The sequence below is a fragment of the Podarcis raffonei genome, chromosome 3 (assembly GCF_027172205.1).
Source record: "Podarcis raffonei isolate rPodRaf1 chromosome 3, rPodRaf1.pri, whole genome shotgun sequence".
NCBI classification, from domain to species: domain Eukaryota; kingdom Metazoa; phylum Chordata; class Lepidosauria; order Squamata; family Lacertidae; genus Podarcis; species Podarcis raffonei.
The window spans coordinates 69,605,964-69,727,859 of NC_070604.1; the positions used below are offsets into that span (position 1 = coordinate 69,605,964).

General features: G+C 41.4%; 1 protein-coding gene across 4 annotated transcripts; it reads left to right on the forward strand.

Moving 5' to 3' along the window:
- Positions 1-52,033: 52,033 nt before the first annotated feature.
- SCAF8 (SR-related CTD associated factor 8) lies at positions 52,034-121,673 on the forward strand. Of its 4 annotated transcripts, XR_008329572.1 has the most exons (22): positions 52,034-52,400; positions 62,215-62,298; positions 63,052-63,096; positions 64,739-64,900; positions 66,598-66,754; positions 68,181-68,311; positions 69,781-69,957; positions 71,370-71,452; positions 73,724-73,835; positions 75,402-75,533; positions 75,968-76,080; positions 76,203-76,396; positions 76,787-76,887; positions 77,859-77,972; positions 78,579-78,735; positions 80,473-80,603; positions 83,490-83,634; positions 84,352-84,405; positions 84,990-85,202; positions 86,064-87,717; positions 90,015-90,124; positions 121,398-121,673. XR_008329572.1 is itself a non-coding variant. In XM_053382227.1 (21 exons), exons 1-20 carry the CDS (start codon positions 52,371-52,373, stop codon positions 87,701-87,703), a joined length of 3,975 nt encoding a protein of 1,324 aa, XP_053238202.1. In that variant the 5' UTR covers positions 52,034-52,370; the 3' UTR covers positions 87,704-87,717; positions 121,398-121,673. The 4 variants fall into 4 exon arrangements, 3 of the variants coding, with proteins under 3 accessions (XP_053238202.1, XP_053238200.1, XP_053238203.1); XM_053382227.1 differs by lacking the exon at positions 90,015-90,124; XM_053382225.1 differs by lacking the exons at positions 90,015-90,124; positions 121,398-121,673 and having other exon boundaries at positions 86,064-88,971.
- Positions 121,674-121,896: the final 223 nt, after the last annotated feature.

Genomic DNA, 121,896 nt, shown 5'->3' on the forward strand with positions numbered 1-121,896 from the left:
CCCATCCCGGACACGAGCCCCCAAAATGAAGCCTTAGATTAGCAGTACCCGGAGGTCCAGCGGTCCGCCAACCCCGTGGCCAGAGGGGAAAAACAATTCCAGAGACTTCTTGGTCAGAGAAAAGAGATTTATTGAGATCTGCGCAGAGGCAGCCAGTGGAGTCCTCTCCAAAGACTGGCTACAACGATACAAGTAAACAAGCATTTTTATACCTGAGAGCATGTCCATCTCCCCAATTCCCTCCAATCAGCTGGCAAGGTTAAGCTTATTTCCTTATATGGCATATGGCTATCTGACTAGCTAAGCCCACCTCCTTCCCTTGTTCGTGTGCTCCTCTCTTGCGTTACTGCAGCAGAGAGCATGTGCAGAAAGCAACTGCAGTTTCTGCTTAGCTGAGAGAAAAAAGGAAATGGGCCTCCCTGCTAGCCGGCAGAAAGAGGAAGTTGGCCTCTTAGCAAAGCCGCTGCTCTCTCTCCCTGCTAGCCGGCAGAAAGAGGAAGTTGGCCTCTTCCAAACTCAGCAAAGCAATTTATCAGAGCAATTTATCAGAGCAATTTACTTAAATATAAAATACAGGGAATACCTTCCCTCTCCCTTCAAACCCATTGCTTGCTTTTATTGCCTTCTAAGCGTTTTTAGGATCGGGCTGTAACAAACCACTTTACACACTGAAAGTCATATTGAAATGGAATTGACTAGCAGACACTGAATGCAAGTTGTTATTGTTCATAGTCTGTGCAAATGAAGTTCAACCTAACAGGGGGGAATTAAGTTTCCTTTCTGTCTGACCTCAGGACAACTGTCATCCTCGTGATCAGCACTATCAGAGCAATGATGATGCAATTATTTAAAAATACCCACTGAGTCCCTATGCTTATTCAGGATTCTTTCCAAGTTTTTTTGTTTTTTGTTTTATTTGTATGTTTGGGTGGTCTCTTTAAAAAAAATCTTATTGTGGATGTGTGGAAGACCCTTAAGCAATGGGAACATTTGCTCCAACAGCTGTCACATCCACCCTCAGCCAGAAAACTGTTTGCTTTTGATGACTAGGGCTCTCGCTACCATCCACAAAATGCACAGCCATTGTTTTCAAAAGGCCTCTATTTACCTTGTTCGCATGGACTTGGCAAGGGTGTGTGCTGTACATTAGAAAACATCTGCCTTCTGTTTTACTGCCGAAAGCTCTTTACTATGAGGCATAATGATTCTGGGTGGGAGGAGATAGCTTGCTTCAAAGCAATTTTCCATGGGAGGGGGCCAGCTGTGGTTGGTTGGTTAGAATAAAAGAGCATAGAGTATGCACGAGAATTAGGAGCATTGTAAAACGTATACCCTGAGAGACCAGGAAATAAGAACTTAAATTACAGTATCCATTTCCCCAGTTATAGCCTATTGACACATTGCTTAAAAGCTGAGGGGTGCCAGCTCCTGTTCTAAAGAGGATCCCTTTTAACAGCTACACAGTAAATATTAATCATAGAATCACAAAATTGTAGAGTTGGAAGGGACTCTGAGGATCATCGAGTGGTAGCCCCCTGCAAGGAATCTCAGCTAAAGCATCCATGACAGATATCCATCCAACCTCTGCTTATAAGCCTCCAAGGAAGGAAAGTCCCCCACCTCCCTCGGGAGTCTGTTCCACTGTTCCGTAGCTCTTAGCACCAGAAGGTTCCTTCTGATGTTTAGTTGGAACCTCTTTTCTTGTAACTGGAATCCATTGGTTTGGGTCCTAGCCTCTGGAGCAGGAGAAAACAAGCCCATGTGAGAGCCCTTTAGATATTTTAAGATAGCTATCATATCTCCTCTGTCTCCACTTTAGCAGGCTAAACATACCAAATTCCCTCAACTGTTCCTCATAAGGCTTGGTTTCCAGACCCTTGATCATCTTGGTTGCCCTCCTCTGCACATGTTCCAGCGGGACTATTACTTCCCTTGATCTATACTTCTGTTGATGCAGCCTAGAATAGCATTAGCTTTCTTTGCTGCTGCATCACACTGTTGACTCATGTTAAGCTTGTGGTCTACCAGCCCCCTAGATGTACTACTGTCAAGCTAGGTTTCTCTCTCTCTCCCCCCCCCCCATCTTATATTTGTGCAGCTGGTTCTTCCTGCCTAAGTGTAAAACCTTGCATTAGTCCCTATTTGTCCCTATTGGCATTCTTTTTGTTAGTTTTGGCCCTTTTCTCTAATCTGCCTCTTGATCCTCTCCATCTCTCCAACCCACTCCAAAGCAGGACTCACATTTCCTGTGGAAATGATTGCACACTGTGCTTTGCATTGTGTCAGTCCAGCTACTGGGATGTATGAAACACGATGCTTGACATACAGCGGTGTGCCCAGCACAGTAACATCATGCTTTGCTGTGGGCTAGTATATGTATGGGGAAGAACTTGTACGTGGATCCCCCACTTGTTCACACATATGACTCTGCATGTGCAAGAATGTTATGTTTTGCAAAGTGAAATACAGTGTTTGTTTTAAAGCTGACCACTTGCTTCTGTAGAGAGCCTGAACCCTCTTTCATATGTTTAATAGCCATAGGGTATACAAATTTAAACAACAACTGTTGTACAGAAGGAAAAGGAAGAAAGAGAATAGATATATCCAGTAAGATGGGTTTCTCAGTGATATAATTGCATCAGGATGTGAATTAATATCAGTTTTGCTGAGACAGCAGAGGAAATTTGATTACTGTAAGAATAGCCTAACAAGATGTACCATGACTAAATAGTCCAGAACTAAATATGCAATAGTAAATTGTCTTGCCAAGAAGTTAGAGTAATGTTTTCCACCCACTTTTATTTCTTTTTATGCATTACTTAAGCAAAAACCTTTGACAAAATGATTAATTTAAACTTTCTAATTAGTTCACCTTTATTCATGATTTTCTGCCCTGGCTTAGGGGTGCACATATATACATAACATAAAAATAATTACATCTAACCATGGCTAGATTCACACACCCCCACCTCCGGTATCACATCCACAATGAATACGAAGTGCCTCTGCTAATAGGCTGCCACTGTAATGCAAGCCCAAAGCAAATTGCTTCATGATTATTGTTCAACATCTAGTGATTCATTGAAAGCTCTCATCAAAGCCATTTAAAATTTCCCATTCAGTTTGAGGGGCCTGTGCTGGAGCTTGCATGAGTGTCATTATTCATGGTGGGCAAACTATGGTGTAGCTCATTAGTCTTCAGCTGGTGGATTGTGCTTCTCACATTAGGGTTCACTGCTGTTGAACCCTAATGTGAGAAGCACAGCTAGTACAGTGCTTCTCACATTAGGGTTCACTGCTGTTGTTGGACTACGACTTCCCATCACCCCTAGCTAACAGGACCAGTGTTCAAGTGTGATGGGAGTTGTAGTCCAACAACAGCAGGGGACCCAACTTTGAGAAACATCACACTAGTGGGTTGTGGCATGATCCAAGGGGGGCTGCAACAGGAACACTACTACCATGCAAACATATGGTAAAAGATTAAGAAATGGGTCCCCAAATGCATGTTTGGGTTAAAAGTGGGTCTGGGTCTGAAAAGGTTGGAGATATGTGGTGTAGTTAAAGCTATACCTCAAGGCCAGAGCCTTATAACTAGAGTTGCCAAACTTGAAGTCTCCAGATTTGCCTCCCACCTGCAAGGTGGCAGGAGAACAGCTTGAGTCTCCAGGTAGGAGAGAGCACCGACCGTGTTTTTTGCTCTATAAGACTCACTTTTTCTCTCCTAAAAAGTAAGGGGAAATGTGTGTGCGTCTTTTGGAGTGAATGCAGGCTGCGCAGCTATCCCAGAAGCCAGAACAGGAAGAGGGATTGCTGCTTTCGCTGCGCAGCGATCCCTCTTGCTGTTCTGGCTTCTGAGATTCAGAATATTTTTTTTCTTGTTTTCCTCCTCCAAAAACTAGGTGCATCTTATGGTCTGGTGCGTCTTATCGAGCGAAAAATACGTACCTTACCCAGTTATCCTGAGAAGATGAAAAGGAATTACCCCTCACTTCAGCTGGACCTGGGAACACCCCCCTTTTAGCTAAGGATTCTGTCTTAATTTCCAACCATTGGCATATTTGCTTGCTTCTTAAACTTTGTGTTTCTTATTTGAATGACATGCTCTGAGTGACTGTGGTCTATGCTTAATGCGTCATGTTTCATGACATCAGTGGAGCCCATCCTCAGTGACATTGCTAGGTCCCACACCCATGGCATCTCCCATGGTTTGAGCCCTGAAATATCAGGGTCCAGGATGCTCCTGACCAATCTAATAACAGCTTCAGTCTCCACCAATCTAATAACAACTTGATCCAGGAAATGAATCAAGCTGGGGATCAACAAGCAGTACTTTAATTTCAGACATACGGGGCATTAATTGTATCTGCTGTTAATTACCTGTACAACATCTGTGTAGGTGGAAGAAATGGCAAAATTAGAGCAAACATTTGCCTCAATCCTGTTGCTTCCTCTTCTACTCCCACTTAATAATATTAACCAATGAACTTCTCCCATCACACAGGAATAACTGGGTTAGCAGGGCCTGGGCAGCAAGCAGAAGTAACAATTTAAAATTACTACCCTTTTTTGTTTTACTTCTACAGATAGTTTCAGTTAAACTGATTGCCAAGCTGTTTTCTTTTCTTTATTTCAAGGCCAACTGTTTTGCGTTTAACATTGTTGGAATCTGATTTTAAAAATGTTGCATAATCCTATCTCCCATGCATCCTTTCTTGTGGTGGAGGATCAGTATGCTCAATGAAAAAATGGAGTAACCAGTCCTGTGCAACAAACCCAGAACAGCCTGTGAATCTACTCCCAGCATCTTAAATCATCATCATCACATCATCTCAGAGCATTACTGGAATGGAGGTGATATGCTTACAGCAGAGGCTTGAACTACTGATTATATTGATTCATTAATTCAGAAGCATTTCTAAGCTGCTTACTATTTAAAAATCCATAAGCAGCGTGCAAAATTCTACCTGGAACATCTTTCTCTATCTTGCAGGAGGTGAGAGTTTCTTCTTTAGAAACCATTGAAGCTTTTTTGTAGGCACTGCGTGCCAGCCCTGTGTTAGGTAAAGGTAAAGATACCCCTGCCCGTACGGGCCAGTCTTGTCAGACTCTAGGGTTGTGCGCTCATCTCACTCTATAGGCCAGGAGCCGGCGCCATCTGCAGACACTTCCGGGTCACGTGGCCAGCGTGACATCGCTGCTCTGGCGAGCCAGCACAGCACACGGAACGCCGTTTACCTTCCAGCTATGAAGCGGTACCTATTTATCTACTTGCACTTTAAGGGTGCTTTCGAACTGCTAGGTGGGCAGGAGCTGGGACCAAAGGACGGGAGCTCACCCCGCCGAGGGGATTCGAACCGCCGACCATACGATCGGCAAGTCCTAGGCACTGTGGTTTTACCCACAGCGCCACCCGCGTCCCTAGCCCTGTGTTACCCAGTAATAAAAATGTGTTGACAATAATAATTCTAATCAGAGCTCTTTTTTTCATCTGGAACTCACTGGAACTCAGTTCTGGCAGCGGTCAGGTGGGTGCCATTGCCATTATAAGAGGATAAGGGAGGAGTTCATTGTGAGTTCTGGCACCTCTTTTTCTAGAAAAACAGCATTGATTCTAATCATGCAATAATTAAAATGGAACCAGAGGAAATGGAACAGTCAGATGGCAAACACTCTATCTCCTAATATAGATTTATTTATTGCCTCTGCATTGGATGGCTTCTTAGAGCAGTGCTTGAGATTTAACTTGGGAGCTCCAGCTGGACCCAGTAAAGCTTATCAATTATGGAAAAATACTGACTATGGGTAGCACATCATAGCAGCACCATGCGTAGTCTTCTGGTTTCTATCCAAGTGTGATTCAAACATTGACTTTTATCTAAGCATGGAATAGTTTATAAGCATGTTATTTTGTGACCCGCCCCCCCTTTAAAAATAAAGATCAACTGAGGCAACCTTACCATCAGTCTGAGTCTGTGTCTTTGAGTGTAGCTTGATTATGACCTGATCTGATATCTCAAAATAGCATCTGCAAGCATTTTCAGTGGGGGATCTCTTGTGATGTTATCTCATAAGCTTGCTCAACTGTTTATTACCTTCATCAGCCATTTTTGTGTTCAAGACCTACCAATCTCATGCTGCCAGGGCAAAAGCCGAGGCGCAGAAGTTTTCTTCTTGCTGGTTTTTCTTTTAAAAAAAGAAAGAAAGAAAGAAAACCCTTCCTCGTTGGATTCAAATGGGCAGGAAAATACATATGCCAGCTGGCATGGTCCCCCCCTTTCCATTCCAGGAGCATGTCTGGGGAACAAAGTAGATTTGAATCTGGTTGATCCAAAGTCTCCCCTAGCTTGCCCTAAAACACCTTTGGAACACCCCATTTTATCCACACCTCACCCTTGGAATACTAAAGATGGGTCAGCAATGACACAGTGGAGACTCTGACTGTGGACCACCACCATCACCACCACTGACTTCTTTCTCCAAGTCTTGAGAAGTGGACCCACAGCACTCTCACCCTCTACGTTCCTTTGAAAGGGAGCATAACAGGGTTTGGGGGGGCAAGCATTAACAATATGTATTTTAAATGGCTGAGGGGCCCTAACTCTTAAAAGAATTATGCTGCTATTAAGTTTATATTAGTTTGATTTTATGGCATGTGCTTGTAAAGATAAAGGTACCCCTGCCCGTACGGGCCAGTCGTGTCCGACTCTAGGGTTGTGCGCTCATCTCACTCTAGAGGCCGGGGGCCAGCGCTGTCTGGAGACACTTCCGGGTCACGTGGCCAGCGTGACGAAGCTGCTCTGGCGAGCCAGCACCAGCGCAGCACACGGAAACGCCATTTACCTTCCTGCTATAAAGCGGTCCCTATTTATCTACTTGCACTTAAGGGTGCTCTTGAACTGCTAGGTGGGCAGGAGCTGGGACTGAAAGATGGGAGCTCACCCCGCCATGGGGATTCGAACCGCCGACCATGCGATCGGCAAGCCCTAGGCACTGAGGTTTTACCCGCGACGTGTGCTTACTAGACATGTGCTTACTGGCATGTGCTTACTAGACTGCTAAATCAACTCCAGTGAGGACAGCCTAGAATGCAAGGAATTCTCATGCAGACACTTGCACAAATAAATTTAAACTAGAGATTCAATGTTTGTGTTCCAAGCAAGAAAAAAAATATCCCAAAATATGTGTGCTGGAGATGGACAATATGCAAAACTTCAAAATTTTGAGTGTTAGCATTTGTGATAGAAACTGTATTGTCTTTTAGATTGCTTCCTTATGTGCTGTGGCCAAGAGAGATGAAGAAGAATAGTTGTGGAGGGTCATTTAATACTCAAATGTGACACCTAGGACTGTGCATTGAAAAGTAGATGAAAAATGGGGGTGGGGAGTACTTGCGAATTGTAACAACATTTTAATTTTAAAATCTGACCCACAGAGAGAAAGCAAAATAATTCACTAGCCTCTGAGCTGGTGTGTAGTACAAATCTGAAACAGCTCTATAAATCGGAACAACACTTCATGCTATGGAATGCAGAGCACAAATACAAATCTGATATCTGGTATGGAATTCCTGAAAGCGTATAGGCAGTATCTGCACAAGTATTTAGAAGTGGAAGGGCTATGGACGTAAATCTAACTTCTGCAATACACACATGGGTGGGGGTGGCAACATCATGCCTTGCTAGCAACATGATGTCCATCTACAGGATCCTGCTCTGTAGCCTCCCTGAGTGCTTTTGCCTGGCTGAAAGTGTCCTTGAACTTTGATAATAATGCTTCTTGCTTGTCTGGATAGGGGACATGTATGTAGAAACCTGTGGCATTCATGTGGTGGAATGTACCCTATTGTGTAAAAGTAAGAGTTGCACCTGCTGCTCCAACCACTTTGCCTCTAGCCTTGCCTAGCACTGGCATGTGGCCCCCAGAATGTTCCCATGAGCTAATGTGGCCCTCTGGCTGAAAAAGGTTCCCTGTCCCTGATCTGACAAATGGCAAGTCTACCTTTTTACTGTGTCTTTTAACCTGCTGTGGATTCTTTCTAATACTAATTTCCCCGATTGTTTCTTTGACCACGTGTTTGGCCCAATTTGGCCAGATGCCACTATGCTAATAACCCTATCACAAAGCCGACCTTCCCTTGCCACATTCGTGAAGCAAATGAAAATCTTGCACACTCTCAGAATGTTGCAAGAACATCATCCAGGCCCTCTATTGTACCATACATATTCAAAAATGAAATGGTTCAAATAGCTGAGATAAGATCAAATTCATTGCATGAATCAGTAGTTTAGCTGTGGGAATTTAGATCAGGTGGGGAATGGGATTTGGAAAGAGAGAGGATGAAGAAAGAAAGAAACAGTCTGGACAATGCATGATGCCACCAATTTACTGTGACACAAACTTCCCACAGATTGGAACGGAACTTCTCAGACATTGTATTGCCAAATGCAGCAAAGAAAATCCAGCTGATACTTATGTCAGCAGAAGAAAGGCTGTAGCTCAGTGCTGGAGCATCTGCCTTGCATGAAAAAGGTCTCATGTTCAATCCCTGGAATCTCCAAGGTCTTGCTTGGAGAGACACTGGCTGCAATCCTGGGAAGCTGGCACCAGTAATTGCAGACAGAGAAGCCCACACTGAGCTAGTTAGGCTTGGCCAAACTTGGCCCTCCAGATGTTTTGGGACTACAATTCCCATCATCCCTGACCACTGGTCCTGTTAGCTAGGGATGATGGGAGTTGTAGGCCAACAACATCTGGAGGGCCAAGTTTGGCCATGCCTGAAGATGAACCAATGGCCTGACTCAATAAAAGGCAGCTTACATTTTTCTATGAAAAAGAGAGCCAACATGATGTCTTCCAGATGTTGTTGCACTACAACTCCCCAGCCAGCATGGCCCAACGGTCAAGGATGATGGGAGTTGTACCACAACAGTAGTTTAATACTTCAATTATTACCAACCTAAATGTCACAAAGCTGTGGGCAAATGTTCATGTTTTTCAGGCTGATATTCAGCAAAACAGAGGGGCAGGCAGGTGAGAACAGTGTGTGATGCAGTTCTCCCAAAATCTGCAGTTTGCAATAGTATTAAAATGGAATCCAAGAGAAGTTATGCAGATATTTTTGCATTAGTCTCCCTGGATGCAGGGCAGGTTGCATATTGTGTGTGTGTGTGTGTGTGTGTGTGTGTGTGTGTGCGGGCGCACGCACACACACACACACACACTCATTTACAGATCCCATCTTTCTCCTGCTTATGAAAAAATAAAATCTAATTTTTACTCATTTTCTGGTTGTAAACAGGAAAGACATCTTATCTTTTCAAAATATAATCTTTCATTTAACTGGGGCATGTGCATTACATAATATACTTAAGCAGGTTATAAATGGGACATCTTTGGTATCTTCTATTAGTGTTCTTCTAATTCCTCTCTTCTATTATATTCTAATAGGATTAAGACATGTGGCCTTCAGGGACAGAAACCCATCCCTTTCATCCACCCTTGCACATGAAAGGTATCAATCAGAATAAATATGTTTGGTTTTATATAAAAGAGAAATTCTATTATTACATTATCCATGCCCTTTCACCGGAACAAAAAAAAGGGCACACACAGGAGCTTCTTCTCAACTTGCTGAAATGATAAAACTTAATTGATATGTAGTTCCCACTGCCTACATGGTACATGGCAAATGCTGCCTGATTTGGAAGAAGGTCTCAACTCAAGGAGGGGAAGGGGAGTGGACTAGGAGAAAGTTTGGCGGAGGACTTAAGCCAAGTCTGGGGTGACCCCAGTTCAAATATTTGCTCAGCCATAAAGTTAACTGGGAATAAGCCAACCATCTTTAGTCAGCCTAGCTTACCGCACACGATTGTGATGAGGATAAAAGGGAAAAGGCAGAGAAAAGGCAGAGTATGATTGTTTATTACCTTTCTATTATGTTTATAGCTTTATGGTGCAATTCTTTGAGAATAAGCCCCCACTCCTGTGTAATCCAGAAGGAATTCCTTCTGTGTAACCATACATAGGACTGGAATTCTTAACTAAACATCTTACTTATCTGAATTCACAAAACATCCCCAAGATCTGCTAACATAATTCTTTTTAACACGACAGCTTTAATTCAGGCTTGTAATCTCCCAGCTGTTTGGGATGCACCTTTTTCTTCTTTCCTGATCATTCCATAAAAGAAGTAGGATTGCATTTGGGGAAAAAATAATCCAAAGTAATTACTGTAGCAACTGTAGCATACTGTATTCCCCACCACCAACCCCAAAGCTTTGCCCACATAGTGAAGTTTAAAAGGACAACCTTCAAAGGAAAGTTATTTAGTGGTACCTCGGGTTACATATGCTTTAGGTTACATACGCTTCAGGTTACACACTCCGCTAACCCAGAAATAGTGCTTCAGTTTAAGAACTTTGCTTCAGGCTAAGAACAGAAATCGGGCTCCAGTGGCGCGGCAGCAGCAGGAGGCCCCATTAGCTAAAGTGGTGCTTCAGCTTAAGAACAGTTTCAGGTTAAGAACGGACCTCCGGAACGAATTAAGTTCTTAACCCCCAGGTACCACTGTACCTCCATTTGTCCTTTGGGACTCTTCCCAACCACACAACTCACTGGGCCTGCCCCACACCCTCCTCCAGGGTTCTTGCCTGGTGGGAATGTGTCCTTGAGCTGCAACCAGAATTCCGGTTTGCCTGGATCGTGTGTGTGTACTTAACCCGAGGTACCACTGTATAAGATATAATCGACAGTTCCCCTTCCCATTTTATATTTTATCAGTGTGTGGACACATACTTTCAGGACTGGCCCAAGATATTTTGGCACCTGAGGCACACCACCAAATGGTGTCCCCTACTGCTAGGGAAGAAGGGGTGAAAGAAGATCTACATTAGGAGCAAGAGAAGAATAAAGATCTACATTGGGATCTGCTGCCCATGGATCTGATGGTCGACTCACCGGGCCTCATGGGTGGGCCAGCCCTGCATTCGTTTTTGGTAGTATAAAAATCCAGGTTCACAGATGTATTGGCTAATTACCTGTGGCAATTTTTTCAGAAGAGATTCTGACATCTGTGAGTAACTGACCACACCTGATGCTCCGCCCCTTGTGCTCCTTCTTTTCACACAAGGGCTGCCCAGTACACACCTACTTACCACAGGGCTCTGCCCAATTAGTCAAGTGCTTCATAGCATTTTGGAAATACTTGAAAGAGGAAGCTCCTCCCTTAATTTATTCAGCTCCAGTTCAGCCCCTCCCTTAATTTATTCCTCTGTCAGAACCTGCCAACCCAATCCCAACAGCAATGCGGGGCTTATGACATCATCCTCTCCCTCCCCACCCTTGCTTAATGTATACAAATGTATACACATTTGGATCCCAGTGCCTAAATTGAAAATGTTGTCTAATTTGGAGAAAGAGACATAACTTTGTGGTAGAGCACAGGCATTGCATGCAAAACGTCCCAGGTTCTTATCTTCAAATCTAGACAGCTATTGTCAACTTAGCGTGGATCAGAAATGGGAGCCTCCAGGTAGAAGTGGCCTCCAACTCCCCCCAGCCCCAGTTAGCATGGCCAATGGCCAGTTCTCCAACCAATATTTACACACACACACACACACACACACACATATATATATATAGAGAGAGAGAGAGAGAGAGAGAGAGAGAGAGAGAGAGATATGCGGATAAAATGAACACAGCGATGGAAATATCATACAAAAATATATTGTTAGGAGAAATTGCTTGCAGTAATGTGTGCATTAGTCAAAATTGCACACCAAAAGTTTTTGTTAGGAGAAACTCACACAAAAATGCTGAACAATTTCCATGATAATTTAAAAAAAATCACAAATTGCTGCAAAAATTTGGAGAAATAAATTTAAGACAGGAAGAAATGAGAAACGGAGAGAATTGAAGTTGGCAGATCCTGCCACCCCCACTGACTACTGATGTAGACTGAGTACTTAGCTAGAAGGGTAGAAGGCACCACTCTGTCATTCTGCCTTCATTGTTTGCATCTGCCAATGACATTAGCCCTGCATAGGGCTGGCCTGCTCATGAAGTGAGCCGAGAGCACCTCAGGTGGCAGATTCAGCCTCTGGGGGACACACTGCTTGCTGCTGTCACCCACCACAGACTTCTGCTGCCACCACCTGTCACCTGCTCCTCTCTGGCCTCCTTTTACTCCCTGTGGAGAAGGTGACAGTGGCAGCAAGGGGGCTACAGAGGAGCAGGGAGCGGGAGGGGGGTTCTACGGAAGAAGATGTGGCAGCTGGGCAGCGGAGAAAGAGGAAGCACTTTCTCTTTTGCCTCAAGCAGCAAAATGTTCTGGTCCTACAGTCACTTTGCTAAGGAACACAACACCTTATTAAACACTGTTGAAACAAGGTTTGCTTTAAGAGAAACAGTACAAGCACTACACCTATTCAAAACAGGATCCATTTACATACCTACCACTTTGGGAATGTTTCCATTCATCACTCCTATTATTCATGTACATGTCGCCACATTAGATCAAGTACATTTTCCTTGCCCATCCCACCACTTTCTATTATGCATGAATCTGAAGTCAGCATATCTCATCACAAGATCACTGAAAGGCTTGGGGACATCCTGGGTACTTCATCTGCCCAGCCTACTTCCGAAATGCTTCCTGATACCATCTTAGCTGTAGCAATCAGCGCACAGATATCCTAGATAAGGCTTGTAGTGACACATCCAATTCTGCTCTACAGCTTGCCGTGCCCTCGCCAGTTATGTCCTTACTTCATATACAGATGAAAACTTGTGGGAACTGAAAGCTGAAGCTGAGTGTGGGATTCCATACCGGGTCAGGGCCAAATTACATGGGGTTTGATGAATCAGGGGAGGAGGGGTTTGCCTATGTTCCCTTCTGGGGTCCCAATCTGGTTAAGGACATCCTGCACCTGCTCTTTGCTTGGGCAAAAGCTCCCATTAGAGCAAAGATCCATATTTACCTAAGAATGCAACCCAGTCATCTGTGGGATGTTGTTGTTGTTTAGTCGTTTAGTTGTGTCCGACTCTTTGTGACCCCATGGACCAGAGCACACCAGGCACGCCTGTCTTCCACTGCCTCCCGCAGTTTGGTCAGACTCATGCTGGTAGCTTCGTGAACACTATCCAACCATCTCGTCCTCTGTTGTCCCCTTCTCCTTGTGCCCCCCATCTTTCCCAACATCAGGGTCTTTTCCAGGGAGTCTTCTCTTCTCATGAGGTGGCCAAAGTACTGGAGTCTCAGCTTCAGGATCTGTCCTTCCAGTGAGCACTGAGGGCTGATTTCCTTCAGAATGGATAGGTTTGATCTTCTTGCAGTCCATGGGACTCTCAAGAGTCTCCTCCAGCACCATAATTCAAAAGCATCAGTTATTCGGCGATCAGCCTTCTTTATGGTCCAGCTCTCACTTCCATACATCACTACTGGGAAAACCATGGCTTTAACTATACGGACCTTTGTTGGCAAGGTGATGTCTCTGCTTTTTAAGATGCTGTCTAGGTTTGTCATTGCTTTTCTCCCAAGAAGCAGGCGTCTTTTAATTTCGTGCCTGCTGTCACCATCTGCAGTGATCATGGAGCCCAAAAAAGCAAAATCTTTCACTGCCTCCATTTCTTCCCTTTCTATTTGCCAGGAGGTGATGGGACCAGTGGCCATGATCTTCGTTTTTTTGATGTTGAGCATTAAACCATATTTTGCACTCTCCTCTTTCACTCTCATTAAAAGGTTCTTTAATTCCTCCTCACTTTCTGCCATCAATGTTGTGTCATCCATCTGTGGAATATATATATTTATTTCTAATGAAATTGTTTTGTTTTTAAAAATTATACGGTTGGTTTTATTTTTTTTAGAACATATGTTTGTGTGTTTTATTCTGCTTTTTTAATTGTGCATACCACTTCAATGGCTTCATGTTGTGAAGCGGTCTATAAAATTATCATCATCATCATCATCATCATCATTAACATCATTATCATCGTCATCATCATCATTATATTGTTCTTACTGACATAACAACACAACATATTGCAACTCCCTCTAACCTCTGTTTGGTACATTCTTATTGTTCAATGGCATGGATGTGTTTTTCTTTAATTTTCCACTTATCAGAGGAGCCTTGTCTAGCAGTGGGATGAAATTTATATTAATAAATAAAAATGCTCCCATAATTGAACTGGCAAAAAGCAGGTAGGTATATGAGTGAGCAGCATTGGACAAGTCCCAAAATAGTATCAGTTAGTTCTTCTTTTTTTAAAAAAAAAAAAGCATCCTGGAATGTATTTATAATAAATCTTTCCGGCCCATCTTTCCCAGTGACTATCTTCAAAGAATTTCATAAAACAGTGGCTTCATTTTAAAACTGTAATAAAAAACCCAAATCAGAAATGGAAATAGAACATCTTTTTAAAATGTTAAATTCTGACCAGCACATTTTCAAATGTAGCACTTCAGATTCTGATGGTGAAAACTGAGCACAAATTTTGACATTTGCATTTCAAAATCAAACTTTGACATCAGTATGACTAATCTACGTAATACTTTTTCATTAGTTCCAAGGGACATTCCCTGATTTAAGTAACGATGAGAAGCTAACACAGCACTTACGAAGTACTGTTGCAACTCAGTTGTCAGAATCTATTAAATATTTCCTGATATTATCATATATTATAAAGATTATCAAAAAGAAAAAAGAACAAATGAAATGAAATGGAAGCAGGACTTGTCAGCTTGGTCACTGGTGATGTCATAAACAAGAAGAAAAAGGTCTTCATTAGATTCAATCCAAGCTCTGATAGAACCTATGCTCACAAAGGAAGTGCTAAAATAGATATGTATTTGCATTTTACCAGGAACAAAATATGACAGTTCCCTGATCCAGCAACTGTGTGCTCTCCTTCACAAAGGATGACTGGGCCTCAACCATTCTGAGTTAACAGCTGCACAGTGTTTGCATTAAAAAACACAATTGCTTGAAAAGGCCCCCATTCTTCATCCAGGAGGGGAAAGTATTTAAAGTCTTCAAAGCATCCTGGAAAATAGACAGATTTCCTCCAAATAAATGAGATTTTCACATCTTGTTTGCTCTATGTCAGAGCAGATCGCAGATACAAATGGGTCTGTTGCTGAGGTCATTGGTCATACTTTATGAGAAGAGTAAGCAGAGGTATTTCCTGTCTGAGAGAAGAAATGAGACTTATAAAATACAGTTACTGCCTGTTGTGTAAATAGTAATTGAGAGATTATGACATTAAGATATAAAATACTTCAGCCCTTTTCCCATGAAGCATCAGGAACTGGCACAATTAAGGCAGATGTTCCGAGTTTGAATGGTCATCATATTTGGAGCCAAGAGGTATGGACAGACATAGCCTCTGAGTAACCAATGGGCATATTGCTAACAATTATTTTTGTGTGTTCATTATTACAAAGTATTTGGCTACTTGTTTCTTTTAGGGCAGAATGAACACCACCCATAACAAATGCTGTCCACTGAATCTTCATAATGAAGATTTTATTTATGTTATTAATTTATCTAACAGAATTTATATACTGCTTGATCGTAAGAAAACCTCAGAATGGTTTACAAGAAGAAATAAATAAAAGAAATTTAAAAGCAGGTATTTTAAAACTATCAACAACTAATTAAAATTAGCAATACGGTAGATTAAAGCACATGTAAATTCTGCACGCCTGGATAGGGTTGCTGAAACAAAAATGTTTTAAAGACGTACTGGAAAGAGTATAAGTGTAGGTGCTGCCACACTAAGAGATTAGTGTGAATTCTCTGAAATGCTCCAGAAAAGAGCCACGCCAAATTCACACAACTGGTCAGAATAGGCAAACCTCATCTCCTTCCATTTGCATCTCATTTCTCATCTTCAAAGCATAGCTTTCCCCATTACATAATGGAGGTTAAGTCACTTTCTAGTACTTTTTAGCACCTCTATGCATGAGCTCCAGGGCCCTCCCACAGAAAACCTACTGGATCCAGAAGGCAACTGTTTGTATCCCAAACTGGTAACATAGGCCACTACTGGTTGAGATAATAGTGATAACAGTAACACCACACATCACTTTACTAGGGCTGTTGTGGTGATCACTAAAGTAATATTTGTGAAGGAGCTGTTGCCCTTAAGCCCATTTCCAAGTAAATAATTATCTGCATGGCAACCTTACATCAAAATTTGGAAAAGGCTCTCCATAATTCATTCAATGGGATGCCCTCTAGATCTTTGTTGGACTACAATTCCCATCAGCCCCAGCCAGCATGGCCAATGGTCAGGAAGATGGAAGATGTCGTCCAACATCAACTGGAGGGTGCCATATTGGCTACCCAGTTCTGTTTTCAGTTTTGTAGAATAGTTCAGAGAAGATCAGATTATGCTGGGAAAATCGATGCCTACAAGATGCTGGGAAAATAGATGCCTACAAGAAGATGCTGAAGTGTTCCATTACTGCCATCACTACAAGGATTGTGGTACTGTGGATCAGGGAGGGAGTGAGTTATCTCTTTCTTGTTTCTCCTCATCTTTGAGCAGTGACTTAGATAGTATCTTAGAATATCACTGGCTATTAGGCAGCGCAGTTTGTGAAATCAAGATCTGAGTCACCCCATTTTAGCCATTAGCCATTTAGTCGTTAGTTCTGCCACTCAGCCTGCTGTGTCATCAAGACAAGGATTGGTGGATGCTTCATATTAAAGGATCAGGCATTTCATAGAATCATAGAATCATAGAGTTGGAAGAGACCACAAGGGCCATCGAGTCCAACCCCCTGCCAAGCAGGAAACACCATCAGAGCACTCCTGGCATATGGTTGTCAAGCCTCTGCTTAAAGACCTCCAAAGAAGGAGACTCCACCACACTCCTTGGCAGCAAATTCCACTGTCGAACAGCTCTTACTGTCAGGAAGTTCTTTCTAATGTTTAGGTGGAATCTTCTTTCTTGTAGTTTGGATCCATTGCTCCGTGTCCGCTTCTCTGGAGCAGCAGAAAACAACCTTTCTCCCTCCTCTATGTGACATCCTTTTATATATTTGAACATGGCTATCATATCACCCCTTAACCTCCTTTTCTCCAGGCTAAACATGCCCAGCTCCCTTAGCCGTTCCGGGACAGAGGGTGGCGCTTGGGGGGGAATTGTCATCGCGCCACTCCTTGGTGTGTGGAGTGCCTCAGGGTGCGATTCTCTCCCCGATGCTTTTTAACATCTTTATGCGCCCCCTCGCCCAGCTTGTTCGGAGTTTTGGGCTGGGTTGCCATCAGTATGCTGATGACACCCAACTCTATCTGTTGATGGATGGCCATCCTGACTCGGCCCCAGACACACTGACCAGATGTCTGGAAGCTGTGGCTGGATGGTTACGTGGGAGCCGGTTGAAGTTAAATCCTTCGAAGACAGAGGTCCTCTGGCTGGGACGGGACGATATGGGATTGAGGGGGCAACTCCCATCTCTTGCGGGGGTGCAGTTAGTGCCAGCACCGTCCGTTAAGAGTTTGGGTGTAATCTTCGATACCTCCCTCTCTATGGAGGCGCAGATTACAGCTATAACAAAGGCGGCATTTTTTCATCTCCGCCAAGCTAAGCAGTTGGCCCCTTATCTCTCTCGCCGTGACCTAGCCACTGTGATCCATGCGACGGTCACCTCCAGACTGGATTATTGTAACTCGCTCTACGTGGGGCTGCCCTTGAGACTGACCCAGAAACTCCAGCGGGTGCAGAATGCCGCGGCGAGACTCCTTATGGGGTCTTCGCTGCGAGACCACATTCATCCGGTGCTATATCAGCTGCACTGGCTCCCGGTGGAGTACAGGATCAGGTTTAAGGTGCTGGTTTTAACCTTTAAAGCCCTATACGGCCTAGGACCCTCGTACCTACGGGACCGCCTCTCCTGGTATGCCCCACAAAGAAACCTACGGTCTGCAAATAAAAACATCCTGAAGGTCCCAGGCCTCAGAGAGGTTAGGCTGGCCTCAACTAGAGCCAGGGCCTTCTCGGCTGCGGCTCCAATCTGGTGGAACGCTCTGTCAGAAGAGACTAGGGCCCTGCGGGACTTGACATCTTTCCGCAGGGCCTGCAAGACAGAGTTGTTCCACCAGGCCTTTGGTCAGGGCGCAGCCTGACTCCCTCCTCTGGCAACCTGCACAGAGTTTTGCTTAATGGTTGCCATTAACTTGATTTTAATTAATTTTTATAATGAAATATTTTTAGAATGTTGGTTTATTTGATTGTTTGATTATTTGATTGTTGTTAGCCGCCCTGAGCCCGGCTTCGGCTGGGGAGGGCGGGATATAAATAAAATTTATTATTATTATTATTATTATTATTATTATTATTATTATTATTATTATAAGGCATCGTTTCCAGGCCTTTGACCATTTTGGTTGCCCTCCTCTTCCCCATGTGCTCTACACCAGGGATGTCCAACTTCCAAGAGACTGCAATCTACTCCCACTAAAAAGACCCCGGCAGTGATCTACCCATTGTATTGATGAAAGTTGTTGAGCTTTTTGGGGGGAGGAAGACCCAAAGTTGTTGATCGAACTGTTGGACATTCCTGCTCTACACAATCACCCTCCACAACCTTTACAGGTTTGAAGGTTTCACAAAACTGACCTCTCCTTCCTTCAGAGCGAATGTTTACTTTAATCACAAACTTTGACCCACCAACCCCTTACTGGGTAGCTCAGAGCTTTCCGAACTTTTCATGCTGGTGACATACTTCTTAGACATGCATCATTTCGTGACACAGTAATTCAGTTTTACTAGGAAACCAGAGGTTAAACAAACCTCTTTCCAGGCCCAGGAGGAGTGTGAGGAGAGTTCGTGCAAAACACCTACGCACTGCAGCCGACACACTAAAGTGTCGCAACACACAATTTGGAAAGCCCTGGTGTAGCTGTTGGATGTATTCAGAGCAGGGATTAGTGGTACCTTCGTCCTCTTTCGGACTTCATTTCTTCATGTGGAGGAGAAAACCATGCAGGCTGTGGAATGTTTTCTTTGAACGACTGCAATGCTGTGTACTGTAATTAATTTTCTTTCTATTATCGTTATAGAAAGCACTGCATTTTTACATGCTTATCTATGCTTGTTTAAAATGTTTTACTGATTGTATCTATGTTTTACTGATAATTACCTTACGTATTCTAGTTGGGTTTTTTTTAACAGTTTGATGTGTTTTAACAATAATTTTATTTAGGGAGTCTTGTGATTTAGTGGTTGATAAATATTTCTAAATAAAATCATAAATTCTTTCTACTTCATGTGTATTGTATGGGCCCAGGCCAAACCCTTTGGGATCTGAGGGCTTTTTAGGTTTTGGCCCATTTTTTATTTTACCATCTTTCTGAAGGTGCTCTGTACCTGGAAGGTGCTCTGTATGGTTCTCTTACAGCCCCGTACAATAGGTGCAGCATCCACCTGTTGCTCATAGGTTGGATGTGCTTGTGAAGTGAACTCTGTTCCTGCCATTCAGAGACATAAAGAACTGCATGGTGTGTGTGTTGACCACAGAGCCCTATTTGCTCAAAAGGACTGCATGTGTGGTGCCAAAGTGGGCTCTGGGGTCTATAGTCCATATGCACAGAGTTTCCACAGCTTTGCCTCAGGAGGAAAGAGACTTGCTTTTGCCAAGGACAGTTCCTGCTTGGATGGCCAACCTGCCCTTAGTAATGATGCACTCAGGGCAAGAGTTCAGGGCGCCATTTAGTAGCATAAGCTGGAGGAAACTACCTCTCCCACACCAAATACAGGAAGGTTGCCTTACCACTGAAATAAGTGAATCAATATACATTGCCCACCAACCCACCCCAAGCAAGGGTAAAATGTTCGTCCGAGGCTCATATATCCAAAGAACATTCCCAACACCAACCACTTCCTTCAATACGGCCACATTATTTGTTTGGGCAGATTAGAACTTCTCCCTCCAGATTCTGTAAACAGACAATAGTCAAGTTTCAAACAAATCAGCTCATTAAATGAAGGTTGCAAATGAGACAGAAATTGCCTGCAAACATATGTAACCCGGGCACAAACAGACAAAATGAAAAGCTAACAAGGCTACAATTAGTTGCTAGGTGTAGGCAAGCATATGGTGAAGTGGGTGCATGTAAGACATGAATAGGAATAGGTCACAGACCCCACAGCAGAGAAATAAGGTCTGCGATTGTTTATAATTTGAGTGATGCCAAATGGCTCTTTCTATATTTTTGCAACAGGGTTGAAGGTGGAAATGTTAAATTACGTGTCTTTTAATAAAAATATGCAAGCATATGATGAACATCAGCTCCCTTATCAGAGGACTGCAAACCAGTGAATCCAATTTTTAACAAGGAGGACAGCTGGGACATTACAGACAGAGCCTAACTTCTGTCCAAGGAAATTTAGTAGAAGCATGATTAAAGCTAGAATTGTCAAACATTTAGAAGAACAAGACTTGCTGAGGATGAATTGGAATGGCTTCAGCCAAGTGAGGTGTTGTTAAACTTTTATAATATTTGGGAGCCTCAACACACACAGAAATGGGTGCACTGCAGCTTTCAAAAAAACTGTTGACAAAAGTCCTATTTGGGCATTCCTCCTGTGAGGATAAACATGCATGGAAGATGTGCTGGCAGGATCACCCACTCTGATGTGTCACCTTCCCCATTTTTACAGCTGTTTGTAAGTTGAACAGCAGACTTCTGAAATGGGGACCCTCCTGCACTTGTGGTGGCACCACCAGGGGAAGAGGGCATTGCCTCTAATAAGCTTTTGCATGTCTGGGGGAGAGAAACCAGCCATGTCAAAGGCCAAAGAGAGCAAGCTCTGGGACTCCAACCTAACTTTTAATAGCACAGAGCATTCAAGCACTTAGCTTTCAGTATGACTTGAAATATTTGGCCTTGATTCGGGTATGTTGGAACTCCAAGGTTTTGTTATCCAAAACTTTGAATCACTTTCATATTTATCTGATTATTAGTCTTGGCTGGCCATCAGTCAGGTTCCCCACATGTGATTTAAGACCCTGACTATGCAGGATTTAGCACTTTGAATGGGGGAAAGCTATAAAGACAGGGAAAGTGACATGTCAGAGGCTGCATGGTTTGCCAGTGCTTCCCTGCTCTTCTTTACATGATTGTCAGGGCTTACAGTCCCTCATCAAAGCATTCTGAATAAGCTTAATGGCTCTGTGAAAAGAGGACAGATCCTGCTTTGGATTCATGACCGTTTAAAGGGCAGAAAGCAAGCAGTGGAAATGAACCGCACACCCAAGTATCTGTATTTGGGACCAATATTCTTTAACATTCATGAATGAACTAGTGTAGGTAAGGTAGCTAAGTTTACAGATGCCAGTTAATTGTTCTAGATGCTGAAAACTCAGGTTGCTGAAAACTCATTGTTGAACAAAGAACTCCAAAAGCACCTCTCCAAATTGGGTGAATTGGGCAACAAACTGGCAAATGAGATTTGGTGAGTGTGCAAAGGGATGCATGTATTTGGGGCAAAAGAATCCCAGCTTCATATATGTGCTGATGGGGCATGATTTGGAGATGGCTACCTACCTACCTCTATAGCTCCATTAAACTTGATGGGTCTCATTTTTGAGTACACATAGATAGGATTGTGCTGTAAGAGTTTTCTGGTCAAAGCAACAGTACAGCCTCTGCTCTGCCTAAAGTTCACCTTGCATTTTCTAAGTCTCTGTGATCCACCTTTTGCATTCTTTTCACTGGCCAAAATTTTTATTCCCTGACTGATTAGGGCAGCCAAGACTAATCAGATAAATATGAATGTGATTCAAATATGATTCAAATATGAATGTGTTTCAAGGCTTTGGATAACCAAACCTTGGCATTCCTACATACCTGAACCTAGGTCAAATAATTCAAGACATGATGAAAACTGAGTGGCTGGATGCTCTGTGGTATTTGCAGTGTGGATCTGAACCTTTGGACTGACATGACTGATTCTGCCTCCTGCCTCAAGATATGCAAAAGATTATTGGAAGCATTCCCCCACTTTACTGCTAGTGTAAACTCCTGAATCCAAACCACATGCCTTACCCAGGGAGCCTCTGGAGGCCATTGCTGTCAGCGGTCTGGCTTGCACATTACTTAAACCAAAGTTTAAAGTAAACTATGGTTTAAAGTAAATGACCGATATGCTGCTGCATGCGGCTCAAAGGCCACCACAGTACTCCTCCCAGCTTCCTTTATTCAATACACCAGGAAGGAAGCATACCAAAGGCTGACTTTTCATTAGTTCATTCTACATATTCCTCTGGTGGGGGAAAAGCAAAGCAAGGTTTTTGAAGCAGTATGGACTAGCACCCTGCTGCTTCACATTACCATAAACTATGGTTTAATGAAGGGACGCAGGTGACGCTGTGGGTTAAACCACAGAGCCTAGGGCTTGCCGATCAGAAGGTCGCGGTTCGAATCCCTGCAGTGGGGTGAGCTCCCGTTGCTCGGTCCTTGCTCCTGCCAACCTAGCAGTTCAAAAGCACGTCAAGTAGTGCAAGTAGATAAATAGATACCGCTCTGGTGGGAAGGTAAATGGCATTTCCGTGCACTGCTCTGGTTTGCTGCATGACCCAGAAGCTGTACGCCGGCTCCCTCGGCCAATAAAGCGAGATGAGCGCCGCAACCCCAGAGTCGGTCACAACTGGACCTAATGGTCAGGGGTCCCTTTACTTTTACCTTTATGGTTTAATGGGATGCATGCAGCACTGTGTGTATGTGGCCGCTGTTGCTGTGCCCGGGGCGCTATGTGGTTGCTGTGTTGATTAGCTTCCTTTCCTTGCCTTTGTGTGCTGTGCTCATAAAACAGTTGTTGTGAGAAGCATATGGGGATTTGACCCCCGACTACAGAAATACCTGGGGACTAGTGGTATTGGGGTCACTACAGGCTGTGCCACTAGAGCTGGCAGATGAGGGGCATTGTGTGTATGAATGTATCATGCTTGCAATGATATTGGAATTACTTCTGTTTAGAACAAAGCAGTTTGGAATGCAGCTGCCAGATTGCTGAGGGGGGTATCTGGCCAACAATATGTGACATCTGCACTGGCAGCCAATCTACTACTAAGCCAAGTTCAAGGTCCTTCTGCTACAAAATCCTGAACAACTTAGGCCCAGGGTATGTCAGGGGTGGCCTGGCCCCTTATCCCAGCTCAACCACGGAGATCATCTGCAGGACCAACCTTGTTCATTCCTTGAACTGGTGAGGCTCATCTGACAACAAGAAGAAACGGATCCCTTAGTGTCATCGGCCCAGTATTGTGGAATACTCTGCCAATAGCAATTCTGCAGGCACTTTCTGAAAACTTTTCTATTCCGTCATGCCTATGCCGCCAATTAAGAATACATATTTCCATAAGACTTAGCTGATTTCTGATTTTAACATTTTTATATGGTTTTTATCATATGGCTTTATGTATAATTGTTGTAAACCACTCTGTTTTTTTATTTTATTTTTTTTAAAAAGAATACTGGTATATGAATGTTTAAATAAATAAATAACTGTGTGAAATACTAGTGGCAATAACTACACAGTCTACATTCTTTAAAAGGTCAACCTTGATAGTTAAAGCCCTGTTGGGAAGCAAGAGTGTTAAACATGTGTTTCCAATGTGTCTGTAACAGGAGAGGTTAAAAGAAAAGAAAAAAGTTTTAAAAGCCTAAGGCATTCCCCCCCTCAAAAAAAAAGTGTTTCTAAAGCATACAGTCTGTCACAAACTACACCAAGCCCCTTTGTGGGAGAGGGATTATTAGAGGTGGTTAGCAGAACAAGAAAGCACGTAGATTCAAGGTAATTAACCCTTACTGTTGCTGTGTCAGTGTTGCCAGCAAAGCAGAAAAATGTTTAAAGAAGCAATATAGATTGACACGAGAGTATTTTCATTGCTTTTAGCCAAAGGCTATAGCAACAGAAACATGCAACAAAACAGATGGGAGTAGCAACCGAAGATGAAACATTTGACACCAGCAATTCCACATTTGACGCCTCATTTTAAAAGCTGCAATGACATGTAATTTTCATATTTTTAAATCTTCTGTTCCTATTCAATGCTTAAAACAAAGTGATGCATCAATACGGGAAAGTGCCATGCCCTCTGACCATCACCTGACCTTTTGGGATCATCTTAGCTCCCACAAAGGCACATCAACTGGCTACCAATGCTATTTCATCACGGCTGAACTGCTGGCCAGACCTGCGTCCAGGGCACCCCACAATGAAAACCCCACCCAGGAATCTGATCGGGAACCCATAAGAAAAGGAAGCAATGGAGGCTTGGCCATTAGGGTGAATGGGGCACTGCCCTACTAACCTCATCCTGCCCTTGGCCAGACCCCACCTGCCTGACTTCTTACTTGCAACCAATACAGGCGGAGCACTGCCTATCGGTTTCTTCTTTCTTAGCCTCAGTGTTGCTCTTGTGGAAGAAGGATGCGGACAAAACTAGATCGGCTCTGCCTGTCATTGCCTCTACTGTTGGTCTTCCTGGTTTCCGTTCTAACAGCCCCAATGGGCAGTGGAAGTAGAGAAAAGGTATGACAAGAAGGAGAAACCAACTAGTATAGATGTGGGGCATTATTTACTTATTGACAGTGATTGCCATTCTGGATGGTGCCCCTCGCTGCAATGAGTCCTCAGCATGGAAATCGTCAGTGACCTCCGAGCTTGCAAGCATCAGCTGTGCTGAACTGCTAAATGTCTCATACTAAGATCGCTTGATATTTGGGTTTGCAAGGTTGTAACCCAGAGACAAATCCTTTAAATTCTCTACTGACACAGGGAGTCCCCTGTCCATTTCTTGCTGTCAGGTTCTCTCATGCCAAACAGCAGTCAAGGGGTCTGGGGAGAAATGAGAAGCAGAGGCTACAGCCAGGGCCGGTCCACTCGTTAACCTGAATGAGCCAGTTGCTTTAGGTCAGGCACCCCCAAACTCGGCCCTCCAGATGTTTTGGGACTACAATTCCCATCATCCCTGACCACTGGTCCTGTTAGCTAGGGATGGTGGGAGTTGTAGTCCCAAAACATCTGGATGGCCGAGTTTGGGGGTGCCTGCTTTAGGGGGACAGCTGGAGGGGCAGTAGATCCGGACCCCAGAGGAGCACGCTGCTTGCCACCTCCTGTGACTTCCACTTCCTTGGAGAGTTTCAAGGTGTTGCAGGATTGCAAGCAGGCAACTTGATTTGTTATGAATACTGTGCCTCCACATGCATCCCTCTCTGAGACAACTGGGACCTGTAATTACAGTGAGAACTTGTGTCTTATTAGAGCAATAAGATTGCTTTGGAGTATATGAGGGCTGTGCTCTGAAGAAAGCAGTTAAGGCTGCAATCCTAGGCACACTTACATTAGCATCACTGTAGACGGTGTACATGCAGAGAGCAGCCATTGGGCTACATGTGCTTTGCAAGCTGGCCTCAATTTTGTTAACTATCTATTTCTTCTGCTTAGTGTTCCGTGAGAACTGATGGGAAAATGTGGCCCAATGTGCAGAAGATCTGGGAAGAGGTTAAATCAATTTGCTGCTTTCCTTTGAAATGATTAAACCTTAAAAAAATATTCTTTGATATTTAATAAAGCAGCTTGAACTGAGATAGAGGGGAAGCTGAGATCCCACAGAAGATCTTTGGAAAAAGGACAGTTAGATGCTTTTTATCTCTCAAATAGCTTTATTGATCTCCAGCCAGGAAATCTTTCATCTTCTTTTGCCTTTTCAACAAATGTTAACTGTATCGCTGAAAAATATGCATGTTACAGCTTAGTAAGATTTCTCATTATAAAACTTGGTGAGCCTTCATCATCGTCACTGAAAACATTCATGACACCCTTTTAAACAAGAAAAAAAATGCAGACAATCCATAAGGAATTAAGCCATGGTCCCATCACCCAGTTAAATTCAGTCTGCATTAGGATCTAGATCAGCGGTAGTTAACGTGTAAACCGCCCCCCCCCCGATGTTTCTGGACTCCAACTCCCATCAGCCCCTGCCAGCATGGCCAATCATTAAGGATGGTAGTTTTAGCAACATCCAGAGAGCCATGGGTTCCCTCACTTCAGATCAAGATGTTAGCTGAAATATGAGTCAGATGGAGCACCAGAGCTGCCCATGGCCCATGGATCCAGGCCGGCAAACCAGGTAAGTCTAAGGCAACTCATCAAAGGGCTAGTCCCCAATAATAAGACAGAGTCTGTAGCCATAGTGTTAATGTGAAGACAGGCAGAGGCAGGCAAAATGAAGTCAAGATCAGACATCTGGTCTGAGCCAGATGAAAGAGCACAACAGAAGATAAGGTGTCCATGCTTCTTCCTGTCCATTCTTCCCAGGACCATTTGTCCACCCAACCTCTCCTTCCTGGCAAGTAGTAGGACAAACACTCGCCACTTCAGGTGGATAAAAGCACAAACTGTGGTCCAGCCCAAGTTACAGTGGTACCTCGGGTTACAGACGCTTCAGGTTACAGATGCTTCAGGTTACAGACTCCGCTAACCCAGAAATAGTACCTCGGGTTAAGAACTTTGCTTCAGTATGAGAACAGAAATTGTGCTCTGGCGGCACGGCAGCAGCGGGAGGCCCCATTAACTAAAGTGGTGCTTCAGGTTAAGAACAGTTTCAGGTTAAGAACGAAGCTCCAGAATGAATTAAGTTCTTAACCCGAGGTACCACTGTATTTTGCTGTGTGAGACAAAGGATGAGGTGGCGCCTCTCCCCATTCCATGTACAAAAGCCACCCATACAGGCATTTCAACATGAACGATAGGATAACATTTCCCACTGAACCTGAGAGCAACTGCCTGAACCTTAGGGAGTTCAATGCAAGTTGCACAGCACACACAGATCGGTCTGGTCTCCACCCCTCAGCATCTGCTGCCTGAGGCAGCCACCTCACTCTGCCTAATGGTAGGGCTGGCCTTGGCACCAAGAGCGGGATGAAATCTCAGCTGCTTTGTCTCCCATTTGATCAGTGTGTTTATCTGCTGATTCTGAAAGCAATGGGCTATGGCATGCTTAATTCAGTGAAAGGGCATACACTGTGCTCTGGAGACCCATGTGCCTTCCTGGAAAATTGATAGTATTGGGTGGAATTAAACATTGCTCTCCCTCCACCACGCACTGTTCTGAGCTCCTTTGGGAGGAAGGGTGGGATATAAATTTAATTAATAAACAATCCCTGACTTTTGCAAGGCTGGAATGTTACATAATGTTCAAAAGTAAGAATAACATTCATTTACTCTGCCTCCTTTTGCATCTGGCCCTGCACACCACTGGGAAACAGCCTCCAGAAGTTGCCAACAAATTGAATGCGGCCGTCAGACTCCAAAAGGTCATCTGCTCCTGCTATAGTACATAGGGCAGGGCATTGGCCAAAGGAACAATGGAAGAGATGGGCAAAAGAAACTGTGGGTCTATCATGTCTTCTGGTTTGGTGACTTTTAATGAGAAAAGCATTGCTGGGTGACTGCACAGAGGAAGGGCTGGGTGCTGTAAAATGAGCCAAGCGGTTAAAAAAAATGCATTAGAAAGGGTGGTGTACTTGAAAAATATGACTCCAATTGCATGCATGCAAATTGGGATTTGACAAGCATAGGTTAACAAGTTGGAAAAGTTTTTAAAAATGCAATGGCCTTAATATCCTCCTTAAATATCATTGTTTACTGAAACTAAATAAGGAAAGGAGACAGAGACTTGGGGATGTTTCCCTTTCTTTGCAAGGATGCCTTTGCTCCTATGTGCATGCGTACATGTTGTACTTGGGCTCTCTCACGTACAGGGGAGAATGTTTCTGGGACCCTTTCATAAAAATTGGCAGCCGAACAGCACTGATACAACCATGGCTTCCTGAATCCACTGCCAGCTTCCCTGTACAGTGAATCATCCTTTGAGGGAGGTGGGAAAGGACTAGGGATTCCCTCTGCTAGCATTCTAAGAACAGTTTGAATGCTTTTGTAGACTAGATTATAACCCTAATGTGATTTTATCTTTTTAATTGACCAGCCTTAAAATGAGCGCTCACTTCCCAGGAAAGTGAAAAGAAAAGAATCAATCTGTCCATAGCCCTATTTTCTATTGTAGCATAACAAAACAATGCTTGAAAAACTGCTTTCAAAGCTAAGCTGACTGCCACTCAGCACATTCTTTTCAGGTGTTCTTGCAGGGGATTACACCTATATGTGCACACAGTCTTTTGCTGATCTCTGTTGCAACTGGGGCTGCTGTAAGGTCATGAAGAAACAGCAGTCTCGCCCTTGGAAGGGGTGTGAGTTGCCTGTAGGTAGTGATGTATGGAAGTGAGAGCTAGACTATAAAGAAGGCTGATTGCCAAAGAATTGATGCTTTTGAATTATGGTGCTGGAGGAGACTCTTGAGAGTCCCATGGACTGCAAGAAGATCAAACCTATCTATTCTTAAGGAAATCAGCCCTGAGTGCTCACTGGAAGGACAGATCCTGAAGCTGAGGCTCCAATACTTTGGCCACCTCATGAGAAGAGAAGACTCCCTGGAAAAGACCCTGATGTTGGGAAAGATGGAGGGCACAAGGAGAAGGGGACGACAGAGGACGAGATGGTTGGACAGTGTTGTCGAAGCTACCAGCATGAGTTTGACCAAACTGCGGGAGGCAGTGGAAGACAGGAGTGCCTGGCGTGCTCTGGTCCATGGGGTCATGAAGAGTCAGACATGACTAAACGACTAAACAACAACAACAATATCAAGCTGCAATGTGGGCAAAGAAGGCACAACATTAGGGGTTTTTCCAATGCAAATTATAGCTGTGGTGTGGGGTACTATATGGGGACAGAGAATGAGAGTTTAATCCCCATCCCACTGTAGTACTGACAAGAAGTCCCCACTACACCCAAAGCTTTGCATCAGAAGACAAGCCTTCATGGGCACTAAGGGGGTGCTTGGCTCCAGGGGCAAATAGCTGCTTAAGGGAGGTGAGTCTCATTGGGATCATGGTGGGTGGGAAAGGGTTAAACTTTTCCTCCTGACACCCCCCCCCCCCCGCTGTTGCTGCACATGCTGTTTGCACTTAAAGCGGCAGCAATTACTTTTACCTATGCAATTAACATAATGTCTAGTTTGGTCCTTAGGGACATTAAGATCTGCAGATGTGCTCCACCATACAATGGATTCTTCCTATTGTATATACTTTTCCTTTCCCCATACAAATCATTGGCGTTGTATTTACTACACTGACATGACCAGAGAAAGAGGAAGGGTCTGCACTCTTGGAAAACAATTACATGACAGTTGCCCTTTTGTTGTCTTCAATCCCACCAGCCAGAGTCAACTGGGGCACCATCTAATCCGTCTGCTTTTGGAACAAAACAAAACCCTCTAGTGCTAATCCATCACCCCATCAGCTGACATCCTGCATCTTTTTCCAACTGTTTGCAACTGCACTCCCAGAAGCCTTGTTCTCAGAATGCATTTAATTAAGGCTGGAGATTTTTGCAGGTAGATAGTATTTCAGCTCAAGCATTGAAAAGGTCTGGAAATTTAACCTAATTCTGTGCATTCTGTGGCAATTTCAGACTGTTCAATTTAAACAGAACTAGGTTCACTTTGAGAAGAAGTGTATATTGAGCAATTCCCCTGATTTGTTCATACAAAATTTGCACAGAGGTTATACAATGTTGACACCAAGTGGTTGTTATTCTGCAAGCTCCACTGCATCACTTTTCTTACTATATGAATTTTTTAAGGCATTTATAAAAAAGCAGAAAAGTACTAGTTAAAAATTGCTGTTTATTGCAATGTACCCACTTGTTTACAGGCTTATGAAGATGCACCCTTTTTGCACTAAGCACATCTGCCCAAATGTGTGAAAGATCTGTGCATAGACTGGAAATACCCATAGATATCCTAAGAGGACAACCGAGTGTTGGAAAAAACACTCTGCATGCCTCTAGCAGAAGTGCCTGCTGTGTCCTGTGATCGGTCCTGTTGACGGCAGTTGATGGACCACTGTGGATCACTCTGCATTTTAGCACATATGGAATGCATCTGCTTCACACCCTCTAAATTGCTGGTGTTGAGGTATCGTAGATTCTGTCAACATCCACAGGAGTTTCTCTTGAAGGTTGACTTTATCTGGATCAACAGAGACCGAAAATCATTTGAACGGTTTGTAAGCCTGCTGGCCCAGCTGGAAATCAATCAGACTGAAGAAGACCCTAGCAACCGCTTCTTGGAAATGCACTTGGCAAGAATGACATGAAGGCTATTGGCCTGCAGATGGCGTTAGATCTTCTAGCCAAAAAGGAGAAGAAAGACTCCATGACAGGCTTCCAGACAAGAACCCAGCTGGGGTTCCTAGATTGGAACAAGATTTCAGAGACTAGCAAAAGAAAATAAAGGGAAGATCCATGTCGTCTTCTGTGGTTCTTCAGCTCTTGCCAAAGTCACCAAAGCTCATTGTGAGAAGTGCAACTTCCAATTCTTCAAGCAGCACTCGTAAGTAGCATCCCCAGGCCATCCTGGACTGGGACGTAAGGCTGCAAGTTATATATGAGCTATGTATGCATTTTGATTTGTGGAACAAAACATGTGTTGAATAGTTCATCAAGACCCCCAGCAATTTTCAAGTGGTCCTTAGAAATGTTTTTGATAACTGCCGTTCTAGTGATACTTTGTGAATCAACCCTTTATCTGTGTTTGTATGGGCCACATTATGGAATCCTACCCACAGCCATCCCTGGGTGGGCTCAAACTAACAACCTTCTGGTTAACAGCCCGATGCACTTACTCTTTGCACCACTGCATTTTTATGTGCTTTCCCCCCAACCAGCTTTGATGCACATTGATAATAAAAAAAGAGAGTGACATAGCTGCTTTTAAAGCCACTCGATAGAAATTGTATGCTGGGTCCACACCTTGTGGGTTATTCTGCAGGAACTGGGTTGCCCTCAGCCAAAATCATTTTCTCTGGTTCCTGCCTCTTTTTAGGTTAATTGAGAAGATGTCGCTCTCTGTACTTTATCCCTTTATGTGCCTCTCGCACATGGTCTCTCCATTCTCCTTTTTGTGTTGATCCTTGTGGAGGAAATTGGCTGGATTTTGAAAGTCTGTCAGCTTAATCAAACAAGAGCCAGTTTTCTACAGTCACAAAGCCTTCTCCTTTTCCCAGTCTCACAACAGTTTCTTTGATTGTCTTATTTATTTTCCTATGAGAAGATTCCACATCTGATCTCACGTAGGTGTCAGATGTAGATTGCACGTCATATAACCAGATGAAGTTGCAGCTTTGACCTTTCGTACACTGTACAAGATTCGGAAAACTCCTTTGCATACTTTGCCATGATGAATAAGTTGCAATCTTCTCCTGCATTCAGTCCTTGTATTGGCTTAAAACACACACATGACAATGTTCTGCAGGCCAATGGTTGGAGGTGTTTTCAATCCCGCTGAAATATTCAAATAAAGGAGGTTGTTCTTTCATCTATGGAACATAGGAAGTTGCCTTGTTTGCAGTCTGACCAGTAGTTCATATGGCTCAGTACTGTCCACAATAAGTGGCCGGAGACTCTTCAGGGTTTCTGGTAGGGGACATCCTCAGTCCCACGTGAAGATGCCAGTGATTGAAACAGATGTTCTACAGCCCTTCTAGATGATGTAGCAAGATCAAATTGCTGTTTGGTCCATGTGGATAGAAATGACTTGCAAACAAAGCACTTATCTCTTGAAACAGAGTAATTTTGGGACCTTCCTGATCAGGCAACTTAGAGAGCTTGTATGCACTGATGCCTTTTGTATTATTTTTTTTAGATTCCCATCCATTTTACCTTTTAAATGCCACATAAATTCTGATTTGCTTTTTTATTATAGTCCTAGTCTTGAATCGTTCACTGCCCACGCACGATTGCCCCAGCTCTGTGCTACTAGAATTGCTCCCCAGGCAATTGATGCATATTTATTTTATCAGTTTTTATCCTTCCTTTGTACTTTTTTAAAAGCATGCAAGGGAGCTATCAATCCAGATCAAGTAAACAATTAAAAACAATCAAAACCACATTTTTTAAATTAAAAAAGTAAAAGAGAATTAAACACAGACGGATAGCAGATCAGGAACTAAAACAAGCTTTAAGCAGACAAGTTCTTGCTGAAATAAAAATGTCTTAAGGAGGTGATAGATGGACATTGAGAAGGGAGGAGGGAGGAGGGAGCTCAGCAACCTGGCATAGCCATGGAGAAGGACATCTTACCAGCCCCCACCAAACCAAATGCACCTTGAACACAGGCAGGGTGCACAAATAAGCTGATCTGACTGATCTGAGAGCATGGACAGGAACAATATCAGGGTCCCTTCACTATTTTTTTAAGAAGATTATAATCCGGTGTGGAGGGTCACAGCATAAGGCTCCCAGGCCCATTTCCTGGTGTGAGAGAGACAGCTGTCTGAAAGCCTGGAGAGCTGCCACCAGACAGTGTACACAACACTAAGCTAGAGGGACAAAAGGTCTTATGGTTTATCCACACTTACCTTTTGCCCCACTCTCTCCAGGCACAGGTTCGTACTTAAAAGCTCTGTGGGGTTTTTGGTTTTGGTTTTTTTGCTCCAGAGCTTTCCCCGCATAAACACACTCTTTAGCACTCAAGTGGAGCAAATCTCAATTTGGTTTTTTCACAGATTGAAGTTTGCTCTGATTGAGCTTTAAAGAACAGGTGGTCACCTGCAAGAGCAGATGAAAAGTGTGGATAAATTTTATTCAATATAAAGCAGCTTCCTACGTTCTTAAGAATTCAAATGGATTGAATGATGCTATACTGAGATATTTTTTAAAAAATGAGTTTTAGGCTCCGTGGAAGCCCAGAAAGGAACTAGGTAGTAGACCAGAAGGTTAAGGAGCAATGCAGTTGCCGCCCTATTCTCCACAGATTTCCAAATGCAGATTTCCAAATCCATGAAGTTCTTTCATTAGATTTACTGGCAGCAGCAGCTAGTGTGGGGAAGTGGAATTGACAGGAACAAGTTACATGTTTGTGTGTTCCACCATTCTCTCATGGTAAACCATACCTGTACACCTGGGACAAACTGTTTCACATGATTGAATTGCCTGTTACTGCCACCCACAGGATAGCAAAGAGCCCGGGTGCTTATGAGAACATTTTGGACACCTAAAAATAGAAGCACAATATATTGAAGTTTAAATGAAGTAGCTGGCACACTTAGGACCTTGGTTTTCTGTGAGGAAGAGTGTAAACACCATTAAGAATATATGTTCTTATTGGATACTGGACACAATGGCTATGCTCTACCTCCACAGTTGGAGGCAATATGCCTCTGAATACCAGTTGCTGGGAATGACAAGTGATTAGAGGGCCATTGAGCTCATGTCATGCTTGCAGGCTTCCGAGAGACCATCTGGATGGCCATTGTGAGAACAGGATACTGGACTAGATGGGCCACGGGCCTGATCCTGCAGAGCTTTTCTTATGTGTACGCTATTTTGCTCTTCAGCCCAGTTTCTATCAGTAGGAAACACTTTGTATGTAAGCTGTACCTTTTGTTCACTGAGAATGACTTAAGTGCAATACATATCAACTCAAAAGTAAGTATGTATAGGATTGGGGCCTAAAGTTAATTATTCATACGTGCAGGCAGATCTTTGCATCAAGATCCCCTGCAGTCCTACTTAAGAAGCACAACAAGTGTAACAAGGAGGCCATACTGATCATGGTCTGGAGAGAAGAAACTGTTGACATCTTTGTAAGAAACAGCTCCAGCAATTCATTTGTAAAATAATGAATTGCACAATCTGGAAAACCCTACAATGGAACACTCAGTTCTAAACATATCTTATTCTCTTCCAGTTACTTAAAACAAGAAAACCTAACAAGTATTTATTTCTTGAGGCAAAAATACCTTCACCACAGATGAAGTTGGAATTGAATCTGAGTATGTTTGATCATGTTATCTAAAGATTTCTAACAATAATTAGATGATGATGGAACTACATGAATTATTCATCCCCCGCTCTTTGGATCTTGGTGTGGTTCTTCCGCACCCCACACTTGATCTTTCATGGAGCACTCTAAATGAAGGAAATCAGTGTAGGAACTCAAGAGCCAAACTCCATGTGGACATTTGGTTCCAGTGCTTAACAAAGTCCACCTATGCAACACAAAAGTTGCAGGCAGGGCAGGAGGGCAGGATAGATGTGGGTAGAAAGGGACTTTAACCCTTTGCTTTCTGTGTGACCCCAAACGGAATATCTCTCTCTCTCTCTCTCTCTCTCTCTCTCTCTCTCTCTCACACACACACACACACACACACACACACACACACGGCACCAGCTAATCACAATGAGAGGAAAGTTCCAATTGGGAGCTTTCTTCTTACTGTGAATAGCAGGTGTGAGGGATGTGTGTAAGCGCTTATTCCAGTCAGGACCACAGCAGTAGCAAGGGAATAATCCCCACCCCTGCTATGGTCCCAATCCAACTCAGGCCTCCTACACCAGATGGGGAAAAAACACACAAAAAACCCAGACACCTATGTTATGATTCCATTCCCTCCCTGACCCCAAAATTGGTTATTGGCAACACAGGATGGGAGGAAAATGTTAACCCACACACCCACTTTGTTAATGTGCCATGGCCCTGCTCCTCATCCCTCTCTTTATGACTGCTACTAAAATTTTAAAAGACTAAGCATGTTAATTTCATTCATCCAATGAACATCATGCATAATCTGGCCCCAGGAGAAGCAGGTTTGGAAGGGAAATTGCAAGTGTTCACCAGTGGTTTCTTTTAACCAGATAAGTATCGTCCATAGACTCAAAACCTACTTTTGTAATTTGCAGCCCCAACAAAGTAAGGAGCAATAGAAAACAAAACCTCTAATTTTGAAATGTTCTTTCTCCTCCTCCTTTGGATGATCAAACATTTGGAGTTTTCTTATTGTCCTAACTAACAGACAATGATGACTCACCAGTTGCGTGCATGTGTTGGATAATTTGTGGTCTGTAGAGGTTGAAATGCAGGAGCTAAAGTGACCACTGTGCATACTTGACCTTTGATGGGCTGAGAAAAAAATCCCCAAAGCAATTGTTCGGAAGACATACACAGCTCTTTATGCTTCTATTTTGAAAAGAGAAATTGGCAGGTAACAGTGATTGCTTTGCTATGGTTTTAAAACTGCACCCATGATGGAGTGACGCCATCATATGACATTGCATAAAGGCATACTGGAATTTTATAAACAAGAGCAAACAAGACAAAGCATATAATAGTGGATGATGCTGAAGCATCCTTTGATGTGTGTCTTTTTAATGTGCATCTTTCAATCTGAATCAAAAGTTGGCAGCAATTCCTTAGCATCTCGACATAGCCAAAGATATTCCCTGAGCCCCATGAATGGGTCATTGAAAACTAGGATTGCCGGGTTACAATCTAGTGCCTCCCTTACTCAAATGGCTCTCTTTGCAGTCACAGAAATAGGATCTGCACATGTCCAAGGCAATTCACTGAAGCTTCTAAAGCAGAGGTGGAGAACCTCTGGACCATGGGTCAAATGTGGTTTGCATGGCCTCACAATCTGGCCCACTGGCTTTCCCTAGTCCTCTCACTGAAGCATCTGCTTCCCACAATCTCCCTGCTATACATTGACCATCTGATCTCATTCAAATAAACTGCCTTGAGCGCTTTTTGTTGAAAAAACAAGAGAATGTCTTTTGGCCCTTAAAGGCTAACAGATTTGATTATGGCATAAATTGTCATAGATTAGAGTCTACTTCATCAGATACATGGTGTGTGTGTGTGTGTGTGTATGGATCATCACCTTGTTGTGGTGAGTGGGCTCGCATGTTCCTATGACCCTTGTGAGTGAAGCCATCGGGAGTCTCGTACTCCCAGCAGGGTCACCCAAGGAAGTAAGGTCAAAGGGGAGGAGCAGAACAGGTGGAAGATAACAAGTGGCATGTTACAACAGCTGTGAAGGTGGATGAAGGCTGAAGTAGATAAGAATCTACTCATGCCATTGGAATAGAGCCTTACTGCAAAGACTGTGCGTTGGTCAGTGTGCACTGATCAACACACATAAAACAAATTCACGCACAGGCGTCTTCCAAAAACCCATCCCAAACCACAAAGAGTCCCATGGCAATTGGCAAATGGTAATGGAGGCAGGAGAGGAAGGCATGTTTGACAAACCCTCACTGTGATCAACTCCTGCCCAGAAACCTATGTCTCCACTGTGGAAGGACTTGTGAATCCAGAATTGGCCTCCACAGTCACTTATGGACTCACTGTTACAAAGACCATGTTCATTGGCTACAAGTGATCGCCAAAGAAGAATACACACATGTAGACACACACATAGTTGTAAGCCAGAAACACATACAGTGAAAACTCAGTTACAGATGCCTTCCACAACCTGCTGCCCTCCAGATGTTTTGAACTAGTTGAAAACATTTGGAGAGCACCAAGTTGGGGAACAGCTGAATTAGAGGCAGAGTATATGCAAAATATTTTCTTATTTATGTATTATTTGTACTCATAGTCCATCCTTCGCCGGAAAGTCCCAGGGCAGGTTACAACAATATTGCAGTTAAAACAACTGCATATTACTATATTAAAACCATAAAATAAATCAACAAAACTAACCAACAACAAAATAAACAAAGCAGAGCACAGAACAGCAGTGAAGGAAGAGGGGAGAAACTCAGCCAGGCAACCAGGGACATGGGTTGAAAGGTGTGCATTGACCAAATGTTGAAAAGCATACAATGATGGTGGCAAGATGCATCTCAGAAAAGAGGTCACTTCACAACCTGAGGTCCACCACAGAGAAGACCCTCACATTTGGTACAAGCCCTCAAACCACAGAAGGTGGCAGCACTATTCACAGAGCCTCCCCTGCTGATCTTTTTGTGATTTTTATATTTTATTGCCTCTTTTATGTTTTTATATTGTTGCAAACCTCTGTGATATATTTTTTATGATACAGTGGTATACAATCAATCAATCAATCAATCAATCAATCAATGGTTTATGCAGTGCTTTTTTCTGGGGGATGCAGGGGGATGCATACCCCTAAATATTTTGTGAACCTTTGTACTTTTGTCCATTTACTGTATTTATTTTTTCCCATTTGAACTATAAAATGGTGATTTTCTTGAGTCAAAATGAGAGTACCTCTGAACATTTATTTATTTTTAGAAAAAAGGCACTGGGTTTATGAATACTATCATTTCTGCTGTCAGATTTCTGTCCATTGATTATTATTATTTTTTGCATATGTACTGAGCAGTTAGTCCTATGTAGAATGCAGAAGAGCCCTGCTGGCAGAGAAGCAAGTGAACAATCATCTGATGCCTTGGCTGACATTATTAGGCCTTATGGTGGTTTTGCTTAGGTAGATATGAAGGTAAAGCTGGCATCTGGCTGCAAGATCTTGTTCCTATGTTTGCATCCCTCTGATGTGGCCTATGGTTGGGGAAACGACTGCATAGTGTCATAGTTAATAATACACATAGCTGTCAACATTTTCCTTTTTTTAAGGGAAATTCCCTTATTCTGAATAGGATTCCTTGCAAGAAAAGGGGAAAGTTGACAGCTATGATAATACACCTTATTTCAAAAGTGGGTAGAAGCTGTACACAGTTCAGCAGGAGCAAAAGGTGCTATCAGGAGTACTCTATTTTTCAACAGTTGCTTCCAAAGGACATCTTGGGCAAATTAAGAAACGTTATAATCACACCACCATGTTGAAATCACTGGTGTCACTGATTTAAAACTGACTATCCCAAATAACATCAGAAAGTAAACCATCTTAGCACTGGTCCTCATTTGAGACATTAAATATTTTCCCCTTTACTATAGCAGGTAATTTAGGACTGCTTGGTTGATTTTTCCCCAGTACTAGTGCTGCCACCTAGTGCATGAAAGTAGTGTATGAAATCAGTTGAAGGAACTAGGTACAGTATACTTAAGCCTGGAGAAGACAAGGGGACAAGATAGCACTCTTCAAATAAATAAAGGGATTGTCACACAGAAGAGAGCAAAGTCTTGTTCTCTGCTGGTCTAGACCTAATGTGCTTAATTTGTATGAGTGTTGAGCAGCAGAAGAAATCTACTGATGACATAGAGCAGTTTGACAATTACTGGCATATAGAGGGGTTGTGGGCGTCTCATCGCTGAAGGTCTTCAAGCAGGGACTGGAGAACCATTTGCCATGGAAGCTCCAGCTCTGGATTTCCAGAATTCACCATGGGGTAGGATTCAGAGCCAGATTCAGAGCTGGCTCCAGGTTTTTGTGGGCCCTTGCGTTGCCAAGTATCAATGGGCTGTGGCCATTTGTGCCTGCCATGAGCACTGCCCAACCTGGCTGCCCACTCCCACCAGGCCTAGACTAGATGATGTACAAGGCCACTTTCAACTTTCTATGTAGTATGGGGTAGAGCAGATTCCAAACCAAATGCTTTGCTTACTTGACTTGAGATTTGACAAAAACACAATCCTGTAACTTCTCACTTTGCTGGGTGAGAAGCACTAACATTCTTCCAAGGTGGGAGCCACAGCTGAAGGCTCCTCACATGTGTGGACAACTGCAATCAGTTTAATGCTACCTCCTTGCTTATCTTGTATATTTTATTGTCACACAGTTTTATTATATAGCAGAAAGGATTATCAGTGTCGTTTTATATTTCTCTCATATAAATTATACAAAAGAAACTACCCAGTCTGTGTTACGTCTTTCAGAAGCACTCCTAAACTATCAAAGATTGTCAAATGGGATGAGTTTAAAACAGGTGGCATTGGTAACATCTGCTTATTTCCTGCCAATAGCTCACAGAACCACCTATGGTTTTCCCTACTTTATTCTCTTCTCCTGTCTCTTCTTCATCTTCAAGCCTCCACCACTCATCACTTCCTGTTTTAGGCCACTGCCTTCTCTGTCCTTTCCCTTTTTACAATTTTCCAACCTTTCTGCCTGTCCAGAATTCACTATTCCCTCAGCAATCTGACCCACCATCAATATAAAGCTTATCCTGTTCTTATTAGACCCCAAATGTCCTTATAATAACCCCCTTTCATGAGCTCCTCCGCATGCAGCTGCTGGGTGACTTTGGGCTAGTCACACTTCTCTGAAGTCTCTCAGCCTCACTCACCTCACAGAGTGTTTATTGTGGAGGAGGAAGGGAAAGGAGAATGTTAGCTGCTTTGAGACTCCTTCAGGTAGTGATAAAGCAGGATATCGAATCCAAACTCTTCTTCTTCTTCTTCTTTTTCTGTGCTCCATCTTGTGCATATGTTCCCCCCAGATTCTAATTTCTTGTTCCTTCACACCTCCACCAGCCTCCATCCCTTAGCTTCCTTACCTCCCAGAATCCATTTCCAGTCAGCTTTTAAGTAATAAACCTCTCTACAAGCTGCCTCACCCAGGCGGATGTTCTCATTCCATGGGCTGTCCAGAACTTGCTTCCCTCATGTAAATTATAATAGTTGCAAACATTTTATTACTGAAAGCTTCCTTTCCTCACCATTCCATAACATCCCAGCACACACAAAAATGTAACCACAAATTAAAAAACAACAGTTAATTAAAAAAACAACAACTAATACAATGTTTCTTAGCACCTAATGCTACACACTGTTTGGCCACCTCTCTAAGTGGAAAGAGTTGCCAAGTTTGCAGGGCAGTCTCCAAATAATGTTCTTGTCACAATTTTCTGTGCAAAGCAGTTCTGTGCAGCATGTACCAACTGTGAACAGCAAGAATCTATAACACTGAAGTGCTGTAGTGCTATATAACAGCTGAGGGGCCGCAGCATTGAAATTTCCTTTCCTAGGCAACTGTAGAAGGCAGTTTTACAGAAAAAGTTAAAGCTTCTCTCTCCTCAGTCCTCACTACTTGCCCTGACTCCAGGCCACCACCAACAGAAAGGCCCATTGCTAATACATTCCCTTATGGGGAGCTGGCTTTTAACATTACAGCACTCTTTTAAAGCTGCAAAGGAATGTAAAATTTAGCAGTCATTCTCTTGGCCTTGCGTTTAAAGATAGGCACTTGCTGATCTTTCCCCACACCCTTAAATACTGACTGTATGGAATCACTGACATTAAAAGAAATGTCAACAAACCTTTGCCAGACTCTCCCATAAATGTGAAGGCAGGTCAAGCTGTCTGGTAATGGAAGGAGCAGCGGAGAGGAAATAAAAGGAGGCCTTCCTGTGCCTGCCAAACCATTCATTCCTGAGTTATCTTAACGGTGTTTCCTGCCAACAAGGCAATGGCACATTCAGGGAGGGTTAAAAGGCCAGATTCTGTTCAATAGGGACTGAGCTGATTAGAGCTATGATGTCAGAAGCCCTTTTCAGATCACCGACAGAGCACAATGATACTGTGCAAGACTTATTTGGGACACACCAGCTGTTTAAAGCAGGGGTGGGGAAGCTTGCTCAGTCCAAGGGTTGTATTCCCTTCTGCGCAGCTTCCAAAGGCTATGTGCCAGTGGGGTGTCAGGCCAGAAACAAAAGTGGTTAGAGCAAGGAATGTGAATATGTGACCCTACCTGCCTGCAGACTGTCTCACCAGAGTGGTGCATGCTGTAGTTATCTCCCGCTTGGACTACTGCAATGCTTTCTATGTGGGACTGCCTTTGAAGGTGACCTGGAAACTAATCCAGAATGCGGCAGTGAGACTGGTGACTGGGAGCGGCCACCAAGACCATATAACACTGGTTCTGAAAGACCTACATTGGCTCCCAGTACGTTTCCCAGCACAATTCAAAGTGTTGGTGCTGACCTTTAAAGCCCTAAACGGCCTCGGCCCAGTGTACCTGAAGGAACATCTCCACCCCCATCGTTCAGCCCAGACACTGAGGTCCAGCTCTGAGGGCCTTCTGGCCATTCCCTCACTGAGAGAAATGGAGTTACAGGCAACCAGGCAGAGGGCCTTCTTGCTAGTGGTGCCCGCCCTGTGGAACACCCTCCTATCAAATGTCATGGAAATAAACAACTATCTGACTTTTAGAAGACATCTGAAGGCAGCCTGTTTAGGGAAGTTTTTTATATTTGATGTCTTATCATGGTTTTAATATTCTGTTGGGAGCAGCCCAGAGTGGGTGGAAAAACCCAGCCAGATGGGCGGGGTATAAATAAAAGAAGAAGAAGAAGAAGAAGAAGAAGAAGAAGAAGAAGAAGGCTAGTTTCTGCACACATTGACACACACCTTTCTATCTTCCATTTTTCTGGGCATTATTAGAGTTCAAGGACAACATTCCAGTCAGGTAAAACCACCTGGAGTTCTGAGAGACAGGTATAGAGGCCTCACATCTGCTCCCTGAGCCTGAGGTTCTCCACCTCTTGTCTAAAGCATAATTCCAAAATGGGCTTGGTATCCTACCCAGAACATTCCCATTCAAGTTCAGAAGACAGAGTCTGAATCAACTCTTATGCTTTGTTTTCATACCCCAAGGAGCAGGACTGAACTCCAGGTGTATTACACATAGTTTTATTATGAGCCAAGCAGGACATTTATAATGCTTTCCTGGGTCTGTGACTCCTATCCCAGTGTGAAAAAGCACCTCGTTCCAGTTCCTTTGGGCAGCTGGCAGTCTTATTTGTTTGGACAATGTTAAGTTAAAGGTGTTGCAGAGTTGATCATGATATAAGTTTCCAAACCTGGGCAGAATTGCCTGAATGTTTGTAACTCACTCGGTTTTATGGCAGCAAGATGTAACCATGCCATTTCATCCAATCCAAGAGTGGATGGGGCTGCAGAGGCAGCTGTTTTATGCATCTAGCTCAGTATTGTCGGTTCTTCCCTGACTGGCAATGCCTCTCTATAGTTTCAGATAAGAGTCTTTCTCAGGCCTCCTTACACCCTCACAGAAAGGGTTCAGTTTCTTCTGAGAGATAAACATTGCTTCATAACACACAGAGTGGCCGTGTATGCATAGGCTGGGGGGGGGGGGAGTCAGGAAAAAATATACAAAATCACTATAAATTTTGGTGATTCAGAGATTTAAACTGAAATCAAGTTGGATTTGAGTTTGTTAGTGTCTCTGGTAACTTCTCTCTCTTACATCATGGATCTTGACAAATTGGATTTTAAAAAGGTAAAATAATATTAGAATTGGAGTTGTCAGAGATGCACAAGGAAAATGGTGTTTTTATGCTCAGGCACTTGGCAAAGTTTTTGCAGATTTTTATATGATGGATGGGTGTTCTGTATTATTTTATTAATACTATTGCTTAATACAAGTTTGTCATGGTCTTTGGCTAGAACAGTAAACCTATGAACTGAATAGACCTACTTGGATAGGAGAAGCTGGGACCTTGGATGTGCAAAGCATGGGCAGATGTAGCTCTGCCTCCTCTGGCAGAATATTCACCAACCTGGGCAATGCTGCTGCTGGAACCCACCTCTAACCTCCCCAGAACAGTGCCCCAGGCCTCTTTTCAAGCACGGATGGCTGGATCTATCCATTTCAGTTCTCTGTGCTGCTCATTTCTTCACATTTCACTTCTCCACATTTCAGCCACAATTTGCAATTAAAAACAAAATCCACATGGAAATTCATCAACATTTTAGTACATATTCCTCCTAATACGCATGCTTTTGTATGCAGTTCTGACTAATGTACATATTTTTTTACAAGCAACGTGACCTAATGGATTGTTGTATAACATAATGCATCGTCCCTGGCTATTGACCATGCTGTTTAGGGTTAATATTTTCAGATAACTTCACTGAGGACATTTCACCTTCAAGGGTGTACACAGGTGTAGATGTGCTTAGGCTTGCTCCAAAGGGCAAACACTGTTCACGCTGTCATGGGAACTGAGAAGGCTCTCCCCCTCCCACATTTCACTATACATCCAGATGCCAAAGCACCAGCGGCTAAATTCAAAGATACATATTTACACTAGGATGGGTGCAAAGCTGGCTGCTTCCCTACATCAGAATGCAGCCTTTCCCAGTGTTGGCCGGGAATGATGGGAGTCGTGCTCCAAAACGTCTGGAGGGTATCTTCAATTGAAAAGACAACACTGGACATTCTTTAAAAATAACTTTTGACCCTCAAATCCATTGGGTAGTTCTCTGGTCCTTGCAGAACTAAGACACATTAATGTGACATGAGGTCCACCCATCCACCCCACCCCTGCATTGTATCCTCACAACAACCGTATTAGTCTGAGAGATATGCTGTGTAAGCACTATACAGTCATACCTTGGAAGTCAAACAGCTTAGTTCCCGAATGTTTTGGCTCCAGAACGTCGCAAACCTGGAAGTGACTGTTCCAGTTTGTGAACTATTTTTGGAAGCCAAACATCTGACAGGGCTTCCGCAGTTTCTGCATTTTGGTTTTCGAATGTTTTGGAAGTCGAACAGACTTCCGGAACGGATTCTGATCGACTTCCAAGGTACAACTGTACTTTGAAAGCACAGTCTTTTCCTCAAATAATTCTGGGCACTGTAGTTTACCCCTCACAGACTTACATTTCCAAGCAGCCCCTAAGCAAAACAACAGGGCCCAGAATTCTTTGCATAAAAGAGTATGCTTCAAATGCACTCCCTGCCCTCCTTCTCTCATGCTCTGGGTACCATGTACCTAAACGGCCTCGGTCCAGCATACCTGAAGGAGCGTCTCCACCCCCATCATTCAGCCCAAACACTGAGGTCCAGCACCGAGGGCCTTCTGGCAGTTCCCTGACTGCAAGAAGCCAAGTTACAGGGAACCAGGCAGAGGGCCTTCTTGGTAGTGGCACCTGCCCTGTGGAACACCTGCCCACTAGATGTCAAGAGAATAACTACCAGACTTTTAGAAGACATCTGAAGGCAGCCATGTTTAGGGAAGCTTTTAATGTTTAAAAGACCAGTGTATTTTAATATTTTGTTGGGAGCAGCCCAGAGTGGCTGAGGAAACCCAGCCAGATGGGCGGGGTATAAATAATAAATTACTATTATTTATTATTATTATTATTGAAATAAATAATGAAATCAATTATCATTTGTTGCTTGAAGTCCTGAAATGGAAGCCAAGCTCCACTCCAACTCTTGAAATCTTGAAATACAACCAAATGTCATCTTGAGCCCTCCAAGCAATTGCACTTTATGAGGGTGCATAAGCAGCTGCCACCAAACACTAGGCTTAGTGGTTCTAGTTGAAGGATGGTTTCCAGGAGTGTATGAATCCTTGTATCATATTTTATTTTGGAAACTATGACTAACTGGGATGCGGGTGGTGCTGTGGTCTAAACCACTGAGCCTAGGGCTTGCCGATCAGAAGGTCGGTGGGTCGAATCCCCGTGACAGGGTGAGCTCCTGTTGCTCGGTCCCTGCTCCTGCCAACCTAGCAGTTCGAAAGCACGTCAAAGTGCAAGTAGATAAATAGGTACTGCTCCGGCGGGAAGGTAAACAGTGTTTCTGTGTGCTGCTCTGGTTCGCCAGAAGCGGCTTAGTCATGCTGGCAACATGACACAAAAAAACCATCTGCAGACAAACACCGGCTCCCTCAGACAGTAAAGCGAGATGAGCGCCACAACCCAAGTCATTTGTGACTGGACTTAACTGTCAGGGGTCCTTTACCTTTTTTATGACTAACTACCATTTAAGAAAAATTGTAGATCTGAGGATTGAATTTTTAAAAAATGTATTGTTGAAAAACATTTTATTTTAGGGAGGTTGCATGCCTGGCTCCCAGGCTTCCCCCTACATTCAAGGCAATGCAGGGTTCCTAAAGGGTTTCTGACTTCCTGAAGCTGCATTTGAACAAAGTACCGTATTTTTCGCTCTATAACACGCACCTGACCATAACACGCACGTAGTTTTTAGAGGAGGAAAATCCATAGGCATGCCACCCGTAGGCATTCCCTCCATAACACGCACAGACATTTCCCCTTACTTTCTAGGAGGAAAAAAGTGAGTGTTATGGTGCAAAAAATACGGTATCTTGATTTCTGAAGGTGCTGCTAACTCCCCTTATGATGCAATGTGTCCCACCCGGAGCTGCCTGCCTAGAAGTGAGTTCAAGGAAAGGACTAAAAGAAGTTCCTTGTCCTGTGCTTCAGTGTTTTATCCTGCTTTAAATCTGTTCAGAAAATTACAGAATAAACGCAACTGCTTACCAGATCAGCTATGTATTCCAGTGGCAGAGAGCCACAATTACAGCCAGGTTGTACTTGTCAGAATATCAGAAAATCCCCAGACATTATAGCTCCCTTGCCGTCTGCAGCTTTTTAACCTTAAAGCCTGGAATGAAAGCGTCTGTTTCATGTAAAGAGATTTACTTGAAACGATGGAACCTTGGTTGTACAGCACATAGAGCTCCTAGCAGACCAGGGGTATAGTTTCAAGTTCCCTTATTTGGGAGTACCTAAGTCCCACTGAACTCATTTGGTCTTACATCTGAGTGAACATATGTACAATGTACGCACCATTTACTTTCAACATGACTGTGGGTTTCAATTTTTGTGTGTGTGTGAACATCCTATGTTCTGCCCACACTAGAAGGCATAGCTGCACAGGTCCAGGAGATAAAATTCACTTCAGTACCAACTTTTTAAATGTTTTCCTCCATACAGTTGTTTCTGCTGCTGTTGCTGTAGTTTTAACATTAGCCTTCCGCTTCCACTGCCTACAGGCTCCACTTTGCACTCCATAAAGCCTGTTAGCGCAGCCTGAGCCGGCCTTGCCTGGCTGGTCACAAGGCTACTGATGTTGTTGTCAATTTCTTCCCTTCACTACTCTCTGATGAAAAGCAGCAATGAAAGGAGCGGGGGCAGCACAAATGCAAGCAGTGTTTCAAAAGGCCAGCTGCTATTCTCCCCCACACCCATTGCTCAAAATACAAAAACTAGAGTAGGGCTTAATGTAAGATTGCCAAGAGAGGCTTTCTCTTTCTTAGGCAGCCTTATCTTATTGCCTGTTTTCCTGGCCTCACCTCCAGCTGGGAAAACAAAAGGCATAACAACTAAAATGTATGTATCTGCTGCCCAGTCAACCATCAGCCACCCAGCTGTGTCCCAAGAGGCATTCCCCACAGGATCACAGCACAAGTAGCAATTTTTCTCCACATAAGGGATAGGCAGAGGATAAACACTGTGTGAAACTGATTAGGCACACCAGCACTGGCTGGAACATTCATGCCAGGTTCATTTTGGAGCCTCCCTTCCCCCCTCAAATTGTTCTTGTGTTGGTGCTGACCTTTATAGCCCAAATGGCCTTGGCCCTGTATACCTGAAGGAGCGTCTCCACCCACAACGTTCAGCGCGGACACTGAGGTCCAGCTCTGAGGGCCTTCTGGCAGTTCCCTCACTGCGAGAAGTGAGGTTACAGGGAACCAGGCAGAGGGCCTTCTCAGTAGTGGCGCCCACCCTGTGGAACACCCTCCTAACAGATGTGAAGGAAATAAACAATGATCTGACTTTTAGAAGACATCTGAAGGCAGCCCTGTTCAGGGAAGTTTTTAATGTTTGATGTTTTATCATGGTTTTAATATTCTGTTGGGAGCCACCCAGAGTGGCTGGAGAAACACAGCCGGATACGCATGGTATATTTATTATTATTGGGCCAATCAGTTGTGCACAAATTTGCTTTTCATCTGTTTTATAGAAATAAAACCTTTCCAGCAACATAACATCACACAAATTCCATCAATAAGTGCAGCAACTAAAAGAGAATATGAGAATAAAACTCAGATGCGGTGTGACAGGGGACTGGGTGGGGAGGAACCAGCAACAAGGCTGAGGCCACACAGTTACTATTTCATAAAATGACCAAGTCAGATTTCTAGGAAAGCTACATGCTTGTATTATTTCACTTGGTAATTGATTCCATAAGCCTGCAGCTGCAAAAACTGCTAAAAACTGTTTCTAGTACATTCTAAGCGTACCTGGGGCATTCCATACCCTTAACAGTTTCCCCATCTGAGGAGTGCAGTTTCAGGGCAGTGATATATGGGGTGAGATTGTCCCTTAGGTAACACGGTCCCAAGTTATTTAGGACTTTAAAGAACTGTGAACACCATGATGTTACGAACTGGTTATGAACTTACCAAAATCCGTTCCGGAGGTCTGTTCTTAAGCTGAAATCGTTCTTATCCTGAGGTGTGCTTTCGCTAATGGGGCCTCCTGCTGCGTGCATGCCTCCAGCACGCGATTTCCATTCACATCCTGGGGCAAAGTTCGCAACCAGGAGCAGCTACTTCCGGGTTAGTGGAGCTCATAACCTGAAGCATTTGTAACCAGAAGTGTTCATAACCAGAGGTACCACTGTAGAGCAAAAGTACCAGAACCACTGGTGGCAGATGTGGTCTTCTCTCAAAATTTCACACCAGTGATACCATAATTGGTTCTATACGTTTTGCAGTGCTGTTACCAGTAGTGATATGTGAGCAGCTCTTAATCATGACTTGTAAAATGAACAGAACATTTCCATCTTAAAAAGCTGACATTGATGGTTATCTCTCCCTGAGAAATGCATGCAGGTTAAAAAAAATATTGCAGAGATGGGGAAGGGACAGTTCCCCAGAAGCTGCTGTCTCCCATCATTTCTGACCAGTAGTTATGCAGGATGGCTGGATGATGGAATTTGACAGTTCAGCAGCATCTGAATGGGCACCGGTTCTCTATTCCGCAAACCTGTCTCTTATATGATTGTTTTTACATATGCTCCACACCCCATATTCTTTTAAGGCTGATCTTTTTGCTGACATGGGGTCCTTTGGGAAGAAAGGCAGAAATGAAATGTAGTAAACAAATGCATAAAAGTCAGGCTCTGAATTTGGTTGTTAGTGAGTGTCACTTATTCCATTGGATGCAGCCCTTCAGTTAACCTTGAGAAGGATTTAAATTAATTTGAGTTAAAAACAGGTACAGGTTTTCTTCTTGTTACCCACAGGACTGCTCACTAGATGGTGCTGTTGTCCTCACGACAGACCATTTAGGACTGTTTTCTGCATTGTCTTCATCAGCACCTCTTGCAGCCCTGTCTGGCAAGGATTCTAAAATTAACCACTTAACATTCCTATATTGCTGCAAGCACCTTCGAAGTGTTTTGCATATCTTGTCAGTAACCCTTTCAACAACCCAGTTAAGGCTTCTTCCCCTAACGCACATGGAGAAAGAACTGAGAGCAGCCTGTCTGCTGCATCTACAATGGAATCATATTTGTGCTTACTCAGAAGTAAATTCCACTGTGTCCAATAGGGCTTTCTCCCTAGTATGCTCAAAATTGCAGCTTTAGTGAGCTCTTTGCTATTTGAACTGGAAAGCCCCCGGTTCCACTGATACCACGACAGCTCTAAAACCACTTATTAAATGGGCAACACAATGGAAACATTCTGATTAGTTGGAATCACTCTCAGTTCTGGCCCACAATTATTGGAGCAAGCAAAACCCTATGAATTATTTTTAGCTACTAAAACAAACATTTTGCAATACAAGCACCCCATACTTGGCTTATTCCACTACCCTTTTCCTATTAAAAGGCAGCAGCAGTACAAGCTGTGCTACTGTGCTATGTATGGGGAAAGACCTAATGATGCAATCGTGGTGGCAGCTGCTGGACCAGGACACGAGTGGTGATTTTATGCCAGTCTTGAACTGGCAGTAATATAAACTCCTTCCTTATGGAAAACCATACATATCAGATCCTATGTGCTGTGGAGCTGAGGAAGCAGCTCCTCAGGTCAACACCATCATTTGTGCTGTGTTGCATCTGGTAGCTTACCCACAACTCAGTTAAAAGTCATAGTAGTAGTCTAAAAGCATGTACAGTGGAACCTCGTGTTATGTACCGTCCTCCTTGCGAATGCTTCCGGTTACGTGCTCTGCTAACCCGGAAGTAGATGCTCCGGGTTGTGAACATTGCCCTGGGATGCGAGCTGGCGGCGCGGGAGGCGCCATTAGTGAAAGCGCGCCTCATGTTAAGAACAGTTTCGGCTTAAGAACGGTTTCAGCTTAAGAACGGACCTCCGGAATGAATTAAGTTCAAAACTGGAGGTATCACTGTACACAGATGACAGAACAGCTAAGAATTCTAATGTTCCTATCTCTACTTTCTCACTTGCAGCTCACAGAGCCAGCGGGATACCTCCATGCCAGTTGTTTGGATTTGATATCCCGCTTTATCACTACCCGAAGGAGTCTCAAAGCGGCTAACATTCTCCTTTCCCTTCTTCCCCTACAACAAACACTCTGTGAGGTGAGTGGGGCTGAGAGACTTCAAAGAAGTGTGACTGGCCCAAGGTCACCCAGCAGCTGCATGTGGAGGAGTGGAGACGCGAACCCGGTTCCCCAGATTACGAGACTACCACTCTTAACCACTACACCACAATACTGTACAGTACTACAGTGAGCCCTATGATTCTGTGATACTTCCCAGCACTCTGTGCCAAACATCCATGTTTGCTTAGATCCCAGGTCCTTGCTAATTTGAGATACGTTGTAAATGTGTACCAGATTGGCATCATCTTTACAGTCAACCTACACAGACACAGAATTTGTAAATAAGAATATGTTTCAAAAAATGTATCTGAATGGAACTTCCACATAACTAGGCCACTATAGCCGGCAGTAAAGGCTCTTGCACTAGGGCTACTGCAGCACAGGAGGATGTCAACCATTTTTTAAAAGCCCTTCACCTCCCAAATTTCAAAGCAACACACTCTTTCCTGTCCCACATACAATGACAATGTCATTCTTCCCTTTGAACTCAGAGAAGCTCTGGAGACATTTCTGTCAATCTCCTGCTCTCTGGCCAATCAACATTCTGCAGCACTCAGTCACTCCTAAGCCGAGAAAGTATTGCTATGGTAAAAAGGCCCCTCCCATGTGCCTCTGGGGTACAAAACCATGTGAAATATGGATATTGGGAGAACTGCTAGCGATTCAGCCTTACCAAGTCAAAATGTTACCAGCCACCACTGAAAACTGGCCCGTTGACACAAACTGTTCTGCTCCCATTTCTCTTTGCTCTTTTAAAAATAATTACCAAAGAATACAAATGTACAGATTCAAAATATGGAATAAATATGTACACAAATGATAGTCATATCAAACATAGACTCTGTTGATATTTAAACCCTATCCAATCTAAAGTATATGTAATCATGAATTCAATACAGCCCAAATGTTTTAAAGTTCTGTTTGCCATTTACTATTTCTTAGATGGCAAACAGCGCACATTTCAGTTATTTTCCACATCTTTGTTTGCCATTCTTTTAATGTTGGTTCACATCATTTCTTTGTACTCAAAATGCCTAGGCAGTATCACTAACAGTTCCAAAAGATTAGAGGTTGTATCCAACTAACTTCAACTCAAAACAGACCCACTGAAATTAATGGACCTACATTAGTCATGTCTGTTGGTTTCAGTGGGCCTATTCTGAGTATGAATTGTAAATGGAACTTTATAAAAAGCACCTTTCACCAGGATGTTTTAATTAAAATTCCACCAGATGTGCCAAAAATCATGTAAACTTTTCAGTTTGTGTTATTTAGCTGCATTGGCCATTACAAAACTCAAAGAAAAATAATTACAGTCCAGAAATCTAAAATCAGTTAATAAAGTAACACTAAGGACTAAAAAAATAACACTTCAACTTCTTTAATGCTATCTATTACATTTTATTTATGACTCGGCTAAGCTATTAAAAATGTAGTAGCTTTGTTATTCTGAGGTCATTATTAAAAGGATTAATCAATAAGGTATTAGGTACCAGGGGTACTGTATCTTCTAGTGATTCTTTTATATGAACACACTTTTGTATATATCTATTGCTCATTAATATTAGAAATTGGATATCCAACATATTTTCCCAGCTGCACTTGGAAGTTGCTATCCTCTTTATCATTTAATCTGCACACACATAGCACAAATAGAGTTGCAAAAATTGTGCCTGGTGTGGAGAATGTGGATTGGGAGAAGTTGCCCACATTGTCCCTTTCTCATAATGCTAAAACTCATGGACATCCAAGGAAGATGAATGTTGGAAGAGATTCAGGACAGACAAAAAGGAAACTGTTCCTTCACAAAGCACATAGCTGAGCTATGAATTTCACTGTAACAAGCAGCAGTGATAGCCACCAACTTGGATAGCTTTTAAAAAGAGCTTAGACAAATTCATGGAGGATAAGGCTATCAGTGGCTACAAGCACCCAAGGAAGACCTCCAGCTATAACACAATCACTGACTCCTTCAGAGAAAACATCAACCAATCATTTGGCAAATGAGCTTGACAAAAAAGGATGGCTGCCTTTTGGTTGTTTAAAAAAATGCATTTTGTTGCTTCCTGTGTTTTTGTTCTTACTGAATACTCTGTGTAGAAGCGTGTCTAAAGTTTTCTGTTGTAACTATTCAAGATTGTAAAATTCAGACAAACCTACAATTTAACGATGACTGCAAATCCAGTTTACGGTGCCAGTTACCCAGGAGTAAGTCCCGTTAAAAGCAGTAGGACTTAATTCTGGAGAATACATGTGTGGCACTGCAAAAATGGTCAATTTCATAAACATTGTCAAGAGCAGATTTAGAACTGCTATATTGTAACGGGATATCCGGTAGGGATATTGCTGAAAGAGCAATCCTATGTGTGTTTATGCAAATACCACTGTCTCCAGCGACCCTTACTCCCGAGTAAGCGCATTCAGGATTGCGGCCTTAGTCTGCAACGCTCTCCTCCCCCCTTGGGTGCGGAATCCATCTTGAATTCAGCTCGATGGGACTTGAGAGGGTGGGAGGGGGAGCAAAACGGCGCAGGATCCAGCAACGAGGCTGGCGGTGACAGCTCTCTTGTCCCCTCGCATCTCTTGCTACCAACACAGGGACATTGTGCGGCCAGAGCTGACCGAAAGCTGCGTTCCTTTCTGCCGCTGCCCACCAAGCTGCACTACCTCCTACTGCCCTGCGAGGGGAGCTCGTCCTCAACCCTAGCTGTCTGTAGTCCGCCAAGGGGGGGTGGCGGAACTCGGGACGCCGCTCTGCGTCTCTCGCTTTCTCTGGTGTCCCGCCGTTCCTCTCGGCTGTCTGCCCGGCGTTTCGGTCGCCCGCTAGGGGCCGCTCTGGCCGGCATCTCGGCTGCTCTCGGAGAGAGAACTGCGCTGCTGCTGCTGCTGCAAGCGAGCGAAGAGCCCTCCCGGCCGCCATATTGGTGCCCGCGCCGCAGCTATTGCGTGTTTGTCCCTGCAGCGCCAGCGGAGCCTGCCCTGGGGCGGCCCAGCGGAGCAAGGGAGGAGCCCCCTTCCCTTCCCCGACTGCCCGCCCGCCACCCCGCCGCCGCCATGGCGACAAGGCCCGAAGGCCTCTGAAGGAAACCGGCCGCAGCCGCCGCCGCCACAGCAGGGAGCAGAGCCGCCGTCCCCCCTCCCGCTCAGCTCGTCGCCAGCCTCTTCCCTCCGCCACAACATGGAGGCCGTGAAAGCCTTCAACAGCGAGGTCTGTGCCCAGGGGCGGGCGGAGGGCGGCAGAGGCCCCGCTTCTGGTCGCCGGGGGCAGGCCCAGGGGCGGGGAGGCGCCGGGTGGCCTCTCCCCTCCCGAGAGGTGCGAGGGAAGGAGAGGCCCTCGGTGCGAGGGAGGGAGGAGGAGGGCGGGGGGGGAGCTCTCTTCCTTAGTCTGGGAGGCCCGGTTCCTATATAAACGATGAAACACCGGCGAGGGGAGGGGGGAATTGGGGAGAGGTGAAAATAAGAAACCGGCTGCTTTCCCTTTCTGGCCCGTGTTCTCCTGACCCCCCTGCTCCCTTTCCCCTCCCCACTTTCACCTTCTCTTTCTCTCTGCCCCGTTGAAATGCTGCCCTGCCCGTCCTTGTTTAAATACTGCCCGAGCACCTTCCGTGTGTCGCCGCCCCCTCCATCGTGACTGCCTACATTATGGCGGGGAGGGGGGAGGTTAATAAGCCGCCGCCGCCGCCGCCCTCCCCTTCCCTCCATGATGCTCGTCTATCTCTGCTGCAGTCAAAACTAAAACGCGCTGTACCAGCCTTTGCTTTTGTAGGTTATGTTTGGGATATCGAGACAGCAACACTGCAGATGGTGGAAGAGGCCTGATAAAAGTCTGCGTCTCCGTTAGCCTGTTAAAGCAACAAGCATCACATGCACAACATTCCCCCTCTGCCCAGGAGCCTACCGAGTGGGTTTGCTGCTCCGCATGCAGAATATTATTAGGCCAAATAGAAGGGTCAGAGGGTCAGATGGTTACAGTAGAAGTTGTCCTGTCAAAAAAAAAAAAAGCCACCTTGCTAATGAAAATGAAAGTCTTTTTTGTATGCACGTTGGAGTTTGGTTATGTCGCTTAATTTTGAAAAATATTTGGTCTGGAAAGAAAGGAAACGCCAGTTGCTGAGAACCTACGCAGACATGTGTCCTTGAATAAAATCAGTTTTTCACAATAAAGCTGTATTATCTTAAAACTCTCCAGTTGTACAAACAGCATGCAGCTTTATTTAGAAAAGTGATTTAATACTGTTAAAAAGTACACGCTTTTCAGGGGAAATAAGTAGAAAGAAGAACCCAAACACACTTTTATTTACCAACTAGGGGCTAACGTTCAGAACTGCTATACTGGCATAAGAAGAGCTGCTGGATCAGGCCAATGGCCCATCTAGCCCAACAACTTGTTCTCACAGTGGCCAACCAGATGGCTGTGGGAAGCACATAAGCAGGACCTGAGCACAAGAGCACTCTGACTCACTGGTATTCAGAGGCATACCGCCTCCCGACAGTGGAGGTGGAACATGGCCATTGTGGCTAGTAGCTGTTGGTAGTCCTATCTTCATGAATTTGTCTAATCCTCTCTTAAAGCCATCCAAGTTGGTAGCCATCACTGTCTCCTGTGGGAGTGAATTCTGCAGTTTTGACTATGCACAGTGTGAGGAGGTACTTTTTTCAGCAGAGCTACAGCTTTTAAAACCAGTATGTGTACAGTATTCAGTTTCCAAAACAAACCTACATCTATGAATATGACAGTACTGCGTTATACTGCAAGGTGTACTTTTTTCAGCAGAACTCCAGCTTTTCAAAGCAGTATGTGTATTTAGTTTTCAAAACAAACCTACATCTGTGAATATGATAGTATTGCATGATACAATATATTGAAAGAGTGCATTCATGGTACCTTATATGGCAAGGCTGCAATCCTGTGTACCATAATTCGGGAGTAAACCCAATGGAACCCAGTGGAATTTACATCCGAGTCAACAAGCATAGGAATCGGCTAAAAAGCTGCAGTTGCAGTATAGTTTTTGCATTGAAAACAGTGGGACTTCACAGAAAAGTATGATTTGAATTGGACTAAATAAAAATTACATAGGACAGAAATTAAATACCACAGAACTATATATCCTTTGAAGTCATCAGTATAAAAGGTTTTATATGTTCTGGTGCTTATAATGTTAATAATAGTTAAAATAAGTTAAAATGATTTCAAGTGTTCATATTTCTTCACATGTAGTATTAATGGCTATCAATGCAATCCTATACAAATCTTCTCAGAAGCAAGCACCAGTGAGTTCAATGAGATTTACTCCCAAGTAACTATGTATAGGATTGCTGTCTTATTTTTGTACTTTTATTCACTTTTTCTTGGAACTATTGCATTTAGTGGACTTCTGAGCAGGCATGCATGTAGTTTTAGCTCAGGAGTCATCAAATAGGATTGCCAGAAATTATATTTCAGTGACCAGCAGGGAAAGCATAGAGTAGTGGTATTTTTAAGAGCATTCATAAATTCAGGAAGGCAGTGTGAGTTTTTTTGCATTCTGCTCACAATCTGACAGTGACACTGGCATCAGGAAGTGAGGGGTCAGTCTGGAAACCTGTGCAGAGGCCTCTGAGGTGACTCTCATTTTAAAGGCACCTGACAGACAAATGACTTCAGTTGTTTTTGGAGCCTCTGGAATTCCAGTTCTTGGAATTATTGTTAAAACAACACAAAATACCTTCCACCTCTCAAAAAGACAGAAAAGAAAATGGAAAAGGAAAGACACTGGAGCAACCATTCTCAGTTTAATATTGCATTCCCTTTCATTTTGTGGATAAATTGTTACCTACTCTGTGTTTCTGATATCCCAAGGTTCTTTTAGTGTGCAGTCAAAAGTTATTGTTAGAGTAGTCTGTTAATTGCATAATACATGAAAATAATATTTGAGATAGGTCTTAAGAGTTCAGAAATTTCACAGTGATTTGGAAACAACATTATTTGGAAGCAAATAATATAAACATCATTTTAAATTGTACATTTTTAGAAGCTGGAAAACCTTTTTCTTCATTGATGTAGGCTCTCCAGCATTTTGTCTGATATTATAATCTGATATTAATTTCTTATTGAACTTTAGCAGAGGAGCAGTACCTTTAAGCATTCTAGGAAACTGTCTGGACATCAATGACCTGCCATTTGTGTATTTAGATAAATTATCCATTATCACAACAGCTTGAGGGCATTTATTCAGCCTTTCAATTTGTATGTGGCATGTCGCTTGTGTAACTTTGTGCTACATATATAGTATGTAATTTCAAATGGTCGATGAAGTCCAGTGGAAAACCTCATGTTTCACATTGTGAAATTGTCACATACAAACAACATCATTTAACAAATGTATGTGTGGCATGTGTGTATAAGTTTGGCATCTGTCAGCAAATACATGCAAGTGGCAGCCTTATAAGATTTGTAAGGAGATTTGGGGACAATTTTTCTATCACTCTCATTACATGACTCTTGGTCAGTTCACATGTACCCCAAATACTTTTCTGTTCAGTGCCATCTGCAGCAGCCTTGCAGGTTATTATTTGTGGACTCTGCTTTGTCTCTGTGCATAAAAAAGAACAGTGAATTGAAAAAGCAAAACAGAACTCAGTTGGATATATGCATACTTGAGAAAGCACTATTATACTTAAGAGTTTGGAGATGAGGCTGTGACCTTCAGGGGAACAGGAGCAGCAATAAGCAGTTATGCTGCTTAGTCTACCAGTAAGCATGCCTTTTCACAACTTGTTTCCTCAGTATTCCATTGGTAATATTTAACAGTGTAATCCAATACCTACCTACCCATAAGTAAGTCAAACTGAATTCATTGAATTCTACTGCAGCCTAGGATTCTGCATATTCTGACCATTGGCAATGGTTCTCCCACCTTTGGGCAGTCCAGACACTTTTGAGCCGTTAATGTACAATAAAACAGATGTAAGATAAGTGACCTTCATTATTTTTTTATCAGTTATAAGGAAACAACTATAACTGTAACTGTCCTTTTTAGTAACTAGTTATTCATTCTTTGCTATTTCTTGTGTGGAATTTTGTTATTATGTCTGAGCCATTTGTGGCAGAATTAGGTGGGGATGAGCTATTTCTTATAAGACCTATCTAATTATGCCAAGTGTGAGTTGGTCGAGTATGATTAGATTTTTTACTATTACACGGGTCTTTATGCAGAATGGAATAATTAAAAGGCAGTAGTGGACTAACTTACAGATGCTTGGCCCAACTGAGGCTGATCTGCAACAGTTATGTAGCAAATCAGAATGTTAACAAGTTGAAGTTAAACTGTCACACAGTCATAGTAGTCTCAGAATATTTTGCTCCTTTTTGTTCTTCAGGACAGACAGGTTACACACACACCACACCACACCACACCAACTACAGTTTGATTGCTGGCTTGGAGCTTTCTCCCATTCTGCTTTGTGATACCACAGTAATTCGTTTGGTACTGAAAGTTAGCAGAACAGTGCATAGTTAATTTCACCTTTTGCCAGTGAGCCCTATTCATGCTGAATGGGAGTTGGAAGTTAGTAGGGATGTAGTTACCTTGGAAGCTGTTGTCTTCCAGTGATAATTGATTTAAAAAATAAAATAAAAAACCACGACTTGGACAGGCACAGTCTCTGTTGTCTTTTTGGTTCCTACTGAGACCTTCTTTCAGCCGGCCTTTTGTGTTGTGAGCTTTTCGCAGCTTGCATCTTTCTTGGAATTGTTTTTAAAGTGATGATGATGATTTTATTATTTATACCCCACCCATCTGGCTGGGTTTACCACCCTGGGTTCCTTTGGGAGGAAAGATGGGATATAAATTTAATAAATTAATAAGATGAATTACTCTCTAGATAATTATAAGTTTAGGATGCTTCAAGGTGTAAACAAATAAGTTTGTTGCAATTGCTGCTTCTGTTCCAGGAGGTAAAAAATATCTTCCCACTAGCCGCTATTGGTACGGCTGCACATCCCTTTCTCCTATAACACTATTGTAGCTACTGTCCCATGTGGAGAGAAGGCAAATTTACAAATGATTTGTCAATGTTGCTTCATTTTTTGTTTTTGCCTTTTCCCTTGAAATCTTAGATATATTAGGTGCAGAATTTAAGAGAGGAAATCCTTCTCAATTTTCCTCTTCTCTCAGAAGCTCATAATACTACATATTATGAGACATGTCACAAAGCACAATTCTAAGCTATGTGCTCAGAAATGCTGTGAAAAGAGTTTTGCAATTGTGACAAGTTGTGATTTGAATTAGGACAAGAGCTCCAAAATTTTTTTAGAGCACTTTTGAAACTTAGCGTGACACCTAGTAATAAATGTAGTAATGCAGTAGTTTTAGAGAATAACTGCAAGGAAATGCAGTAGTTTGGGAGAATTATATTCCCAAACTATTGTCTGTGTTATCAGGAATAAATGAGTGAGTGGGTTATGTCAATATCAGATAAAAAGTTTAGTACAAAAGTACCTATAGACACAGATTTTCCAAAAGTTACAGTTTTAGGCTTCTAGGAGATTCAAGGATCTGGAATTTTTTTTCCTCAAGCATTCCACTCATCCAGTTCTGTATCAATTATCCTGCTATATTTTTATGCTACAAATACAGCTGATAGTATCTGGCTAGTAGGGAAATGACTTTCCAGTTTTGGAGCTCTGTTTTGAAAAGATAGCAATAATTATAATAATTACAAAAACTTCCATAAAAATATTGTCATAACAGTAGATTTATGACTTGAGACAAATGCTGTATAACCCAGAACACTCTGGTTATTGTTAGACAGGGGAATGCCCACTTACGCAGTGGGTCCATTCCTGGCTGCTGTGCACCAGGTCCCTTCTGTTCTGTTCCGTCCCACCCCCTTTTGGCACAGAAAACTGTGTTTGCCAGTGCTCACATGCAACTTGAATGCACGCAAATGGGGAGTTGCCTGTAGTGGAGTTTTAAAATTGAAGGTATCATACACAATGCCTATCTGGAACTCTAGGACTAAACCCATTGTTGTGAAGAACAATCTGAGTAGCATGATAATTGCTCTATGTATGTATGTATGGGATAATTGTTCTATGTATGTATGGGAGAACAACCATTTTTTGTCATAACAAACAACTAACTACTACTACTGCTGCTACTACTACTAATAAAAGTGTTTCCAGATACACATTTGGTGGGGCTGTGAGTAAGTTAAAAAATACTGGGGATGTATCCATGAGGAATTAAAAAAGATGCTCAAAATTATAGTTAAAAAGCCAGAGGCATATCTATTAGGTCTAATTGGAAGGGACATCCCACAAGAGAAGAAAAGAATGTTTTTATATGCAACAGTAGCAGCCAGGCTCTTACTTGCAAAGAATTGAAAAGGAAAGTATTCCCACAAAGAAAGACTGGGTTTTTAAATTATCTGAATTTATAGAAATGGTGAAATTAACAGCAGCCATAAGATATCAGACAAACCAGAAACTAAGGGTAGAATGGCAATGTTTTGAAGAGTATATGAGTAAACACTGTTCTAAGGAAAACATGTTGGTATGTCTAGACTAAACTTTGTAAAGTAGACCTAGGAAAAACTAATATTCAGAACATTAGAGATGAGATGTATAAGATGCAATGTAACTAAGAATTTAAAGTTTAAGGGATGATGAGTATTGGAGGAGGGAACTCACACGAGTTCTTTTTCTCTTTTTTTATTTCGGGGATATTACATGTATTTTTGTTGGTGGGAACAATTACTGTTTGTTTGTCTGTGTATGAAACAAACAAATAAACAAACAAATAAAGTGTTTCCAGATTTCTCACAAGTCTGTTCTTTTTAAATAATTTTTATTAGTTTTCAATTACAATAATCCAATAATAGCCTCATTATATCAATGCCAAATAACAATACAATTCCCAATGTCAATAATTCAAATACCAAATTACATAATTTAGGTGGCTCCCCGTGTTCTAGAATTGATGGTTTGATGATTTACTTTATTTCTGCATTCCAAAATCTTATTGCTTTCAATTATATTCCAGTCATAATAGTAATCCCTTATACAACAGCTGCAATATTTATAATTTCTATTCATATTGACACATTCAATGATTTATAAGTCTACAAGTGAAGATTTCCTACTGTATCCTTGTTCCTCCTGTGTGTAACATTTGTTCTGCCCATGTTGTTTCTTTCTGTCCTTGTAAAATATTACAGGGAGGGGGGGGAGTATTTGATCCCCTGCTAAATTTGCCCTCTGACGAAGAAATGACCAGTCCATAATTTTAATGGTATGTTTATTGTAGCTGTGAGAGACAGAATAACAACAGGAAAACCCCCAGAAACCCAGAAGACAAAAGTCAGAGATTGATGTGCATTATAATGAGTGAAATAAGTATTTGATCCCCTATCAGCCAGCCAGATGTCAGGCTACCTGGTATCTTCACTGTATGTAACGAGTTGAGATTAGATGCACCTGCTGTAAGGGAGAGGTCTTACCTGTAATCCCAGCTCGTTACAGTACCTGTACAAAAGACACCTGTTGACAGAAGCAATCAATCCAGCAGATTCCAAAGTAGCCACCATTACCAAGACCAAAGAGCTGTCCAAGAATGTCAGGGACAAGATTGTAGACCTGCACAAGGCTGGACTGGGCTACAAAACTATTGCCAAGCAGCTTGGTGAGAAGGTGACAACAGTTGGTGCAATAATTTGCAAATGGAAGAAGCACAAAATAACTGTCAACCTCCCTCAGTCTGGGGCTCCATGCAAGACCTCATCTCGTGGAGTTGCAAGGATCATGAGAACGGTGATGCAGTAGCCCAGAACTACACGAGGGGAACTTGTCAATGATTTCAGGGCAGCTGGGACCATAGTCGCCATGAAAACAGTTGGTAACACACTACACCATGAAGGACTGAGATGTTGCAGAGCCCGCAAGGTCCCCTTGCTCAAGACAGCATATGTACAGGCCCGTCTACAGTTTGCCAATGCACATCTGAATGACCCAGAGGAAAACTGGGTGAAAGTGTGGTCAGATGAGACCAAAATCAAGCTCTTTGGCATCAACTCAACTTGCCATGTTTGGAGGAGGAGGAATGCTGCCTACGACCCCAAGAACACCATCCCCACCGTCAAACATGGAGGGGGCATATTATGCTTTGAGGGTGCTTTTATGCTAAGGGGACAGGACACCTTCACCGCATCGAGGGGACGATGGACGGGACCATGTATTGTCAAATCTTGGGTGAGCACCTCCTTCCCTCAGCCAGGGCATTGAAAATGGGTCAAGGATGGGTATTCCAGCATGACAATGACCCAAAACACACGGCCAAGGCAACAAAGAAGTGGCTCAAGAAGAAGCACAAGAAGGTCCTGGAGTGGCCTAGCCAGTCTCTAGACCTTAATCCCATCGAAAATCTGTGGAGGAGCTGAAGATTCAAGTAGCTACACATCAGCCTCGAAATCTTACTGACTTGGAGAGGATCTGCAAAGAGGAGTGGGACAAAATACCTCCTGAGATGTGTGCAAACCTGGTGGCTACCTACAAGAAACGTCTGACCTCTGTAATTGCCAACAAGGGTTTTGCCATCAATGACTAAGTCATCTTTTGCAAAGGGATCAAATACTTATTTCACTTATTATAATGCACATCAATCTCTGACTTTTGTCTTCTGGGTTTCTGGGGGTTTTCCTGTTGTTGTTCTGTCTCTCACAGCTACAATAAACATACCATTAAAATTATGGACTGGTCATGTCTTCGTCAGAGGGCAAACGGGCAAATTTAGCAGGGGATCAAATACTTTTCCCCCTCACTGTATGTCTATCTTTACTGGTTGTTGCTGCTATCTGTCATGCCTTGCGCGGAGCTGATGTCCCAATGTTATTCCAAAAGTTTCTCCCTCACTCAGTCCTGTGCTTCTTTGTTTTTGCAACTTTTAACAATAGTTGCAAAAGTCTCCTGGCCCAGGAAAATCTGTTTTACCTGGGAATCTTAGTGCTTCCATGAGATTTAGGAATATTGCATCCAAAGGTGCCTGCAGAATGTGCTTCCACTTGGGCAATGGGACTCCCCCTTCCACTCCACCCTGTGCCCCCCAAATCTGCAGGGGGTTGGGGGACCCTCCAGAGCACATCCAGAGGGGTGCAGGGGGCTGTAGGTGGAAGGAGAGGAAGTAGAAGTCTTATTGTGTGAGTGGATGTCTGCTCATCAACGTAAAATGTAATGTGTTATTGTCCATTTTGCTTTTTTAAACACCTTAAATAGGTCATTGGATCAGCAAAAGTTATGAAATAATGTATTTCTATTATTGTGATCCACACTGCAACCATTTGTTGATGAAGGATAGGACATAAATTTTATCAGTATAATTAAATGGAACAGCTTTTTGCATATTGGCCCAAATATTGTCTATATATATTAAATATATATGATATTAAAAGTTAATTCAGGGTTTCTCCATAATCTAGAAAGAGAGATTTATTTATCTAGGGGCATTCTTAGTTGTCAGTGGCTCCCATAAAATTCTATGGGGCAATTAAATGGACTGCAGTCTCAGACACCTAGAGGTGGGCAAATTGTGGAATTCAGTTATGTCTGCTTAATGTTCTTCCACAAAAGTGATAAGCTCCAGTGATTTATGAAAGGAAACAGGCTACACTTGGCAGCATTGATTGGTGGTGGGTGGGATCTATACCTTCTGTAGACACCAGGGTCATTGAAGGAGAAGACAGGTTTAGTTTCTCCTCTAATGCTTTTTCTGATTGTGCCTTTTTATTTGCTCCAAAACAGTGAATGATTCTATTCACCCTTATGGCAAAAGTAGAACTCTCAGTAAGCTTCATAACTTTGCAGGGTGTTGAACCTAAGTTTCCCATGTCCAAAGCCAATACTTGTTTACTATCCTATGCTGAGTTTCTCCTTAGGTTAGCTTCCTTTCCCAGGTTCCTTTGGAGAACCATCTGTTGGTATTGTGCTGTTAACATGGAAATTGTTTGCAGGCACCGTTTCCAGCAATCTCTTTTCTTTCTTTCAGCTCTACTCGCTGAATGACTACAAACCTCCTATTTCAAAGGCTAAAATGACACAGATTACTAAGGCAGCAATCAAGGCTATAAAGGTAGGAAACTGGTTTTACTGCTTACATATGTCTCTTAACTGGTAGTGGTTTTTGTTAGTGCACTGCAATGTTTATAATTTCCTGATCTTTTTTAAAAAAATAATAAATTTAATTGAACAGATCAGTGTCAAATAATGATTACTTAAGCTGTAAAAGTTCTGGGGATTTTGAAGCCATGGGAGAAAATAGGGGGTTTTGCCTTACTAGCAACCAGCAATCAGTTTATTCAGGGTAGCTTAAAATGTTGAGCAAAAGGTATTGGTAGGTATCCTTTATTTATAGGGAAAACAAGTAGATACTTGATGTTCAACCCAGATGAGTGCAAGTGCAATATCAGCAGGTGGAGAAGTTCATAGGCCTCCTTAGAGCCATGATTTTCATCCTACTCTAGTTCTTCACCTTAGCCCCCTCCATTAGTATGTGGATGTGCATTTAAGTAGTCTTAGGGGACATTGCAAGGAATAGGGTCACAAGTAATTTGCATGTTGCATGTAGAAAGGTCTGAATGGAGGATTAGAAACATTCCCACATTTCCTGCAGTGCCCCTACCCATCTTGAGCTGCTTGCATGTTCTCAATGGGGAAAGGATTGGGTTGTATGGAGTCCTGTGGGAGTCTTCAACATGTGGTCATTGTTTGTGTGCTTGATTAGATTGAACCCAGAAAATGTATAAGGAAATCACTAAACAAGAAGGGGAGTGAATTTATATATATATATATTAAAATAACGAAAAAATATCATCTTTTCTTTTAGTTCTACAAGCATGTTGTACAAAGTGTTGAAAAATTCATACAAAAGGTAAGTTACCAAATAAAATCATATTAGTAATATTTTAGTATCTTGATCAAATCAATTCATAGGTTGTTAAAGACAAATAAAAATACATATATGCATAAGAGGCACTGATGTCAATAATTACTTCAGAGTATGTGCATAGAAATCAGTCTAAAAATCTTTATTTGCACGATAACTACTATTATGCTTCCTTTCCTTTTTCATGTTATGATAGCTGTTTGTTGCATGTTGAAAGCTAAATATAAATTACTTTAACTTTCATTACTGTTCATTTCACATCATTTTAATAGTAAAACATCCATATTTTAAAGAAAAATAGTGTAAAACTTTCTCAGTAGCTGAAGCTGTTGCACGGAAGCATTGTTTTCTGTATTGTGAGCAATGTTGTGCCATGCACCCAAGTATAGTCATTTATACAACAAATAAGGAATAAAAAAGGATCCCACTGCTTTTTATTCTTAGGCTGCTATTGGAAGAATAAGTTGCTGTAGCTTAAGATACTTTAATTTTAAAGATTAGGAGGTGCTTCTGACTTCCAGGTCTCATGGCTTGGCAGAGTTAGGATGGGATAGAGATGCTTTTCTACTAGTGGGCAGCTGCTGCTGCTGCTGCTGCTGCTGCTGCTGCTATATGTCTGACCTGGAAGCTACAGTTATGTGCACAGAACCCTCCATGGGTATAGATCTACTTACCACATTGATACCAGAGGTAGATTTCAAAATGAGATGTTCTGGTTTTGACCTATAAAGCTTTAAATGGCTTAGGACTGCAATGCCTCAAGCACCGCTTCTCCCCATATGAACTGACCTGGACCCTGCAATCATCATCTTAGCCCTTTTTCAATGCATCCTCTGTGAGAGGTCTGGAGAGTGGCAACATGAAAACTGGCCTTTTCTGCCGTGACTCTCCACTTGTGGGATGCTTTCCCCTGGAAGGCTTGCCTGATGCCTCCGTTACATATCTTGAGGTACCAGGCAAAAACATTCCTCTTCTCCCAGGCCTTTGGCTAATTAAACAATCTATGGACTTTTAAACTGTTGGGGTGGGGGTAGTTACTGGTTTAATTTGCTACTGGGTTGTGCATTTTTGTGGTTTTATATTGCAAACTACCCTGTGATTGTTGGATGAAGAGCAGTATAGAAATGAATGAATGAATGAATGAATGAATAAGGTAATTCAAAGGCCCTTCATTCTGCAGATAGTTTGAAAGCTTGAACCCTTCAAAGGAGAAGGGCCAGAGCTCAGTAGCAGAGCATCTGCTTTGCATGCAGAAAGTGCAAGGTTCAATCCCTGGCATCTCCAGGTAGGACTGGGAAAGGACCCTGCCTGAAACCGTGAAGAGCTGCTGCCAGTGAGTGTAAACAATACTGAGCTAGATGACCCAATAATTACTCATTATAAGGCAACCTCCTATGTTTCTATGTAAACCAATGGGAACAGAACTTTTTTTTTAAAAAAAGAAAGATAAAGATAAAGAAGAATCCCCACCACATCCTGCCTGTCATTATTTTTGCAGTTACCCAGGTACATTCAACTGTTGAAACAGTATTGCAATTAGGTCAGTTGTTTTAATTTGCTTTTATTGTTTCTACTACTTGCAGATTCACATATAAAATGACTGTTTTCTTTCTATATTCCTTCATAGTGTAAACCAGAATACAAGGTGCCTGGCTTATATGTCATTGACTCTATTGTGCGACAGTCTCGACATCAGTTTGGACAAGAAAAGGATGTGTTCGCTCCTAGGTTTAGCAATAACATAATTAGCACTTTCCAGAATTTATACCGTTGCCCTGGGGATGACAAGGTATGGTGATCATCTCTATTCCCCCTCCCCCCAGACAGTCCAGTAATTAAAGTTCAGCATATCTAAATTTCATTTCAGTACTGTGGGTGATAATGTATTTCTTGACAATGTCTCTGGGAAAATAGGCATACATTGCCAGTAAGAATTTGGGAGAAAGGTGTAGCAATCATCGATAAGCTTTTTAAAATAGCAGCTGGAAATTTTGTACTACTATTTGTGGAAAGTGGGAAAGAAGTATAGTGATTTTTATGTATTTTAAGTACAGGATTATCACTGTTCTCTACACCCTTACATTGTTATTATATCATAGATATTATTAATTCTTATATAATGCTTTTGTTTGTTCAAAGTGCTTCAGTTGCATAATAATAATAATAATAATAATAATAATAATAATAATAATAATAATAATGGCATGTTGCTCATGACTTATTTTTCAAATAAGTCATTCCTTGGAGGTTTTAAATCAGAGTTTGGTTGGACATCTCTAATAGATACTTTAGCTGAGATTCCTGCATTGCAGCGGGTTGGACTAGATGACTCTTAGGTCCCTTCCAACTCTAAGGTTCTATGATTCTATGAAAGAGGAACTATTAATTAAGGAATAACAGCATAGTGGCTGTTGCCTTCATCTGCCAGAAAAAAGCCTTCTCAGTATATCTTCTCAACAACCCTAAAAATATTAGCAAGCAAAAAGAATCCAATGGTGTTATCCGCATAGGGTTGTATCCAGTGGAGTCCCTCCACTGACAGAGGGCTTTGATCAAGCATAGGCTTATGTCAGTGGAATAATGCATTCATCTCTTTATCATGCAGCTTAATGGCACAACTATTTATATTAAAAGACAGAATTTAGGATTTTTTTGTTTCATTTCCCCAATGTCATTCAAGTCAGCCTAGCTACAAGCATAATGTGAAGCACATCAGTCTCATGTTTCATCTTTCATATAAGACAGGGGTTGTATCTAATGGTGTCCCTCTGCTTGCGCTTTGATCCAGTTGAGGCTGGATCAAAATGGGGAAGAGTTGATTTTTGCCACACACAAAATCCCCTTCTATCTCCCATTTGCTTTAGAGTTTGGGGACCCTTTGGAACAGCATGGGAGGGAACATGCAGGAGGGAGCTGCAGGTTAAGGGGCAACTGGTTTTTTAAAAAATCCTCCTTTATTTCTGATAACGCTGTGGGTTTCTTTTGAACAATTTTCTGAAATAGTTTGGAGGATCATAAGCATGGCATAGACTTCTCTGCCACCACCACCGCCTCTTGCATACTGGTTCCTTCATTTATTTCCAGGTTGCTGTAACTGTAATTTGCCTTGACATGCGAAGTAGATGAGTCACAACTTCCAGGCTAAGGGTAACCAGCATGGTGCACCCAGATGTTGTTCGTCTGCAGATGCCATCAGCTCCAGATAGCATTGCAAATGGACAGGCATGATGGGAGTTGTAGACCATAACACCATGATTTGAAGCAGCTTTGGCAAGCATGCGATAAAGCAGCCTAGAAATGGTAGAGGGAATTGACATTCAAGAGGGAAACTGGGAGCACACAAGCCCTCAACACATTTCTTCCAAACCATATTCTGGAGAATCATCCAGATTCAGCCATCTATTCCACACTTAGTTTGGAACAGTAGGAAGTGTGTATGATGTAAATTTCAATATAAAATGTTGTGTTACCCTTGCTTCCTTTTAGAGTAAAATTGTGAGAGTGCTAAATTTGTGGCAGAAGAATAATGTGTTCAAAAGTGAAATTATCCAGCCTCTATTGGATATGGCAGCGGGAATTCCTCCTCCAGTCGTGACCCCTGTCTTGCCTGGGACAACGGCTACTATGAGTAACAATACACCAGGTAACAAAAATGTTATGAATGTTCTCCATTGTGAAAATCTGTTTCCCCGTTAATAGTTCGTCGTGGTTTTAATTTGGCAAAGGCTGATATCTGCCTGTTTTATGTCTGTAGGAATGATGAACTTCATATACAGGGATTATTTTGTCCAGTGTTTTGATATTTTAATCCTAGTACTGTATCTTGTTCTTACAGGTACTACTATAATAAATTGTAGTTACCGTATTTTTTGCCCTATAGGACGCACCGTCCCATAAGGCACATCTAGTTTTTTTGGGGGGAAATAAAGGGGGGGAAATTATTTTTCCCCCCCAGGTGCGGGGCTGGGGCGGGGGAAGCCCGAGCTTCCCCCGACCCCAGCCCCCAAACAGGCAGCTCTCTGCAAGCCGTGGGAGCCCAGCGCTGGCTCCTGCTGCTTGCTGAGAGGTCCGTGAACCCTGGATGCGCTGAGCTCAGCATGGGCAGGCTTCAGCATGCAGGCAACTCTCCGCTCCTGCTGCTTGCGGAGAGGTCCGCGAAACCTGCATTCGCCCCATAGGACGCACACACATTTCCCCTTCATTTTTGGAGGGGGAAAAGTGCATTCTATAGGGCGAAAAATACGGTAGTTGATAAGGAAAAGAAGTTTATTTAGTAAGGACCTCATACAATAGCTCTTCTTAAAAGGATTTGAATCAAATTATATCTCAGTTAATGTTAGGGTGGAGAACCTCAGGTCCAGGGGCCAAATGTTCTGACCCTTGGAACTCTCGCCATTCCATACCTCCTCAGGCCTTATTTTTTTGTTCTTTGCTGCCTGAAATTTGATCTTGAAGTCTGGTAATTACTCTTGCTTGCCTGCCTGGTGTTTAGAGAGGGATGTGTGTAAACATATAGGGGTATGAAATGATCGTGCCAATTAAGTTCTCTTTGCTTCAAATTTGACTGGTTGATAATGATGAGATGCCCTTTCTGTCTGATGGTTTTCAACTGGTATACTTTTGTGTGCATTGTTCAAGGAATAGTGTTACTTTGTGCTGCTCGTAGTCCTTGCCTGTAGGATTATCATATGGGTCAAGTACAAGTTGTCATCCTAGGTAGTTCCATTAATTTTTATTTTATTTTTAATTTAACAGTTTGTATACCACTTAATCACAGTCTTCTCAGGAAACCCAGTAAAATAAGTTAAAACTTGAAAATCAGAATAAGTTAATTGTTGGGGAGGCCTGGCTTTCACATGGTTTGCTGAAGCTCTGTTCAGAGAGAGAGAGAATTTTGGTTGATTTGTATTTTCGCAATATGCAGCTATTTTCTTTACATATATATGTTCACAGCCTAGGCTAAAAAAACCCAAAACCCTGGCTCTTGTATGTCTTCTCCCTTCCCTTCCCCATTCATTCTCTTTATATACTTTTTATTACATGCTTCCTGCCTTTCCCCTTCATTTCAGGAACGCCTGTGACACCTGCTACACCAGCCAATGTGGTCCAAAGTTTGCCTGATCCTTGGGTGTCTCAGATAACTAATACAGATACTCTTACTGCTGTAGCACAGATCTTGCAGAGTCCACAAGGCCAACAGGTAAAGTGTGTTCTGCTTTAAAACAAAATCACAGAATTGGGTAATTAACCTCCTTACTTATATGTTTAGTTTAAATTGTCCATGAAAGGTCCAAGAGTATTTCCCCCCTACTTTAATTTATTCTTGATTTGTCAAATGCTGGTATTGGATGTGATACTGAATGCCAGCATGTTAGGTACCCTTGTATGTCAGTATGTTTCCAAAAGAGTAATGCATGAGGTATCCCGCCCTGATTTGACTTGTGTTTTATGATTTGTAAATATGGTTTGGACCTGGTCCAACTGGACCGGGATTTTAGGGAAATCTCTAGAAATCCCTTTGCATTGCAAAACAAGAACAGTTGTAACTTTTTCTTTTTTACATATGAATATGAAATATGGAGACTTGGTAGGCTGTATAGAGGAGTTTAACTCTGTAAAATGTTATATGGCTATCTCCAGGGGTTTTCATGTTAGTCATCTTTAAACTTTACATTTTTTTTAAAAAAAAAAAGCAAATAATTTTTCAATAAAAAGTGTGCTCAGTTATGTCAATTTTCATGCTCCTATGTTTGGCCTACATTGATAATAATGCTAATGCTAAGTTAAGTAGCCTATGTTCACAATGTTTGGCTGGCTGGCTGATAATAAATTGTAATTAATAATGATGGTGATAATTCTTCACTATGAGAAGAGACTAAAATAAAAAAAGACAGGTAACAAAATTTTGTTTTTGTTTTAATGATGGAACTGGCGTTGATTGTAAAAGGATAGAAAATAAACACAAACTGAATGAATGCCACCCAATCCCACCAAACACTTTTTAAGAAACAGAACCTACAAAAGAGTTCTGCATTTAAAACTTTCACAGACACATACAGTAATTGAAGAGTGTTGGGTGGGGTAATAGCATTCTAGGCATACCCTACAGCTCTCATTAAGCATAGTTCAGCTCCCCTGTTTCCCCTTTCACCACCATTCTATGGCGTTGTAATTGATAATTGCAGCATTTCAGAGACACACTTTTTGACTTTTGAGAGTTTTGAGCTATGCATCGACACAAATCTGTACAAATTGATTGAGACAATCTTATCCTGCCTGTAGTGATTTGTAACTGCTTCAGCCTGATCTGGACAGGATACACATCGGCCTAAATCAGCTCTTGGGATTTGGCCGGACTGGGTGCAGAGCCCTGATATCCATCTTTTTCCTTTCAGCATTTCTCTGGAAGCAGTTACTGTTTTCTGAAAATTGCTTGAACGAGTTGAATGTTGCGTATAAAATATAAGCAAATACAATAAATAATAATGCATATATAAATGGGTTTGTTTTATTTTGGTGTTTTGCCATCCCTTGTCTATCAAAGCACGTTTTAAGAATAGCTGGACATAAATGAAACTTAATTTTCGAAGTCAGATTATATGTTTATTTTATAAATGTGTACATAACACTAGCAAAAATGTCATTTCTCTCTTCTTCCCCTCATTCCAGCTTCAACAACTAATACAGACACTGCAAATGCAACAGCAGAAACCACAGCCGTCATTACTTCAAGCACTGGATGCGGGTCTTGTCGTTCAGTTACAAGCCCTCACTGCACAACTTACAGCTGCTGCCGCTGCTGCCAATACACTTAACCCACTAGAACAGAGTGTCTCTTTTAACAAGGTAGAAGTTGATCTACCAAGTTTGAGAAAGGTTGCTAGAATTTGAAGACTATATTTCCAAGGATTTTGTTTCCTTGTTTCCCTTTTGCATTGTTTTTAAAATAGATTTTTAATATCTTCTAAATCTTAAGATGTTAATAGAAAATTTTTATTAAAATATGTCAGCTTCTTAAAATTTTTTAGAAGTGATATGCTGAATCTTTCATCTTCTTTCAGTGATATTGGCCCTGATCTAGAAATATGTTGAACAAATCAAAGGGTCAAAATGTCACCTAGATTGAAAGAGAGATGAGCCTGAATCCAAGCCCCTTCCTGATATGGGGATGGTGGGGGTATCTGGATGCAGTTCCCCATACCTACAACCAGATGATCCATATTCACACCATGTCTGGTGCTTTAATATTCAGTTATTGACCCAGTGTTGGGAATTGCATGCACAGACCTGGATGCTGGATCACTGAACTAGTTTTTCATCAAATCTACTTTTTAAAGGTAACTGACAGTTGAGTTTCTTTCTTTGCAATCCCAGGAGCTTACTTATGAATGCAGTAGGCTATTTTATGCTGACTGGTCTAAACCTTGACCTAGCCATATGAAACAGCTTACCTGTACATAATTCTGTACTGCTGGCACCAGCTTTAAATTGGTTGATGGTTGATGTGTCAGTACACTAGCATAAACCTGGGATATAGATCCCTGATTCAGTAAGGTAACCCAATTTAAATATACCACTACTTTTATACATATGTAAAGGTAAAGGGACCCCTGACCATTAGGTCCAGTCATAGCCGACTCTGGGGTTGCGGCGCTCATCTCGCTTTATTGGCCGAGAGAGCCAGTGTACAGCTTCTGGGTCATGTGGCCATCATGACTAAGCCGCTTCTGGCAAACCAGAGCAGCGCATGGAAATGCCGTTTACCTTCCTGCTGGAGCGGTACCTATTTATCTACTTGCACTTTGATGTGCTTTCGAACTGCTAGGTTGGCAGGAGCAGGGACCAAGCAACGGGAGCTCACCCTGTCGCGGGGATTCGAACCACCGACCTTCCGATCGGCAAGTCCTAGGCTCTGTGGTTTAACCCACACCACCACCCCAATTTAAATGGAGGACTGGCTGAATTTGTTTGAGGTGTGCTTGTTCTTTCTAGCATATCAAACATCACATATAACCCAGGCCTAAGATGTAACCATACAAATAACTAAGTTGTATTCATTAGTCTTATGCTATTTATGGCTTATCTGTATTACCATTTTCATATGCCAAGTAAGTAAAATACATACAGACATATGAAAAGGTACATTTCCAACAGGCCAAAAATAAACAAGTAAAGCTAGTGTGACTTCCTTTTAACATGCCATCTTGAATAGTTTGTGGATATAGTGCATTTCTAATGCATTGTTTGTTTTCTCCTAGAAGCTGATGGATAGGTTTAGCGATTTTGGTGAAGAAGCTGACATTAATGAAGAACCTAAAAAAGAAACTCCAACTTCCCAAATGTAAGACTTCACTTCGTTTAATATATCAAGTGGAAATAGTGTGAAAAGTCGACTTCCTGGTTGGTTGGTTGGTTGGTTGGTTGGTTGGTTGGTTTGCTTGCTTGCTTGCAAAGCGGAGGGGCTGCATGTGTAGACAGAATGCTCATTTCTGTATTGGCCTATTAAGCTAATAAGTGATAATCTAAAAGCAGTATTTAATTAAGAGCGCTTCTAAACCACTTTATATAAATGTACCTATTTTATATTGAAGTACCTTTGGGTGTACCTATTTAGATTCCTTTTTTTCAAACTTTGTTAGGTGGGCAAAGGCAAAACAATTAGTTGCATTACTTATTATAACATCTAGTGCTATGTTTGTCCCAGCAAATTAATAAGACTTTTCTTTACTTCAGATTTTCATTGGATTTAAATCTCAATGGAAACTTCTGAAATGAGTTTAATTTTCATTGAAGCCTTTTAGTTGCAGAGTTTGCTACTTTTGATATTGTTCCTATTGCGCTGAATGTTGCTTGTTTCAAAGTTGCTGGTCTTTTACAAAAAACGATTTGCCAAAGCAGATGTTACAATCTTGTACTCTGTTCTTAAAACATATTTTCAAAGTCCCATGCTTCATTAATCTAAATGTACATAGAACATTGGCTTGGATACTAACTTCCATGGGTTGTGTTCTTCTCTGTTTTACTCTGTCATATTGTATCAGTGAGTATGTTGCAAACTTCCTTGAGCAGTTTCTTTTGAACGAGAAAGGAGTGCTACGAGTTTCTTTGATAAATACTTTCTTGCTTCCCCCTTCCTACTGGAGCCCTTTGTGCTGCCAAAAGCTGCTTCCTGGGGAGCCTTCTAAACTAGCATAAGATTTGGCCCTCGGAGTTGTAACAAGAGCAAGAATTCATGGAGGCCTGCAACAGCATCTTTGGGTCAAAGCTATTATTGTAACCTCAAGTCTATAGCAACAGATTGCAAATTAGTGCAAAATTCAGTTGTATTACTGAATAGGGCTGGGTGATACCTGATTTTCAACATCATGATATATCACCAGCTAAATATCACAATATTGTGATATATCACAATATCTGTGGTTGAGGGCCTTGCTGTGCCTGCCTGTGGTCAGAGGGTCCCACTGTATCTCCTCGCAGCTGCAGAGGGCATGCTGCGCTTCCTTGTAGCAGCTATGGGCCTTGATGAGGCTCCCTGCGGCAGTGGAGGGCCTTAAAATGTAAGGAAGTAGTAGATTTCACAAAAATATTAAATAAACCTCCATATAATATATTTAATATATTTTAAACTAATTTAAGAGTAGTTTAGGTGATTTACTAGTCAAGTTGCATCTGCTTCCCCACTCAGAGGTCTAAGTGGAACCTGTGCATGTGTAAGCCCCACTGAGTTCAACTAAACTTACTTCTACTTTCCTGGGGGTAAGCCTCATTGAATTCAGTAGGGCTTGCTTGTGAGTACGTACACATTTGCTTGCACTGCTTACCGAAAAACACCCTCCCCATCATTCTCACATACTACCCAACCTCCCATTTCAGCATAAGGCAGCCAGTTAATCTACTCCCTTCCACCACCACCCCACAGAAGCTGCCCCACAGAAGCCCTCATCCCACCAATCTCTTCCTTTTTGTCAAAGGGAGGGAGGGAGGGTAAGCAAAAAGATAGTCTCATTTAAATTATTAAAAACCCTTCCTTTTTAATATGGAGGAAAGCTATTTAGGGGGAACCAACAACACAAATACCACCAGAAAAATAAAACTCTTCCCCCTCTTTTTTTTCACTGGTGGGGGTGAGTGTGAAGGAAGAAAAAGTGCTTTCCAGTTTTTTGTTTACCTTTGTTTACTTTGCCCAGGATCTTTTGATTGTCTAGCTTGGGGGGGGGTCCCCTCCTGGATTGTTAGCAGGCTCTGAATAATTAGCTGAGCTCTAAGTGGAAAGATACCATGAAGCTGAAGAGTTTGCTGGTTTGTGTGAGGGCTTATCATCATTTCTTACAGGTTAGAGTGAGGCATAAGAGAGCAAACAAAGCAGGAGACCAGGTGCCTGCAAATAATCTGTAAAGTATCTGTCAAGTATAGGTTCAACTGAGCTACCCCCTGGGAAGCTGTCAAGTCTCCACCTTTTGTTCACCAGTATATTGCCTTGTTGAAACACATAACACAATATGGCAATTTATCGCACAGCCCTATTAACGAACTTGTTTTTGTATTAAAGCAATCTATAAGATTATTACTACGTAGTAAGAGGTCGATTGACTGTTCTAATTGTGTGTTTTAGGCCTCTTGTATCTGAATCTGTGAACAACTCACTTTTTCACCAACTAGCTGAACAGTTACAGCAACAAAACCTAGAACATCTCCGCCAGCAGCTTCTGGAGCAACCTCCAAAGGTATAATACTTTGTTTTTTGGACAATAGGTGCTCATCTTTTTAGTATTATTACTATGTTTCTAGTTAGCAAAAGTGAGTTTTACTTTAATGTTCTTTATCATAAATGCAGAAAAGCATTATAGCTTACTTTTAATGTTTTTCACACAGTGAAGGCAGCAGTACAAAGAGGCACACATGCAACTGTGTGTATGTGTGTGTTTGTTTTGAAGTGATTTCTTCTGATCAGTTGCCACCAAGAAGCACTTCCCTGAGATCAAAAAGTGCTTGGGGATGAGGGTTTGGTGAAACTGGCTGAAACTCAAACTGGAGTATGTAGCAATATCCCAATGACATTCTCTTTAAGCAGCTTTCAAGTCCAAGGTTCAAACTATTCAGGTAGGGTGGCAGAAGGTTATGAAGAAAGGCTTGCATAATTTAGGCCTTTTTCCTTAGTGTCATAACCCCGAAATAATACTAGTAGTTAACATCCCTTCATAACTGTGTGAATTTGGAGCATAGCAGCCCTACTTTGTAGATTTACATAGTTTTGCAAAAGACTTGTACAAAGAGTATCTAAATTGAGAGACTAGGAATGGCTTTGAAAGAAAATGGATTGTTTGAATAAAAATATTCTGATAGCAGAAACACTGCTAAAGTGGGAATTAGATAATAGTTATAAATACGTTTGGGGGGATTCTGACCTAGAGGCATTCAGTTATAATCCAACAGATCGTAGCTTCACCCCATTGGCTCAACAGCCAAGCACATACACCAAAGATCTGAACCTGCTGTTCCTCTCGTACTGAGCAGTATTACGATCGCAACAACACATCATCAGTAGGGTAAAACTAACCTCTCTCACAATGGTCTAGTTATAAATAGTCATCAAATGAAATACAGGGTTTGCAGAGTGAAAAGGTGTTGGCAAACTTTGAGATGGATGAATTAAAAATTGTATACAGCTGAACAGAGTTGTAATGTTGAGAATTAGTTTAATATTGGTATTTTTCAGTACTGGTTTCATTTTTCAGGAGATTTTTTTTCGTTTTTCAGGAGAAAACCTGAGTAGATTTGCCACCAGATGTCACCAAGCATTGACATCTAACACACATCTAACATATCCATCTGGATTTATGAATCTATGCTCTGAGTGGCATTTGATGGAGTCATAATTTTAGTCTCAAAAAGCAGCAAATTTGTTAACTTCTCCTGTGTAACCTATATATATTGTAACCTGTACAATATATACATATTGTAAACCACCCTGTGATCCTCATGAAGGGCAATATAGAAATTTAATAAATAAACAATAAATGTAATTTTTGATACAACAGTTCCTTAAAATGCAGAACTTTGCATTCTAAGTTCATCTTACAATATTTTTCGCAGTTCATAATAGTAATGTTTCGATTCCTCACTAGAATTGCAATGGCTCTTCTCTTGGTCTTTTCACATAATTGGGCAAAAATAAACAAACCAACAAATATTATAATAATGATAGTTTTATGCCAAATTGGGTTGCAAAGCCAGTACAGTTTCAGGTAAAACAGATGGAAATGTTAACCTTTCATATATATTTTTTGCAGGCAAGTCCTGAGGAAACACAAGAAGGGAATTTTGGTTCTGAGCATTCAGCATCACCTTCACAAGACAGCAGCCACCAACAGTTTTTAGAAGTAGAAACAAATCTTGACAATTCAATGGATGTTCAACAACAGGTGAAATTCACTGTTTCTATTTACATCTATAAAGTGTGATCTCTGTGGTTACAGTTTACAAGATCAATAATGTAAATTTTGTAAAATAAAGGATAAATGCACTAGCCTTTGTTAGGGTCTTCCTGGGCAGCAATATGCTATAGATATGATACCGGGCCTAAGAATTCTTCCACATTCATTGAACCGATTGTTGCTATCCTTTCTGAAGGAAGTGATAATTTCATGAATATGTTCGCCACAAGAGAATAGCACATATACCCTCAGATTCTGCATGTGAGGATTTTCTCACATCACTCTTTTCTGCATATAGAACTGCAATGAGGAATAAGACCTTCATATGCAAGCCATTTTGTGCATATAGATTGCTTTTGTGAAATTATTGTGAGCATGTTTTCCTGTACTTTGGTGTGAGCCCCTCTTTCTTCTATATTCAGGACATGGACATAGATGAAGGTCAAGAAGTTGTAGAACAAGAGGTATTTGAGCAAGAGGAAAAGAAACCTGTAGTTCCTTCAAGATCAAGAACACGTTCAAGATCCCGCTCAAGGTAATTTTGTAATTTTCTTAATATAGTAGGGGTTTTTTTGTCCCAAAGTTCAAAAACCAAAATGAGTTTTGTGCTTTTCTTATGAGTGTTCTCTTAGCAGCATTAAACTGATTATTTTACAGGTCTCCAAGAAAAAGAAGGTCCAGATCACGATCTGGCTCTAGAAAGCGTAAACATAGAAAGCGTTCGCGCTCTAGATCAAGGGAAAGAAAGAGGAAGTCCTCCAGGTCCTACTCAAGTGAAAGAAGAGCTAGAGAGAGGGAAAAAGAACGACAGAAAAAAGGGTTGCCTCCTATACGGTCAAAAACACTAAGTGGTAAGTCATCTGCTTGCAGATTAATGTTTCTAAGAATAAAATAATATTTAATTTGTTATTAGTCATTCTTTCAAAAGAAGCAGAGGGTTGAGACAGATTTCTTGGGACATTTTTTTCTAATATTTCCTAATTCACTTTCCTACAATGTGTTTACAGTACATATTAGTTTTGGCATGAGATTTTACATGCTTTATGGTAAGGGTTAGTTAAGAGTAGAATTCTCTGCTTAAATTAAACAATTGTATTTATTGGTTTGATACATTACATGCCCTGTGCAAGGTCCCAACTTGCTTTAGCTTGTCTGTGGCAAAAGCCTGCGTAAAAGATTCCAGCTTAAGCGAACATATGCAGCAAACTCTTACTTGATTTATTCAATATTTGTCTTTACAGTCTGCAGTACTACACTTTGGGTTGGTCAGGTGGACAAGAAAGCCACCCAGCAAGATTTAACCAATTTATTTGAAGAATTTGGACAAATAGAATCTATAAATGTAAGTGAAATAATTAGCATATGTATTTTTAAAAATAATATAACCTTGTTTGAACAGTTGTGTACCCCCCTTAGTAGAAAATAAGGGTTAGTACATAGTGGTAAGGGATGTGGGTGATGCTGTGGGTTAAACCATTGTGCTGCTTGGGCTTGCCGATTGAAAGGTTGGCGGTTCAAATCCCTGCGACAGGGTGAGCTCCCGTTGTTTGGTCCCAGCTTCTGCTAACCTAGCAGTTCGAAAGCACACAGTGCAAGTAGATAAATAGCGACCGCTCTGATGGGAAGGTAAACGGCGTTTCTGTGCACTGCTCTGGTTTCGGCAGAAGCCACTTAGGCATGCTGGCCACATGATTTGGAAAAACTGTCTGCAGAAGCAGACAAACGCCGGCTCCCTCGGCCTTTAAAGTGAGATGAGCGCCACAACCCCAGAGTTGTTCGCGACTGGACTTAATTTTCAGGGGTCCCTTTACCTTTACCTTTTTACATAGAGGTAACTGTACTTCCTAGCTAGTTCTAGAGGAATTTAAGTAGAGTTCTGCTTACACAACAAGTCAGGTTTGCTTGCCTCTCCTTTGCTTCTGCAGCTCATTGTGGTTCTTGAAACGTCACTCCTGAAAGTCAGGTTGACCCTCCAGAATGGCATGGTGGGTGCTGAAGGAGGGGAAACTGACATAAAGTGTGTGTATGTGGTGGTGGTGGTGGAGACTGGATCACAGCTGAAACAGTGTTGTGGTGTCACCTTCTTGACACTTGGTGTCACTGCTATGTACTGGGGCAGGGCAGTGGTAAGGTCAGAGCTTTGTGAGCACAGGATGGGAGTACCAGAGACTTTGACTGATGCACAGCTCTGCACAATCCTAATAAGTGGCAGCAACACCAGAGTTGAGAGGATAGCACCGTCCCACCATGATGGCCATTCCTGATTCCTAGCCATTAGTTTACACTTTACTATTACTTGACTCTTGCTTATAGATGATCCCTCCCAGGGGCTGTGCGTATGTCTGTATGGTTCATAGGCAAGATGCCTATCGTGCTCTTCAGAAACTAAGCTCTGGATCCTACAAGATTGGATCTAAAATTATTAAGGTACGTCTTCATATTATTCATCTTCAAGATAAATTATAGTAATTGTTTGCTTTCATATACAGTGAAGAATACAACATTTCATGGTTGGTAATACCTATAGTTACTGAGAATAAATAGGAATTTCTTGATACTCTGTAGAATAATTTTCTTACCAAGACAGTGATTAGAATTACAATTGGAATATTTCAAAATGGGAAATCAACAGGAACACAGTTTTAAAACACCAATTAATATAACTTTATGGCTGGCGGTAACAGTATCTGCATTAGAGCATCATTTGGGGGGGGGATTGGTATAGGGGAAGAATTTCAGGCAAGTACTACACAATAATTGTAGAGGACAAAAGGCTCAAAGAATTTGGTCTGTGCTAAATAACTTGATAATGAAGTTGTAGAAAGTATAATTCAGAAGAGGAAAATAATTACATGATGGTGAAAGAATTCATTTTAATTTGGATATATTGAAGGTTTATCATAGCAAGTTCTTCCATCTTATGAACAATGTAATGGGACTGTTGGTTAGTATGTTTGAAAGGAGATCAAAAGCCTGGTAGAAATGTTAGTTGTGATTTATTTACATAACTATTGAATTGTATTCTATTTTCAGATTGCATGGGCTTTAAACAAAGGTGTGAAAACTGAATACAAACAATTTTGGGATGCAGATGTTGGAGTTTCATATATACCTTGGGAAAAAGTTAAATTGGATGATTTAGATGGCTTTGCAGAAGGAGGCATGATTGACCAGGAAACAGTAAATAGTGGTAAGAATGGTTTATTTATTTTCATCTTTTGTTACAGAAAAATGTGTTTCCGAGATACTATATGTGCCCATTAGAATGATAATGACAGGTGTTTTGTTATCATACTAATTAAGAGGTAGGCTAGCAGTTGGCAGTCAGACTGAATCATAAAGTCACTAGAAAAATTCTATCTTGCACTAGAATGATTGCCAGACTAAGACTGCAGTCCTCTATACCCTTCTTTGGCAGTAACTGCCATTCAGCTCATTAGGACTTACTGAGTAAGCTTCTTTAGGATTGATTGACAATACTAAACTAATTCACTAAGGAGTCAGTTACATAGGGCATACTTGTATATACTTCTGAGTAAACATGTAAGTCTAAAACTTACCATATTAGATCTTCTAAGGATGGTATAACAAAAAAACTCTGGTTAATGGTTTTCAACAAACTGTTGATATAAGAGTTTCTAAAACTATCAGGCACAAATTGTTGATTGCCTTCACTGTAGATTCAACGAGCAAGCTTAGTAGTTCACATCTAGCTGTACATAAAAGTTTTCATGAATTGGCTATGACCAGGCAGTTTTTCTGAGCATATCTCCTTATTCTCCAGTCGTTAAAAAGATTTAGGTTTCATGGAAAGTATTCTGAAAATGTTTTAATATTTTCAATTTATTATGGTGGACGATGAAGTGTTCGGATTGGGCTGTTCCTCTTGCATGAGACTCAGGCAGAAGCAAAGAATTGTGGGAGGTAGACCACTGTTTTGGCTGTTATTTATCTGAGCCCTCTGTAACTCCTTTCTTTGTTATTCTTAGTTACAGTCATACCTCATGTTACGTCCGCTTCATGTTAGGTTCTTTCAGGTTACGTCCTGCGGCAACCCGGAAGTACCGGAAAGCGTTACTTCTGGGTTTCGCCGCATGCACAGAAGTGGCAAATTGCAACCCGTGCGTGCACAGACGTGCCGCTGTGGGTTGTGCTCTTTTCATGTTGTGAATGGGCCTCCGGAACTGATCCCATTCGCAACCAGAGGTACCACTGTACTTGGCAATCTTCCTCTTCTTAATCTGTTTGTCTGATACTTTGTCCTGTCTTTGTTACTGTTTGCTGTCTGCCCTTTGATTTGTCCTCCGCTGAGGTAGAACAAGCCCCCCCCCAAAAAAAACCCCAGCCTCCCTGCTATACATCTTTTGCTATTCTGTGTTTGGTGTTTTACTTCTATTTCCAACTAATTATTTGCTTTTGGTCTTTATTTCCTGTTGCTGGCAGTTGCTGTTTCAGCGGTTGGACTGCCATTTTCCTCAGTGATTTTTGCGGCGTGGGCTACCTGTTGCAGCAACCACACGCTGCTTTCTTAACAGTTTCTTACTGTATACATTATATGACATTCTTTTTTCTTTTGCATTACATTGTCAGGAAGTGGATGGTATATATGCCTGAATTTTATTGTGGGGAGTTGATTTTCTTTACTCTTGTTCTTCTTCACGTGTTAGCCGGGGGGAGGTAGGCCCTTGTTTTTAATTTAGTTTTAGATTTTTGTGACCATGCTCCTGCTTGGCGAGTCTGAAAAACTGAGGAGCGGTCTACCACACACAATTATTTGCTCCTGCCTGAGCCTCATACAAGAGAAACAGCCCAGTCCAAATACTACATCATCCACCTAATAAATCTACTATTCAGGTAAGACCAATTGTCCTTTTCTTTCTTTATTGAAACACTAATTAAATCTTATTATCTTGTTTCTTTTCTTAAGAATGGGAAACTGCAAGAAGCTCAGAGACCACAAAAGAGCCTGTGCAAACAACCCAGACTACAACAGTTGACAAGACCACAGCCGTAACAACCCAAACAGAAACTTACACACAGTCTGTCACTATGCTACAGGTTAGTATTGGACTCGATTCTGTCTTTGCTTTTCTCATCCAGGAAAGGTAGTCAGACATGGAATGGGTTATATTCTGTGTCAGCAAGCAGAACTTGAAATTTTCTGGTTTCAAAAGTTTTTACTCTACCCTTCTCGATTATTGCTGCCATCTAGCACAAAAGCCTGACTTTTGCAGGCTGCAAAGCCAGGCAGTTTTTGCTTTCCCTTTTAGCAGAGACTTTTCTTAAGGTTTTCTGACCTCTTGCAGTTTGTAGGAGAAGTCCCCCTCATCCCCCATACCATTTGAAAAGAAGAAAGTGAAGAATTGATACTTCTGTTATGGGGTCTTGGCATGGGCATAGTCAGGCATTATGTTGGGGGGGCAGAACTGAGTTATCTGTGACACGATTGGTCAGTTAAGCATTTTTATTTCTTTTCTTGATTGGGGCAGCAGCTGCTCCCAACTGCAACCCCTTGACTATGCCCATGGATCTTAAAGCAAGTTGTCCAGGAAGGTTGCTATCCAATAAGCTGAAGGGCTGCCAACTGCAGAAGGAGGGGGATATATGCTAAAACAGATAGACTACAGGTCCAGCCCTCAAGAGAGCACTCGGCTAGTAAGGGACCACTGATATAGTCTGGCAAAGGATGAGGGTTCCCAATCTCCCCAGCAGCAGTGGGAAATGACCTGCTGCCAGGGGATAGGGGATGACAGTAGAGTAAGCCCCCCTAATAGAGACAGTGGACATTCCATCCCCCCCATCTTCCATTATAATTTATAAGTCAGAATTAACTCACCTCCAATTCAACACACTTTCCCCAAGGATGATCAGGATCAAAATCACTCTAGCTTTGATGACACAGAATGAAACCCCTTGTGCTCATCACCAGTGGGCAGATCAGAATGCTCCAGAAACAGGAAGGTGTATAACAGTCTCCTCCAATGTTTCCTGAGCTTGCTGAGCAGCCAGATAACATGGATCACATCATTGTGTTCCTTCTTGTTTCTGGAGCATTCCTATCTGTTCGCTGGTGGAGAAGAGGGGCTTTGTTTAGAACTGCTGTCTGATCAGGGGCTAGAGGGCTGCCAGAATAGGCTTGGTGGACCAGATTAGGCTCATGGACCAGCATTTTGCCACCCCTAATTTACAGTAAATCTCTCTCCCTGCATGCTCACTTTCCCAATGCTCTAGTTAGCCGTGAGTTGAAGAAACACCCAATTATTAGTACTCCATAATTATGAGTATCTTTTATTGTCTATGCAATGTAAAGTGACACTTACTATACACTTTTAACCATATTTATTTCTAAAGGTTGTGCATCTGAAGGAAAGCACAACCTGGATATATATATAGAGAGAGATTATTATTATTATTTTATTGATTGATTGATTGATTGAATTTATATACTGCCCTATACCCAGAGGTCTCAGAGCAGGTCACATAAAAGATCAACATAAAAATCACAATATATATAATCAAAATAAAAATAACAACCCAATAACACCCTAAAATATGCTGCAGGTTTAAGATGGTCTGAAGAGATATTTATTTAGTATATACATCCCTAAGTCCGAAAGCAGGCCTAGCATCCAGGTGCTTTCAGTGCTGAAAGATTATGATTGTCCTTTTCTGTGTGGAGGTCCCACTCACAGTCATTAGCATGGGCACTTATTTCAGCCTCTTGACAATCACCACAAAATGGACCAGAGGAAATCCTTCAGTAGAGTCGAGCTCTAAGCACATAGTGTTAGTTTTATTCAGCTCCGGCCCTTGAGCTGATATGGCTCATCTTGCCTTGAGCCCAGCAGAGTAAACATCCCAGAGTCCGCAAACAAATGAAGCAGATATGGTGCTACATTGCCAAGCTTTATTTCTAACCTATGTTGAGAGCATACAAATATACATCTTGTCTCTGTGAGAAGCAGAGAGCAACTCCCAAAGAAACGAAAGAACAAAGAAACAGGAAACCAGTGAACGTCACATCCAGTCTCCCTTTCCCGTGAGAATCCAACAGTATCTGCACTGTGGAATGAAAACAAAGTCCCATGACTTGCAGCTGCTGCTCAGTGAGGGAAACAGAAACTAACACATAGGTGGTAGGCAAGTGTGACAAGAATCTCCTCTGAACATCTAAGGATAAGTGGTTGCTTTTAGACATCCAGTTCCTATTTTCTCTCTGGATGAGCTTGAAAATTGGATTTCAATTCAAAATCCTTTATTAGGCATAGAAAATTGGATTTCCTGTGAATTTTCATTGTACACTAATGATGAAAAGGCAATATTCCCTGCCGGTCATATGTTATTAGATTCTGCTCTGCTCACTGCGGGGTCTCATCAGATCTGGGAGTTTGTTTTTGTGAGTTTAATTGTTTATGTTTTTGCTTAATTATTTCAGGGATCTCTTTTTCTCTTACTTAGTCATTTGTTTCTTTCAATTAACCAAAATACCTTTGAGTTAGCTTTTTGTGTTAAGGACTTTCTGTATTCACTTAAGCTCCAAAATGTTGGGAAATTTCAGCCAATCAGACATGATTTTTAGGCAATATTGATACAGTACAATAGTGCTGGTTGGCTGTTAAGTGACAGTGTAGGGGACCCAAAGTCCCAGATCACTCTGTTCAGTGGAGGAGATCAGAGCAGTGTACAGTAGATTTAGTAAGACGTGACACTGCAAGATGGAGCAGGCTTAACAGCCTTTAATTCACATTTTGGAAGACCATAGTTACTATTGTCATTGTGTAGATTTTGGTTCTAATTATTACTTATACATCCCAATACTAGGCATGTTTTCCACAGGAAGTACTGCTACATTCAGTGAGACTTACTTCCCAGTAAATCTGCATAGCCTTAAAATAACGGGATTATGTAAATATTGAAGACATACTTTACTTTTCTCCTAAACAGATTCCTGTAGCTCCATCTGCGCCAGCAGTTAGTTTAGTACCACCAACATTTCCTGTTACAATGTCTGTCCCTCCTCCTGGCTATAGTCCAATTCCTCCACCTCCCTTCATGAGAGCAAGCTTCAATCCTTCACACCCACCTCCTGGTAAGTTACCTTTATATAATTTAGACATAAATTTATGCATAAATTCACATAGATTGATCTGATTAAAAGATCCATACTTGGATGTAAACTTCATTGAATCCTGTGGGATTTGCTTCTAAGTATGCATACATAGGATGGGCTGTTGGAGTTAACTGACGTATGTTTATTTAACTTGTAATGCTTAAATGATACTCCTTTATGTCATTAAAATTTATACACCACTTGATTGTAAAAACCTCAGAGCGGCTTACAAGAAGATGAAACAATAAAATAAAAAACCCCATACAACTGCACTTTAAAACACAAAAGATGCAAAACAGAATATATTGGTTTAAATAATACCGCTTGCTCATAATTTTAATTCAGTCGAGCACTTGCATATACAGTTGTACCTTTGTTCTCGAACGGAATCCATTCCGGAAGTCCGTTCAACTTCCAAAAATGTTCGAAAACCAAAAAGCAGCTTCCGATTGGCCGCAGGAGCTTTCTGCACTCTTATATCAGAAGCCACGTTGGATGTTCGGCTTCCCAAAAAAGTTCACAAACCAGAACACTCACTTCCAGGTTTGTGGCATCCGGGAGCCAAAACGTTCGAGACAAGGTGTTCGAAAACCAAGGTACGACTGTATGCAGTGAATGTTGTCTTCTATACAAATAAGTTATTCAGATCACTTTTGCTGGCTTTGTCTATTCAGATTTATTCTTTGTTTCTTCTAGGTTATTTGCCTCCCCCAGTTCCACCACCTGTTCCACCGCCAGTAGTTCCAACCCGTAAGTTAGTTTATATCTTTCCTTGTGTCTTCAGTTTGGCAGTGCTCTTTCACCAAACTCCAAAATGGCTCCTACATTTAGAGGACAACTTAAAATACATTTGGTATGTTTGTTGGAGGGAGCTACTGATGAGAATTTTAAAAAAAAACCATTAACTGTGTTGTGTATTTATATTGGAATATGTCCTTTGTTTTTAATTGTATAGATCAATGGAAATAGTTGTAGCTCAGGAGAAACTTGCCAGCCTCTATGATAGCTACTTTGATAGCAAACTGTTTCTAAAATGATTTGTTTGCTTGTAAGGTGAAGGCAAAGTAAATGTGTGTTCATTTTGTGCTGCTGTAAATGGTAGCTTGATAATACTGCAAATAACATATTTAGTCTATAGTTTAGGATTACCAGATTTTTTTATTACATCATTTGCACATACAACTATATGAAAAGAATTCACTGTGATACTGCAACATAAGCTGCAATCTTTAACACTTCTACTAGGGCACAAATCCTATTGAATATACCAGGACTTCATTGTGGGTAGGCATGCATAGGGTTGTAAGAAGTTGTATGTGTGTTCTGTTTTACAGCTCTTGTACAGTCTTCGCTACCAATTGCTCAAGAGTCAATGAAAGATTATAGCAACCTTGCTCTACCAGTTGGCACTGTTTCTAGTAGTCTTACCACCCCAACATTATCTGCTGGAAGTGCTTTTACTCCTCTGTCAAGTAACAAGTCAGATTTAGATGAAAAGGGATCCCATCTTGCAGATCTTCAGATTTCATCAAGTGAAAACAGAGCTGGTAAGTAGCCCAATGAAACTTTGCTCATAAAGTTTGTACAACTAGAGTGGTCATTTCTGCATGGGTATTCTAAAGGGGTAGTTCTTGGAGTAGCTACTGGTGCCAAGGCCACATATTGTAAGGTGCTGATCAAATAATAAAATGTCCCCTGATTTTAAAACTCACAGTGCATAGCTTAGCTTTCTACATGACATGTTGGTTTTGAATGTGCAACAGATGCAGACACAGCTTCTTAAACACTGTGTTTCTCTGAGACCAAGAAACATTTTGCTTCTTTTTCCTGGAGGAGTAAAAGATGGATTCATAATGTCTAGAGCTCCATGCTATCTCATATGGAACATAGTTCCTGTTGTTTCCTACATTCTGGAGTGTTCTACAATAAGATCAGAGTACATGTTACTTTCATTAGCGTTACAGGCCTTTTCAGTAGCATTCATGTGTATTTCTTGTTCCATGTTGGCATTTTACAAAGAATGGCACCAAATTTTTTAATCCCTTTCTGTATTCTTTTATATTTTATCTCAACTCACATGACTAGGTAGAGGGAAATATCTCCTCTTTTGATTTTGATTGTGTGACACCCTAGTTAAAATATTTTAGGAGTATTTTTATTATTATTTCAAATCCTGCTTAATTCAGTCTGTCCCCAAATTTGAGATGCTGGGTTTACTTTTTACAAATACGATTTCAAACAGATAAGAAACCAACTGATAAATGTTGATCTTGGTTTAATCTAACTCAGAGATGAAACTGCTGCAGTTTCAAGCAACACAAGCAGCTGATTAAAAAAAAGAAAATTAGCTATTTCATAGTATGTACTCTTTTTTTCTGCTGACTTAAATTTTTGTATTTGCCTTTCAGTTCCAGATGATGTTTCAAGCAGTTCTGGACTTACTGGGGGAATGCAGCCACCAAGTGTCTCAACCAGTTCGGGGCTTGTAGGGGGAATACAGCCTCCTAGTGTCTCAAGTAGTTCTGGGCTTGTGCAGCCAGCCAGTGTGTCAAGCAGCTCTGGACATTTGACAAGAGTTCAGCCACCTAATGCTTCAAACAACTCTGGGCTTTTGACGGGTGTCCAGCCTCCAAGTGTCTCCAGCAGCTCTGGACTTCTGGCAGGACTCCAGCCCATGACTGTCTCAAGCAGCTCCAGCCTTCTCATGGGACTCCAGCCACCCATAGTGTCAAGTAACTCTGGACTTTTGTCAGGAGTCCAGCCACCTATAGTGTCAAGTAGTTCTGGGCTTTTGGCAGCACTCCAACCACCTATTGTCTCAAGCAACTCTGGGATTCTGGGATTGCCACCACCGATAGTCTCAAGTAGTTCTGGACTATTAGGATTACCACCACCAAATATTTCAAGTGGCTCTGGACTTTTAGGGTTACAGCCACATGCTGGAATTCAAAATGTACCCCATTTAACTATTGCTAGTCAAAGGTTGCCTGGAATGCCTCTAGTAGATATCCGCTCAGGACTAATGCCACAGCCACCTGGGCCACGATTTCCTCTCCTGCAGCCTGGAATACCACTACAGCATAGCATTCCTCCTCCAGCAATCCTCGACCCATCCCTTCCTCCGCCTAGAGCTTTCCTTTCAGGAGATTTGTTTACTCAAACAGAGAGACCATTTGGAACTTCCGGTAGACAAAGTGTTGATAACATGTCGAATCCAGATAAAAGGTTGGCACTTGGAGATGACAGCATTCAGCAAGAAGGAGATAGAGACTATCGCTTTCCTCCAGTGGAAAATAGGGAGAACATTAATCGGACCTCTTCAGTGGATATGAGGGATTCAGTTGGAAGGCCACCACTAGATCCAAGAGAAAGTCTAGGAAGACCTCCAGTAGATGGAAGAGAACATCTTGCCAGGCCACACATAGATTTAAGAGAGAACTTTGGAAGACCAGGCATGGAAGGACTTGGTAGGAGAGACCATTTTGCTTTCAATTCAGATAAGCACTGGGGACAAAGAGGAGATTTTGATGAAAGAGAGCATCATTCATTTCCTACATTTGGTGGTCTTAAAGGCTTCCAGGAAGACCGAGAAAGGTATCGTCAAACAAACTACAGATTTGAAAATCGAAGTGGCCCAACTTGGAACCGGGGACTTGAACAAGACACTCACAGAGACTTTGATGATCGCCGAAGACCTTGGGAAAGGCAGAGGGACAGGGATGACAGAGATTTTAATTTTGGCAGAGAAATTAATGGAAACAGATTTGGGAGAGAGAGAATACAGAACAACTGGATACCCCCTCCACATCCAAGAGCATTTGAATTTTTTGAAGGTGGCACATCTCAACAAAAGACTGACAGTGTGCCCCAAGTTAATGGTGAAAATGCAGAGACAGAGAGTCAGCCACCTGCAGCGCAAGTACAGGGTGAACCAGAACTTTATGAAAAGCTGGCAACTTCAAGTGACACAAAAAAAGAGAAGAGTGACACAGAAGCTGAATTAGAAAGTGAACCAGTGGTAGAAAGCACAGAAACTGAGGGGACATAATCATCACTCAGTAGGTAAAAAGATACCTTTTGTAAAGTTGTCATCTCTCTCTGTAATAGATGAATTGCTGACTGGACCTTAGTAGTTCACTTTTGTCTGCCAGAATTAAGTTAATCTAATGTTCCTGTTCATCTTTCACTTAAATAGCTGTACAACTGACCTGTATAGAAAATTGTTCTTAATTTGAACATGGTAGGTAAACTTTCCTTCTTTTCTTTTTTCTTTTTTATTTTTTCTGACAAAACGCAAACTTGCCCCACTTGCTTTTACTTCACAATGATAAATAACAGCTTGTCAAACAAACAAAGACTTCCTATGGAAGAAATGGAAATTTTTAGATATTGCTATTAGGTTGGCCATGGAAATTGTTATACTTGAAAACAGGTGCTGGTGTATCTTGTCCAGGTTTTTAGGCTGCAGCAGAATTTTAAAGCATAGGCAGAGCTGTGATACTATATGTTCCTACAGTTTGGCCAAAAAGAAAAAAGGAGCATAAATAATACAGAGAATGGTGTGTTCTTGATATTTCTGCATTATAGTCTCTTATTTCTCAAAAGTACGTGTCTGTGATTTGTTGCTCGTACTGCAGTGGGTTAAAAAATTGAAAAAATAACATACATTTTAATGTTTTTTTTAGATGCCAATAAAGCATTATTTGTTTGATAAGCATTCTAGGTATTGTATTTTTTATATACAATCTATAAAATCCTGAATGAAATGTGCTTTAGCTAATTGTTGCAAAAGGTTTATAGTACTCTTGTAAGACCAGTGCAACAATTAAATATGCTACAAAAGCATATGCCTTTCTACTTAAAAGTAAATCATGGAATCGCATTAGTTTGTGTATAACATGTGTATGTAAATATTTGTGTAAAACTGTATGTAGATACCACTGCTTCTGTGTGTGATTGTGTATGTGCACACACTCACAGAATAATGTAGACAGTTAAATAAAACTGAAATGGAATTAGGTTATAAAATGAAAAATTGTCTTTCACCTTCTTTAGATAGCAAGAAGATGATAAAAGCTGATGTGACAGGTTAAATCAAATTAACATTTGCTCTTCTAAATTATGATTGCTTTAGAAGGTGGAGTCCAATATACTCTGAAGGGAGGGTGTAAAGTAAGATTTTAGTTGTTGTTTTTTTAAAAAAAAGTGTGGTTATGTTCGAAGCAAATATTGAAGAAAATGTTTGAATTGTCCTTTTTTTGTAATAGTTACAGTGTTCTGGATAGAAAGTGGTAGCATTAAAATACTTTGTGATTATCTTCTTGCAGTGAATATCTGGTCCATGGTTGTTGCCCAAAACATAATTGAACCTCTTTAAGAACAAAATGAAACAAAACACTATTAGCTTATAACAAATAGCTGGCCACTTCAGATCATCCTGGCAGCAATCCTATATTTGCTTACCTAGGAGTGAAACTTTCTTCTGAGTAGTCATGCATAAGATTGCTCTATTACTAAAATGGCTACCATGCCAGTAATTAGCATCTTATATCTGTTAGATGAGGCCGCAAAAAAAACCCCAGGTATCTGGTTGTCAATCTCCTTAAATATTAGGTACTACCATCTAGTAGTTTATATTTTTAGCAGACCAGTTTCTAAAAATTTAATGCAGCCCCAAAAATGTGATTCTTTGTACTAAAAGATGAAAATATTTGTAGGACCTGTTAGTTGCCAAAAAATAGACAGGTTGGCATCGTACTGTCACATGGTCCTTTTTTTAAAAAAGCAAACTTTATTTTCTACATTTCTTATTCATCCTCTCGCAATACAACCTGGTAAAAAAATATGGGTAGAACTCCGTATTACTCCCCTGACATTCATCAGTAGAACAGAAGGCTATTTGAAGCAATTTCCCCTTCCTGCATAATCCTAAAGTCTGTTCAAGAAGATTGGGAAACCTTCTAGACCAAATTAGGGAGGCAGTGCAGGCTGATGGGGGGAAGAGCAACCACCACAAATTGTCTTCCATTTTGCTGACAGATGTCTTCTGTTAGCAAAGCAATGCTATTTGGATCCCACCTTTTAATAATAACGTTGAGAGTGTTGCAATAAACTAACATTTTATGTAGAAAATAATTAGAGGGAGAAGCAATTCAGGTCTTACAAAGTTAACTTTTTTCCCTAAGAAGTTGAAAGAATGCAATACTTGAAAAGAGTCCGTGAATAACTAGAATACAGCCATTAATAGAAGGTATCTTTTTGTTGCCATGATGTTTGGTAATTGCTGTTTGGGAAGGGAAATCCAATTTACAGTTACATTGCTGCTTAGGAAAGCTTGAGTTCTCTATCTTTCATTCCAGAACGGAAACCTGTACACTATTGTCTGTTGATATACATTAAAAATGCACCAGACTGTTGATGGTCTGGCTGTTAAAATGGATTCAGATTCATTGGACTTGCACATTTTAAGGTAATTTTCAAATTGTAGTGAAGGAATTGGGTCACTTTTATTGACACACCAGTGTGATCCTGCATGTAATCCTGAAGGGTTTTTGTGTGCTAATCTGGAATAATGTAATAGGTTGAATGTCTTTGCATTTCCCTATTTTGGGAGAAAGATTGTTAAATATTCTTGCTGGAACTGGTGTTATCCAGATTCCATCAGTCTGGATGTTTGTCAAGTGTTAGATTCTGGATAGAAAGTTTGGCCTAAGTGATGAGCCTTGATAGGCAATTCTGCAGGTCTTTTAAGACTTTAACGGTTAAAATAATGAATGTAGCAACACTGGTATTAGTATTTAACTGATTAGAATCTGTACATCAATACAATTGCATACAGAATGGTATATTTGTGAGTACTGTCGCTTATTATTGGAATAGGCTAAGTAAGAAAAACAAGACTCCTGCCTTTTATTATTCAACAATATGTATGTTTTCCACCAAAGGTTTTAGTTATGGTTAAATTAGTCTTGAGTTGTGGCATTCTGTTAAGACAAAATTCAAAAATTGGGATCCAAGTCTGCTCTCTGAGTCTTCTAGTTGAAAGGATCTGTTTTGTTCTTTGTGATGCTAGCTAGAGTCAATAGCTTTAGTATAGTGACTAATCTGTCAATTAGATCATCAGCTTTAATGGCAAACTAAAGTTTTCCACCCAGATTGTTCAGTAACGTTGAGGAAGTGTTGCTGGACAGATCTTTCTTCCCTGTTATTTTCCTGTTATTTTGTACCCACACATAGCAGATATTTTGCATTTTAGGTTGAAATTGCTAAGGGCTTTCTTTTAGTAATATGGCACAGTCAAGTGAAGCAACTGGCAGTATTCTTTCACTGATGGCATAATGGCTTTTAGCATGTTAAATTTGACTGTGATGTGGTGTTATAATAGGAAATATATTCCAGATTCCCAAATAGGTAGAGAAAATGTTTTGCAAATTTAATTGATCAATAAAATTATTCTCCTACAACTCAATACTTTGACAGCACTGCATGAGGATTAATAAAATATGCTGTTTCATTCTGTTTAAAATAAGCTAACTCATATTGACCATGAATACACATGGAATATTACAGCTGACAGTCCATGCAGTATTTTGCAGTTTCTTAGGAAAATGCATTGACAATCCCCAGGAAGTAAATTCTGTTGGTTAAAATTGATCTTCACTCAGTGACTACATTTGAACATACATAAATTATCTCGACATCTGATAGGCATGGTTCTGATTCTGTTGCAGTTCATAAACCTGTAAGTCATCAGTAACACTTTGCATAGTTCCTATAATTAATGTAAAATCATATGCTCATAATCAGAGCTACTTTAAACAAAGCGCATATTTGGATTATTCATCTAAAACCTCTTGTTTCAAATCACAAGTGATTAAGCCAGTAGACTTATTTTTTAAAATATGTAAGCTGTTTTAAGACATCAGTCAGATTATTTAATAATAAAACTTGATTTTCTTTGTTTCCTGGTTATTACTCTTATAGCATTGTTTGTTTAGAACTAACTCCATTGAGTTCAGTGGGGATTGCAGTCTTGGCATTCAATGAAACATAACCTCTGGGGCTTATGCTTGTTCACTTTTAAATTAAGCTATCTTGGTCTTATTTATGGAGTACAGCTGATAAGTTTTTGCACTCCCTACAAATGTGATTTTCAGAAATGGCATTTTGAAAATTATAAGCAGATATAATTGTTCTTGAACAGTTTCTCAGGCAAGGAAGTACTGAGCTAGTTTACCTCTGAAACCCACAATTTCTGAAATTTTTACTTTTGAAAGCTCTTTTGCTTTTTACCTCACTTTTCTCCACTTGGTCCTCATGTTTGTTGTAAATCATACCCAGCCATGGAACGACCTGAAAAGTGAAAATGATGTAACAGCAATTTTCTCATGCTAAGCACCAAATAACCTTTGTGTATTTGTACTTTTGAAACACTGCATATTTTTGTAACAGATCAGTTCTTCAGTTTATCATGAAGCTTGGGATTGGAACCTTTAGAAGCATGGATAGATGGAAAATTTACAATCCCAAGCTAGATGTCAAAGCTTGTGTAAGCATGCAACATTTCTTGTGTTTCCCTTTCCTGTCCACTTTCAGTGCATACAGACATTAAAACTACTGTAGAGTTAAATACATGGCATGCAAACAGCCCCAGAGACATAGGGAAGAATGATGCGTAGTTTACACTGGATCACCTGATTCAGGACTTCAAAGTATATATGGGATAAAGTGTCCTATTTGTTGGAGTAGTCACAGGTGTTTTTCTGCCAGACCTCAAGCGACTCTTAAATAGAATTAGTTGTAAGTGTTGCTGTTGTCCCACAAAGTTACACATGGTGACAAGATGGAGCAAATTTTGAATGGAAACTACTCTTTTATGTTATTTCACTTACGTTTATGGCCAGTGCTGAAGAATTTTCTCTTAATGCATTAGAAAAATAAGTAAAATACCATAGGTCTGCCATAAATTGAATGTTTTGAAATACGCTTGCCCTGTGAGCAGAATACTCTTGCACTGATTATGACCTAGAACATTGTGTCCTTAGTTTAATTCTGCCAAAAAATACTTTCATTAACCTGAACCCAGTGTAGGGCATTTTTGGTCCACAGGCATAATTAGGTCCACCAGGCCACTGTAGCCAAGCCACACCCACCAGTGCCATTCTATGATGCTAGTTGTAGGACAGGTAAGGATGTAGCTGTCAGGCTTCTGACTTGCTGTGCAAGAGGCTTGTGAAACTGTCTTGCACTTATGCACAGCTGATTGCTGCACTTACGGAGCACCATGCGCAGCAAAGCCCCTCATATACTGCTTTTCATGGGCTACACCTTTACCCACATGGTTTGAAAGTAAGTTGTGAGCAAAATCAGGTTACCTGATGTCAGAGCATCAGATGATGAACAGCTAGGGGGCCTCATCCACCTGTCAGACTTGACCTGTGGGTGGTGGGCTGAGGGAGATAACAATCTGACCTACTAGTCAGATCCAATTCCTCACCCATGATGTAAAGTAATAAAAGTGCATATAAATATGAACTAAATAAAACATATAGTTATTTCCATCAATTTAAAGGTCTTGGCTGAGATAAATGCATGAATTTTTGCAGTCAAACGTGCAGTTGTTTAATTTTCATAATAATGCTGATGTCCAATGCAGCAGCATATGGATTAAAACATTGAAAATCACAACTACAGTTAAAAACAGCACAAAAAACTAAGTAAAGCTTTTTTTAAAAATCCAGAAACAGTGAAATACAGAGGTTAAGATGTAAGGGGGAAGGGAATACATTTAGTACTCACTACCATCAGCGCATGGCGCTGTGGTCTAAACCACAGAGCCTAGGGCTTGCCGATCAGAAGGTCGGCAGTTCGAATCCCCATGACGGGGTGAGCTCCCGTCGCTCTGTCCCTGCTCCTGCCAACCTAGAAGTTCGAAAGCACGTCAAAGTGCAAGTAGATAAATAGGTACCGCTCCGGCGGGAAGGTAAACGGGGTTTGCGTGCGCTGCTCTGGTTCACCAGAAACGGTTTAGTCATGCTGGCCACATGATGGCTGTCTGCGGACAAACGCCAGCTCCTTTGGCCAGTAAAGTGAGATGAGCGTCGCAACCCCAGAGTTGTCCGCGACTGGACTAATCCAACCCAGCAGGATAGTTAGTTTTTTACTTTTCTTGCGTAGACTTTATATATGAAAGAAATAATCCACCACCAGATGTCTATGCTATTCCGTTTTGGCAATTTATGCTTACAGGATGATAAGGAAATACAGAATCTTACTGAAGGAAAATGTTGAAATTTTCTTTCTTTTTTTAGCAGGGAAAACCTCATGCATGGAAATACAACATTGACAAAGGTGTTACTACGAGACATCTGTAAATGGCTTTAGCTAAGGGCCCAGCCCCAATTTCAAATTGAAACCTCCAAAATTTGGAGCTGCTCTAGGCTGTCTCTGTTGTGTCTGTGGATGGTATTCAACTACTGCATCCCATCAGTGCAATGATTTTTGTTTGCACAATAGCACTTCCCCTGTGTGTGTGGGGGGGGGGGGAAATGTTCCGTTCCACAAAGAAAAATCCATGCGCCAGTGGAACAAGAGACTTAGCAATGCATTGGATTCTACCCAGCATCTTCTGTTGCCATTACTACACTTCTGTTGACCTGCTTAAAGTGCAGGCATGCTTGCTTCTCAGTAAGGGGCGGTTTTGGAGCTGTGTGCTTAGAGAAGCACAGAACATGGTGCCTCTGTTCTAAATGGCTTTGAGAAAGAAGTACTGGTATTAAATAAGCTTATTGCTTGTGGGGATGTTTTCCAGTTCTAGGCAATGTGGGGGCTGAGGAGGCTGCTCCTCCCCTCCTGAAGAAAAGCATGTGGGATTGAAAGGATGTTTGAGCATTTTGTTAGTCACCTAGCCCTCCTCTGCAACTTGGTCCCCTCTGAAACTTAACACATTGTTAATAATTAAAAAAAACCCCACATGGATTTGCATATGCTAATGTATATGTATAGATAGAATTTCAGAAATAATTACTATAAATGTAATGAATGTGATTCAACTGATAGGTCCAGTCAGCAGAAGGACTTCAGCTTGCACAGTGGGTCTCTCCCATATGAACTTCTTGGCTCTTTATTATGTCTCTTTGCTTTGTTATCACCACAACCCTTTTCTTTCCAGCATTATAGATGGTTCATTTTTCTATCTTTTCTTGTTTCCCCATTACCAAGGCTTGTTCCTCCTTGGATCCTGAAAGTGCATACAAGAAGTTTAAATATGGTCCAGGTGCTCATATTTTAATTTTGATGCGCAGGCAAATAATATTCTTTGGCAGATATTAGATATCATAGAGCACCGAGGACCTGAAAAAGTATCCTGTGATCACTGGGGATCCATTCTCCAAAATGTCTCTCTTTTTTCCGAAAATCCTGGGTTTCCTCTTTGCTAAAGTTTAGTAAAACTGAAGATATAAGCTCTAGAACATTAGATTCTCACTCACCATGTCACCAACTTCTCATCAGTAATTACAGTTTTTCTTCAAGAGTTTGAGATTTTAAAAATCCCTAGTAGAATTTGGAGACAATCTTTCCTCTGCGGTTTTTGTTTTAAGAAAAGACAGGTGGACACCAGCTTTAGAAAACATGCAATATCCCTGTTGATAGCTGAAATGCTATTGTTTGGGGCTCCAGTCAGTGTGAATCAAGACACTTGTACTGTAGTTGTGCTTCAGATTTGGAGATGGGAAGGAAAGTTTTTGCCTGTATGCATTCAGCATTCTGTATGTCCTAGAAACTCTCAGGACCATTTAAAAGAAACATGCAAACTAATATACCGTACCTCTGCATACCTGTTTCCCCAAGTACAGGGAAACCACTATTTTATTTTTGGGTGGCCTCATTTTGCTTCCTGACTGATAGGTGCTTAATTACCTAGTTCAGTATTGGAAGGAGTAAAACATTCGAATTACATTTAATGGTGGTAATTTTATTTATTTGTGGCACCTGAAATACATACTATAGTCTCTGTGTTGCTCATCTGACTAAAAATATTTCAATTAAGTTGATGCCAATAAATCGTGTGCTGTTAGAGAACTGTTCATGAATTCAAAGTACAGACTCATAGAGGAGGCTATTCTCTATATCAGAGGTTGTCCATACATGCCCATTTGCTTATTGAATCTATCTAAGTCAGTGCTGTGGGCTGCTTTCTTAGGAAGCTTCCTTATACTGTGTCCATAGATCCATGTGCCTTTCTCCATATCTGGTACCTGATCTTTTATTTAATTGGTGGTGCCAGGAATTGAACCAGAGACCTGCAAAAGCATGTGCTCTGCCACTGAGTTATGTTCCCTTCCAGATGCACTTGAACCCGTGGGGCTAAGCTCCTTAGAGCAGGGATAGGCAACCTAAGTCCTGTGGGCCGGATGCAGCCCAATCGCCTTCTCAATCTGGCCCGCAGACGGTCCGGGAATCAGTGTGTTTTTACTTGAGTAGAATGTGTGCTTTTATTTAAAATGCATCTCTGGGTTATTTGTGGGGCATAGGAATTCGTTCATTCCCTCCTCCCCCCCCCCCAAAAAAAATATAGTCCGGCCCACCACATGGTCTGAGGGACAGTGAACCAGCCCACTGCTGAAAATGGTTGCCTTAGAGGGTATTCTGGCTCTTACACAATCTGAAAACAAACCTTTTCAAATGTAAGAATAAAGTGTGCTTTTGCTATTTGGGAAATATCATCTATCTGAATCATATCCGCAAGAAGTGCACAAAAGATCCACCACTGTGTGTAAATTTGGCTGTGTCAGATTGTTGGGAGACATGCGACAAGCATGTAAACTGTTGGGAATTCTAGTTGATTCATCAATACAAGGGGACATTGGATAACCACAGCATTGATTCCCTAATATGAGATGCACATGAAAGGTGACTAATGAAAGTTGTCAAATTGCTCTTGAAAGGGGTGTGTAGATGCTGAAGAAGTGAAGCAGTTAATGTGGATGTACAGTTGGGAGTTTTTGAAAAAGGTATCTGAGCTTGCTTTTGGTTCTTTATCTGACTTCATTATACTTAGCACAAGTACACATGGCCACCAGAATGCTATGTTCTTCAGGGCTATTTGTTCATTTTGATACTCCCTGGTGCATGCAAACCATTTCCCATTACTCGCTGTCCTACAAGTCATCATTACACTGGTACCTCAGGTTACATATGCTTCAGGTTACATACGCTTTAGGTTACAGATTCCACTAACCCAGAAATAGTGCTTCAGGTTAAGCACTTTGCTTCAGGATGAGAACAGAAATCGTGCTCCGGCGGCGCAGCAGCAGCAGGAGGCCCCTTTAGCTAAAGTGGTGCTTCAGGTTAAGAACAGTTTCAGGTTAAGAATGGACCTCCGGAACAAATTAAGTACGTAACCCGAGGTACCACTGTATGTCTGAAACAAAAGAAAGGGCAGCTTTTGTGACACTTTAATCAGCATTGAAAGAATATTCTCTTACTATTCTTTAGGGTAAGACAAAAGGCAACAAATGTTCCTATATTCAGGAAAGGACTTCCTAAACGGGAATCCATTTTCCCTCAGTGACATCATTTTAGTGCATATTTTCTGATTGACCAGGATAACCCGTGTAACTAGTCCAGGACGTACTGCCCTCTCTGACTTAGTTGTGTTGCCCTCCATCAGGTGGCTTTGTAGCTAGCTACCCAAACTGGGATTACAGCATTGTGTTTATTATATTGTCGCTGATTGGCTGGGATCACTCTGGAAAGGAGAGAGCCATAAATGGTAATTGAAGAAGCATCATGTGGGGGGGGGGGCAAGTACCCATGGATAGCAGGGATGGATGAGTAATCCATTTAGTCCAAATACTGAAGCAAAGTGACCTAAATTGCCAGACTTGCTTATAGATTTTGGTTCTTGTGCTGCAGTTTTTAGTCCAAAAAAAACCCAATCCATTTTAGGGGGGAAATGCATTAGAAAGTATACAAAAGGAAGGGGGAAGACTGCATGCAAAATGCCTATATAATGTGACCAGTTTAAGTGTTTCATGGTTGGTTGGTTTTTTTAAATGTACAAAACTTGGGATGGATGAACCTATGATTGAACACACTCAGAACTGATATAGAGTGAAAATAAACTCATGTGTCCATTTGTAAGGAACAGGATCAAAAAAGGTGAAAATGTAAAGGGTATGTCTACCCACTGAGAGTGCTACTTTCATTTTGAAAAGTGGAAACAGAAATTTTCAGCACAGTGCTAACACTACATTCCTTCAGTAGCCTATAAACACAAGAGGTAGGTTAATGCCAGCCCACCTGTACAATATTTGGCTAAAAATAGAAGTGAAAGAGCTTAGTTTTGTTGTATCTTATTTTTGAAGGCTTTAATTTTTTTTAAGAAACTTGATAGGCAGCCAAGAAATGGTACATGCCTTTTCTTACATTTCCATTCCCCCTTCCACCCACAGTGTGCGTAGCCTAGCATTATAATCAAACCAAGTATGCATTAAACTGTCATCCCTTAAGGGGAAAAATGTCTTCTGATAGGGCCTGAAAGTGATCTCAAAAGCAATTCCTAAGTTTTCAATTGCTTCTTAAAATATAGCTGCTGTAAATTTTGCCCATAATTGCCTTTCACGTTTTCATGAAATATTTTCTGTGCAGTAAAATAGAATTCACCTCACAGTTGTAAAATGAGAAACAGGGGCCAGCAGGAAAGATCGTTTTAAAGAATCGGGTATAAAGAGGAGACCCTTGGTTCAGTCGTGGGAAAATTGGGATATTTATGTCAAGAGAGATTTTAGACTATATAAAATGATTGTATCAATGATACAATTTCATGGAAGAGACATTTACTAAAATTATGTGTGTGTTAGTTACAAAAGGAAATTGACCTTCATAGCTGTGTATCTGCAGCTTACCTAAAGATTTACTGGTGGTGTCTTATTCTTAATATATGGAATTACACTGTAATTAAGGGGAGGGGGTTTCAGTTGAGCTTTCTGTAATATGGCAGAATTATCCCTCCTATTCAGGCAGTACCATGGAAAAAGCATAGAATGGCAACTAACAGAATAATATCTAAGAAATGGCATGCTATTGTCCAAGCTATTAAAGCAGTTTGAATAAGAATCCAGTGCCTGCAAATAAAACTCACTCCAGTCCATATCATCTGTTTTTCTGGCTATTGCTCTTTTTTACCACTGCTCTTTTTTTACAACAGCAAAAAAGAAAGGAGATAGGGAGATAAAACCATAAGGACAGAAAAGAAAGGTAGCTGTAGTGTAGTGTGAAGAAGAAAAGTAAACTGGAAAAAAGCTATACACCCTCTTCTAATCTTTTACTCATTCTGCATCATTTTTTATCATTAACAACCTGATCTAGTGGAAGGTGCACTTGGTATCTCTGCCATTCACCACTGACTTCACACAGGTCACTGTGACACATCCCAGTGTCAGTATGTGTTACACGTCTCAGTATCTTCTTCCAAAATAGCCCAAGTGTTTCACCATATGCAATAACACTTGCTGATCTTTCGGCATCTTTGTACAGCTTTTTTTAAATCTTCCTCTCCAATCCAGATACCAAAGTCACATGTTGGCTGTCATTATATTCAGCATCATTTCCAAGCAGCCTTTGAAGAGCAGGATCGTTCCATTGCTGTCATCCATTTTAGTTCATCATGGCTGCTCTCATGTTTGCTGAAATTGATGGTTCCTTGGATCTAGCAAGACCCAGGTTAACATTTTGAGATGTGATTGTTGAATAAAGGACATTTTGAATATTCTGGTATAACGTAGCACACATTTGTACGGTATCTCAGCTCTTGTCCTAGATAGATACCAAAGTATATCTCTATTTGTCAAAGATAGGCTTGAAAGCAACATTCTGCACATGCACCAGACTTTTCAGGCTACTCCTTGCCAATGAACCTCCCCAAATTCTGCTCTTGAAGTTTAGTGGATTCTTCTCAGCCACATTTGATGCTGTGTAAGGGGATGAAAAAGAAAATGGACAGCAAACTATTTTGCTGTCTGACCTAGGACACAAGAACTTTATGCCACATCAGACCATTGGTCCATGTAGCTTGTTACTCTCTCCACTGATTGACAGAAGTTTTTAAGGGTTTCAGACAAGAGCCTTTCTCAGTTGAACATGGAGATACTGGGGATTAAAATGTGAAGCTTTGGCATGCTCTACCACTGAGCCGTAGTTCTTCCCCACTTCAAGTTAATCAGACGTTGATTTAAAATTATCCTGGATCAATATAAGCAGCCAGTCTCTTGGGGTTCTTTAAAAATATATTAAAATTAAATTAAAATAAATGACCAGTAGCACCTTAGAGACCAACTAAGTTTGTTCTTTAAAGTTACTCAAGTTACAGTGGATCATTGCATCCTTGCACTGAATTTTGAGCTCCATATAAGCTAAGAGGCATGGAGTCTCGTTTATGCTGTCCGCTAACGTCAGCTGTAAATTAATCACTTCATTGTGTAATCCAATTAGATACTGAGATAATTGAAAAACTGGTAGTATCAACACACAGCTTCTCATGCAAATAAGTACCTTGTTGTTTTCAGGGCTTAACCCTTGACTCCTTTGTACTCTTTTTGGAAGATTCTTTTTATTCATTTCATTTCATTCTGTTTGTGGCGTGCATCTTATGGAACATCCTGGAGCAATAAAAATATCAATGATAAAAGAACACAATATCATATATATCAAATCCAGTACCTGGTGGGAAAATCTCCACTTAAAAGACCTTTTGAAATAGGAAGGTCTTCACTGAAAAGACAAAAAAGACACTGCTGGTCTGATGATGTAAGAGGAGGGAGTTCCAAATGGTAGGTGCCGCCACACTGAAAACCTGATTCCAACAACATGTGGAACAAACCTCCTGATGAGATGATTGCTGCAGGATGCCTGCTTCAGAGCACAGTGAACAGTTGGATGTAAGCGGTGAGCCCATCTTTTAGGAGGACAAATTTCATCAGTACTTCTGTCAGCATTGAAAGGCACTAATAAGATAATAAATTGGATTAATGTGACTTGAACAAAATCAAAGCTGTAAGACACTGTAACACACATTTCCAGGAATTCTGTAGATTTAGTCTCTGATCAACGTGACTTGCAATGATCACATTATTAGCAAATTTCTGCTTTGGTTGTAAGATAGGAGATAATAAAATCCATTTTGCCTTTTTTTAAGAATACATTTCTGCATCATACTGCTGGTGTAGGGTATTGATATCAGGTTTGTATAACAGTAGATATCTGATCACAGATTTAAACAGTAGTTTAAAACATTAGACCAGTGCAAATTATTTCTTGATTTGTCAAATTGCATTGACACATAAGGGATTTTAAAAGAAAATCACAATTGCTGTCTCCCTGAAAGCAACCAATTCAAAACTGCTTAGTGACAACACCGCTTAGAGATAGCTGATTAAGCAATATATAAATTATTGAAGTAAATGGACAATAAATAAAATGACAAGTAACCAGTTCCTTTAAATAGCATTCTTTGGTTTATTCTGGACCCCATGCAAATTTTGTCAGTTTGTTGAACCCTCAAACTTGCATATTTTATACTGTATAAAGATTTTGTAGTGCCTAATGAATGCTTTGGTAAGAGTACAACAGTTTTTCACCAGTGATCTGGTTCATGATAATATAATCCCCGAAAAGCTCCAATCGTGTCCTGTTAATACTTTCTATATCTTACCTTGAAAGCTGTGTGGTCGCTGCCACTACTGTGATTGCTCCCAAACCGCCCTCCAGAATAATTGCATCTGTCATTCCTCCATTAGGATCCCAGGGTGGAGCATAGATCAGCAAATAATACAAATAAAATTACAACCATGGAAACCTGCAATAGCGTCAGTAAAATACAGAATTCGCAGTGCAGCTTTCAAAGAATAACAGGTCATCAGCCAAATCCACCCTTCCCCAAAGCCCCTGGAAAAACAAGTGGATCTTTAGCTTTTGGTGGAATGATGTTGGTGTGGGGCACAAGCACATCTCTGTTGGGATAGTGTTCCACAGCCAGGATGCCACTACAGAGAAGGCCTAGCCCTATGTCACCACCAGTTGGGCCAGTGGGAGACACTGTTAATTGTGTGGCTGTGTATCACTCTCCTTACACACCTGCTTAATGGGTCAGATACTGTTACCATTGCATGTAACTATACAATCCACTATTGTCACGTAAGTAGGAGGTGTAAATGCTGCCAGGAGCAGCTTAGGAGCAACTTGCAGGAGTAGAGGCAATTATGCAGCTAAAACAGTGTATAAAGGGCTCCAGAATGGGGTCTGTTTGCACATAATGCTAAAATCATGGTTTGGTACACGGGTGGAGAGCCTGTGGGCCTAATTAGCATGGGTCCCAATTTGGCTGGCGTGGCTATTTCCCCCAATCCATGTAATCTGCCCCACACCTGATGTCATATGTGATGACAGCCAGAAATGCAGCTGCCAATGAACAATTGAAAGCCTTACAAGTGCTCCCTGTTGTGCCTTGGCAAGGGAGGCTTGAAGTCAGAGCCAAGCAGGTGATTGGTGGTGACAGCAAGCCAGCAGCGATCAGCAGTTCAGTGGTGTTCACTACCAGGATCTTCATAGCATAGCCAATCCCAGCAGATTTCTGTAAACTCCAACCCCTCCTCAATTCTGTATTGTATATAGATGGGAAGCTGATTTCTACCAAATTTATTTAGAGTTTCAAAGAATCATGCATGAACCAGGAATACTGGTTTACAACATTGGTTTGTTAAACAAGCCAGCTTCATAAATTATGTTTTGAAATTGCTTGACTCAACAATTAACCATCATTTATTGTAAACCAAGATTCCAGATACAATGGAACGGTCTTCTTTTGTGTGGCATTGCCCTTTCAGGATTCTACTCTGAGAAGAACTAGCACTGAATACCACCCACATGCTAGAATACATGTGTGTTGATAGTTGGGAGGGGGTATAATTCTGGAGGCTTTTGTTGAAATAAGAGACAAGTATGGCTTGCTAAGTGTTTCTGTTTTTCTCTCATGCTCTTTGCACAATTCCCTATTTCCTTTGAAATAGATGTTTTTTTAAAAAAAAATGTTAATCATCACCATCAGCAGCAGCAGCATTGTAGTAGTGGGATTAGAAATGTAGCCTAAGAGTGTGTTTGTCGCTCAATTCCCCATTTACTTCAGGGGAGATTTTTTCTTGTTACCAATATCATCATCACCATCATCACTGTAGTAGCACTAGGGTTAGGACTGCAGCGTGGGTCTTCTGCTTCATGCTTTTGTTATCCATCATCTTGGACTATATCATCCTCATTCAACTCAGTGTTGCAGAATGAATGTTTCGTTAACATTATTATGCTCACAGTACAGTATAGGTGACTTATTGAAATTAATGGCCCTAACTAATTAATTTCAGTGGGTTTACTCTCAGAAAAATCTACTTGAATACCACTGTGCGTGTGTGCATGCATGTGTGGGTTTTTGTGAGTCTCATAACTATCATCACAGCACATAGTTTAGTTAGGTACTAAGCGTTTGTAAAGATGCAATTATTAGATGCTCACAGTATCTCTGTAAGGGATGGATATGAGGAGAAACTTCCTGACCCCATTGACCAAACCCCCACAACCTCCTAGCCATCCTACCAGGTCCAGGGGGCAGCAGTCGCCACAAAGTAAATGTGGCAGAAGTCCTCCGAGGCAAGTAGGAGAAGGGGAGGGAACCCATACGCTTGATCCTTTGTTCTATGAGACACATCTACACAGCACAAAGCGTCCTGTTAAGCTTATTATTTATCTATCATGTTTTAGGACAGCAAGGGGGCCAAGGAGGAGTTTTCAGTAGCTGCCAGTATATTCTACAAACACTTTCCTAAAAAGATTAACCAAACCCAAATCTGTGCATTTTCCAAAAATCTTGCAGTACCTTCTTATTACTTACATTGGTTTCTGGCAACCAGAGAAAGGATGATAAAGAAGGTCGAGACTTAACATTTGTAAGGTTCTGTTTATTATATGTTTATGGGTTGCCTATTAAATGTGGAAGGACTGGAACTCCAAAAGAAATAGATTGAATGAAAGACTGGCTGGTGTAAGGCCACAAACTTGGTGGTATTAAGATTTCTTTATTTACCTCTTAAATTGATGTTGCTAGGCAGTTTGGTGCTTTCTAGTTATCTTACTAGCAAATTATTATGTACACAGTGCAGAATAGCGGCAACTTTTATTTTTGATGTAAAGGAGAGAGGTCCCATTTCTATGAGGGGTGTGTGTGCACGCACTCCTTTTTGCTCCAGATGAGTGACATTCGATAAAAGATGTAGGGCAGGGGTTGCTGACATGGTTGGACTGCAGCCCCAGTCAATATGGTCAGTGGTTAGAGATGATGAGTGCTGTAGTCTCAGAACATTAGGAGAGCACCACATTGGTTATTCATGTTTCTACAAGTCACAAATAACATATTCTTTACATATACGAATGTAATACATGTTGCACACATCCTCGCCTGTAAGCAAGCTTTCAGCAGCTATAATGACAATTTACATACATTCTACCACCCAACACTTTTATATCTCTCTACCCCCCACCCAAGCCACAGTTGAGGACAGTATCCCCACTGTGTATTTAAGATTGTCAGCAATTCGGTAGCAAGACTAGTCTCTTTGGTTTATGTAACTCTGAAAGGTGTTGCATACACTATTAGTGTAATGCTAATAATTCAAATTCTTAATAAATTTAGGCAAGCATAGTAGTTGAAGTCTTGCAATGCTCATTCTTGTTCCCCCAGTTTTATCCCTGTGGCTTGTCAGAAGTCTGGAATCTTTACGGATCACATTTGCTTGTTACCTGTGTGCATGCAGTCTTGCCAAAAGCCAGAAAAGCAAATTTTACATCAGGTTATATCTGTGTGTTTTTTAAAAAAACAAAAACAAAACAATGCAGCCACATAGAACTAAAACATGAGTAGAATCAGTAGCTTCTGTTGTTAATCTTAGCAGTTTTGCGTCTTGCCTTTTTGCCACAACTAGAGGAAGATGCTCCCTGCAACTTGATGCTCTTTCATTCTGTACTTAAGATGATAGCACCCTTGGATGCCAGCAATAAGGTGCTAAAGGTCTATTATTTTGTTGTACCATATGTGGAGAGCAGTATTTTCCTCTTCTTGAGGAATGCCAACTTCCACTTTGCATTAAGACCGGGATGGGAAACTTATGCCCGTTCTGATATTTTTGGATTTCCAACTCCCATCAGCTGCAGCTGGCATGGCCAATGTAATCCATTAACATCTGGAGGGCCACTGGTTTCCCATCCCTGCCTAAATGGGACTAGCTGGTTAAAACCTCTAAATGGCTGACTTCTCATTCCACTTCCTCATTAAAAGGCTGCTGCACTAGCATTCCCAGCAGTTTATTAATCTTTCACTTCACGTTCTTGAATTCAAGCCTCTTAGTACCCGTTCTTCAGGTTCAGCGGTTAGCCTTTCTTGGGCTAGGATCCCAATGCTTAACCTTCTGTGGGATTTAATAACATGGATTCTTTTGTCATGTTGCACAAAATGAGACTGGAGAGGCCAGGCACAGTCATTCCTCAAGGTCTCATCCGGACCCCAATCTCTGGTACAAAGTGTTGCTCCCCTGAGGTCTCCAACAATATACAGAAATTTCAGTTGGGCTTGCAAGTGGCAGGTGCATTTAACCACCATCATTTTTGGGGGGACTTGTAACGTTTAGTTTGTTTCATAAATGGTTGGTAAGCGTTAATTGCAGTAGTTTAACATGGGGAAATCTCATTTCTCACATATTTCATCTACTTTACAGAGTAGTAAAAGGGAAAAACTGCAATTGTGGCTTGATTAGAGCATCTGACTAGCTTTTTAACCGGAAAGAATTATTACTCTCTACACACACACACACACACACACACACACACCCAGCAAATGACAAACTGCACTATTGATACTAGGATTTGGGATCTTTCTTTTTGCTCCCCATCATCTTGCCAAGATTCTGCAGCATGCCACAATCAGAGAAGAGGAAGAAAAGAAAAACAGGAAGCAAGAAACAAATACTGTTCAGAAGCAGGACACCAGGAATGTCACGAGGCTCTGATGTCTGGGTCATCCAATACAGATTTGTAATGGTGGGACGGCTGCTATACACTCTACAGGTGGGGCCAGTTCAAAGTTGGCTGCCCTTCACAGCATTATCTAGACGCCATTGATGCTTCGGGCTGGGTATGAACAAAGTGCTTACATTATGCCAGTAAAATTTAATTGATTGATTCATGCATTAACTATGTTTATGCCACTCGGTCATAGCAAAACCTCTTAAGCAGTTTACAAGAAATCTTACAATTGTCATTGAAAAGGACTCTTTGATCCTCCATTACAGACAATTTGTGTTCTGGTATGACCCTGGGAGAGACATACATAAGACCGAGGTGAAAGCATAATGCCTTCCACATGTTGGACTACAGCTCACATTAGCCACAGCCAGCAAGGTTGATGATCAGGAATGATGCGAATTTCAGTCCAATCAATATCTGGAGGGAAGCCTGTCGGCTGCCACTGATGTAAAGGTTGCAACTATCTCTGAATCAACAGATAGTTATGTTGTGTTGAAAATGACATTCAAAAGCAGCTGCAGTGGTTCTTTTGATGCAACTAATAAATTATTGGCCTTTAGAATATTTTAAAAGTCTGTATTTCTCACATACGATATTTTGCCTCCAGATTAACATCTGGATTGCCACATGTGGTTGCTATATTTAAGGCTCAGGGCCCTACAGTTGACTCTAGCCTAGAAACATCAGAAAAGGGTATTTATAACCAGATTCATAACAATTTAACCCGTAGTTCCTATGACTGCAGCTATATCGATCCAGTTTGAGAGCTACTTAATATATGATATGTGCCATGTTTGTGTTTTATCACGAGTATTCACTGCGGAGACCAAGAATCAACCATACATGCATTTCGCTCATATATGTTACACATTTTGGAGGACACAAAATATGAAGTGGTACTACGTGTTGAGCAGTAGGTGAATACGTGGCATTGGTCAATTTATTACATGCTACTACAGATATAAAAAGAAGCTTACTGTTTCAAACTAAGTTGCACAATAAGATTCTATCTAGACTAACCTGTCACAAATGCATTTGGGCCTAAGATTTGTCATACAGTGGACTTCAAACTCCTAAAAACCCAGTCAAAACCACTGGATTTAGGATGATCAGAGCTTCACAGCTGGGCTTCACTAGAAATCCCAGGTCTAGCATTGGGACCATATAGCTGTGCTTTGTGGTTTCCTAAGGCCTTGTAGCAGTACTTTGCCTTAGATCACAAGCCCAGAAGCAGGTCTGGCCAAAATCAGTGTATTTCCTGGCCCCTGTCAAACTGACAAACTGTCAGGTTTTCACAGAGCTGAGCCAAGACATGTGGTATTTGTCCACATACAGATGCTGACTAGACTACAGCTGAATCTTACTTCTGCACTGGTGGCAGGATATCACCCCCCACCACCACTGAGAAAGCAGGCAAGATTGAGCCCAGAAGAGGCTGTGTCACAACAAAGTGGGTTTGCTGTCCCTCAACATCTGAATCAGTTGCCTGGGGTTATAGGAAATATGTGTGAAGTGGCAAAAGAAGAAAGGAAACAAGAATGAGAAGAGCAGAGATTAAACAATGTAATCCAATGCATGGATGCTCAGAAGTATCAGTTTTACACACTTAATCTGAGAATAGGTACCACTGAACTCTGGGTAACTCATTTCTGAGTAGACATGCCCAGGATTCTGCTGCAAAAGGTGTATTTGAATGTAGCTTCAGTTCAAGAAACTGACTTTTGCTAAGTGCACTTAGCACTAAGTGCATGATGAAAAGGATGTGCCTGCAGTTAGAAAATGTTTTTTTCAAAATTTAACTTATTTGGGTTATCACATCTCAGTTATGTTGCGAATGCAGCCTTTTGCTACCCTGTACATTAAAAACCACTTGAAACATACACTTTGGAACAAAGAGAGCCAATATTGTACTCTTGAGATGTTGCTGGACAAACAGAGTTGTTAATTTGTTGTTTATTTTGTTGTTAAGTTGTTTACATGATTTTGTAATTTTTGCACATTGTTTTTCTCCATTTATTTTTATTACTTTGTTCCACAAATTAATATAGTCACATCATACCTGAATATTGGCTATCTTTGGCTGAGCCTGATACTAATCATAGTCTAATATCTGGAGGACACCTGGTTGGCTGCACCTGTTTTAGAAGAAGTCATTAGTAGGGTACCCCAACATACTCAGCATTAAGTCAAAACATTTAAATGCTCCTTTAATATGAAAGAGGTCTCATATAAGAGGCCTCTGATTACAACTACGACAGCTCCTGTTGTCACAAAACATTCTGATACAAGAAAGTTGAAAGTTGAGACATTTTCAGGATTTACAAATCTACCTCGTCTCATCTTCAAAGTGTTGAGATAACACAACTCAGATTCATTTCAGAACATGTCCCCCTTTTGCTGCAGGTATGAAGAAGACTGGATGCTCAGGCATCCCTGGCTTATGAGAACATCCTTGGCGGTGTTAGCCAAGCGACTCTCTCCGTATCAGTCTTCCCATCTGCAATTTGTAGATAATAATACTGGCCTATCTTAAAGAACGACTGTAAAGGTTGCTGAAATGTCTTGAACTTTATTTATTTTTTAAAGTGTTTATTTGTGTATTTAATTTCTCACCCACCCTTTACCGCAGATGTGGAGAATCTTTGGCCCTCCAGATGTCACTGAAATAAGCTCTCATCCCTGGCCATTGGCTGTGCCTGCTGGGACTGATGGGAGCAACATCTGGAGCACCACAGCTTTCCTACACCTATGGGACCACATAAGGTCCCAGGGCAGATTACAACTGGAAACTATGTGATTATAAAGTGGGGTGGGAACAACCATAAAACATGGAAAGGGTAAAAACACCTAAAACAATTCAATATATAAAAATAGTTCCAGTACAGATGCAGACTGGGATGAAATAATTGTTGAAAAAGAGAGGTCTTCAGTAGGAACCAAAAGGACAACGGACATGGTACCTAACATGCAATAGGAGGGTATGCCGAAGAATTGTTGACACCACACTAATGGCCCAATTCCTGTAGTGCATTGCATGATAGCATGTTCAAGAGGTCCTCTTTTGAACAGCACATTGATTAATTGGCTATATAAAAAGGGATTCAATATTTCAGCATCTCCCCAAAGCCAGTGAGCATTCCATGACCACTGAGTGTGCTCAGGCTTCACGATGGGGGAGGGTTCTCCCCTTAGAAGTCAATTTTTCTAAACTTTTTGTACTTTTACGAGCTTTGTTGCCCCCTGCCCCTAGTGATGTCTCCCACTTGTGATTGGTGCCTTTTTCTTACATAAGCAATGGCACTCAAAAACTGAACACTGGGAATAGTCCCTATAAGGGAGGGTCGTCTTCTGACTTTAGTGTGATTTGGATGGTATTTTAGTGTAAAAGTGATCAAGACTGAAGATGGCCCAATGGTTTGCCTAGTCTAGCTACCAGCTGTGAAACCTTCCTCACTTTATTCTGTATAGATACTACACAATTGAGAGTTGAATGTTCCATCAGCAAGAGGATTTAGGTATCTGGTCTAACAACTTGCCTTTCTTCCACCTGTATGCTATGAAGCATCATTATATTTATTTTGATTTAGGGTTGGAAATGTAGGTTTTAATTAGCCATTCAGGCAGGATCTTAGAGACCTAATCCCAATGCAATTTAGAACAATTCACAGTTGACCTAGAGGAGGTTCATAGCTTCTGAGACAGAACGAAGTGGGCTTCTAAGGACTATGGGAGTTCTTTTGAATCTGTGTACATTTTTAAAAGGCATCATACATTGAATCGATATGCCATCTGCTTTCATTTTACATCAACACTGAAATTGTATTATTGAACTTTGTAAAACATGTATGATAGATGGTGCGTAAAAATAAAGTTTGAATTGCATACACCAATGTATTGTCTCAATAAAACGACTTCAAATGTTGGAACACAACATCTTTTCTTTTGTACGGTGTATGAACACCATTTCAACTTTTGCACTTCAGAAATCCCGCTCTTAACACAAGAGACAAGACAGTATCTGACAATTTTACCTAATCCTACTTATACTTATTTGGAAGCAAGTTTGCAGAACAAAATGGGACTTGAGTAAATATGTATAAATGCACACATCCTATTGATGAAACATCCTGTTGATGTTTCTGAGATGTGTTCCCAAATGCATGTTCTTAGGATACTTACCCTTATACATGCTTATTCATAAATACTCTGTGTTCAGTGACACTTACCAAAGAGGCTAAATATGCATAGGGTTGCAGGCCCAATGTTAACAGTCTTGGCCCAAGCTTTATTTACCAGTACAGAAGTGCTTTGGTTGGGGCCAGCAAGCAGCTACATCAATACAATAATATATATATATATTAATGTGATGTTATAGCAGTATTCAGTGATATTGTACCAGCACTGCAGGCAGATAAGATAGTATAAATATTATGAATGATGTGTTATTCAACATGCATTACCACCCAAAATTCAGTAAAAAGTTATTATTACGGATCAGACTGGAATAGAAACTAAGTTCCTATTAAAATATTTAGGATGGGGGGGGCACCAGCCTAGCCCCCTATGGGCACTGTGGCACCTGTGAAGGCCTTCATTGGCATGCCTGATTAGGAACCAGAGACTTGGACCTTTCATTTTTAAAAAAATAAAAAGTAAGGCTCTAGCCATCTTAGAAAGTTATAAAGCAAAATATGCAGTTTTTCCTCTGAGTGGTTTTTGGGACGAGCTATCCTGGCTTCCCCCACTTGTCAGTGTTTGTGGCCAAATAGCAGAGCTGTGGTTGATAAGTGAGTTGCCAGGAGATCAGGCAATAGGAGTCCCTGGGGTCGCACAGAGCTGCTGTTTCTCCCTCTCTTTTAGTGCACCTTTCCTGCCTCTGTCTTATTGGCTAGCTCTTGGAATCTCCATAGTTTGCCCTTCCCTTTTCCCAGCAACCAGGATGCATCTTTTCTATGGAGGGTTAATCTGAGATCAGGTACTCCCTAGAAGTTGTTTTCTGCAAATACTACTACACAATACGTGTCAGTAGATGCTAAAGAATATGCCTTGTCCCCAAAGGGCAAATGTGAAAGCATTGCAAAGAAGCCTAAGCATGTAAAGGAAATAAAGACTAGGCAGTTGTTAAGATTTCACTGTACAATGGTCTACATGTGTACTCAGAAGTAAGTCGCCTTGTGTTTAATGGGGCTTACTCTCAGGTAAGTGGGTACAGGATAGCAGCCTGGGCTTTAGCATTGAGGGGAAACAGGGCTCTTATGCCTTTAGTAGCTGTCTGGCAGGAATAAATCCAACAGGTTAAGCCTTTTATAGTATGGAAACACAGTTATGGGAAAAGTTTCACTAGGACTACTCCCTCTAGTTTTATGTATTGCCATGCTTTCCAGAGCAATCTATTTGTGTTCTGCCAATGCCCCATGGCAGCCAATTTGTGACTGGTGCCCCCATCTCACTGTCAAAATTCAAAATGCCCCCACTAGTCCTAAAAGGTTGCCAACCCTTGTTTAGTCTGATCTTCCCTAGAATAGTAGTAGTAGTACAGTGGTACCTCGGATTACATACGCTTCAGGTTACATACGCTTCAGGTTACAGACTCTGCTAACCCAGAAATAGTACTTCAGGTTAAGAACTTTGCTTCAGGATGAGAACAGAAATCGTGCTCCGGCGACACGGTGGCAGCAGGAGGCCCCATTAGCTAAAGTGGTCTTCAGGTTAAGAACAGTTTCAGGTTAAGAACGGACCTACTTAACCCGAGGTACCACTGTATTTCAATTTCTATCCTGTCCTTCCTCTTGAAGGAGCCCAGAGCTGCAAACACATCAATATAAAAACATTTTAAAAGCATTCTAAACCCAGTCTAAATCATCCTCCCAGCCAGTGATTTGAACAGTATCTCTCAGGGAAAATAAAGAATGGTTTGCCTAGGAATGTGGGCGGAGCAAGATATTTTTGTACGTCATGAAATCAGAAGCAGTTTGCAAGTATCTCTTGCAGTTGGAAGAAAACATATGACGTATATAACCTGTCATAATCTTCACTCACCCTGGTTATCTGAATCCATGATTGCTTCAGTAGTGTGAGGTTTGACTTCAACTTCTTGCCATCCATGATGATAGTTCAGTCTTCTGCATCAGCATTACCAGAAAGGTACAAGGAGTATCTTATACCCCTGAAGGAAATGCCTGATAATAACTGATGAGAAAAACAAAGTGAGTGCAGGCTGCCCTGCTTGCTAGCACACTCGTTCATTTATTTATTTTTCATTTCTTATCTACTTTCTTCCATAATGAAATCCAAGATCGTTTACATGTGGCTCCCAGCTGGTCACTAATCCTAGCACCGGCTCGTCCCAGACCTGCTTAGTTTCAGGAAGTTGCTTTCAAATCATACCCCTTAAACCATACTCTGTGACTACATTCTTCCTTATAAGATCTTGCTAGTGTAGAAAGTCCATAGGACCCTGTCTAATGGCAGCAGAGAAAACCCCATCCCTTCAGAGGAAGATGTAATTGGTCTGGTGTGGAGCAGGTGTGCCAGAGCTCTTTCCCTTGACTATAAATTATTTGAAATGTTTAGAATCAAGTTAGTTGCATCTGCTACATAGCTTTTCTGTCATCATTTGTTGGTTGGTTGATTTCCTGTCCTTTGTCCTGATTAGAGCACAACAACATTGCTGAAAGCCATAAAAATGTAACAAAATAGTAAGGCAACATTTAGAATTATAACCAATTCATGCCAGCTATAAAAATAGTAACATGAAACAATATATTCTCTCAGAAGTGCTGTATGGTTAGCCAGCAAATACCTGATGAAATAGAAGTATTTTAAGATGGCACCAAATCACCACCACTAGTGTGGGGAGTTCTATAGAGGTGGGGCTGTCACAGAAAAGGCCCTGTTCCATGTCACCATCTGACATTCCTCAGGTCCTTCCTCCCTGAAGTTTGTTTTTTTCCCCTTAGTTCACTCAATGTTATGTCTGAGCACATTCCCAGGATGTTCTCCGTACTACTCTCTACTATTAGTGCAGTATGATGGTGTGGTTTAATCTGCAAATTAACTTAGAATGCATATTAATTTAGAAGTAGTCCTACGGCCACTTACGTGAGCGCAAGCTCCATTGAACTCAGTGGGGCTTACTTCTGAGTATGCACATATGCAAAAAAAGTAATTCAAAGGTGTAATTGATGTCCGGAGGAAATTTCCAAAAGGTGGCACTTTGTCCTGGATCTTAGGCAAGTCAGTCGAAAAATTGCGGTTTTGGGGGGGCTGTCCTGGTTTTTGCTTTTTGAAACATGGTAACCCATGGCCAAAATTTTGCCTGTTTCTGAGTTTCAAAGTTTGTTGTAGCCATTCTTCATTATTTTAAAAAAGAAGCAAACTTACTTCAAAGTAACTGATGCCATGCAGAGACTCATGAGGTATTTAAGCATGTAGTAAAGTAATTTTACCCTTTAGTAGTTCAGCCAATGTCAGAAACAAAAATCTGTGGGTGAATATTTTCATATGTAAAAAGTAGTGGCATTAGCTGGCAGAAGCAGGGGAGGGTTTGATTCTTCTAATTAAATCTTTGACGTTTTCTAAATTTATTAAAACATCATCTTGCTGCCTTTTCGTCATAATGAAATTCAGAGCAGCTGACCCAAATTATAAACCAATTAGAGCTCTTTTATAAAATAAGCAATATATAAATTTTGTTAAATAAAAATAAAACAAAAAGAGTGAACCCAAATAGAAATACAGATATAATTACATCAGGAACTATAAAGTGTGCAACCAGAAATTAATCAAACCTGGGATATATTGTCAGCTTTATGGTGGCCTGACCTCTTACCCTGTTTGACAATGGCTAATATTAAGGATATTAATAGACTACACTGGTAGTCAATCAGCTTTGTTCCTAGGAACTCCTGGAAGCTTAGTGTGATTCTTTGGTTTAAAAACAAGTGCCTTAGAAAGAATAGAGATGAAGTTTATAATGGAATGTTTTGCCTTAACTCTGTTCTTCGTAAGTTGTATATTTGTTAAGGGTAGTGAAATGCTTTTTCTTTGTGATAATGCAAGTACAGTGGTACCTTGGAAGTCGAACGCATTAGTTGTTGAACATTTTGGCTCCCGAATGGCGCAAACACGGAAGTGTGTGTTCCGGTTTGCATTTTTTGGAAGCCAAATGTCCTACGTGGCTTCTGCAGCTTCCGATTGACTGCAGAAAGCTCCAGCAGCCAATCAGAAGCTGTGCCTTGCTTTTCAAACTGTTTCGGGAGTCGAACGGACTCCCAGAACGGATTAAATCCGAGAACCAAGGTACCACTATAACACCAGATAAGCAACCCTACAAGATCGCCGGAGCTCTTTCCTTTTGACTTAGTTTTATTTTTCTCCCTGTACTATTTCTCTTAATAACATCCCTCAGGATTAAATTTAACAAGCTCGCTATTCATTCTTTGAATAAGTACTTGGCTTTCATTAAAACTTACCTGTCAGCAATTAATCAGACATCTCCCAACACTTGAGGTTTCTGGGAGGGAGAGGCTTACGTCCTGCACTTACGCCTTCAGCTACAGTTAAGACCTGCTAAGTTCCCTCTTAGTCATTTCCTTTCTAATAAAAAGAGTCTTTCCTTATTTGAAAATCATTGCATTCCACCAATAACTCTCATTGGAGGTTTCTCTACCACATCCAGGTCTGCTGTTAACTTTAAGATGGCACAGTTGTCATAATCCTAATAATGTCGTTTTCTTTATATTGTTGTCGATATTTCTGACAGTACAGATTCAGGACTGGTGGCCTCGAAGCAGTTGAAATCTTTGGGGAGTTGGGCAGGGCCTTCACAAATTATCTTCTAATAAATTTTTGATTTTACCAACCAATAATTTTCATAAACCAAATCAATATTATTTTGATCTGTTGTTAAAAGGTAAAGGTACCCCTGCCCGTACGGGCCAGTCTTGACAGACTCTGGGGTTGTGCGCCCATCTCACTCAAGAGGCCGGGGGCCAGCACTGTCCAGAGACACTTCCGGGTCACGTGGCCAGCGTGACATCGCTGCTCTGGCGAGCCAGAGCCGCACACGGAAACGCCGTTTACCTTCCCGCTAGTAAGCGGTCCCTATTTATCTACTTGCACCCGGAGGTGCTTTCAAACTGCTAGGTTGGCAGGTGCTGGGATCGAGCAACGGGAGCGCACCCCGCCGCGGGGATTCGAACCGCCGACCTTTCGATCGGCAAGCCCTAGGCACTGAGGCTTTTACCCACAGCGCCACCCACGTCCCGATCTGTTGTTACAGGGTCCCTAAAAGGAGTGGGGCCCATTGGCTGGTGCCTACTTTGCCTATTTGGTAATCCGGCACTGTACAGATTGTAATTATGACAAATATGAGTAAGATTATTTCATTGACAATGACCACTGTAGAGTTTCATATAAAAGCTAGGAAAGTTTCATTTAATGTTCAAACTATTTTCAAACCTTCCATTTAAAGGTATTTTCTGCCATAGACTATCCATCCATCCATCCATCCATTTATTTATTTATTTATTTATTTATTTATTTATTTAATAATTGCCTCTCAAAGAAATTTCCGAATATATCTTAAAACAACTAAAAAATAGTTTTGAAAGCAGTATGGAAGAATGACTAAATATAGGTTTTAAAAAAACAAAACAAGATGGAAACCAAAGGGAGAGAGTGACCTTTTAACCCAGCTGGAAAAGTTGAAACAAAAGTGTCTTCAATTGTTTACGGAGAGTACAGTGGGCACTTGTTGCATCTCAGCAGAAATGCTGTTCACATTTTCTTCAACTGGTATATCCTCAAATGTGTTATTAGGGTGGCCAAGTATCTTAGTACAGAGGATGGTCCTCTATTTGCAGGATTGTCTTGTCCATGTCTGGTTATAAAAGGGGGGGGGGCCTTAAAGGTGCCCATCAACGATTAGAATCTGATATTGCAAACAGAGGAGGCTCACAGGTCAACCGATCACAGTCTTATCTGTTCGGGCAGGATGCATTTTGATTTAAATTATAGTAATAGATCCCAATTTACGTATATCCATAAATATAAATAAGCATACAATTTGCAAGTACTAATATTTGGGAATGTATAAGTAGCAACCCTAATTGACATCCCCTGAGGATACAGACTTTACATATGCCACTTGCAGTGAAAAAAGCTAGATGGTAAGCATTTTGTTACTTTTTGGAGATGTGAATGAATTCACACAACCATCTCTTTTCAATGTTGGATGCAGACAGTGCCTTGTCTGCAGAGGAAAACATACTTGCTACAATTTTATACTGGACTCTCCTAACACATTTTTCTTCTGACACGTTAAGACCATTATTTTTAATTCTACACTGGAAAAGGACCAGATTATATCACTTCTATTTTCAGCAGCAGAAAATACATGGAAACCAAATTTGAAGTAGCTTAGGCAATGCACATTTTGTATTCCGTTTAGAATCCTCTCACCGTTGTTTTCATAGGAAGAAGGAGCCTGTCACAAAATTACAGTCATCACATCTAAACCCTCCTGTCAAGATATACCCCAAGGGTCTGCACTCCTACACTGAACTTTATTTTGCCATGATGCAACAACCTTGATGAAGACTCCCTGGAAAACTAACCATTTCGATTGGATTAGGCAAGATATAAATGTATTAAGTAAATGCAGACTCATCTGAGTGTAAAGCAGAGAACATAAGTGATCAAGACGCAGTCCTCTTTACCTGCAGTAAATAGTTCCAGAAAGTTACTACAGTGGTACCTCAGGTTACAGACGCTTCAGGTTACAGACTCTGCTAACCCAGAAATAGTACCTCAGATTAAAAACTTTGCTTCAGGATGAGAACAGAAATTGTGTGGTGGTGGCACGGCGGTGGTGGGAGGCCCCATTAGCTAAAGTGGTACCTCAGGTTAAGAACAGTTTCAGGTTAAGAACAGACCTCCAGAACGAATTAAGTTCTTAACCTGAGGTACCACTGTACTTCAGTTCTTCCTAGCCCTGAACATGCAAATCCTATTTACAAAGTTATTTCCACCCATCATGCCACTTTTAATTGCAACTCAAGGGGAATAGAGAAATATTTTCTGTAGGCCACAGAATGAACCAATAGAATCCACAAAATGTTTTACATTTTTACATTAGATAATTTTCTACCCAAGACATCACTTACCTAGGCTTCCTTCTGAGTAGGCATATAGGACTGCAGCTATGTTAACAGGCCCATTGTAGCGCTTGATTCAGTTAAGTTAATGTTCTTAAGCCTAAATAGCATATGCCATCAACTCGTAGACTTGTAGATGTTCCATCTCAGGCAGTGATCCTAACCAGAGGACAGGATTCCAGCCCAAGGTTGAAGGGAGGGGTGTCACTAGACACAGGTGTTAGAACCATAACATCACATGCCACTAATCCCAAATTGTGATCCAGCAAGCAAGCCATGGTTAACAACCATCAGGTTCCATCAAGGCAAGAAGCAAATCAATATTGAGTCTTAAGAAGGACTGCAGCTTCCTTTGAGCAGCTAGCTCCGTCCTTTATGGGCTGTGCTTCTACCCATGTCTGCTTTAGGAGCCTTTGACTCTGATGGCATGGGGAGTTTGGGGTTCTACTATGGACTCTGATCTGGTCCTTTGAATCTGAGGAAGGTGATGTGAATTTTTCAAACATTACAAGCTTGACATTACAAGCTCCTCTGGTGCTGAAAGTCCTAAGCGGGGCAGGAAATCAAATACTGGTTCTGAGGGGGAAACCTCCTTTCAATCTAAGATCTCCGCTTATCAATGACCTTTTCCTCTTATAATAGCCCTGAATAACGACAGTGGAGCTTAATCTTATTGATTCCAAATTGAGCTTCCCTTAGAGCATGATCAGCACAATACTCCTTTCTCTCCTCCTAATTGTGCTCTGGTGATATAATTGCGAAGCTCCAAAATGATTATTGTCATTTTTTAAATTATTATTACAGTGGTACCTTGGTTTAAGAACAGCTTACTTTATGAACAACTTGGGTTAAGAATGCTGCAAACCTGGAAGTAGGTGTTTTGGTTTGTGAACTTTGCCTTGGAAGCAGAACGTGTTCTGCTTCCTGTTGAGTGTAAATTGAGTCCCCCCACTGCTGTGGGAAAGCACGCCTTGGTTTAAGAACTCTTTGGTTTAAGAACGGACTTCCAGAACGGATTAAGTTCGTAAACCGAGGTACCACTGTATTATTAAACCACCCTTCGCACTAAAGTCCCAGGGCAAGTTGCAATATTAAAACACAATACTAAAAACAGTTTAAAACAACTTGAGGTGGGTCCCAAAAATACACCTCAAGTTTCCAAAGCTAGGGTAAATGAGTGCCTATTTGGTAGGTCCAGGGTCATACAGTAGCATTGGAGCAATTGCCACAGGCACCTCCAACTCTTAACAGTGATTATATATTAACTCTTAACATGTAACATATATACTTAAAAATGGACCCACCATTAAAGCAATTCCTTGCTTATCATTGCGAGGCTCCCTTCCCCCAAATAGTCTTCATAATCTTCTGGAAGGTATGCAAGGCCACACCCTGCAGAGCCTCTGGAGGGAATGAGATCATAAAAAAAAATAGAGTAACAATTGTCTCTCTACAACATGCCCTCACTTTTTGATCTTACTACAAGATGAGTGTCATCAAGAATCTGCCTGCATCTTACCACAGAGATCATTAAAACAAGGGAAGAGCTACTCATGTTGGTCCTCAAGGATATATATATACTGTATATAAATCCAGCATCTTTAATTATGCCCAGAAGGATACAATGGTGTATGGTGCTCCTATAAGGATGTACACCACTGGGTTCTGCAGCAGATGTATCCTTCCAAGAACTATCAAAGAGCATTTTAGTAGTCAAGCTTTCAGTAGTTTCCATATCTTCAATTGTTGATACAGGTTCGGTGGTATTTAGAAGAAGCATCAACCTTTTTCTTTTATTGGTGTGATACCATATTCTACCATTTCTGTCCTGTATTCTGCATGGGTAATGCGGTCCTATTTAATAGAGCACTTCCTGTGTGTTGAATCCAATGCTAGTTCTAGTCAGAAGTAGACCCACTGAAATTAACGGACCTGACTAACTTAGGTTCATGGATTTCCGTGTGAGACAAGTTGGGATTGAAGACCTGCTAATTTACTATTGACTTCCTGCAAGCCAAGGAACTCTGAGCTGCTCTGTCTCTGAGCTCCTCTCAGCTTCCTGGGTGCTGAGGCACTGACCTCTATTTTTATTTACAGTATTAATTAAATTTGTATACCGCCCTTCCTCTGTAGTTCCCAGGGCAGTTCACAGCCCTTGAGCCAAAGGACTGTGCTAGGTCAATTGTCTCAGGTGGTTATGTCGCAAGAGTAGGGCTGTAGCAGCTTTATGACCTTGGTAGAAAGGAGGAGATCATGCTAGTAGGTGCCCCTCTGTAAAAAAAATAACAGTTGCATATGTATAGAAATATGCAGAAATAAAGAGGCTGACAAAAGCACTCTTGAGCTGGTTTTATTGAGTCAAGCAAGACCGTAAGCTGTCATTATGGAGCAATTTTTCAGAACAGGAAATTAACCCAAACATTTTAATGTGCTGTGCAGCATTACTTCTAAGTGCATGGGTTTTTAATAGATCTTAATTTTCTTTGGAGAGTTGGCAGATTCCTGTTTGTTTAAACATATTCTTTAGATTATGTTTCAGATATTTTAAACTTTCCAAGGGGAATTATTTACTTGCCGTCTATCCCTGCCCAGTCTCGAAGCAGTTCTGTCAAGTGCTTCCTTGGCACGTTTTATTCTGCACTCTGAGGTTGATTGAACGGGAAATGCCTTCTGATTTACATTGGAATATCTTTGGACAAAGTAAGGGCTAGGTTCTTGAATGCATGTCTATTTAGCTGTTACCCCGCCTGATTCTGAGGGCTCTGTTGACATTGCATTAGTTCAAAGGGTGGATTCTGAAGCACTTATGGTGTAGCCTATCAGACCAGCAAAGCGGGTGGGTTACAGGGAACTCCTTGAGTAGAGTTACAACTTGTGGGACACCCTCTCCCTCTAAGCAACCACAAAAGAAAAAGGGGTTGTGGGGTGGTTCCAGTGATGTGGGAGCAACAGAACTGTGGCTTTGCAGCAAGGGTAGGAGACCTTCATCATCTTGAGGACCTCATTCCCTTCTGGGCAAACTTCCAGGGCCCAAATGCCTGTGGTGGGCAGGGCCAGAGGCAAAGGACGGGGGGCAGACCAACAAATGTAAATTTTACCATTGTACAATAAGCTAGGTTTTGCCCACACTCTGTCCTACATCCAGGCAAGCAAGGGTCATTAGCAGAATTCAAGGGCAGATTTTAGCCAATCAAAAGGACTCGGGATCTGAAGCAGACCCAGGGCCTGGGGAGAATGCCACAGGCAAGATATAGAGCCATGGAGAACCACATTTGATCCCCATGAGTGAAGCTCTCCACACAAGTATACAATATATACCGTATGGGATTTGCTCAGATTCCTACCTGTTCATTGCTGACGCCACCAGCCTGCCAGGTGGGCCAAGGTGTGTTGTACCACGGGCACTGTGTAGCTTTCCAGGTTTGAATGTGTTGGACCAGTGTAACAGGACCCTCTCCCTGATTGTGGACATTTCTTGAATGGTTTAGAGCACAGTAACCTTAAGTCAAGGTCCCAGGATTTGTGTCTCAGATAAACGCAACTGTCACATGCCTTCCCACCAGGTTTTCATTCCAAGCTGGATAAAATACACAGAGTGCTTTTGTTCAAAGACGATAATTTATTTCATATTCATTTGCAGAAGAGACAAAAAAAGAATAAAAATCTATATGCAGATGCCATTTAATGAGTTAATGCAGTACCTAGATGATTCAGGTGAGGCAGGAGTCTGCAGTGACGTCATCAGCATCACTGATTTTGGGAACAATTGTGATGGGTGTATGTTCAAGCTCTTTGGATCATTCATTTCTTAGTCTTCTTTATAACAACCCACTATTCTTTGCTGAATTAAAGTATGAATAACAGAAAGTTTTGGAAAGAATTTAAGCTCACCCCTTAGAAGTGTGTCTTCTAAAAAATGTGTAGCAATCCTGCAGTCAAAGTAAGCAAGAAGAGATATCTGTTCAGTTTAGTCTGGAGAGCACAGAGAAAACAAATAGTATCAATACATAGACCAGCCTTGTAAACAAGTCCACAAAATTTACTAGCCTGCCAGCCCTCACCTGCCCCGGCAAAACCCTACCCTGTTGAACTATCCTGTCAGTGCTTGGCACAAGAGGGGCAGATTTCCCTGCTCTAGAAGACTGCTTGGTTTCTCTTGTGGTCACAGAGGAAGGACTGAGTGCCCAACCCCTCTTCTGCCAACCCACTCATTCACTTACATAGAATTCCATGCACTCACTTATATGCAATTTCTGGTCACCTATAGCAACCAGAAGCGAGGCTTAAACACAAGACTGTATGTGACTTCAGACATTACTATTAGCTTGCTGAAAACATTAAATACTAACTTAGGGAATTTTCTGTATTTGCTTTTGAATGTTGAACCTGTTTTTCATTTGTTTAAAAAAAGCTCGAAACATGAGTCCAGTGACAATTAGTAATTATTCCTTTTGTCAACAGGCAATATGATGAAGGATGTTGTGGCAGCTTACCGGGTGCTGAGCTTGGCAGAGTTCAATGAGAAGAACTTCAGTGTTCTTTTGGGAATCACATCGGATCTTGGTTGCGAAGTATTAGAAGGAAGGAACCTGGCGTTATATATTGAGGAAGTGTTGTGTGTCAGAGCACACTTTCCAGTAGAAACCAGGGATAACGAATGTACCTACCAGTATTACCTGTCTGAGGCAGGCTTAATTTTATAAATTGAAAGCAATAAACTCTGTGAGTTTTTTTAAATCTTTTTTTGTGTTTTTGAGGATGATCTGCTCAAAGGAACAGTTGTTGTTTTGCATCCAATACAGAGAGAGAGGCTCTTCTGCAGGACCAGAAGAAAACACTGGACTGTAAATCATAAACTGAAACCCACTTGCATCTTCTAATGCTAGTCATCAAAGGACAGGTTGCAAGAAAACAAAAATGCTACCATGTCAAAGGTGTTCCATTTTCTTTCAGGACATGT

What these genes read in the sequence shown, in the direction of transcription:
- SCAF8 (XM_053382227.1), top strand. Translation starts at nt 52,371, where the DNA reads ATGGAGGCCGTGAAAGCCTTCAACAGCGAG. An exon ending in TTGAAAAATTCATACAAAAG is followed by an intron (nt 63,097 to 64,738) that starts GTAAGTTACCAA and finishes ATTCCTTCATAG; the next exon opens with TGTAAACCAGAATACAAGGT. An exon ending in TCCTTCACACCCACCTCCTG is followed by an intron (nt 83,635 to 84,351) that starts GTAAGTTACCTT and finishes TGTTTCTTCTAG; the next exon opens with GTTATTTGCCTCCCCCAGTT.